Raw genomic sequence first — 124,853 nt, forward strand, 5'->3', positions numbered from 1 at the left:
ACAGACTGCTGGATGTTCCCCAGTGACTGGCCTCTGACCATCATGCTTCTCCTTAGCTCAAGTGGCCATGGACATTAGCCAGGTCGCGGCAGAGGAGAACATTGTGGCAAATATCAACACTCTGGCCTTGCAGCATTAGATTCCCAGGATCAGGTCTCAGCCAGGGCACTCTCTGCATGGAGGTTGTATGTTCTCCCTGTGTTTACATTGGGCTTACACTGGTACCCTGGACTCAAGCCCCCCAAAAATGACCTCTCAAAACACTGGCACCAGATTGTGGTAGGAGTATTAGATTGTGAGCCCCACTGAGGCAGAGTGATGTCACAGTGTTCAGGGCAGTATGTCCTGGGAAAATCATCTTCACTGTATAAATGCATAATACTGTAATGATCACAGTAGTGTGAGACTTGGCCAACCTGTTGTGTCTTACAGGGGCATTTATGAGAGAATGGAGGGAGGCAAAGGTGAACAGGGGAGCGGTGGGCATGAGGACTGCTGCCCATACATGCCTGCTCCTTCCGTTCGTGCAATGCAAATTGCTTCGAGTATCCATGAAAGTGTACCGGAGCTGAACCATTAAAAAGATTTTATACATAACTGGGGCTTCCTCCAGCCCCATCCACTCTGATCCCTTCCATGCTGCCATCTGGCGTCCCTACACTTCTGTCAGTCGGAGCCAATCTAACGTAAGAGAAGTGCGCTGTTTGCGTATCTCTCCAACAGCCGCTGGAGAGATATGTAGAGGGCGCACTTCTCCTGTGTAGACTGGCTCCAACTGACAGACGGGACCCAGTTCCTGAAGCTGCGGGCAGCGTACAGCGGCGTGGGAGCGATTGGAGCGGATGGGGCTGGAGGAAGCCCCAGGTATGTATAAAATCTTTTTAATGGTTCAGCTCTGAGTCCCTTTTATGACTGGGGTAGGGGCAGATATCACAGTACTGATACTTTTACACTGAGGTCCTCATAAGATGGGGAGGTAGAATAGTGATGACTGTTTTAGCATGACCTAACCTTTCTGTTTATTGCAGTGCTAAGGAGAATTGTCAGCTGAGGTTGCGGTCAAGGCTGTAGAGCAAAAATGTTGAACTCCAGTCCTTACGGGCACATTTTTGGCACATTTCTTTATTTCTCAGTCCATCCTAAACATTGGCATGGATATGGCCCTTGAGGACTGGTCAGTAGAAATTCAGATTTTTTACCTTCAAACAAAATCTATCTTAGGTCTCTTGCACACTACATCCGTTCACACTCATTCCGATTTGGACCCAATTTTACATGCGATTCCGATTTTTAATCAGTCCTGCATGCTGCGTTTTTTTTCTGCATTCTTCTTCTTGTGTTGATAGCATCCAGAAAAAATCGTAATTGTAAATCACAAATCGGAATTGCAAATCGGATTTGTGATTTTAAGTGTGCAAGACGCCTTAGGCTGGAAAACACACTGTAGAATGTTTTTCGAGTGGTGGCTATTTTGCCACAATTTTAATGCAAGTCAATGGAAGCAGTTTTTTTTTTTTAAATGACCCGAAAAACCCTCTCCAGTGTGTTCCCAGCCATATAGTGTGTGCAGTGGTTAAATTCATCAAGGGAGAAGTGACACAACCATTTGGGTCTGATAGCCAATGCTGTTAGGTGGAACTTGGAATTTTGATAAAGAGATGCCACTGTGGCTTCAGAAAAATGTGAAAAGCTGACATGGGATCCCCTTTTCCTGAATTCATGCAAAACTCAAGCATCGGAAGCCCTGATTATCTGTAGTAATGCTCATATTGGTTGTCCTTGAGTTCCAAGTAAATGGAAGAGGCTACTATGATCACATTGAGTTGATCATCAACTTGGGTGGGGTTGGCCTTTGGACTGGATTGAGACTAGTGATGTAATTGATTCTGAAACTGGTATAATATTGGACTGCACCGTCTCTGTCTGCAAATTAAACTGCATTTGTTGTGTCTGCTGTCCGGATTGCATCTGTTGAAGAGCTTTATCAGCTGGAAATGCCTGGAGTCCAGCTTGCTTCTTCTGAGGTTCTTTCTCCATTGCAAAAGTTTGTAGTCCAGATTGCATTTGTTGAAGTGCTTTCTCCATGGGAAACATTTGCAATCCGGACTGCATATGCTGAAGGCTCTTACCCATTGGAAACATCTGCAGTCCAGATTGACTTTGTTGAAGTGCTTTATCTACTGGCAATGTCTGTAGCCCAGATGGCATCAGAGGAAATGCCTTGTCCATAGGAACTGTCTGTGGACCAGACTGCATCTGGTGAACTACCGTCTCTGTTGAAATAGTTTGAGGCCCAAATTCCATCTGCTGACCTGTGTTCTCTACCGGAACTGCTGTGACCTTGTGCGTGCTCATGTGCTTCACTAGTGTTGACCGATGTGCAAACCTCTGGCCACAATCCATACAAGTGAAAGGTTTTTCCCCTGTGTGAACTTTCTGGTGCTCAACTAAGTTTGACTTTCGGGCAAAAAACCTGCCGCACAATACACACTCAAAGGGCTTTTCCCCCGTGTGGGTCTTTTGGTGCTCCAGGAGGTTGAACTTGTGACTGAAGCACTTGCCACAGTCAGAACATGTGTACGGCTTCTCTCCTGAATGAAGTTTTTGGTGTGCAATGACCTTTGTCTTGTGCGTAAAGCATTTGCCGCAGTCCGTGCAGGGGTAAAGCATTTCACCCGTGTGAATCCGCTGATGTTCAATGAGGTTGGATCTGTATGCAAAACATCGACCACACTCTGAACAAGCATATGGTTTCTCCCCAGTGTGAATGCGTTGATGGCGGGTCATCTTTGACTTTTGGATGAAGCTCTTCCCACAGTAAGAGCAACTAAAAGGCTTCTCCCCAGTGTGAATTTTTTGATGGTCCATGAGACTGGTCTTGTGCGCAAATCTCCTGCCACACTCCTCACATGAAAACGGCTTCTCATGGGTATGTGTGATCTGGTGTGAGAGGAGTTTAGCCCTGTAGTTGAAGGATTTGCCACAATCGGGACAAGGGAAGCGTCCTTCTGGTCGGTTGGTTTTGCTGCGACTGGGTAGGGAGGCAGTACGGCTGTTGGGTGTAGAATATGGAGATGGAGGGGAGGTGCTGTGAAGGGCAGGATGGAAGTCTGGGCTAACGGGATGTGTTTCTGGGGAGTCCACTGTGACTGGATCATCTTCTCTTTCAGCATCAGGTGAAGCCTCAGGACGGAACCATCCACCGCCTGTAAACAGAATAAATATGCATAAATGTGGAGACGATGCAGTGTAAGGTGTAAGGGCAGTTCGTAGTCTTGAAAAGTCTCAGGGCAAAACTTTAAAACATCACACACACCCCAAATCAGGCACACTTAGTATTAGGTAACCCCTGTACGTGTAGCCAGATGTATCCCTCAGTATAGGTAGCCAGAGATCCCCCCAGTATGGGTAGCCAGAGGGCACCCCCAGAATGTCTCCTGACTCCCCCACTGGGCACATACTGTCTCCCCATTACTTCTAATAGGGGCTGATGTCCCCTGACTCCCCCACCGGGCACATACTGTCTCCCCATTACTTCTAATAGGGGCTGATGTCTCCTGACTCCCTCACTGGCCACATACTGTCTCCCCATTACTTCTAATAGGGGCTGATGCCTCCTGACTCCCCACTGGGCACATACTGTCTCCCCATTACTACTAATAGGGGCTGATGTCTCCTGACTCCCCCAATGGACACATACTGTCTCCCCATTACTTCTAATAGGGGATGATGTCTCCTGACTCCCCCACTGGCCACATACTGTCCTCCCATTACTTCTAATAGGGGATGATGTATCCTGACTCCCCACTGGGCACATACTGTCTCCCCATTACTTCTAATAAGGGCTAATGTCTCCTGACTCCCCCACTGGCCACATACTGTCTCCCCGTTACTTCTAATAAGGGCTGATGTCTCCTGACTCCCCCACTGGACACATACTGTCTCCCCATTACTTCTAATAGGGGCTGATGTCTCCTGACTCCCCCACTGGTCACATACTGTCTCCCCATTACTTCTAATAGGGGCTGATGTCTCCTGACTCCCCCACTGGCCACATACTGTCTCCCCATTACTTCTAATAGGGGCTGATGTCTCCTGACTCCCCCACTGGCCACATACTGTCTCCCCATAACGTGTAATAGGGGCTGATGTCTCCTGACTCCCCCACTGGTCACATACTGTCTCCCCATTACTTCTAATAGGGGCTGATGTCTCCTGACTCCCCCACTGGCCACATACTGTCTCCCCATTACTTCTAATAGGGGCTGATGTCTCCTGACTCCCCCACTGGGCACATACTGTCTCCCCATTACTTCTAATAGGGGCTGATGTCTCCTGACTCCCCCACTGGCCACATACTGTCTCCCCATTACTTCTAATAGGGGCTGATGTCTCCTGACTCCCCCACTGGACACATACTGTCTCCCCATTACTTCTAATAGGGGCTGATGTCTCCTGACTCCCCCACTGGCCACATACTGTCTCCCCATTACTTCTAATAGTGGCTGATGTCTCCTGACTCCCCCACTGGGCACATACTGTCTCCCCATTGCTTCTAATAGGGGCTGATGTCTGCTGACTCCCCCACTGGCCACATACTGTCTCCCCATTACTTCTAATAGTGGCTGATGTCTGCTGACTCCCCCACTGGGCACATACTGTCTCCCCATTACTTCTAATAGGGGCTGATGTCTCCTGACTCCCCCACTGGGCACATACTGTCTCCCCATTGCTTCTAATAGGGGCTGATGTCTGCTGACTCCCCCACTGGCCACATACTGTCTCCCCATTACTTCTAATAGGGGCTGATGTCTCCTGACTCCCCCACTGGACACATACTGTCTCCCCATTACTTCTAATAGGGGCTGATGTCTCCTGACTCCCCCACTGGCCACATACTGTCTCCCCATTACTTCTAATAGTGGCTGATGTCTCCTGACTCCCCCACTGGGCACATACTGTCTCCCCATTGCTTCTAATAGGGGCTGATGTCTGCTGACTCCCCCACTGGCCACATACTGTCTCCCCATTACTTCTAATAGTGGCTGATGTCTGCTGACTCCCCCCACTGGGCACACACTCTCTGCTCACTACCTTCCTGTAGAAGAGTAAAGGAGAGGAACACAATGATGTTGTAGTGGCTGAACAAGTGAAATGAGTGACTCTTCTCTGTATTCACTGTAGTCCTTATTCCTCACCTGAGCCAATTTCTACCGGCTCTTCCTCCTCTTTTATTTTTACGTCTCCTTCATCTGTTACTTGATCAACTTCCAGAAAAACAATCTTCAGATCCTCCTCCTAAAAGTAAAAATATGCAATCAGTTCACTGTTTAACTGCTTTTTATTGACCTCTTATATATACGAATGCTGGACCCAAATGTGTTTGGGGTACCTGATGATATTCATTGGAGCTGTTGTGATCCTCAGGTGGAGACCCCTTGTGATCGTCCAGTGTGGAATAATCCTGGGAATAAAGGGGACCTCTACCTCTGTCTGGTGGATTTCTGCTACTGGATACATCTGCAGAGAAGATGCACACTCAGCAGTAGATAGAGGGTTGCGCAGGGTTATGATGCTCCCTGTCAATTTGTTAAACCTAGTTGTCCCTGGCACAAGTGATGTTACAGGTGATAGTAACTGGCAGGGGAGGCGACTTGTCAGGGACCAGTGCCAGCACAGGTAGCTATGTCTGCGTGGTGCTTGCTTGCTTCAATATGTCTATGTGGGGGAAAGGAGAGGAGGAAAGCCTCACCATCTGCACTGGGAAAATCAAAGGGAACCAAACACTTTTCCCCCCTGATTTCTAAAAGCTATAGAAGTTGCCATGTTCCGCCCTCCCCTCCTAGCTGCCCTTATTTATCCAGGGGAAGGTGTGAAAATAGCACCTGTGACTTGTGTAAACTTTTTAAAGCACAGTGTCCAATCTGACCCCCCCAAACCGCCCCCCCCCCTTCCAATGATGAAAGCTTGTTGTTTGCTTCCTGCTAATGTGTGAAATAAAATAATTACATCAGTTCTTATCTGCCTGAAACTTCTGCGGTTGTGCAGGCCTGGGAAGTAGGCTAATAAAACCCCCTGCTAAACTTTTACATGTAAAAAGAAGAGGTAAAATTTAACTTTTTTTTTTATTAATGGTCTAAATTGTTGGCATGCATATTACATGTGCTATTGAGATGCCCTGTGTGCGAAAAATGGCGTTTGGGTCACTTTAAAGGCTGTTCTGGGAGGGGAAGGAGGAGACATGATAGCTACACTTATCATCGGAGGCGGGGGAACATAATGGTCACACTGTTATGGGGTGAGGGGAGATAATGACAGCCTTGTGTAAGGGAAGATGGTTACACATATAATTGGGATATGGATGGAGATACAGCTGCACTTGTTATAGGAATAGAGATAGATTGTGACTGCAAAATGGGAAGATGATTGTGATCTTTGCCATGGTGGGGGGGAAGGGAGATAACGGTGGGAGAGTCAGAGCAGGTTTATCCACAAGACAACCTAGGCAGGTGCCTGGGACCTAATGGGTGTCAGGGGGCCTAACTGCCACTTTCTCTGAACCTTCTCGCATCTCAGGTTACCAACAGGATCTTACGGAGGAGCCAAAGCTACTTCCTTGCCTAGAGCCCCATTTAATGTTCATTCTTCTCTGGGGAAAGTTACGGAGTAGAGATCATGGTGGTACTTGTTAAGAGATAAAGCATGGTTGCATTTATCATTGGTAGACTTGAGGGCAGCTTAAAGGGACTCTGAACACAATGAAAAAATGCCATACTGAACTTACCTCAGGCTTCCTCCAGCCCCCTGCAGTCCACGAGGTCCCTCTGCATCTTCTGGGCTCCTTCCATTCTCCCGCTGGTGGCTCCGTTAGCTGCGTGACTTGGCTGGGAGTCATGCGTGCAACAGCACATGCGCGGCCCGTCGCTGTGAATGTTCTGCACACGTGCAGTTCTCAAAAAATGAACCGCACATTGCCAGAATGCTTACAGCCATGGGCATGCGAGACGGGCGCAGGGACGGACCACGCAGTTACACACGACTCCTGGCCAAGACCCGCAGCTAAAGGAGCCACCAGAGAAAGAACGAATGTAGCCCAAAGGATGCAGAGGGACCTCGTAGACTACGGGGGTCTGGAAGAAGCCCCAGATAAGTTCAGTATGGCATTTTTTCATTGTGTTCAGAGTCCCCATAAATACATAGCAAGGTATATGGGGGGAGCCATATCTGGAAATTTGTAAGGATGGAGGGAGGGATATGACATGACTACCCCAGGATATTACCGGAGAGAGGACAGTTCTGTACTAGAGATGACTGGTGGGCTCCTCTTACCTGGGGATGGGAGGGCTGGCTGGTTCTCCATCATGATGTCCTTACACAGATCATTGGGTTTTTCCTCCTCCATGTCCTGATCGGTGCGAGTCAGAACAGTGTTTATTTCCTCAGGCTAAGGGGATAAACATTATAATTTAAGTCCCTCTTTGTTTGTTTGTCTAAAGAAAGAATATGAACATTGCAGAGCACTGCAGCTTTAGTGAGTTAGGGCTACCTGATAATCATGAGGGATGGTATGTTTCAATGAAGAGTCTTGGGAATTAAGAGGACCTGTGTATCTCTCTGCTGGGATTCTGTTACTGGATGCATCTGTAAGAAACACACAAATTGGTTGAGTACATGTTTCTATGTCCTTCTATCGCATGATGGGTATCTAAGCTAGAGGGATGATCCATATCATGCTCTTCTTTACAAGAAAGAAGTAAGACACCTTAATTGGAGGCTGCCATATTTATTTCCTTTTTTTTATTTCCACTTCAGGATGAGAGCAATTTTCACATTTCAGCACTGCTCCCATTCAATCGCCAATAATTGTATTACTACTTATCACACCAAAGTGATCTACAATATATATTGTTTTTTACTTGACAAATTAGGCTTTTAGTGTGTGATAATTTTGTTTAGTAATTACCTTAATTTCTACGTATTTTAAATGGAAAAAATAGAAAAAACACAATATTTATCCATTTACCATTTACATCCATTATAGCTGTACAATAAACAGTGCTAACTATAAGTTAAACCCACAAATTTTATTTGCTGATCCAGGTTATTACAACATGTAGATTATGCTCCTAGTAATATGTATGGTAACAATATTGTATTTGGAAATAAAGGTGTCTTTTTTCTGTTTCGTGTTTTTGATTTCTCATTGTAGACTATCAATGTTTACAAGACCTTATTTGCAAAAATAATAGTAATATACCCTCATGGCATAGATATTTAAAAAGCCACATTCCTAAGGTAACAAATTATGTTTTTTTTCTTTTATATTTTGTCACTTAGTTTTCATTTTACAAGTCTTTTGTTTTGATACAGAATATATGAAAATATAATTGCTTTTGATTCAGTTTGTGACTAAAAAGTATACACAAGACATGGGCTCTAACCCTAAAACTCTCTAAATTTTGTTCTACTACTTATCAGGGTTAAAATGATACTACATTTGTCTCTTGTAGTTTTGCTAAAATTTTCCCAAGTTTGATCATAATTTTGAAAAGTACTTTTTTATGTTGGATTGAGTTTTTTACCTATTTTGTCGGTGACGTGTGTCAAAGCTTTAAAACACACCAATATGTATTCTACAACTCGTCAGTTAAAATGATACCACATATGCTTCACTTAGTAACCAACTGGTCACATTCTCCACAACTATATAGTATGTATGTGTGTATATATATATATATATAAGTTGGTTTTAAACATACCAGTTGCCTGGCAATCCTGCTGATCTCTTTGGCTGCAGTAGTATCTGGATCACACACCTGGACCAATCATGTAGCTAATCCAGTCAGACTTCAGTAAGAAGTAACACTTGATCTGCTTACTGGTTCAAGATATGTGGCTAAAAGTATTAGAGGCAGAGGATCAGCAGGACAGCCAGGCAATGTGCATAGTTTAGGGTTCCTTTAAAGTCTCCACTTAATCTACCCTGAGCAGCTTAGTTTTACCGACTTTATACTCCTGAAATGCTTACAGTCTCAGGAACGTTATACTGAGTGTTTGGGGACTCTCCAGCAGAGCCAGCACTTCAATAGGTGCATACTAGGCAACTGCCCTGGGTCCCAGAGCCAGCTGGCAGACTACAGTGCAGCATACTGATTGCAATGGAGTGAACACAACTGCCCATCCGGCGCACTCCCTACAGTCTGTGTTCTTAAAGGCCCATACACACGTCTGATTTTTGCAAACCGCCCGGCGGATCGCTCAAACTCAGTCTTATCACGCGAACGACAGTCTGTACACACGCCTGATTCCGCACGCGGACGACTGAACGACGGGACGTTCAAACGACCCGTCGTTTGCAAAAATCAGACGTGTGTATGGGCCTTCAGTCTTCATCCTCGAATGTACGTACATGCCGCAGGGTCACGGAGAATAGACACTTTCAGGGATGAGGCTGGACCTACACTGAAAGAGGGAACCATGCCAGCCGGACAGGCGAGTTTGCTCCACTGATGTCAGTACTCTGCAGGGGCCCCAAGCTACCGCTTTCCACTTTGGGGAGTCCTGGAAGGTTCTGTCAGCCAGTTCTGGGGCCATGGGGACAACCTTACAATATAATTGGGAGGAGGGTGGTCTTGAAGGAACAAAGGGGCCTCCTAATGATGGGGGTTAGGGCTTTGGCACAATGAAATAAATTTGGGGGGTGGGCGGAAGAGTGGGTTGGGGGCCCATGTAATTTTTGCCACGGCCCCATCTTGCCTAGAACTGGCCCTTCTCTCAAGGTTCATAATACTTAATTATTTGTCTGTTATAGAATATGTGTATCTAAATAAGCACTTCATATTATTTTCATATTTATAAAACATGAAAGTCTCATCTTACTCAGTGATGTAGGGGGTGGCTTATTCTCTGTCACAAGGTTCTTGTAGGCATTCTTGTTTCCTTCCATATACTCCCACTCTTCCATGGAGAAATGCACAGTGACATCCTGACACCGTACTGGAACCTGACACACACATTGATACAGTCACTTGCCAGATACATAATGGATGCTGTCCCATAATTCACAGCACTGCTCACCTCTCCTGACAGCAGCTCAATCATCTTACTGATCAACCTTAAAACCTTCTTCTCAAATGTTCTCTCTGGTGTTGGAGAGGGAGGTGGTGCATCACTGGACTCCTTCTTTATTGGGCCATAATCCTATAGAATAAAATATAATAAATGCCAAACTGAAATATGTCAAGCCATCCCAGAATCCTCCTCACCTCTCTCATGTCTGAATTTTAGTAATTGAGATGACTAATGACAGATTAGGAGTTAGTCATGCTTGGACACACTTGCATCACATCAGACAACAATTTCCATGCCAGGTAATGTCCTTTATTCATAACACCCTTTCTACTCACATCATGTAAATGACCCTGTGGTGAGAAGGATATTAAACTAGCCATTTTTCTTTTCTTTTAAACAATACTGATTGCCTGGCTGTCCTGCTGACCCAATGTCTCACATACATTAAACCACTGACCCAGAATAAGTATGCAGATCAAGTGCTCTGACTAAAGTTTGTCTGCACTATCTGCATGCTTGTTTTAGGTGTTTGATTCAGATGCTACTAAAACCAAAGGATCGCCAAGACTGCCAATAAAGTAGCATTGTTTAACCTCCTTAGCGGTAACCCCGAGCTGAGCTCGGGGTAAGCCGCCGCGGAGGATATCTCAGCCCTTGGTGGGGCGATTTCTGTTCTGTAAAGTGCTGTACGCGCAGCTAGCACTTTGCTAGCTGCGCGTCCAGCTCGATCGCCGCCGTTCTGCGGCGATCGTCCGCACGCAGCGGCGGAAGAGGGCCCCCCCGCCAGAGCCCTGCGCAGCCCGGACCAATCAGTCCCGAGCAGCGCAAAGGGCTGGATCAGATGGGTCTGACGTCAGGACGTCCATGACGTCATTCCGATCGTAGCCATGGCGACAGGAGAAGCCAAACAGGAGATCGCGTTCTATATGCAATCTCCTGTTTAATTTTGTTGCCGACGGCAATCGGACTAGAGGGACACATGCGCCCTCTAGTGGTGTTTTATGCAGCTACCACTCAGGTAGCTACATGAAACAAAAAAAAAATTCAAAAAAAGTGCAATGCAGCCTCCTTGGCGGAAAAATTGAACCGCCAAGGAGGTTAACAGAAAGTAAATATGGCATCCATATCCTTCTCTCTCAGAAGTTCTTTCTAGACTTGTGTCAGATCACAGTCTACCTGAGATGAAAATAAACTGATGAGATAAACAATTGTATTTATGCTCCTACTCCTAAAAATAACTTTTTAGATATCGCATGGTTTTATTTTATATTTAAACTACATTGATTTTTTTTTGCATCTGCTCAGTGGCAGCCTAATAAGTGTCCCAGAGTTACAAAAAGGTCAATAATTCATGTATTTTATCTCCCTCTGCTCTAAGATTGTTGTATTCTGCAAGGAAAATGTTATGGCTGTAATTAGTGTTTACTATATTCATGAGGGCCCAAGACAGAAGCTGTCACTTCAATGTAAAAAAATTAACTCTTTCTGGCATCAAAATAAAACAAGTAAAACAGCTTGGTTATTAATATTTTTTGCACTGTATTTTTTTTTTTATTATTATTTAGTATTTATATAGCACCGACATATTACGCAGCGCTGTACAGTGTATATATATATATATCTTGTCACTAACTGTCCCTCAAAGGAGCTCACAATCTAATCCCTACCATTGCCATATGTCTATATTATGTAGTGTAAGTACTGTAGTCTAGGGCCAATTTTAGAGGGAGCTAATTAACTTATCTGTATGTTTTTGGAATGTGGGAGGAAACCGGAGTGCCCGGAGGAAACCCGCACAGACACGGAGAGAACATACAAACTCTTTGCAGATAGTGCCTTGGCTGGGATTCGAACCAGAGACCCAGCGCTGCAAGGCGAGAGAGCTAACCACTGCGCCACCGTGCTGCCCTGTACATACAAGTTTATCTCATCATGTCACATGTAGCTTCAGGTACACTTTAATACATCATTATCGGGCCTTATACCTCCATTTAAAGTTAAACTTTGGAAACGTTACCCATTCTGTCTTCCTCTCATTCCCCCTTTCAAAACACTTTTCCAAACAGTGAGGTTATTATGTTACACTACCAGAATATTCCTTACCTCTCCAGTCGGGTGTGTGTTTTATTTACAAAGAGTGATGTCATGTGACACTCCCAGAATCCTCCTCACCTCTTCAGTCAGGTCTGTGTTTTATTAATAAAGATAAGAGTGATGTCATGTGACACTCCCAAAATCCTCCTCACCTCTCCAGTCAGTAGGTACAGAATCTTCAAGGAAATTTTTATTATCTGCTCCTTCATGTAAATGCTCTCCATCTCCATACTGAAGGATCGCGTCATGGGTTCCAGTCCTTATGATGGACTATAGAATAAAAAATATTGTAGCCTTGTTATTAACACTGGTGATATTAGGGTACTCAACACCAATCTTCCTTTCTTCTCAGTAGGCTTTGCCTTTCCTTGAGCAAACCTAGAAACTCTAATAATAGTATAGCGCCCCCTGCTGGCAAGGAAGATTATTACCAGAGCTCCTAACAGCAGCTGCACCCAGAGAATTCTCCCCTATCTTGCTGAAAAAGTAGGTCAATGTCATTGAAATGTCACATATATTATGAAAACTAGAATATTACCTCCTGGATCACTGCAATTTTTTAAAACTGAGTTCAGAGTGTATTCCTGGAACTGCTGTTTTTATGCAGGTCTGTTACCTCAAGTCTCAGACATGCTCCAGGGTTTAAAGCGAGAGTCTAGGAAAGTAATTGACAGTGTGTATGTATGTCCCGGATTTCTATCATCTGCTTTGCCACTCTATTCCACTCCAGGATTTTGTTTCCTGCTCAGACAACGGGTGTTCAGGTGAGCGAAGGGATTTACATGAGATTGTAGCTGTTTCCTCTGAGAGGACTTCTCAGCTGGGAAATAAAAGCCCAATCAGCCCAGCATGGTTTAAACTGATCTGGGAGCTGTACACACTGCAAGAGTTCAAAAGATATTGTTAATTTGTGCTGGAAAAAATATACAGTATTTGAGTTGTTTGTTTCAAGACAAGTATAAGGCTAGTCTTCTACAGAGAGAATGTGTTTAGTAGTGCATTCAACTGCAAGGTTTTGTTTATGTTTATTTTTATTGTAAATAGTTTGTACAGCACCAATTAAAGGATACCCGAACTGACATGTGACATGATGAGATAGACAGATGTATGTACAGTGCCTAGCACACAAATAACTATGCTGTGTTCCTTTTTTTCTTTCTCTGCCTGAATGAGTTAAATATCAGGTATGCAATTGGCTGACTCAGTCCTGACTCAGACAGGGAGTGACTACAGTGTGACCCTCACTGATAAGAAATTCCCCTTTTGTACCTCTTTCTTGCTCTCAGAAGCCATTTTCTGCTAGGAAAGTGTTTTATAGTTGTAATTTCTTATCAGTGAGGGTCACACTGTAGTCACTTCCTGTCTGAGTCAGGAATGAGTCATCCACTTACATACCTGATATTTAACTCTTTCAGGCAGAGAAAGAAAAAAAGGAACACAGCAAAGTAATTTGTGTGCTTGGCACTGTACATACCCATGTCTATCTCATCATGTCACATGTCACCTCGGGTATCCTTTAAGTCTAACAGGAGAAAAGCACTATACAATTGTTAGAATTATTATTATTAAATTGCGGAAACTTTTCCACTAGTCAGATTCTGTTTCCCCTCATTGTAAATGTCATTCCATCTGCATTATTGAGCATTTGTGTTTATGTAGAAAGTATAGGAGGGCAAGAAAATAAACCAGCCATTGAAAATGTTTTGCCGCACTCTCCCCTCAGTGGGAAATCGCAAACACAATTGCACCATAAAACCTATCTGAACACACAATAATCGCATCGCAACACGCACAGCAAGTGTAGATAAAATCATGATCACAGCGTGTTTGAGAGTTTTACTGGAAAACAAGCCTTTAAAGTTTATTTTATCACTTGAGGACTGCAATATGTATGTGCTTGACTCCCAGCTCTGCACTCTTAAAGGGAACTAAGCACCCTTTGGAATTTCTCCTCATTTCTAATAGCTATAGGCGCTGCCATGTTCCCCCCTCCCCATCTAGCTGCCCTTATTTATCCAGAGGGAAGGTGTGCGGTTAGCACTGTGACTTCTGTAAACTCTTTGAAGCAGTAGTCCTAATTACCCCCTCTGTTGATGAAAGGTATTGTTTACTCTGAGCTAATGTTTGCAATAAAACAATTACATTAGTCCTTAGCTGCCTGAAATGTATGCACTTGGGCAGGCTGCAGAAATAGGCTAATAAAACCTTATAAATGTAAAAAAAAAAAAAAAAAAAAAAGGTAAAATAGTTTTTTAGTTTTTTTTATAATGAAACACACTGTGTTGGCATGCATTTTTAATGTGCTATTGAGATGCTATGGGTGCTGAAAATGGTGCTTGGTTCACTTTAAAGGACAACTGAAGCGGGAATACTATGGAGGCTGCCATATTTATTTCCTTTTAAACAATACTAGTTCCCTGGCAGCCCTGCTGATCTATTTAACTGCAGTAGTATCTGAATAACACCAGAAACAAGCATGCAGCTAATCTTGTCCGATCTGACAATAATGTCAGAAACACCTGATCTGCTACATGCTTGTTCAGGGTCTATGGAGTATGAGAGGCAGAGGATCAGCAGGATAGCCAGCCAACTAGTGTTGTTTAAATAGAAATAAATATAGCAGCCTCCATATCCCTCTAATGTGGCATGGTGGTTAGCTCTCTTGCCTTGCAGCACTGGGTCCTGGTTTAAATTCCAGCAGGGACACTATCCGCACGGAGTATGTATGTTCTTCCCGTGTCTGTGTGGGTTTCCTCTGGGCACTCTGGTTTCCTCTCACATCCCAAAAACATACAGATATGTTAATTGGTGTCCCCCTAAATTGACCCTAGACTATGATACATACACTACATGGTATAGCCATATGACTATTGTAAGGATTCGATTGTGAGCTTCTCTGAGGGACAGTTAGTGACATGACAATATATACTCTGTACAGCACTGCGTAAGATGTTGGCGCTATATAAATACTAAATAATAATGAACTATGTCAGAGGTCTCATTACAAATACCTCTTTTTAAAAACATGTGATGCTTTGGGAGAAAAAAGAAGACAAAAAAGCAACTATATAACAGAACAGAGCTATTCAATGTCAGAATAAAAAGGTGTAAATAGCAGAATATCTAACTAAATAAATGTATATAAGAATAACATAATCAGGTAGCCCTGAGATTAGGTGTGTATATCTTATCAGGTATAGAATAATGCAGGGTGTCAGGGATGGCATGCTGGCACTTCCTGGGTGTAGCCCCACCCCACTTCTGCCCCCACTATTCTTTACAGACCCCCCACATCACCCACCTCCAGCTGTAGGCATTCAGCAGCAGGCTGGAGCCTGGTGATGTCACTGGCTGTGTGGACAGGAGGCAGCAGGGGATCATGGGTAATCTCTGCCCTCCTGTAGCAGGAAATATTCCCATGCTATTTACATTCAGAAGAGCGGTGCTCAGCACTGGGCTGGCGGCCATTATACTGGAGACCAGAACAGCTGGAACCATTACACATGCCTGTGCTCTGCTGCATACAGTATTGTCCTGTGTTTGAGCTCGTGTTGAAAGAGTGCATCACATGGGTAATCACAGGAGTCTTCAGCCACCATCTTGAGTGTGGGAAAATTGCTGGTTAGTAAAGAGAGAGATAAGGGAAGATGTCAAGTCTACTAGGGTAGTTTCCAGAGGAAAAGGTGCCATTTATGAAGGATAAGAGGCATTCTGAAATGAGAACATAATTTACTGGTAATGAGTTAGGGTGCATACACACATCCAATTTTGATTGGCCAGGTTTATCACCTCCAAGTAGTATGAGGACCAACAGATTTTGAATACTATGAGCATATTATGTAGGTAAGTTCTTATACTACATGGAGGTGGTAAAAATGTCCAGTCAAAGTTATATATATGTGTATGCACTCTAAAGCCTGGTACACACTTTCAATTATGATTGGCCAATCACTGACCAATGTTACCACCTCCATGTAGTGTGAGGGTTTACTTACACAATCTGCTCAGAGTATTAAATATCTGTTGATCCTCTTACTACTTGGAGGTGGTAAAATTGGTCAGTGATTGGCCTATCAAAATCGAAGGTGTATAGGCTGCATAAACACATGCAATTTTGACTGACCAATCACTGGCCAATTTTACCACCTCCAAGTAGTATGAGGGGCTACAGATTTTGAAAAGTATAAACATACTGTGTAGGTAAGCTGTCATACTACATAGGTAATGAAGTGGTAAAGCCAGTGATTTGCCATTGCCAATCAAAATTGTATGTGTATGCACACTTAAAGAGGAACGCCAGCCTAAACAAACATACTGTCATTAAGTTATATTAGTTATGTTAATTTAAATAGATAGGTAATATAATCTCTTACCCACACTGTTTTAAAAGAACAGACAAATGTTTGATTTCATGATGGAAGCCATCTTTTTGGTTGAAAGGAGGTGACGGAGCATGAGACACAGTTCCAACTTTCCTGTGTCCTGAGCACCTCTCCCAGTTGCTAGGCAACGTGAATAACAACATAGGAAATCCCATCATGCTCTGCACAGCATCAGGGGAAAAAAGCCCGGGCTTTTTTTTCTTTGATGGGTGGAGCTTAGATAAAAATGCAGCTAAAAATGATGCTTTGGTAAGAAAAACAAAGTTCTGATGCTGTTAAACTGTTAAAGAAACACCAAGCTTTTTCAGTTCTGCGGAGTAGATTTTTAGTCCGGAGGTTCACTTTAAGCCTGGTACACACTTTAAATTAAGATCGGCCTATTACTGAGCAATTTTACCACCTCCATGTCGTATGAAGGTCAACAGACATTGAATACTATGAACAGATTGTGTAGATAAACCCTCATACTATATGGAGATGGTAAAATTGGTCAGTGATTGGCCAATCCTAATTGAAAGTGTGTGCCAGGCTTAACCCCATCACACAGAGCTCTCCATAAGTGGCCACCTCCTCTTACTAGGGACGGTTAGTGAAATGCAAATAATTCTGAGTTGATGCAGGATTATATATATTTTTTAACCCAGTTTGAAAATGGAGCTGATAATCCAGAGGCTTCTACCCCCCCCCCCCCCCCCACACACACACACACACACACCTGTACTGGGACCCCTCAAACCTTCTTGACAATGTCTTGTGGACAGAGCGCGGACGCACCGCAAATGTGCAGAACGGCTCGGGCCTGTGCAGTATCGCTTGCATTTGCAGTCTTCTTTGTGGTTTAGAAGAGTAACTCACACTTAATAACCTTATTGGAAGGAGATAAATTACCTAAAATATAACTTTTATTGGAAACATTTAAAATTCTTTGGAGAACTGCTACTGATTGCTAGTGATACAATCACAGTGGATGGGAGACTTGTATATTATGTATGTATACCACTGTAATGCCTGGCAGATCTCCTGCTTTCTTTCAGCGACTATACCGCAATCTAGTGCCGTAGCTCTGAGCTCGGCCCACGTCTTTACCTATAGACAAGCCCCCACTTGAACAGGACATTGAATATGTCTCCTGACTTGGGTTACCCCCAGGTCTTAACTTGCAAGGTATAGCGGCTGAGGCCGAGAAAGCCAGAGTACCACCAGAGCAAACAAGACTATGCAGCTGGGTAATATTAGGTAGTAGAGCGGGATGCTCTTGTAGGAAGTACACAGATCATACCAGGAGCTATGAACAAGGAAGCAAGATTGCTCAAAGCGACCGCAGCTCTGAGCTTCCGATAACCCCCACAATAAACAAAACACAATGGTTGCTCAGTACGACCACAGCACTGAGCATCTGATGTCCACCACACTGAGTAACAAGAACAGACAACAGACAGACAGACAGAATCTTGTCAATCTAATCACTGTCCCAGCAATAGCAAACATCCACACTAATACGGACAACACAAAGAAGTAGGAGCGTAACTAATAGCAACCGCAGCTTATAGTTACATCCACAGGAACAGGACTAGCAGGAACAGACAGACAGAAGGAATGTTTGCCAATCTAATTGCTGCCCCTGCAATAGCAAACATCCACACTGGCACAGACAAGACAAACAAGTAGGAGCGTAACTAATAGCAACCGCTGCTACAGTCACTTCCATAGGAACAGAACTAGCAGGAATACTACCAGTCACCAACGTGGTGAAGGCAGTCTCCACACTATCAGGATAGGAAAGACTTCACTGTACCCCCGCGGGTGCAGTGAACGTCCAAATGAGCAAGACAAGGTAATGCAATAATATTCAATTCAAACTTCACACAAGGAACCCAGCAATCAACTTTGGCTGAGCTGAACGCTATGACGGGGTGTAAGAGGTGAAGCAGGCTTTTCTAGGGACATCAGCCAATGAGAGCAAACATGCAAATTCCCACACAGTGTTAGACTAATTGAAGGCTGCAAGCTGCCTGTGAATGGAAAGAACTCTCATTACAAATGCATGGCAGATTATGCAACCACATGCATGTAAGAAATACACAGCTGTCTGGCTGAAGTTCTACAGCAGCAAGCCATAGGTGGATTCATGACCACATCCTGAGCTACTCTGAGCTGCACAGTGACTGCAGATGGCAATGAGACTCATTGCGAATGCAATTAAAACTAAGCAACCAAATGCAGGCAGAGAAATCAAAACTGCTTGGTTGTAGCTCCACTGCAACCAACAGGAGGGATCCTTATAACCCTAGTAATAATGGGGTTAAGTCCTATCTAACCCTGTAGATGTGTGTATAAATACAATCACCCCACACAGACTCAACATGTTTCACCTACTCAAATAGGAGGCTTTGTCAGGGAAACAAAAGTGCCTAGTGCCAGTGCTGAAGTGCAGTATTGCAGAATACAGTATATACATTAATCACATCACATAATAACAGCCGTATGGCTAATACAGCAGCCATAAGGCTGTTATTGTGTGATGTGATTAGTGTATATATTATGTTCCCTTGACAAAGTTTTAGGGTTAGGCGTCAGGAAGGGAAGTTTTAGTGTTAGGAAGGAAGGGTTAGGGTTAGGCGCGAGGAAGGGAGGTTTTAGGGTTAGGGGCCAGGAAGGGGGGTTTTAGAGTTAGGTGTCAGGAAGGAGGGTTTTAGGGTTAGATGCCAGGAAGGTGGGTTTTAGGGTTAGGTGCCAGGAAGGGGGGGATTAGAGTTAAGAAGGGAGGTTTAGGGTTAGGTGTTAGGAAGGAGGGTTTTAGGGTTAGGCACCAGGAAGGGGACACTTAGGGTTAGGCATCAGGAGCAGGGTTTTAGGGTTGGTTGTCAAGAAGGGGGGTTTTAGGGTTAGGAAGGGAGGTTTAGGGTTAGGCGTCAGGAAGGGGGGTTTTAGGGATAGGAAGGGAGGTTTAAGGGTTAGGAACCAGGGAGGGGGTTTTATGGTTAGGAAGGGAGGTTTAGGGTTAGGCGTCAGGAAGGGGGGCTTTAGGGTTAGGCATCAGAAAGGGGGGTTTTAGGGTTAGGTGCCAGGAAGGGGGGGTTTAGGGTTAGGCAAACAGGAAGGGGGGTATTATGGATAGGAAGGGAGGTTTTAGGGTTTGGCACCAGGAAGGGGGTTTTAGGGTTAGGCGGCAGGAAGGAGGGTTTTAGGGTTAGGCATTGGAGGGGGAGGGTTCTGTGTGAGAGTAGGGTTAGGTTTAGCTGTAGTAAAATATCGGTAACATTCACCAATGTTTAACCATTGTCATTACCACTGTAAATATTTTTTCATTTACATTTGGTGCCCAATTCACCATGGTATTTATCGTTTAGTTATATCGGTTTCACCCTGCGCCCATTTTTCCTTGCGCCTTTATTTAATGCATTCCCTGCAAAATATTAGCGCAGCGAGCCAGGTCACACCCACCTCTCGCTCCTCTGTGCTGCTGTCATCTCCTTGTGTCTGTAGTGACCCAACGGATCATTTAATACGCACTCATATACACCACCGGGTCACAAGGTCACTATGGGCACCTGACAGCAGCACAAAGGGAAGAGTATGCTGGGCTGGAGAGGTGAGTGAGAGCCATTAGCAGGGGGGGGGGGGGGGGGGGGGGGGAAGCGTCACCGGCTCCAGGCCCACCCTGTATAGATACCACCACAACCCCACCCTTGATTGACCAACAAAAAAAATCCTGTCCAATTGGTAATGTTGGTTGATTTCTGCTCGAAATCAAACGAAATTCCAATCGGGCAATATGTAGGGGCAACAATCTTCATCGGATTGTATCACCATGATCGAATTTGCAAAGAAAGGTCTCATAGTGTATGGACAGCTTAAAGTGGACCTGAACTCTCGCACAGGACAGAAGGAAAACATATGCTGAGAGTACACCATGAGATATTTTGGCAGATAGATGGTTCGATAGATAATTTCTGACATGTCCGATCTTATTTTTTTATCGTTTTTCTGTTCGATTTGCCATATAAGTGAATAGAAATTGATAAGAAAAACAAGGTCTGTGTTTTATTAACAGGGAGAAGTGTGATATCATGTGACCCTTCTAGAATCTTCCCAATGGTTTCAGTCGGGATTGTGTTTTTTCAGTGGCGATAAGGGTGGTGTTACATGACCCTCCCAGAATGCTTCTAACCCCTCCAGTCAGGTCTGTGTTTTATTAATAAAGGTAATAAGTAATGTCAGTTTCTGCTCAATGACACCTTCATTGGAGTATGCCTTCGCTAAAATCTATGAACTATTGACTCTTTTTATCTCTTTCCTGCTCTCAGAAGCCATTTTTTTTGCTAGGAAAGTGTTTTATAGTTGGAATTTCTTATCAGTGAGGGTCACACTGTAGTCTGACCCAGTCCTGACTCAGACAGGAACTGCCACTTACATACCTGATGTTTAACTCTTTCAAGTAGAGAAAGAAAAAAAGGAATACAGCATAATTATTTGTGTGCTAGGCACTGTACATGCACATGTTTATCTCATCATGTCACCTTGGGTATCCTTTAAAGTGGACCCAAACTAAAAATACAAGATTTCAGAAATAAAATCTATTTTCTAAATTATAATAATAAAAAGCAGCCTTTTTTCATCTGCATAATGACAAATATAAAATATTTTACATTTATTGGAGAAACCTCTCCCTTCCTTTCATATTGCCGGCAAATAATCCGGCAAACTGGTGGAGTAGATGGTGTCCAGCAAAGGAGGAATTGCTAATGGCTGCCCCCAGTATAACCCTAGCTATGCAAAGAGGAAGGTGAAAAGCATGCACTGAAATGCTCATAGGCTTGAAGGAGTGTTTATTTATATTTGTATGTGTCAGAGTGCTGCAACTAAATAATTTGAAAGAAAAAAATTTTTGGTTTGGGTCCGCTTTAAGCAACAGAGGAGTTTTATTTTAATTTGGCTAATAACGCTATACACCAGTAATGAACATGTCAAGTGTTGTGTATAATTTGAAAGAAAGTCAGGAGAAACCGTTGTAATTACTTTATTAATAAAGTTCTTGTATATACAGTTATTTGTTTGGCAGATGAATGAATCATTTACACAGCGCACACTTATACAAAGGACCACACAGCAGAAATCTGAGCAAACAAATGGACTATGGGATATGTGACATATTTCACCTGTGGCCAGTGATTGAGCAAGCCAGAAATCCGAGAGATAATTACATATCTTGTCATGTTTCAACTAACAGATACAAAGGTAATAAGAGTCACTTTGAGGAACAACAGACTCTGCCTGGGAGAACGTTCTTACCTTGCTTATCTTTGTTAGCAAATTAATACGCTTAGAAACTCCTAGCTACCCATTTTAAAGGAGGACCCTTATTTGCTAATTTTTTACCATCTTCGTTTATAAATGCTATAGACAGCGTTTGCCCATTGTAAAATATCACCTCACCCTGATTTGTGCTTTGTCATCAGTGATGCTGGCATCTTTACTGTTGGAAAGATGAATCACTGTGGGGATGTTTTTTTCTTTTCCCTGTGTGTGCAGGAACGTCAGCTGATCTCCCAAAGTGCTCTGGCGCAGAAGACTGTGTGACATCATAGCCTAGGCCAGTGATGGCTAACCTCCAGCTGTGGTGGAACTACAAGTCCCATGAGGCATTGCAATACTCTGACAGCTCTAAGCATAACTCGGGGAGGCAGAGGCATGATGGGATTTGTAGTTTTGTCACAGCTGGAGTGCCAAGGTTAGCTATCACTGGTCTAGGCTAGACATCACAGGGATGGCGGGGCTACATATCAATATACAGAAATGTATAGATATAGGAATTGCTGCTGATGCCAAAACCAGGATGATTAGCATAACAATGGATATCCTGAATATAAATGATAATGTTTTGCTATAAGTGGATGGATAGTGTACTGCCTCTGCCTCTGGAGACCTGAGTTTGAATCTTGTCTCTTACTGTTCAGTAAGCCAGCACCTATTCAGAGTAGGAGACCTTGGGCAAGACTCCCTAACACTTCTACTGCCTATAGAGCACACCCTAGTGGCTGCAGCCCACCAGGAGAAAATGTCCTGTGTCTTGATTACTTGTCTGCTTTATGTCTAGGTCTAGGACAAACATATATTAGGTTCTTTGCCACTATCTAAGATCATTGTTCTATGTCTTCCTGGTAGCCAGATTGCCATTGTTTATTGATGAATCAGTGGCGCTATCATTCTTGAATGATTTATGTCAAACATCTAGGGTGATAGATGTAGGCTCAGTGGATGACATACTGGTCCCCGTGTAAACCATTCTGATGTTTGGAGAAGAAGCCAATGGCCTGAATTGGAGGGATTCTTTAACATACTGCACCAGGACCTCTTTGACCTGAAGCTCTGCATACCAGTCCAAATAGTCACTTGACTTGGATCCAAGATCAACATTTCTATGAATTGGAGGGATTCTTTAACATACTGCACCAGGACCTCTTTGACCTGAAGCTCTGCATACCTTTCCAAATAGTCACTTGACTTGGATCCAAGATCAACCTTTCAATGTGATCTGGATGACATGTCCTACTCCCAGGTTTTCAACCTTACCCATCTTCTAGCCAAATTAGGAAGGACAGTATATCTGCAAGTACCCAACTCACTGGCTGCATCAGACAGAAAAGCCATAGAGAATAGTGTGTTAAGAAACTGAAGAGGTGTCTTGAGGGGTACCCTCTCTAAGGTGAACTTTACAGCTCTATCGTCCACAGCTTTAAAGACCTGACCACAACCATGACAGCAAAAGTGGGATTTAAAGGCCAAAGGGCATAATCGTCTTTTACATCTCTTTATCAAAAGAAAATCTATGGGCACTTAGATTTTAAATTTGCCTTTCAGAAACATGGCAAAAATGTGGATCAATAGGGAAGAGATGCCAGAATTTTGGATCGTCTTGACTAAAAAGGATTCTCTAAGCCAAGGCTTTAGGCCCCAAATCTCTGTTTCCTAGTAATTTACATTCCTTGCCAATGATGACCTTAACATTATTGTGGATTGGAATAGAGGCATCTTTGTCTTTACTAAGACCCCGATACTTGTGGTCAAACATAAATAAATACTTATTTCTCCATAGTCATGTGCATGACCGATAATAGACACTATGGGCCAGATCTAATTCACTTTTTCTTGTAATTTTTCTCTTAGGTGAATGTTGCATCTTATCAATAAAATGCATTTGAAGCCACCAGCAAACACGAAAATACTCAGAATAATTTTGACACAGCTTTTTCACCTACTTTTTGGTACTTTTTTAGTTGCAGAGTGCTGTGATGTCTAAAGAAGAGACCTGCTTAGAAACCTTCACATCTTTTTTTCTCAGAATCTGGGGTCTCTCCTTCTGCTGAAGAGCCCTTAACATCCCCCAACATGGATTCCACCTCTGGGGAATCCACAACTTTCTTTTGTTAATGGAAAAAGGGGGAGAGGCTGATTACCTAAAGAAGAAGGAAAGAAAGGAGAATCTTAACCACTGAACCCGCGGTGTTAAAACCCCCCTAGTGACCAGGCCATTTTTATCAAAATTGGCCACTGCAGCTTTAATGCCTCTCTGCAGGGCCACACAACTCAGCACACAACTGATTCCCCCCCCCCCCTTTCTCCCCACCAACAGAGCTCTCTGTTGGTGGGGTCTGATCGCCCCCCAGTTGTTTGTTTTTATAAATATTTATTTGATTAATTTACAATACATTTAAGCATTTATTTATTTATTTTATATTACACCCTCCCTCCCGCTCCCCAATCAGCGTGATCGGCTGTCAGCCTATGACAGCCGATCACTTCCATGCCTACAGAGGGGACAGCCGTGTCACACGTCTGTCCCCAGTACAGCGCTGCCTTAGATCGCCGCTGGGAGACTTAAGGTGGAGCTGAGCCATCAGAGCGGAGATGCGTGCACGCTCTCCTGCAAGCCCCATGCACGCCAATCGCTGTGGAGTGGATGGCAAGAGGTTAAAAACTAAAAGGTAGAAGACCTTTCCACCTTCATCCAACCCATCAAGCCTTAAAATATTGCAGGAGGGTGTTCAAAGCAAGGCTAATAAGGTGGATTTGAGTAAAAACTGACAACAAATAATGCAGCATTTGGAAAGCACTTTCCTAGTAGGTGGTTGTTGAAGAGGAACTGTAGTGAAAATATCGTAATTATTAATATTGCTTTTTTTTTTACTATATTAATTTATAAATAATTGAATCAGTGTTTGCCCATTGTAAAATATTTCCTCACTCCCATTTACATTCTGAAATTTATATCAGGTTGGCAACATCTTTAGTATTGGCAGGTGATCTCTGTGCATAGAACTCTCAATAATCGAACATTCCGTAGAGGGAGATATGGCTTGCTTGGCAGTTGGAAACAGCCGTTATTTCCCACAATGCAACAAGGTTCACAGACAGGAAACTGTCAGGACCTTGGTCATGACATCACACTGTGGGAGGGGTTTCACCACAATATCAGCCATACAGATGTTCTATTTGAGAAAATGAAAAGATTTCTCGTGGGAAAGGGGGTATCAGCTACTGATTGGGAGGAAGTTCAATCCTGGGTTTAAGTTCCCCATTGAAGAGGGCAGTTTATCAACCTGAACACACACACACAAAAGGTTACCGTGGTAGTAGGAAGCTCTCAGTACACCAGGGTAACCCCCACCCATTTCCAGCAATGTAAAACACATGTGAAAAGCGAAGCTCAATCGACAGGGAAATGCTCCCTTTGCTTTATTAGCACGGCTGGAACAGACAGCACAGTCTGTCCGGTACAACGTTTCAGGTTGCCATACCCTTCCTCAGGTGACCTGCTTGTAAGTGGCTGCTGAAGATACCATTTTACCAACCTTATCATATTTATCCACTATAGTAGATTTTTCAGGGTGCAAATAATAGATAGAGTGGATAGAAATGTTATAATATGGCTTGCCATGAATGCATTACTTTTTAAAATGTTTAAAATGGTTCTAAAACATAAAGCAGCCAGTCAAGTCAAAAAGAAGAAAACGTGTTACACCAATGAGAGGGGCGGCATCGTCCAGCTTCTGAGATACCACCTGGCATGTGGTACCAGAGCCAACAGAAGCAAAGCTTCTGCACTGAATGCTGCGGAACTGGAGATTCAAACAGGAGGAGCATCCTTGGCAAGTGCCGGCAAATAAAATAATCAAGAAATATACAGCCCAAAACATACATCTCTGCACTGCTATCTAGCTATGAGGAGGGAGATTTGCAGCCTGTCCACTGCCATTACTGCCAACTATGGACAGATTTCATGCCTCTGCACACTTATGGTATCTGGAGGCCAAACACCCAGCTCCCCCAAGGTCTTCCAGGTGAATGGATGATGCAAAGATTATGGTCACAGGCAATAACCACTTCTCCCTTCCGCTGAGCCTTACAGAACAGCAGGTGATGGGCTGCTGTGATACGAGATACGAGACAGAGCAGCCTGGGGGACCCGCAGCGTGTCTGGCTTGCCAGGTCTTCCAGATTCCTTGTGGGGCCACTCCTTATAGAGCATTGCTTTTGACATGAGAGGTTCTCTATAAACATGGAAAGATTTACTGTAAGTTTGAAGAATTGGGCTCAAGCAGTATAACAGTTAGCCTCGTTGGGGTCCTTCTAGTGCAGTGATGGCTAACCTTGGCACTCCAGCTGTGACAAAACTACAAATCCCATCATGCCTCTGCCTCTCCGAGTTATGCTTAGAGCTGTCAGAGTATTGCAATGCCTCATGGGACTTGTAGTTCCACCACAGCTAGATTGCCAAGGTTAGCCATCACTGTTCTAGTCTAATGGGAGATGAACAATGGAAGAACAAAGCTATTAAGACAGGAAGCGGTTCAAGAGTGATAAACCTTCCCTTCCCTCTGATTAATGGTCACACTTAATAATATGAAATTCAGAGGCTTTACTGTGGCATGCATTACTGCATAGCCCTGGCAGAACACTGAATAGGCATTCACCCTCAAAAACATGGAATACTTCAATAGGAGAACAGCCTAAACCATCACTCACATTCTCATACATGGCACTATTGGAGAGGACATGACCTGGACTGCTAGACTTCTAGGATGTAAAAAGAGAAACCTACCAGTCCTATAAGAAAGTCGGCCCTCAAGTTGAACATTAGAATTATGGTGTGTAAATGGATTTTGTCTTTTTACATAATGGCAAAGACTGGTTAGGAATTTAGGGGTGGAAGGGATGGAGCCATTTTTGTTAAAGAACAGGTAGCACGAGGTTTCTGGAAGAACCACTGCTCCACCCAAACACCCTCCTGCACCTTCTTCCTTCTACTCCCAAGGCAATGAAAACATAACTAACGACTAATGTGGTGCTCCTGCTGACTGGCAAATGGCAGGAGTGGGAGGGACACGAATCAAAGCTAGAGAGCTCAATGCGATTGGTCAGTGAATACTTCATTATTTGAAGACAATCAGCATGTTTCATAAAGTATGTGAAGAATACATGGCGTTTTACCAAATCAGTCTTCTATTGGTCACTCCGATTTAAGGGTCAATTTGCCTTAGTTTTGGGTAAATAACTATATCATCCACCAACTTCTTCTATCTCATGAATTATCTGGCAAGGATTTTTTTTTTATATAAAATAAATGAAAAAAAATAAATAAATAAAGATGGATACCCCAAATGCAGTTCAGCACCTTGCAGTACTAGAGTCCATGTTTAATGCCCAGCCAATACACTATCTACATGGAGTTTGCATGTTTTAACAGGGTTCCTCGGGATGCCTTGATTCAATCCTACATCCCCAATGAATGCTGAAAGTTTACCTGCTTTATCTTAAAAAGGGACTATAACTATGGTAGAGACTTAAAGGGAACCTGAAACAAGAGGGATATGGAGGCTGCTGTATTTATTTCATTTGAGCAATACCAGTTGCCTGGCTATCCTGCTGATCCTCTGCCTCTAATACTTTTAGCCATAGACCCTGAACAAGTATGCAGCAGATCAGGTGCTTCTGCCACATACATCAGCAGGGCTGCCAGGTAACTGGTATTGTTTAAAAGGAAATAAATATGACAGCCTCCATATACCTCTCACTTCATGTTCCCTTTAAGACTCTAAGTTCCTTTGAGGAACAGTGACATGAATTATTTGGTGTAATTATAACGTTCTGTAGAAATTGTCAGTACTATTTAAATAAATAACCTATTTATTAAAAATTGCAGTTCTTGGGGCATTTTGTTGGGTAGTTTTCTTAAAGGGAACCTGAAGCAAGAGGTACATGGAGGCTGCCATGTTTATTTCTTTTTATGCAATACCAGTTGCCTGGCAGTCCTGTTGATCTGTTTGGCTGCACTAGTGTCTGTATTGCACACCTGAAACAAGCATGCAGCTAATCTTGTCAGATTTTTGTCAGAAACATCTCATCTGCATATGCTTGTTCAGGGTTTATGGCTAAAAGTATTTGAGGCAAAGGATCAGCAGGACTGCCAGGCAACTGGTATTGTTTAAAAGGGAAAAAATTTGGCAGCCTCCATATTGCTTTCACTTTAGGTTCCTTATGAGCCTCAGAGGCCAATAGGAAATATAGGTCAGTGTCTACCAGAAATTAGGTGGTTTGACCCTCTCCTGCATTCTTCTTAGCATGTTTCAGCTGGTGTGCAAGGAGGCGGGCCATCTGAATGAAGCCCCTCCCACAGTCAACACAAGAGTATGGCTTTTCACCAGTATGAGTCTTCCAGTGACCATTAAGTTCAGTCTTTGTGGTGAAGGTCTTCTGGCACTCTGAACACTGAAAAGGCTTCTCCCCTGTGTGAGCCCTCTGGTGCTTTACCAAATCAGTCTTCCAGGCAAAGCTCCGCCCACACTCCTCACAAGAAAATGGCTTCAGCCCTGTGTGAGACCTCTGGTGAATGGAGAGGTTTGAGCTGGTATAAAAGCTCTTGCCACACTCCAAACATGGATAGGGTTTTTCCCCAGTGTGTATTCTAAGGTGTTTAGTATAGTACGACTGGCTGGAGAAACTTTTCTCACACTCAGGGCAAGTATAGGGTCGCTCGCCAGTGTGAACACGCTCATGGTTGACCAGTTCCGACTTCCATGTGAAACTCTTGTCACACTCGGCACAGGTATAAAGCTTCTGGCCAGAATGGACTTTCCGATGCAACAAGACGTTGGACTGTGAGCCAAATGTCTTCCCGCACTCAGGGCAGGCATATGGGCGCTCACCAGAGTGGGTTCTTTGATGTCTCACCAGATACGATTTGACTGAAAACCCTTTACCACAGTCCGAACAGACATAGGGCTTCATTCCAGTATGGATACGCTCATGGACAACCAGGTCACCTTTCCAGGCAAAGCTTCTCCCACACTCGGAGCAAGAGAAAGGTTTTTGTCCTGTATGAATCTGACGATGTTTGAAAAGATGTGAATTCTTCTTAAAAGTCTTCCCACATTCACTGCAAGAAAAAGGCTTCTCTCCCGAATGGATGCGCTTATGAGAGATTAGGTTTTCCTTTCGGGTCAATGTCTTCCCACATTCTTCACAAGTGAAGACTTTCTTGCCAGGATGGGCTTTTTGTTTGGGAGGCACCCCAGAAAGCTGTGTTTTGGAGTTAGTAGCAACATGCTCATTTTTTTTGAAGAGACTGGGTGATCTAGATGATTCAGAACACTTTTTTTTAAAGCTTGGTGGGACGGTGCTCTCAGTTCTCCCAACTTCTCCAGTGTGAGATGTTCTGGAGTCAACTTTAACACATTTAAAATTATTTGAGAGACTGGATGGTCTTGATGAATTATGATGTTTGGGGTTTGAGCCTGAGAAAAGACCCACCTTTTTACGACCCTTGCTAGATTGACGCTTTTTGGAGTCAACTGTAAGATGTTCGTCTTCACTGGGCAGAGTGGACGGTGTAAGCAAATTGTGATGGCTCTTGCTACAGTTTGGATGGCTAATGTTCTCAGTTTGCAGGGTTGCACAGTCAGTGGTAAATTGTTCATTATCATTAGAGAGACTGTATCGTCTAGGGGAACTAAAATACTGAGGTTGAAAAGTTGAGGAGAGGATAGTACCAGCTTGGTCAGCTTCTTCACTTTGGTGCATTTCAGATTCAACGTTAAAATGCTCAACACTGTTGAAGACACTGGGTGGTCCAGATGTGCTGAAAAGCCATGGATTACAGCTTGAGGAGATGATGGCCCCAGTTTGACATCCATCTCCAGTTTGGTGGCTTTCTGGATCAAGAGTAAAATGTTCATCCTCACTGAAGAAACCGGATGAAGAACTGAGATACCAAGAATTATAATTTGGGGAGATGACTGTCTCATCTTGGGGATCTTCGGTAATACTCTTTTCAGTTGTTTCACAGCTTCCATAGAACAGAGGATACATTTCCGATTTAATACCAGAATATGAGCCGGCTGTGGAAAGAAAGGATTTCATCAGATCTTTTTTTTTTTTTACTTTCACAGTCTTTACCATATGTACACCCCCATTTTATTAAATCTCATAACCAGAATTTATGATATTAGCCATATAGGTTCACACTTACAAAGTCGTTGACTGTAAATTAAAGAAGTTGTAGGGTAAAATATGTAAAAGTTCCTTATACACGGTTCTGTATGCCAGCAGTTGTAGCAGTACTGTTAACAACCAACAACACCTACACAAAGTGGACTGCTCACATGACCAGTATTTGTGGGTAAAACACAGGGTTTTTCGGGATGTATTATACATGGTAAATATGCACCATATAGCTTGGGCATGGGGAACAGAGGCGCAGATATGGGAATAATCATGAAAAACCTCCTTAAACTTTCTATATTGATTCTATTCCTCACCTGTGCTGATCTCTGTGGGAATTTCCTCCTCCTTACACGGCTCATCACCCTTCACTAAGGTCTCTTCTTCCTCGTCCTTCACTTCCACTTTGATGGTAATGGCATTTTCACCCTAAAAGAGGATACCCAAGGCTGAGTAAAAGCTAACTACTGAATTACTGTCCGATATATGGAAATTAAAGTGAACCTGAGATGAACTTTGGGTCAAAGAAGAGGGAAGCCTCCTCTCCCCCGCCACCGGGACCCTCTGTAAGATCCGGGCCGCACTCCTCTTCATGCATGAGCGTGGCTGTGCTGCACTGCGCAGCAGCACAATAGTTGTAGTACTGCCGCCCTCATGCATGAAGGGGAGTGCGGCCCCAGCCGGGATCTGAAATCCTGCAAGCTCTTGTTGAATTTCTTTGTGGAGTCGGTAAGGGGCACCAGGGGTCTGGAGGACGGTGTGTGAATCCTGTACAGGATTCCTTCCTCGTAGGTAAGTATCTGCTTTTTGACCCGAGGTTCACTACAAGTACACGTTAAACATGTGGACAAAAGTTTACCAGATATCCATTCCACAATGTTCTAGTGACCAGCAAATGGCTTTTGGTACTTACTTGAATATTTTCTACTGTGGAATCCCAGGAATAAAGAGAACCTGAAGATCTCCCGTTACTGGATTCACCTATAGAAAACACATATACTGACTTCACACATTATTTCAATGTGTTTATAAGACAATGAGGGTTATAGGTGTGTCTTATCCTCTCTCTTTTAAAAAACTAAAAGTTTCCTCTCACCCGGTGAGGTGAATAGCAGTGGACTCTCCATTAAGGCCTCCTTGTAGAGAGCCTCGTGTTCTTCCATATACTGCCACTCCTCCATGGAGAAATAGACGGCGACATCCTGACTCCTCACAGGAACCTGACACACACAATGATACAGTCACCATCCAGACCCATGCCTTGTGTTACTGGATAATATCCCATAATTCCTAGCACTGCTCACCTCTCCTGTCAGCAGCTCAATCATCTTACTGATCAGTTGTAGAATCTTCTTGATGTCCGTCTCTAGAGTCAGAGAGGAAGATGGAGGTTCCATGATGGGACTCTGGCTTCTGCAAAGACCTTTAAAGAAATGATGATAACTGCTGCCGGGTGTTTCATCGGTGGACACCTTCTTTACAGGTCCATAATCCTATACAATGATAAACATTCAGATTAATAGAAACCAAACTAACCGGCCTCAAATTCTTCTAAGAATGCCCATGCTTTATTGGATATTGTGGGCCAATCAACCTTTCAATTTGATAATTTTATCGAATCAGAAGAAAATCTGTGCTGCAACATGACAGCCTGATCAATATTTAGATACTAAAAATAATAATAATAATAATAATCGAGCTATAGGATTGGTTGGTAATGTTGGAAAATCTCAGTCACAAGGGCATGCAGCAGAAATGGCATTTGATATCCTGGCCGGTGTATCCCCAAGTGTATATGTCGGCCCCCCGTGCCCAAGGATCTGGGGAGGCGGACAGTTGAACCTACAACACTGCATACTAAAACTAATATACCGTATATACTCGAATATAAGTCGACCCCGTATATAAGCCCCGTATGAAGTATATAAGCAGCGCTGACACTTCAGGGGGGGGGGGAGCAACAATTAAACGGGCTGGGCATGCGACAGTGATGCGGGGGGCGGAGCTTAAATCGCCGGTGTCCTGCTGAGAATGTTACCTAGGCTGCGGGGGTAGGAGCTGCTCACTGTGCCTCATCTAGTTGGCTAAGAGGACTAACGCAGCTCTCTCCCCGGCACTCGCTGTATAAACAGCGTTGACACTTCAGGGGGGAGTAGCAATTAGACAGGCCGGCTGGCATGGGAAAGTGAAGTGGCTGGGGGGGGGAGCTTAAATCGTCGGTGTCCTGTCAAGAAAAGCTGCTTGCCTCAGGGACTGGCAGGCGAGGACAGTGATCGGGGGATAAGAGGGATTTAGAGCAGCTCCTACCCCTGCAGCGGTTTTAGGAGCAGCTTTAAATCCCTTAGTTCCAGCCACCGATCACTGTCCTCGCCTGCCTGTTCCTGATGCAAGCAGCTTTTCTTGACAGGACACCGGCGATTTAAGCTCCGCCCCCCGCCAGCCACATCACTTTCCCATGCCCACCCTGTCTAATTGCTACTCCCCCCTGAAGTGTCAGCGCTAGAGATGGGAAGTTCGGATCTTTTCAATGATCCGGATGATTCGAATCGGATCATTGAAATCGTATCATTTTACTACTGAAGCATTCGGGGGTGAAATGACTAGCAGGACAGGAGAAGGGGAGGGGGTGGACATACAGAGAAGGGGAGAAGATGGACAGAGGGCAGGGAGTGGACAGAGAAGGGAGGAGGGACGAGCAGAGAGCAGAAATGTTTGTTTGCACACAATACCCACATGCTGCAATCATATGCTTTACATATATTTCACCTGTATGTTCATCTGTACACTTTGAATGCAAACGTCGCACAGTGAAAGAAAGCATTCCCAGAAGATAAGTGCAGCTGTTTAGTGCCGAGTGCAGGAGGATCATATTGCCCGGCAATCACAGTGCCTGCAAAGTTACTGAGCTGTGCTGAGCTGAGCCAAAAGCTTCCAATTTCTTCACTGCACAACTACGGAACAGACAGCCTGTAATGATCAGCACATTGCAGCCAGTATGTGTGCTCTACACATATCTGGCAGTGGCACCCATGTCCCCTCTCTCTCATCTACCTGTCCCTGGCTCCCCTCCAACAGAGCAATCCATCTCTGCTCTGCTTCCAGGACCCCGCTGCCCGCTGAGAGGGGGGGCGTGTCGCTCCTGGCCCCGCCCCTTTTGCAATCCGAATCACTCATTTTGATGATTCGGATGATTCGACTCACAAAAGAGATTCGGATCAAAGATCCGAATCGTTCATGATCCGGACAACACTAGTCAGCGCTGTTTATACAGCGAGTGCCGGGGAGAGAGCTGCGTTAGTCCTCTTAGCCAGCTAGATGAGGCACAGTGAGCAGCTCCTACCCCCGCAGCCTAGGTAACATTCTCAGCAGGACACCGGCGATTTAAGGTGATAACCTTTGCACTGCTGAGTTAGCACCGTTTTGTGCTCTTTATCGCGCGCAAAGTCCCGCGCGCATCGTTTTGCATGCGCAATCGCGCAACTCCGCGCGCAGCGCCCGTAGGGTTCAATGGGCGCATCGCGCGCACTGCACCGCGCGCCTCGCGATTGCGCGCGCAAAACTTTGCGCGCGGGAATTTCGCGCGACTTTCATTTTATCACGCCTAAACTGAGTTTAGGCGTGATAAAGGGCTTTTCACAGGCGTGCAAACACTTTGCACCGCTTTGTGAATCAGGCCCATGGAGTCGTTTATGGCCCCCTTAACCCCATCAGTCAGATGTCATGTTTCACTCCAAGAATCCTCCTCACCGCTCCAGTCAAGTCTGTGTTTTATTAACAGAGATGAGTGATGCCATGTGATACTCCCAGAATCCTCCTCACCTCTCCAGTTAGAAGATAGATAATCTCCAGGGCAATTTTCAGTATCTTCTGAGTCATGTGACTTTGATGAGCATCCATGGTCTTTGAGTCATGATATAAAGAAGGTTCAAGGTAATTGTCTGTACATAGGAAAAGAGAAAGTCACAGAATTGCATGTGATCAGTTTGGCCACGTGACAATTTTTTAAATTTCCAAAATGGTTGGCTGCAATTGCTTCCCGCTTTAACCTGTACCATGTGATCATGACCAGACATACAAAACAATCACATGACTGTCAAATTTGTCTTACTGGCAATCATCGCTCACAACAAGAAGTCAATCCCAACTTGCATCCAGCTTTAAATTACCACTATTGTGAGAAATTGTAAAATTTAAAATGCATACCTATAAAATGCACATTTTTCCAACAGTAAAATGCCCTATGAATTAATTGTTTACTATGCTGCTGTCACTTACAGTAGCTAGTAGAATGCTGACAGATCTGACAGGTTTTGGACTAGTCCATCTCCTCATGGGGGATTCAGTATTTTCTTTAGCCTTTGAATGAGCACTCCCAGGAAAGGATCTATATAAAGATGTTGGGCAACTTGCACACTATTGTGATTGAGCCACTGCAGACCAGTAAGTGCTTTTGTAAGGGCTCGTTTCCCCTAGGGGCGATTTGGAGCGATTCCCTGCATGTGAATTCGGACAGAGAATCACAGACCATTGAAATCAATAGGCTTCTTCCAAGTTCACATGTGGGGAAAAAAACAGCTGGCCGTATTTTTGGGGAATTACCCATGCAAATCCCTGTAGCCGTGCATGACACAGCTAGAGGGATTCAGATGCGTACTTGCATCAGAACAAGCACTGGCATGTGTCTCGGAAACACATTGGCGCAAGTGGAGATGGGTCCTTAATAGAGAAATTACTAAGAAATGGCCACTGACTAGACCAATTCAAATAAGCATACAGTTTGTATTTCTAGGGTCCCACGTTCTATCTCAACACAGGACGCTGCATAGAATTTGCAAATTTTTTCCCAGTTTTATTCCAATGTCCTAAAGTCATACTGATAGACAAACTAACTTCTCCCCACACTGGCCCGAGACTACAGTAGGGACATTGCACTGTAAGCTGAGATAAAGTGTAAAGGGATTTGTTTGGAACACCGCTATATAATATGCTGGTGAAATAGAAATGCAAAAAATAAATGTTTAGACTGGTTTCACCAAATTAGAGGTTATACCGTGTGTCCCCAAAAATAAGACATCCCCTGAAAATAAGACCTAGCTGAAATTTCAAGCATGCTCGAAATATAAGCCTTACCCTGAAAGTAGGCCCTACTCAGTGAGTGCAGTGACTAGTCCAATAACAGAACCGCCCACGATACCATCTGCTCCAATAGAAACACAGATTGCCCGAAACACAGATACTGGTAGAACTCGCAGCACATCCCTGCAGGTTCTGCTCTCCTTTTTTACGTTTTCAGATTTCTTTGTTTCCATTGTGGCTTGCGGGTGTCACGTGGGTGACGTACCGTAGCAGTACCGGCACAACAGGAAACACCTGTCAAGGATTAATGCAAGGAAAGCCTCAGGCCCAGATGGAGTGTCACCAGCCTGTCTGAAAACCTGCGCACAGCAGCTTGCTCCCATTCTCTCATCCATCTTCACCAAGTCCATCCAGGAAGGCAGGGTCCCTGCTTGCTTCAAGAGGTCCACAATCATCCCGGTCCCCAAAAAACAGGGCGTCTCAGACCTCAACAATTTCAGGCCGGTGGCTCTCACCTCGGTCATCATGAAGGCCTTTGAAAGCTTGGTTTTGCCTTTCCTCAAGCAATCGACCGAATCCCTGCTGGACCCGTTTCAATTTGCATATAGAGCAAACAGGTCTACTGACGACGCCATAAATATCTGCCTGGAGCTTGTAAATGAACACCTGGACAGACCTGACTCATACGCCAGGATCCTTCTATTCGACTTTAGCTCGGCGTTTAACACCATCAGCCCCCTAATACTTCAAGAAACTCTTGCTGCCCTCGGAGTCCACCCCACCCTCTGCCTCTGGATCACGGACTTCCTAAGTAATAGATCCCAAGCCGTCAAGCTGGACACTATCATCTCCCAATCAAGGACCACCAATACAGGGGCCCCCCAAGGTTGCGTGCTGTCGCCGTTCCTATTCTCCCTATACACTAACGATTGCAGGTCCACCGCAGACTCCGTCAAAGTCCTCAAGTTCGCTGACGACACCACCATCGTTGGCCTCATCTCTGGAAATGATGAGCAGGAGTATCGCCACCAGATTGACAGAATTTGCCATTGGTGTAGGGAGAACGGGCTGGTCCTGAACACTACAAAAACGGTTGAGATGATTGTCGATTTTAGGAAACGCGCCACCACCCCACCCCCGATCAGCATTGATAGCACGGCAGTTGAGAACGTCCCCTGTGCACGCCTCCTTGGCACGACAATCTCTAAGGACCTGACGTGGAAAACCAACACTACCTCAACCCAGAAAAAAGCCCAGCAGAGGCTATTTTTCCTACGCCAACTAAAGAAGTTCGGTGTGGCCCACGAGCTTCTGTCGAGCTTCTACACTGCCACAATTGAATCTGTCCTTTGCTCCTCCATCCTGGTCTGGTATGCTGGATCCTCCGCCAGCGCCAGACACAAACTGCAGAGGGTCATCAGATCAGCGGAGAGAATCATCGGGAAACCACTCCCCTCTCTCGCCCAGATCTTCAACTCTAGACTGCGCTCCAGAGCTCAAAAAATCGCTAATGACCCGTCCCACCCAGGTTTCCGCTTCTTTAGTAAGCTCCCCCTAGGCCGGAGATTCCGATCCATCTACACCAAGACCACAAGACACAGGAACAGTTTCTTCCCCTCAGCCGTGAACTATCTGAACTCTTAGATCCCTCCTCATCCTACCACGACAAGTGGTGTCTAGTAGCACCCAGCCTGACCGTATGGCTGCACACTTCATATATACGTGTTCAAATGTGTTCAAATGCTGTAACTGTACCCTTTATATTGTCTGTCTGCTTACATATATGTATCGTTATGTCCTGCTTGTTCTCACCTAGCCCTGTACTTGCCAAACCCAATTCCGGGCACGGCCCAGTCGTGCTTGGCGAAATAAAAGATTTTGATTCTGATTCTGACAACAGCAGAAAGAAACGGCCAGCAAGGGGACACATTGCGGTGCAGTGCCGATTGGCACCAGTTATGTCAAACCCTGGCACACAGCGGTGGTCGCAAAGCATAACAATTATTCTAATGTTCTCACTGGCGCAGAATGAAAATGAAATTGATCCAATAAAAGTTTCTGACCCCTGGTCAGCTGCTAACTAAAAGCACATGCTGACTTTGACTGGCTCCGTTTTTTTTTATCCTCCTGTGTCAATGGAAATTTGCATGTAAGAATATTTTTCTTGTCACCGTTCACTAGTCTGATCCCCACACAGCTGCTATAGCTTTGCTAGCTGAAACTATTATTTGGGATTGGTTGGCTGATGGTATGAGTTGGTAAACCATGCCTGTACTGTCTTATGGAGCAGAGAAGGGGAGGAAAATTGGGAACCACCCTTCAAGGACACCCGTGTTTTATTGGGCACAGAACAAATATACCATTGTCTGTAATCAGGTTCACTTCATTACCTGCATATCACCTACTGACAGGGTCGGATTCACCAATAGGCATTGTAGGCTAGTGCCTAAAGGCGTCCCATGTGTGAAATGCGTCTCACTGGCCTCCCCGAAGAGCTGCCCTTCTCTCCCTCCTTCTGCAAAGTGCGAGCGGAACCTATATGAAGAGACTCACCGGCTTACGACATTCCTGCAATGACAGCTCTCCTCCAGAGCGCCAGTTCCCCTGTGTAATCTCCATGGTTACAGCGGAGCCATGTGACGGCATGTGCAGGCGCGTCACATGACATGGTGCTGTAACCATGGAGAGGACGCAAGAGCACTGGCGCCCTGGAGGAGAGCTGTCTTCATATTAATGATGGAAGACAGTAAGTCTCTTCATATACATTCCGATAACACACTGGAGAGGGGAGGGAAGGCTAATTGTACCGGGCGTTACTTCAGGCTATCCATGAAGTGAGGGGGAAAGGGGGGCACATCTGGTTGGGGGGACTGCTTAATGGGGAATATCAGGCTAATTGTACTGGTTGGAAGGGGGGCAAATCTGGCTATCAATGTGGGGAGGAGGGGAGGGGGTGCTTACCTGGTTATCTATGGAGAAAGGATACACATCTGGTTGTAGGAGACTGCTTAATGGGTCACATCAGGCTAACTGTACTGGTTAGAAGGTTGGGGTACATCTAACTATCTATGTATTGTTATTTAGTATTTATATAGAGCTAAAATCTTCTGCAGCGCTGTACAGAGTATATTGTCTTGCCACTTAAAGGACACCTGAAGTGAGAGGGATAAGCAGGCTGCTATATTTATTTCCATTTAAACAGTAACAGTTGCCTGGCAGCCCTGCTAGTCTATTTGGCTGCTGCAGTAGTGTCTGAATAACACCAGAAACAAGAATGCAGCTAATCTTGTCAAATCTGATAATAATGTCAGAAACGCCTGATCTGCTGCATGCTTGTTCAGGGTCTATGGCTAAAGGTATTAAAGGCAAATGATCAGAAGGATAGTCAGGCAACTGGTATTGCTCAGGTATTGCTAAAGGAAATAAATATGGCAGCCTCCATATCCCTCTCGCTTCAGTTTATCCTTTAACTGTCCCTCAGAGGGTCTAACAATCTAATCCCTACCATCATCATAGGGAACATGGCTGTGTGGCGCGGGGGCTTTTTAACGCAGAGTGAACTGGAAGACGGTCCAACCTGCTGCTGCACCTTTTCGGGGGCGGGGGTCTTTGTGTTAAATACTATTCCCCCTCCGGGTTGACACAACTCGGATGGAGAAGTAATTTGGGGTCCAGCAACCCCCGGATCCCTGAATTGCCCGTGCACAGGGCATTACTGCTATAGCCGCGCCAAGCTTCGGCACTACGCTGTGCGAAGCATGGGCCAAAAAGCCATGATTTGATCATCATATGTCTGTATCATATAGTTATATCGTTTATGCATTAAAGTCTAAGGCCAAATTAGGGGGAAACAAATGAACGTATCTGTATGTTTTTTGGGATGTGGGAGGAAACCGGAGTGCCCGGAGGGAAACCCTCACAGACACGGGGAGAACATACAAACTCCATGCAGATAGTTCCCTGGCTGAGATTCAAACCATGGACCCAGCATTGCAAGGCGAGAGAGCTAACCACTATGCCAACGTGCTGCTTGGCTACCAGCTCTGCACTCGCAGACATTATGAGGGGCCCCTTCTCCTAGTTCTTTGGAATTTTTTATATTAACTGACTAGTAAAAAGGGCGCTAAGCCACGGTCGCTAGTGCCCCCACCACAATGCGTGCATGGACGTGTCCCAATTGCCCATGCCCCATCGCTGTCCAAAGTATATGCACACAGTGAGATGTTGCTTGCTTGGCAGTTGGAAAAGGCTGTTATTTTTTCCCACAATGAAAGGAGGTCACAGACAGCAAACTGTCAGGAGACACACACACACACACAGGGACAGGACGCAGAGACACACACACACACACGCACGCACGCACGCACGCAGAGACACTTAGGTATTATTATATAGGATATTTATATTCTGTACAATGCAACAAGGGGGATGGGAATGACCTGAGGTGGCTGGGAACAAAGCTATCAACCATGTCAGAGGTGTCATTACAGCTCAGACTCCACCTATACCTCAACTATCCCTTTTTTAAATGGAGTGATGCTTTAAGGAAAAAACCTATATAACAGAACAGAGCTATTCAATGTTAGAATAAAAAATGTGTAAATAGCAAAATATCTAATTAAATAAATGTATATACATTACAGAATCAGGTAGCCCTGAGATTAGGTGTGTATATCTTATCAGGTATAGAATAATGCAGGGTGTCAGGGTGGCATGCTGACACTTCCTGGGTGTAGCCCCACCCCACTTCTGCCCCCGCTATTCCTTACAGACCCCCCACATCACCCACCTCCAGCTGTAGGCATTCAGCAGCAGGCTGGAGCCTGATGTCACTGCCACTGGCTGTGTGGACAGGAGGCAGCAGGGGATCATGGGTAATCTCTGCCCTCCTGTAGCAGGAAATATTCCCATGCTATTTTCATTCAGAAGAGCGGTGCTCAGCACTGGGCTGGCGGCCATTATACTGGAGACCAGAACAGCTGGAACCATTACACATGCCTGTGCTCTGCTGCATACAGCAATGGTTCTGAACCATTGCTGTATGCAGCAGAGAACAGGAGTGTGTAATGGTTCCAGCTGTTCTGGTCTCCAGTATAATGGCCGCCAGCCCAGTGCTGAGCACCGCTCTTCTGAATGAAAATAGCATGGGAATATTTCCTGCTACAGGAGGGCAGAGATTACCCATGATCCCCTGCTGCCTCCTGTCCACAGCCAGTGACATCAGGCTCCAGCCTGCTGCTGAATGCCTACAGCTGGAGGTGGGTGATGTGGGGGGTCTGTAAGGAACAGTGGGGGCAGAAGTGGGGCGGGGCTACACCCAGGAAGTGCCAGCATGCCATCCCTGACACCCTGCATTATTCTATACCTGATAAGATATACACACCTAATCTCAGGGCTACCTGATTATGTTATCCTTATAAACATTTATATAGTTATTCTGCTATTTACACCTTTTTATTCTGACATTGAATAGCTCTGTTCTGTTATATACCTTTTTTTTTCTTTTGTTTTTTTTTTTACCCATAAAGCATCACTTCATTTAAAAGAAGGGATATTTGAGGTATAGGTTGTGTCTGGAGCTCTGAGCTGTAATGACACCTCTGGCATAGTTCATAGCTTTGTTCCCATCCACCTCAGGGCATTCCCATTCCCCTTGTTGCATTTTGCAGAATATAAAGATAAATTGATTAAAAAAAAACCAAATAACTAGAAGGGGCCCCTCATAATGGCTACATTAAGAGTGCAGAGGTGGGAGCCAAGTACATACATACATACTGCAGTCCTCAGGTGATAAAAGCGAGAACTTTTAAATCAGGATGATTTAAAGGACAACCGAAGTGAGAGGAATATGGAGGCAGCCATGTTTATTTCCTTTTAAGCTATACCAGTTGCCTGGCAGTCCTGCTGATCCTCTGCCTCTAATACTTTTAGTCATAGACCCTGAAAAGCATGCAGAAGATTAGTTGTTTCTGACGTTATTGTCAGATTTGACAGGATTAGCTGTATGCTTGTTTCTGGTGAGAGTCAGACACTACTCCAGCCAAATAGATCAGCAGGGCTGCCAGGCAACTGGTATTGTTTAAATGGAAATAAATATGGCAGCTTCCATATCTCTCTCACTTTAGTTGTCCTTTAAAACTTTTTGCTCTGACTGATGGCTAACACGGTACAACAGCACTCTACTGCTTCTACTTAAAGGACAACTGTAATGAGAGGGATATATAAGCTGCCTTATTTATTTTGTTTTAAACAATACCAGTTGCCTGGCTATCCTTCTGATTCTGATACTTTAAGCCATAGGCCCTGAACAAGCATGCAACATATCAGGTGTTTCTGACGTTATGGTCAGATGTGACAAGATCAGCTGTATTCTTGTTTCTGGTGTGATTCAGACACTTCTGCAGCCAAATAAACCAGCAGGGCTGCCAGGCAACTGGTATTGTTTAAAAGGTAATAAATATGGCAGCCTCCATATCCCTCTCATTACAGTTGTCCTTTAAGTGATAAAAAGAAACTTTAAGGGCTTGTTTTCCAGTAAAAATCTCAAACGTGTGGCAATTATGATTTTATCTACACTTGTTGTGCGTCTTGCTATGCAATTATTGTGTTTTCAGATTGGCTTACTTGCTGGTTTGCAATTTGAGGAATATTTTGAAGTAGCATGGCCACTGCAGCAGGTCGCCACTCACAGTGAATGATACGTCAAGGATGATGCACCTTTGAATAGGTTAATGATTCTTCTAGCTGGTCTACAGACTGAGATATCAATCTCCTAGATTCTCACGGGATTGTACGTACTCCCGGGTATCTCTTCCCTTATTAGCGATGACGCTCCTGGTAGCGTGTGGAGCACGGTACAGGCTACTTTCACTTGTAGTGTAGATAAGAGTGGGCCTACTCACTGCAAAACTAAGGAGAATGCAGAGGAGAGTGCTAAGTCCTGCCCGTTGAGGTGCATTACAGATGCGAGTGGATTATCATGATTGGCTGAATTTTGAGAATTCTGAGATAAACGTTTAGCAGGATTTGTTCTGCAAGTGCTGCCCACGGAGGTATTGAAGCCACTCACAGGTAGCAAGTGGCTGCTTCTATTCAGTGACGGCTGCAATTTTTAAGGAGTCCTGGATACTGTTCCAGCAATTTGTCCAGCCTGGCTATGCAGCCTTAAGGTATACTTAACCTTGTAGTCCACCAGGGGCTTGATTCACAAAAGAGTGCTAACTGTTAGCACGGCCGTTTTCGCGCAAATTTTCGCATTTGCGCACGATCGTGAATTTTCACACGCAATTAACCGTTTGAGTGCAAACGCGAATTTTCGTGCAAAATTGTTATCGTTTTTGCGTGGAAATTCGCGTTTGCGCGCGAAAACGATAACGATTTTGCACAAAAGTTTGCTTTTGCACGCGAAATCGGTTAATTGCGCTCAAAAATTTGCGATCGCGCAAAAGCGAAAATTTGCACGAAAACGGCCATGTTAACAGTTAGCACTCTTTTGTGAATCAAGCCCCAAATGTGCAAGTGCTTGTACAGTACCTACAATGGAAGGACAGAGTTGTGTCTTTGCAGCAGAGAATGTACCAGGGCATGCTGGGCAATTTTTAGGACAATTTCTTATATAGTAAAACTTCCTGTTCCTGTGGAGTTTACTATAATGAGATTATTGCTTTATACCCGAGTTCATTGTAACGAGATTATACTGAATTTGCCATTTATATAAAATGTGAAATTCTAGATATTGTTGCTTTATAAAGGTATTTTGTCCCCAGATACCATCATCCTGGCCCTTCCGCAAGGTCCATAGCTCGGTATGGACAAGAAAAGGCGTCATGTGAATAAGAGGATATTAAACCTCACGCTGGAGATCATCTACCTGCTGACTGGAGAGGTGAGGAGGATTCTGGGAGTGTCACATGACATCACTCTTGTCTCACCATAAAACACAGGCTTGTATGCAAGGATGAGGAGGATTCTGGGAGTGTCACATGACATCATTCTTATCTCTATTATAAAAGCACAGACCTGACTGGAGAGGTGAGGAGGATTCTGGGAGTGTCACATGACATCATTCTTATCTCTATTATAAAAGCACAGACCTGACTGGAGAGGTGAGGAGGATTCTGGGAGTGTCACATGACATCATTCTTATCTCTATTATAAAAGCACAGACCTGTCTGGAGAGGTGGGGAGGATTATCAGTGTTACTCTTATCATTATTATCAAAACATATACCTGACTGGACAGGTGAGAAGGATATTGGAAATGTCCCATTGTATCATGCCTATCTTGGTTATCAAAACACAGACCTGTCTATGGAGTTGAGGAGGATTCTTGGACTGTAATGCTGGGAATACACGGGTCGACCCGGCGGCTCGATTAGCCACCGGATCGACCCCCGCCGCCGTCCGGATCGATTCCCGCTCGTCCCCGCGGGCGCTTCTCTTCCGCTCGACTCCCCGCTATTGTCCGCCCGCGGGGATCGAGCGGGGAATCGATCCGGCGGGTCATCGGACCTGTCGGAAATGATCAGCTGGGCGCATCAGTGGCTCGATACACGGTTCAGAAACGTACCGTGTATCCCCAGCATTACACAACACCACTCATATCACTATTAACAGAACTTACTTAGGCTGACTGGAGAGACTAGGAGGATTCTGTGAATGCCCTCTGACCTAACTGTTAACAAAGTAAATCTGAAGCCTAAATAAAACAAAAAAAAAACAAATACCTAAGGAGAGTGAAGGCTCTGAGTCCTATAGAACCTTCCTGTTCCTCTCTTCAACCTCTTGTTCCCCCGCAGGCTCCTCCATTCAAATCTCCCGCCCGAGTGCTCCCAAAGACGGGCAACTCCATACTGTGCTCGCGCATGTGCAGTCCGGAGCAGCCCGTCTTCAGGAGCCCAAAGACTTCCGAAGCCCACCCGCAGCGGTAGATAGCACTCTCTGACCAATCGGTCGGAGACTGCTAATGGGGGAGCCAGCGCAGGAATAACGGGAGAAGGAGAGGAACGGGAAAGCACTATAGGACACAGAGCCTTCCCTCTCCTTAGGTGAGTATCTGTTGTTTTGTTTTCATTTAGGCTTCAGACTCCATTTAATATAAGGCCTTTTTTCCATGAGCAGCTGACAGGCAGTGAATTCAGAGTCCGGGCGCTTGGCACAGGCGGTGGACAGGTGGTTCCTCCCAAGGAGTTGCACCTGAGAATGGCAGTTGCCGTGCTCAGGCGCCATATGTAATTGCAGCCAAAGGGCGCTTGTGGCCGGCAGACGGGCGGCTGAACTGCTCAACAAACGAGCAGTTCAGTCGTCCGTGGAAAAGAGGCCTAACAGAACTCATTGATGACTACAAACTATCACATTAATACCATTCCTTGTGTGACAGGATTATGTTCCACGGAGGAAGTCCAGTGATCATGTGACAGCTGGCAGCCACCCCCATGAGTTTGGTGTACGGAGTCAGAGCCCCACCATGGAGTCTACACCTCTCTCCCTGACACCAGAGAGAAACTGCAAAAAGATTCTACAACTCACCAGCAAAATCATTGAACTCCTGACAGGAGAGGTGAGCAGTGATAGGAATCCTGGGAGATGTTCCAATAACAGCAAATGATGTATCTAGATCAGGCATGGGCAAACTTGGCCCTCCAGCTGTTGAGGAACTACAAGTCCCACAATGCATTGCAGGAGTCTGACAGCCACAGTCATGACTCATAAAGGCAAATGCATTGTGGGATTTGTAGTTCCTTAACAGCTGGAAGGCCAAGTTTGCCCATGCCTGATCTAGATAGTGACTGTATGATTGTGTGTGTCACTGTCTGCTTCTCCACACAGGATATAGATTATTTGGAAGAGGATAGAAATATCTATAAAGATGTGAAGATTGAGGAACATCAGGCACCAAAAGTATGTGGTAAGTCACCCTTATATGAACAGCATTAAAGTGGAGCTGAACTCTTGCCCAGGACAGAAGGAAAACAGAGAGACATGCACCCTGTATGTATTTAGAGAGTTCAGCATGTTTAATTCCCCCTCATCTGTGATTAATCACAACTGTAATTTAATCTCTCCTGTGACTGCCATGGCAGAGATGGCAGATAAGCTCATTTGAAAGCACAGGATGTTAACAATATGTCTACTTCCATGAATCAGGAAATATAAATAGTGCAGATTTATTTTAGGATTTGTATCAGCTGTAACAAAGCTATGTTTTTTTGTTTAAAGGGAACCCGAGATGAAACACCCTCATGTACTTTACCATATAGATCAGTGGGAACATTAGAGAAAACAGCTACCTTGCTTTCTGTTTCATTCTGTGCTGCACAGCTTGTTTCTAATAAACCCTGATAAAATCCCTGACTGAACTTTCAGTCTGGCTTTGCTCAGAAATAGCCCAGTCTGTGTTCTCTCGTGTCTTTTCAAGTCCAAGCCTGCCCCCTGCTGGCTCTGCTCAGGAATCATTATAGCTGAGTCATTATAGCAAAGCCAGACTGAATGCTTAGTTGGGGATTTTATCAGGGCTGATTAGAAACAAGCTGTGCAGTGCAGAATGAAACAGAAAGCATGGTAGGTGTTTTCTATAATGTTCCCACTGATCTACATGGTAAAATACATGAGGGTGCTTCCTCTCTGGTTCCCTTTAAAGGTTATTATGTTGTGTGTATCTTTTAGAGCAGAGAGGACGTTAAGGTTCAGGTCCGCTTTAAAATATATTCCACCATCTACGGGTAGCAGATCCTCTCAAGCTGTAGAGACTAATGGTGCGCAAATATAGCTGTCTAGATCAGGGTCACATGGGAAACAGTTCAGGACCGAGTGCTGTGCAGACGCGCTGTGAGGCTACAACCTGACACAATGGGCATAATTTACAAAGCTTTCCCACCTGTTTTCCTCTGATTCTCTGCAGAGATGACCCTGATTGGCTACCTTAGCCAAGAGCACTCTGGTGTGTGAACACTCTTGTGTGTGTGAACCAGGCTTTAGAAACAATGCATTCAGTCAGTGTGTGTTTCCTACAGATGGATCCAGTAACAGAAACCCACCGGAGAGAAGTACAGGTCCTCTTTACTTCCAGGATTCTGCACAGGAACATCAAAGCATCTCAAAAGAATGTACACAGACCCTTGAAGACACTTCTGAAAACGATGAGGTAAACTGAATTCATCTATTGTCGTGTAGACAATAAAGTTCCTGTCAAACTAAAAATCCAGATTTAGTTGTAAAATAAATGGCAAACACTAAGCGGACATGAACTGTCAGTGTTTGATTGTGAGCTTTCAGGATGCATTTGGAGGAGCAGATTTGTCATGTGGCGAGAGGGTGGCCATCTTGTGCCGGTTTCCGTGGCAGACTCTTACGCCAAGTTCATACTGAGGCTTTTCTGGCATTAAATGGCCCTTTTCGGCAAATTGCACACTTGGTGTGGTGCACATTGCACCATTGCATGCAGATTTTTCCCTTCGACAGATAGCGACAATAGGGAAATCTGCATGTCCCTGAATGTACACGCAAGTTGCGGGCAGACATCCTAAGTCGCGTGCATGCTTCTGGACGGGAAATTAGTCACATGACGTCGTTGGGATGCGCATGCACCGCTACTGCAACAATTTATAAATATTTTTGCGATGCCATTGACTCCAGTGCAATCGTGCGACAAGCGGTAATGCTGTAATCCTGTGTGATCTCCAGTGCTCAAGTAATTTTCTGGCGGTGTATGTTTCAGCATGAGATACATTAAAAATCAGCTGTATGATGGCCCCCCCAGGTGTCCCCAGGTAATGCTGCTCCCCCGGGGGCCCCATGCAGAGTATAAGCGAAAGCGCTGTTTAGTAAGCCAGCTACCTCATGAGTGAATTTTATGTACTTATTTTTGTATGAGCTCTAGTAATGATAATCCCTGCATTATGACAGGTGCTCTGTTGTCATATCAGTTTGTGGCTTGGCTGAACTAAGCAGCTTGCTGGTGTCTTAGTAAAAGTATTCTTATTTAGCTCACGGTACAGGAAGTTCTAGATGGTATTAAGCTAGCAATAAACGCACAGATTTCTACCCAGTGGTCCCAAACGATCAATCAGTCTTTTCCAGGGTTTTCAGAATAAGGCTAGGTGCACACTAGGCACGGTTGCAGGACGGACGCTGCAGTCCGGGATCAGGGGAAGTACCACCAGACCGCAAACCGATCCATTTTCATAAAAAGTGCATCAGTTTTGCATCAGTTTCTGTTCAGTTTTTTACCCCAAAAAACGGACAGAAAACGTCTCTATCATTAGGAAGGTAGTGGGAGTATATTTTTTGGCCAATAATAAAGTTCAGACTATCCGTTTTTCATCAGTTTTTGGTGCTATTTTGCCTGTGGAGATGGAGTTGCATTTTCCCATTGCTTTTCACTACCCATCCGTGTATCCGTGGTCCGTAAAAATGCAGCAATTCCGGACCTTCCGATCAGGTTTTGAAAACGGGTCCCTGCAAACGCAGACGGATCAGTTTTTTTATTGGGTGAGGACGGCTGCTATTTTTAGCATTAGTATCTGGGACTCGGTTTTTCATCAGGGCTGAAAAACGCAGCCACCAATACGTTTCCGGACCTAGTGTGGACTAGCCCTAAGGCAGTGAATCCATAAACATTGTACATGCTGCCCTTTACTCATTATTTATCACTGTAGACGCTCTAGGCCTCTCTGCCCCATATGAGAATAACCCGTAGATCATTTCCAGAATGGTAACACAATGGACTTGCATTCAGATGAATGAGGCAGTGATTGTAATGCGGTATTTGTGTTATGATTGCAGGCAGAGGATGTGCAGGAAGTGAAGGCTGTTATCGTGACACAGATGTACGATGAAGATGAGCCATGTAAGGAGGAGGAGATCCTGCCAGAGACCTGCACAGGTGAGGAATAAACACCAAATACTGACTCACATTCTTCTTATTCAATCACTACAACAACTTACTAGGTCAAGAATGAGACCAAAACAGAGAGAAGGACTGGTTAACTCTGAGGCCCCTTTTACAATTACCGGGCTACATTACTTCCACCTAACGCACCTCATTGCAATGACCATTAAAGTCAATGGGACATGTTACACTTCCGACGATGCGTTGAAAGTACTCTAGCTAACGCAGAAGCTGCCGTGCTTTATCACGCATTGTGTGTGGCACTGGAAGCAATCAAAGTCAATGGTAACTTGCTAATTTTTGAATTTGTGCAGTGCGCATGTGTGCAAACAGCTGCGGAGCAAATCAAGTTCACGATCATGCTTTAAAGTTTCATATTCATATTTGATACCTGTGGATTCGTAATGTTTTATCGAATATAAATATGCAATACATCTCTTAATATGACCTACGGTTACTGAGAGACCGGTACAGCAGGAATTCAGCAAAAATCTTTCTCCCTGGAGAGGGGGCTGCACCCCTGCTCCAATTTACGAGGCTGGACTTTTGCGTGTCTTAGCCACTCCCAGCTACAGAGTGGGTTAAAACACAGCGACCCACTCAGGTCCAGGGTCCTTAGTTCATCTGTTGTCAAATTCCATGCTGACCTGACGATTAAGATTGCGATTTGACCTACGGTAATTGCAATCGCTCCATTGGGTTGCTCTCCATTCGCTTTGATTGGCAAAGTGTTCTTGGAATTGAATAAGGAGCAGAGTAATTTCCTCAACTACCAAGTTAAGGTGGAAAAGCAAACAAAGGGGCTGATTCATGAAGCAGCAGCGCAAGCTCCATGACAGCACCGCGAGCTAAATCCAAGGCTGCACACTATGCGCGGCCTTGAAGCGTAGTGTGTCTTCCTTAGTTATGCGCATTTGCTTACATAGCAACGCACACTCCTTTAAATGCCGGCCACTTCTGTGAAGTATCACGTCCACGATACTTTACTTGCGTGGCCGCTAACTTGACATAGTTACTATGTTAATTACATAGTAATTAAAGGGCAACTGAGGTGACGTCACATGATAAGATGGACATGTGTATGTACAGTGCTAAGCACACAAATGGCTATGCTGTGCTCCTTTTTTTTTCTTCTTTGCCTGAAAAAGTTAAAAATCAGGTTTGCAAATAACAGTTTCTGTCTGGGTCGGACTATAGCGTAACCCTCGCTGGTAAGTAATTGCAGCCATAAAACACTTTCCTGTCAGTAAGTGGCTTCTGCAAGCGGGAAAAACATAAAAATAGTAAATAGTTCATAGATTTGAGCTCTGACATCAATGAAGGCGTTATTGAGCAGAGACAATGAAACAGTAAAAACTAGATTCAAATATAAAATAAAAATGTAGGATAGCTAAAAAATTATTTTTAGGAGGAGGATAGATACTATAATTTATCTCATCAGTTTATTTTAACCTCGGATGTCCTTGAAGGAAGGCATGCTAAGAGTGAGCATAGCTTGCATCCCTGGATCCCTGCTGTTATGGAGCTCGCGTTGCTACAGCAGTGCAGCTTCATGAATCGGCCCCAATGGATTGTAAGGCTTGACAGGTTATGTCCTCACTCAGTCTCTATGCCCCAATCTATTACCGTGGCTCTGAGCCCGGCCCACGTCTTCACCTATAGACAAGTCCCCGCGTGAACAGGACACGTTATTTGTCTCCTGATTACGGTTACCCCAGGTCTTAAAGTGAACCTCCGGACTAAAAATCTACTCAGCAGAACTGAAAAGGCTTGGTGTTTCTTTAACAGTTTCACAGCATCAGAACTTTGTTTTTCTTACCAAAGCATCATTTTTAGCTGCATTTTTAGCTCCACCCATCAAAGAAAACTGCCCGGGCTTTTTTCCCCTGAGTGCTGTGCAAAGCATGATGGGATTTCCTATGTTGTTATTCACGTTACCTAGCAACTGGGAGGGGTGATTAGCACACAGGAAGGTTGGAACTGTGTCTCATGCTCCCTGTCATCTCCTTTCAACTAAAAAGATGGCTGCCCTCATGAAATCAAACATTTGCCTGTTCTTTTAAAACAGGGTGGGTAAGAGGATTATATTACCTGTCTATTTTAATTAACATAACTAATGTAACTTAATGACAGTATGTTTGTTTAGGCTGAAGTTCCTCTTTAAGGTGCAAGGCATACAGACAGATGTAGAGAGGAATAACCTGCTAGAGCCCTGATGAGGCTTGTAACACAGTTTAACAGTTTAGCAGTATCACAAAGGGTTATTACCTTGGTTCAGAAGGGTGAGGCCATCAGGGTCGTTTGTCAGTAATGGCAGAGACAGCGAGTGCAGATTCTCCAGTATCAGTAGAGGAATCAAGTAATCCACAGGCAAGGTTCAGGGAATAGGTAAACCAGGTATGAGACAGTTCAGGCAAGTCTTCATGCAAAGTTATTCAACAGGTAATGGATGATCCAGGTTATGAGATAGTTCATGCAAGTCTACATGCAGTGTTATGCAACAGGTAATAGATGATGCAAGTTATGACACAGTTCCTATTAGTCTGCATGCAAAGTTATTCAAAACGTAACGGATGTGATATAGCTTATATGAGACTGCATGCAAGTTGTTCAACTGACTGACAGGGTTAGTAGGAGTATACTTATCGTCCAGTCCAAGTAGCATGCAAGAAGTATCCAGTAACTAGCATAAGTCGGTCCAGGCGGCAGACAAGAGTATCCAGTAACTAGCAGAGGTCGGTCCAAGCAGCAGACAAGAGTATCCAGTAACTAGCATAAGTCGGTCCAGGCGGCAGGCAAGGGTATCCAGTAACTAGCAGAGGTTGGTCCAGGCGGCAGGCAAGAGTGTCCAGTAACAGGCAAGGTCGGTCCAGGCAGCAGACAAGGATTTCCAGGAATCAAGCAGAGGTTAATCACAACAGACAAGAGATAGTCAAATACAAGCCAAGGTCAATATCCAGCAAATCTTTAAACAACTGAATGCGCACCCAGCAACTAGCCAAAGCTATGCTTATCACGGGCGATGACTGGGATCACTCTGCAGATTTGAATACAACTCCTCATCCAATCAGTGGCCTGCCACACTCCACACATCCAATCACACAGCAAGGCTCTGCCTAGGTGTCAGTTGTAAGGTCAGCTGATTATTGTTTACCTTTGCGGAGGACGTACTGGGAACGCGCCCTCCGCCTATCAGAATGTGCGGCCTGTGAGCCAGTAACTGCGTCATCAGCGGGGAAGAAGCGCCGAGACCCGGAAGCCGCGGAATCCACCCGGGTGTCGGCGGAATCTTCAGCAAAGGCAGATTCCTTATATGTATTAATCTGGCATTCGTCAATAGCTTGAATGTAAAAAGTATAAAAGCTTCTATATTGTTAATCTTCTCTGAATCATTACCAGCGTAAAGCGCAATACATGACTTGATGTATGGCCAGATCGTCCATTAGATAGATCCCTCTCTGACTGAAACTGATGAGAGTGGGATCCATTGCCTGGCCACACACTGCACTGCAATTTCCAATAGATTTCAGCATGAAATGGCAGTGTCCTTGCTCAGTGTCTCACCTCTCAGCTGGCACGACTCCTGGCCTCACCAGTATTCAGTATAACAGCAAGCACCTGTTTTAGGGCCGTCACAACATGCACCAGTGTCGTGTAAAGTAGTTGCTCACGGCAGACACCAGAGGAGGCCAGGAGTCACACTGGTGAAGAGGTGAGACTTTAACACTGAGCACAGGCATGGAGGGAACACGGTTTACAGTTGAAGGGACACCAGATGCAGGTTTGTCAGTTGTCGTGATATCAAACGCTTCTACTATTGCGCATCTGATCGAGCCCATGCAACCAAGATTTTTACTCCATTCCCACTCAACTGATTTTGCCCAAGGATTGATGCGGCAGCCATGTTGTGGCTCCGATTCTCTTTTAATTCCTTGAAATTATTGAATGGAAGGTCAGTCGGGCCGTAATATTGAGTAATGTACTTTCAACTGTAGTTATAAAATGTATTTTATGCCCACAGGGGTGTACAGGAATTCCTCGGAAGAACCCCCCACTTCACCTCCAAGTTTCGAGATGGATGAAAACGTTCAAGAAGAACATGCCACCCTTGGGAATAACCTCCACAGCTCAGACTTCTACTCCATCTCCAGGGACAGTGGGTGCTTCCCCAACGTTGCTGACGCCGTCACACCCACTATTGGTCGAGGTGGTGACCAAGTCTTCATCTGTTCAGACTGTGGAGAGTCCTTTCTGTGCAAGTCACACCTCGTGTCCCACCAGAAGTTTCACCTGGGGAAGAAACAGTATGTGTGCTCTACCTGCGGCAAATGCTTTGCGTACAACTCGCATCTCGTCCGGCATCAGATTACCCACACTGGGGAGAAACCATATTCCTGTGAGGACTGTGGGAAGTGCTTCACACAGAAGTCGTACCTCACCCTCCATGAGCGCTGCCACACGGGCGAGAAGCCCTTCTCCTGCTCTGAGTGTGGCAAGTGTTTTGCCCGAAACGCCAGCCTCTGCATGCACCAGCGCATTCATACGGGGGAAAAACCATTTTCCTGTTCAGACTGTGGCAAGACCTTTTCTCAGAAGTCTTATCTGATGCTACACCAGACCTGCCATCAGGGGAGCAAACCCTATTCCTGCCCTCAGTGTGGCAAATGTTTCACCACCAATTGTTACCTGGTCAAGCACCAGAGGACTCATGTGGGGGACAAGCCCCACAGCTAGCAACGGTTCAGCCCAATCAAAAACCATATTTCACCATTGAATGGACGTCAGTAGCTTTGATCACTAGCATTAGACTTTCCCAGACCTCTTTCTGTGTTATTTATGGGGTTGTGACCACATGATATGTGGTCACAACCCCCCCCCCCAATCCCAGAGGAACATACTCCTAAGCCTGCTTATCTATGTAGGCACCTTGATTTATGGTCATAGGCATGCATATTTATCCCATGAGGATATCAGCGTAATGTGAGGTGAGGAATGGCTACTGAATTCTGTAGGCATGCTTACTTTGGCCATTATGTTCCATAGTCATGATCCTCCTTATTAATCACTATGGCTAAAGTCCTAACATCAGAAGAACTTGGCACTAGGCTTTGACAATAACCAATGAAATTAGATTTGACTTGTGAGGTGCAGCATAGTATTCCTACCTCAAGCCCACCAGCAAAGTCTTGCAGATTCACCATAGACGTTATATAGAGCAAAGACCATGGTCCATGTCAATATTCTATAGTCCCTGCACAGATTGCAAAGTAATGCCCTTTCAGCGACTGATAAAGTTAATAAACGAGTGCATTAATTAGCAAATTCTTACCCGTTCCACGGTACTTAAAATATATTAACTACATTGGTCTCCAACCCCAAGAAGGTTAATATACCCAGCGTAGGAAATTCAGAAGCAAGATCTCCGCACCTACATTTCATTATGGACATGATAAAGAATCCCTGTGTGATCACTGTCCTCATTCTCCATTCCTTGTATTATGTAACTTCATTCATCACCAACCTCACGATATCTGTTGGAAAGTATTATTGATGAGAAGGCAGCAGGAGATGAATCTCCATGGAGGAAGCTTGATCTCCGTTAGAATATATCAGAATTGTCCAATATATTAAAACACCAGACTCCACAAGCAACTCAAATATCCATTTGTGTGGACTGATTTTTAATTGACACACCCTGAAATACCCTGACATGACACAGAAGTGTTCCTCTGTCCTAGATCTTTAGAGGATACCTGACCCGAGAAAAAGCTAAGCACAGAGGTACGGTCATGCTGGATCCACATACCTCTCCGCATTGTCTGCTCCTCTCCTTGTTCTTCCAGTCCCTGTAATCACTCCATGAAAAATTCAACTTTTGGCTAAAGTAACATTTTCAGATAGGAAGAGGCAGGCTTACTGCAATGTTCCTCTTATGGGGCGGGGAAGAGGTGGGAATGAGAGAGTGAAAAGGGGGACCATCGCAGCAAGTCTACCTCTTCCTGTCTGAACACTTGACTTTAGCCAAATTTCAAATTTTTCAAGGAGTGATTACAGGCATTCGGGAACAAATAGAGGAGCAGATGATATAGAGAGGTACAATAGTTTGTTTTAGGCAGTGTGAAAAAAAGCTGTTAACAAAGAAGGCTTTCAAAAATGGAAGTGTTAAAAATGTATTTTCATCAATATACAAAATGCAGCAAATGAACAAAAGAGAAATCTAAATCAAATCAATAATTGATGTGACCACCCTTTGCATTCAAAACGGCATCAGTTCTTCTACGTACACTTGCCCTCGGTTTTTGAAGGAACCCGGCTGGTAGGTTGTTCCAAACATCTTGGAGAATTAACCATAGATGTTCTGTGGATGTAGGCTTCCTCACATCCTTCTCTCTTCATGTAACCCCAGACACACTTGATGATGTTGAGATCAGCGCTCTGTTTGGGCCATACCATCACTTCCAGGACTTCTTCCTCTTCTTTGAAGATAGTTCTTAATGACTTTGGCTGTATGTTTGGGGGTCATTGTCCTGCTGCAGAATAAATTTGGGGCCAATCATATGCCTCCCTGACGGTATTGTATGATGGATAAGTATCTGCTTGTATTTCTCAGCATTGAGAACACCATTTAATCCTGACCAAATCACCAAGTCCATTTGAACAAATGCAGCCGCAAATGTTCAAGGAACCTCCACCATGCTTCACTGTTGCCTGCAGACACTCATTATTGTACCGCTCTCCAGCCCTTTGATGGACAAACTGCCTTCTGCTACAGCCAAATCAAATATTTCTAATTTTGATTCATCAATCCAAAGCACCTGCTGCCATTTTTCTGCACCCCAGTTCCTATGTTTTCATGCATGCTTGAGTCGCTTGGCTTTGTTTCCACTTTGGAGGTATGGCTTTTTGGCTGCAACTCTTCCATGAAGACCACTTCTGGCCAGTAGATGGGTGTTCCTGGTTCCCACTGGTTTCTGACATTTTGGAGCTGATGGCACTGCTGGACATCTTCCGATTTCAAGGGGTAATAAGCTTGATGTTGCCCGTTTCTTTGTGCTTCTTCGAAATAGCTAGAACAGCACACTTTGAAACCCCAGTCTGCTTTGTAATCTTTGTCTGGGAGAGACCTTGCTGATGCAGTATAACTACCTTGTGTCTTGTTGCTGTGCTCAATCTTGCCATGACATGAAACTATCTTCCACAACCTCACCTTGGTAGCAAAGTTTGTCTGTTCCTCTCCCAGTTTTAAGACTCCTACACAGCTGTTTCTGTTTCAGTTTATGACTGTGTTTCAACCTATGTGTAACCTTGATCATCATTAGCACCTGTTTGGTATAATTGGTTGTCTTACACCTGACTATAATCCTGTAAAATCCGACTGTTAGTGTACATATAGGAGTTGATGCTGATTTGAGGACAAAAGGTAGTAACACCAAATATTGATTTCATTTAGATTTTAATTTTGTTCACTCGCTTTGCATTTTGTAAATTGATAACAATAATCAATCATTATTTATATTTCTGAAAGCCTTCTTTGTTTACAGCATTTTTTTCACACCCACCTAAATCTTTTGCACTGTACTGTATGCGGTTCTAGCATGAGTGTCCCTTTGTGCTTACCTTAGGTCACTTCACCTCAGCTCAGGTATCCACAGGACTACATGCTGGTGAAACATTGCACTTACATACTATCATAATTACCATGGAGCTCAATGAGAAGCATTGCATCCAATGGTCGCACTTTGTTAGGTCAAGCAATAGAATATGCGGCGTGTGCATTATCATCAAAGGAACATATGTCTGTGATGGTTCTCACCTATCTGGATCATGGTATAGCCAAATAAAAATCAAGCTGTTTCAAATTAACATTTTTTTGCATTCCATCTGACCATTTTTTTTCTAGTAATTAACAAGCTGACACGTCGTTGCATTCCAGCGGTTCTAGAGGTGTGGCTAGTTTACAGGGACAACAAAGGATGATTTGCATATTCAGCAGTGATGCATCGTGGGAGACATCATATGCTCACTCCAAACTGAATAATTGCAAATACCTTCTGTTTTAAGAGGGCAAACTTTTGTCTTGTTGCTAGTAAAAGTCACTTAAGTCTAATAAAAAAAGAGTTTTACTCACCTGGGGCTTCTACCAGCCCCCTGCAGCTGTCCGGTGCCCTCGCAGTCTTGCTCGGATCCTCCTGTCCACTGCCGGCAGCTACCTTGTCTTTCGCCGACAGGCCTGGGAACGCGAATGATTGTTCGCGTTCTTGGCTGCAATAGCGTCCTCTATACTGCTATTGCGGCCAGGAACGTGAAGTATCACTCGCGTTGCCAGGCCTGACGCCGAAACCGGAAGGGACAGGAGGATCCAAGCAAGACTGCGTGGGCACGGGACAGCTGCAGGGGGCTGGTGGAAGCCCCAGGTGAGTAAAACTCATTTTTTTTTTAAGTCTTAAGTGTCCCTTTAGAGAAACCGTAACCAAGAATTGAACTTCATCCCAATCGGTAGCTGATATCCCCTTTCCCATGAGAAATCTTTTCCTTTTCACAAACAGATACTCGGGGGGCTCTGTATGGCTGATATTGTGGTGAAACCCCTCCCACAGTGTGATGTCAGGACCATGGTATTTACATCACACTGTGGTAGCTTTGTTGCATTGTGGAAAATAACAGCTGTTTACAACTACCCAAAAACAAGCAGCATCTCCTTCCACTGACATCACCTGCCAGCAGTAAAAATTTCACCATGTGATGAAAAAAGCTACGATTAAGGATCAGTAGGTCCGAAACATGTCAGCTGCAGATGCGTGAATTGGTGTTTCGATTTTGGATACGTCCACAATAAAGGATTCATTTTAGGACATGTGCGGACCCCTTTCCTTTTGCTACAGATTTTTGGATTTGGCCTTCCTGGTTCCAGCACTGTCCCAGTCTGAGTGAGCGGTGTTCTGGTGCTTCTCTTTACCATGTGATGAATGTCAGAATGTAAATAAGGGAGAGGAAAGATTTTACAATGGGCAAACACTGACCAAATCATTTATACATAAATATTGTAAAAATGAAGCACTTTTTTTATTACATTCTTTTCACTAGAATTCCCTTTTAAAGAGGAACTGTAGTGAAAATAATATAATGAATAAAATTGACTTTTGTTTACAATATTCATTTATAGATTATTTAGTTAGTGTAAACCCAGTGTAAAATCTTTCCTCTTCCCGGTTTACATTCTGAAATTTATCACTGGTGGTGACATCTTTAGTTCTGTCAGGTGATCTGTACAGAATGTTTATTACTGAGAATTCTATGCACAGAAGAAGAAATTGCTTGCTTAGCATTTGGAAAAAGCTGCTATTTCCAACAATGCATTGAGGTTCACAGACTGCAAACTGTCAGGACCTTGGTCATGACATCACACTGTGTGTGGAGGGGGGGAGAACCTCATTCTAATCAGCTACTGATTAGAATGAGGTTATATCCTTGGTTGAAGTTCCTCTTTAAGTTTAAAATGCACCACAGCTACATATAGTAGGTAATGCATTATTCAGGATACTTAATTTTACATTAACTATCCTGCATTCAGCATCAGAATCACTTCCTGTATATTTGTATGTAACCCCCCCCCCCCCCCCCCCCCCCCAGCGATTTTTAGCCTGAGGGCTATGATGTCACACAGCCTTTTGCCCCAGAGCACTGCTCACTTTGGAACACGCAATAAACCAACATTCCACAGTGATGCACCTACCAGCAGAAAATATTTCTCCATCTGTGATCAGTTGAAGACTATAAAGGAAAGATTTTATAATGGGCAAACATTGACTTAATAGTGTATAAATGAATATTGTAAAAAGTAAGCAATTTTAATCATTAAGATTCATGCAGTAAAGTTCCCCCGACATAATCCTTGCTTCTCTCCAGGTCCCGCTGGTGGCTCCATTACCGGTGACACTCCCGCTGAGTGTCGGCTCAACACTTCCTGAACCGAAACGCTCCGAGTCATTACAGCGGCCGGCGTGACAGTCCTTCGCATGTGCGGTTCAGAGTTAGAAAACTGCCCATGCGCAGGACTGTCACTGTAAAATACAAAAAATTAAAAATAAAATACAAGCAACCCCTTTTAATTTGATCATTCTACTTTAATTAAGGCAACATCGCCATCATGTGGCTGATTACCACACTGCGGGCACCAACACCACACTCAGTAACGGACAAATAGAATAAGCAACGTTCCTTCACAATATTAAAAATAAAATACATACAAAAAAATTATTACAAATTAACAAAAACATTGAAATTTCCCCACCAAAAACAGATGGAATACATAGTCCATTTGTGTCGTTTTGATCCTCTGTGTTCTGTCAGCAGCCCTGATGATACTGCAGATTCCCCTCCTTGCTTGGTCTCTTCCACGTGACAAGATTTCTAATTGCTATTGCACACAGCTGCTGGCCTGTCAGTTACTGGCTTGTGAGGAACAGACCAAGTGAAGAGGGGGTACCGTTTCATCCGTGCTTCTGACAGATATGAAGCTATCAATAAAACATTGAAGCTGTCAGTAAAGGAACATGGGAATTTTGAATTGTATACGTTTGTTTTAGCACTAAGGCTGGAGCAGTGCTGTAACATTCAAGGGGCCTAATTCACTCTAATTCACTAAGACAAATGGCGCAAGTAACCTGCTGTTACTCACACTATTTAACCCTGTGCACCTTAATGCACGCTATGCGCGCTGTTGGCAGCATAGCGTGCATTATTACCTGTTGTCAGAGGAGCACTCGTTATCCCCAGCATAGCGAGCGCTAGTAGCAGACGCTGGGTATTAGCCAGTGCTGGGATCACTTCCTTTGAAGTTACTGGACCCGAAGGTGTCCATGGCGGGATGATCAGAGCACCCATTACTGGCTAGTAGCCGGCATTAGCTACAAGCGCTCTTTGTCTTCATGAATCAGGCCCTAGGTTTGTTGCCACTCAGAAGGCAGAAGACTTCTGAAAAGCCACGCTGAATAGAAATTATGAAATGTTACAGATACCCAGCAAGCTCATGGTGACCCAGAACTCTGAGTTATGTGTAAGGGCTAAAAAGGACCAAAAAGCCCTCTTAAGTAAAAACGCCATGCAAACCAGAAATTTACCTTCTTAAAACAGAAGGCATTTCAGAGACAATGAAGAGGCGATTTGCACATTCAACAGTGATGCATTGTGGGAGACATCATATGCTCACTATAACCCGGATAATCACAAATACCATCTGTTTTAAAAAAAGGCGCATTTCTTTTTTTAATAAAATTATTAGGAAAGAATAAGGCACTAAAAGAGCTTTCAGCAGCATAAAAATATGTTTTGTATATTCCTGAGTGATGCATCATGGGAAACCAAAGTTCCTCACTTAAGGCTGAGTTATTGCAAATACAGTACCTTCTGTTTTAAGAGAGCAAAATTATATTCAAAGATTTGCTACAAACCTCACCCACTGTGGACAAGTACAAGGCTATCATGGTTTGTTGATTGTAATCTTCAGTGTAGCTACCACACATAACAAAAATGTAAATTTACAAATGTATATTCATTTACTGATCATAATTTACTGCGTAGGATCTACATTATGTACAATACATATATACATTTAAAGCATGACTCCCTCTCTTGGGCAGTCTTCCTCTACTTTGATTTGTATCCCCATATCAACATGTGTGCTTACCCCCTAGCATGGATACAATTATTTCTTCTGAGGTGCTTTAGCCTATGACACTTGTTTTGGAGGGAATAGTGTAGCCCTGAGGAAGCAGCTAATGCCCGCAAAATGCGTTGTCTGACCTCATTTCTGTGCAATAAAGTTTTTTGAATTTCTACTGTGAAACTGGCTGCTGTATTCTGCAGAAGAGGTAAGCCACTCTCCTTTTTAAACCGTTTTTAATTACCATATTTTATTATTTTTTTGGTGCCTACACCTTGCAGTTGATCAGATTATTTCTGCAATTCCCTGTACCCCTTCAAAAATAGTCATGTGTTGATGTTACACCTTACTTATAATCCTAATAGTCCCACATCGCTTTTTGATTAACTGAAATATTTATTTGATTTCTTTAGTATCAATGTATCTTCTTCTAAGATGAAAAAAAATGTTCTATGCTTTTATCAAGTCAAGTACCCATCTTTGAACCCTGCTGAAGCACCCCTGGGGTAAAAGTACGAGATCCTGGGCTTAAGGGTAACCTAGGACAATAAAAAATATAAAGTATGAGCAATCTTGGACCTATATGGCTGCAAAGGCATAATTACTGAAGGAGCAGCCCCTGCAGCTGCAGGCAGGAGGGGGCTTCTTACAACATCTTTCTTTGCCCTCCTCTGATGCAGGGCCCTTTTCAGAGCTACTAGAGTAGCATCCCATAATGGCTGTGCTGTGCAGTACAGTACAGGAAGCAGGTATTGTTGCAGCCGTCTTTACACACTCAGCAGTCTCCTGCTAGCCTGGCTGCCCCAGAGGCCAAACATAAACAGGCCCCTGGAAAGTTTTGCTAGAGGTTGGTTTGTAGTTAACCCCAGTATGGTTATGCATGCCTTTACAATGTATATCATACCCAATAACAGTAATATGATATGTAGCCTAGGGGGCAAGGAAATAGTCACACATAGAAGACTCCTAGAGGTATTACTTCTGCAGAGATGACAGGAATGTATGAGAGCTTGCTTATTTATAGCATTAGCTGCCTGTAAGTAATCTAATGAATACATAATATATTGGAAAAAACACCCAAGAGTTCGGACTTCAAATTTTTGCCAGAATGTTGATTCATTTTTACGCAAACATTGCAAAGAAAATTCAGGAAAACTATAAGAGTGTATGCAACTGACAAGGCAAAAATAACTCTATTTACCAAGTAAGCAATCTTATTAATACACCCAAGGTGAAAATAAACTAATGAAATAAAAAAAAAGTGAATCATCCTTTTCCTAAAAATGACTTTTTAAGATATTCCACAGTTTTTTTTATTTTTATTTAAATCTACTTTTTTACGTTTTAACTGTTTTATTGTTTTTGCTCAATGACACATTTATTGAAGTATGAAGTAGCTAAAATCTATGAACTGTTGAACCTTTTTATCACTTTCCTGCTCTCAGAAGCCATTTTCTGCTAGGAAAGTGTTTTATAGTTGTAATGTCTTATCAGTGAGGGTCACACTGTAGTCTGACCCAGTCCTGAATCAGACAGGAACTGCCACTGACATACCGGATGTTTAACTCTTTCAGGCAGAGAAAGAAAAAAAGGATTACAGCATAGTTATGCGTGTGCTAGGCACTGTACATATACATGACTATCTCATCATGTCACATGTCACCTCGGGTATCCTTTAAGTCATTTTTGGCCCATATTCGGTGGCAGCAATGCTGCTCCTTTATTGGCTTTTGCTCTTCCATGTAAGCATAGATGGAATATTGAATTCTGCCATTTCTCTGGCTATCTGTGGATGATCTCCAAGGAAAAGTGGACAGCTGAGCCTTTAGTAGCCATTGCCGCATAAGCTAAGACAACCGTGGATCATGGAATCTTCTATCCTAGCTATGCATTGATAAAACTGAATGAAAACCAAAGGTAATCCTCACACACCTGGACAAGGCAAGTCGCCGGGCAGGAATCATAACTCCCTCGGGCGACAATGCAGAGCCCACGCGGTACAGATGCATCACTGGCCTAGTATATTGCTTTGGAAGGTGTAGGAGGGTCAATGCATGATGGAGCAGCTAACAGTGGTAAGAACAACGCCTCTCAGGCATCACGTATAGCTAAACATTCAGCATAGCAGAACTGTAGCAGACATCGGGCAGCAGCAGTACACACTGGATCCACTCTCTTGGCCAAGGCGGTCCTTATCTCCTGCCACGGCCGAATTCAATCCAGCGTGTGTACACTTAGTAACGTAATTTCCAGTAATCTTCCAGGACATGTACTCTGAGACTGGCTCCTCCCCAAAAATGTGTAACATCAGCATACCATTAGTCCTACCTGCAGTACTACAGACTAGATGGCCTTAATCTACCACAACATTATTAACTCATGCTATATTGTAAAATCATTTGCATCAGATTAGAATTATACTAATAAATTCCTGGATAGGGACTCTTGTCCTGGAAGATTACTGGAAATAACATTACCAAATAAGGAACCCTTGGTTCACCGGTAATCTTCCAGGACACACAGGCCTATATTAAATTAAACTTTTTTTTCCCGAATTTTCTCCTAGTAGATACATTTTCATCTTGTATTTAAAATAACGTTTTAGCACTCTCTAAAAGAAAAAATACCAAAAAATTGTTGAAAAAAGCATAATCAAAATTATTTTTAGTTTTTTCTTGCTTACTGGTGGTTTCCACCTGAGATTAGCGGTGCAAGCACCACATTGCACCACAGAAGCCAGCCTTCATATAACCCCGTGCCACAGTGCAGTGACATGGTCTTATGCCTGCCCACCAGCTAGTGAGCAGGAAGTACATCACTGGGATTGCCATCAGTCTGCACATGCACACTGCACCACGCTCCCGTTGTTTAGAACAGTGGATATTTCAAATGAATTGAAATGTATTTTGGAAAGACCCTACTGAACTACAGAAGAGTCCCCTAAAGAACAGTAAACTCTGAAGGCGGGATCACTGAAATGTATAGCAACTCGAGCAACAGACTAAGGTATCCTCTAGAAAAACTGTAACATGAGTGTTTGCTTTAACAGAGTATTTTCCAGGAAAACTCCACACAAGCTAGCATGGATAGAATTTGTCACGCTGCTGCAGAAAAGCCTCATATACATGTATGAGGACTGCTGCCCAGCAGGGTTTGGATTTCGATCCCTTAGGCAGCAGTGTGGGGCCAAGGCTGTACACAACTGTCTCTAGCCTCAAGGGCGGCGACGCATACTGTTGCTCTGCAGGGGGGAGGAGCGGGCAGGGTGAGTGGGGAGAGCAATACCTTCAGCCAAGTTGATCCATCAGGCAAATTGCTTGCCAATGCACTAAAGGGGATCAGTGGCCACTGTACATACACTAGGTGCTCGCCAGAGGCGGTCATTATAGGCCACCTGGGCAAAGTTGAATCTGTATGAGTAGCTTTATAAATTTCCCCAATGCTTAATAAACACCATATAATCCAAGCCACGTAATAAAGCGTTGAGACACCCTATAATCCAATCCACATAATAAAGCTTTGAGACAACCTATAATCCAAGTCACATATCTGCAGCCCAGCGAGGTTGAAGCAGGAGGTTTGTGCACATAGCGCTCATCGCCGAAACTAGGAGCTGCTATAGCAGTAATGCTATAGTGCGCAGGGCTTGTATCGCCGGACTCTGAATTATAACTACCGAGTTGCTACAACTTGGAGGGTGAATAGTATTTAACGCCACTGAAAATTTGAATGGCAGCAGAGTGAACTGTCATTCGGCTTACCCTGCGCCCAACTCACCAGCGGCGTATTAAAACATACGCCAACGAGGTTACTTTTTCTAGCCAGCTTTGAAATGTAGAGTTCTCTACAAAGTTGATCTATTCAGAGGTCTGGGGATACTAGTCTAATGCCCAAATGAGACAGAAGAATGCTAGAAAATCACTAAAATACACTAACGACTGAAGTCGACGCAAACCGCAAAGTACTGCATGTTTGGCAAAAAGCAGACTGAGCTCCTACTGGAGACTGAAACCATTTAGATATAGTTTAGAGCGTTGCTATCCATTTCTCTGCGTTACTAAATCTGCCCCTTCCTGTAAAATCCATACATACCAGGAAGGGGGATTGAAAGACGTATTTGTAAATCAGGAATCCAAAACAAAGTCATCCTGTGCTGAACTGTCCTAGTGGTCTGAATATCACAAACAAACACACTCGCCAAGAAGGAATAATCCTTCACTAATAGAAGCCACTCCCTTTTTATTCCCATATAAAAGACTGAGTAGCGATACGTGGCTCAAATACGCTTGCTTTATTGGCAAGCCATGATTGAGATCTAATCAAAACACCAGAACATCCTGTTAAGAGTCTGGCAGTTTAAGAGTCAGGCAGGTTTGCCATAAAAGCTCCAAGAGCGAGACGTAGAATGCCGGGCCAAAGGCACACGGGGCGCCTGTTGAGTCGTGGCTACCCATAGAGTGCAATATGGCGTTTCAGCTATACGAAGCCAAAGACCTGAATTTTGCAGTGCTCAGCTATCATATAGTCGATCCTACATTTGGCACGCCATTCAGTATTGAGTTGGGCTATATTGTAGCTGGATCTCATATAGTGGCGAGGGGGGAAGGTTAGGAGTTAGAAGAGTGTTAGGAGTGGAGAGAGGAGAGATTAGTGTTAGGTAATGAGAGGGAAAGGCTAAAATCAGAATGGCAGATTAGTGTTAGGTGTTAAAAGGGGGAATGTTAGTGTTTGAATCGAATAGAGAAGAAATATGACTGCCGAAAAATGAACTTCGGCAATATTCTGCATCAAGAAAAAAACAAGTGACCATAACAAATGTAAAAGCCAGGCTGCCTTAGTCACACAGCCTCAGATTTTAACACTAAGACTTAGCTCAGGCGGGCGACTGCCGACGTTCAGGGGCATAATTCACTATTGGGTTCGACCGACGCCCGCATTAAGATAAATGGTAACGTCCATCTCAATGTGTTTACCGTAGTTCTCAATTGAGCGAACGTCATGGTCGATCAAAATTATTCGGACACCGCATGTAGACAGAACGATGGGAACCGATGCTAAGTACTTATCTGCTCAGTTGCAGAAGTATCGGCTAAACGAGATGCCCCCAGAAGCCGTGTGAACTGGCCCTAAAGGACATTCCTGAAACAGCAGCCAGGATCAGTCTTCTCAGGAAAGAGGCTGGATGCCGGAAGCATCAGCACTGAAGGTAGGACTAAGTTTGTTCATTTATAGGAGAGGTACTGATGTTTCCTGTGTGTTGGGAGAAGCCAGTCTCAGAGGTATGTCCTAGAAGATTACTGGGGAAATGGACTTTTACCATTATGGCTAAGTTATACCTTTCTCTGCTCCTCTATGACTGTATTTATAAAATGCAACACTAGAAAGGCACTTGGGTCTTGATTTTCTGATGTATCTCCAGAAATCTCCAAGCATCTGCAGTGGGGATCTCAGATGTGATCCATAAAACGTAGAGACTGGACTGATTAAATTTAAGATTGCAGGTGTTGCCTGAGTAGTATATAAAAATAGTGGGGGCTACTGAAGTTATAAGGTTTCTGTGATTGCAGTCACGATTAAATGTTGTTTTATCTCAATTCAAAAGTGCTTCGATATCTGAAAGTTAGACTCTGTAATATGCAGCCTTTCTACCTAAGCAGCACTGGATGCAGTCTATTAGGCCTCAGTGAGTTCCCACAGAACTCAAGAACTGACTTTCTTCTTCCCTCCTCATATGATTTTTGCCTCTAGCAGAGGTCGGCCGATGCCATTAGAGGCCAGAAGAAGAGGGCCCGGTCAGTGTGGGAGGAGTGTGGTAAGAGTAGGCAGGGGTGTGGCAAGGGCAGAAATGGGTGTGGCAAAGGGCTGGGGGAGGTGTGGCTGGTTCTTAAAATCCGGAAGGCCAGGTTACACTTAGACTTTGCAGAGCTTGTGCTGCTTTGGTGGCAAGGCTGTATAGTATACAGGCTTGCCACATTTGTCACAATGGAAATACCTACAGGTTTGCTTTAGTTAAGCTTGCTTTTAATCATTTGTAAAATTTCCTCAATACGCTGTACAACGCCCTGGAAAATGATAGCGCTACATTCATTAAAAAAATAATAAAATTAAAGCTTTAGTTTATCTTATGTAAAAGGCCATAAGGTTGTTAGGAAGAGGATATTTGATATACAATACTGATCCTGAGAGGAAAGTATTTTCTGTACACAGCCACTTCCTGTCTAACAGGTCAGTGAAGTCAGCAGCCATGACCTAGACCAGGGATGTTGAATTCCAGGCCTCGAGGGCCGAGATCCTCACACATTTTTGGCACAGCTCAAATGAATTAATGGGACTGAATCAGGAAAGGAGTGGCTCATCAAGTAGAGCTCACTTCTCCATTTCTCAGTCCATCCTAAACACTGGCTTGGACATGGCCCTCAAGGAATGGAGTTCAACACCTGTGAGGTCTTAGACTGAAAGTCTAAGCCATAAGCAATAATCAGCATAAAAGTTTGAAAGATCTCAGTTTGTGCAAAGATAAAACTTATAAATACATTCACAAAAGTTTGTAATTTTAGTTACCTTAAAAATCTTTCAAAGTAGTGTAAGTAAAAATGTCCAGCATAAAAAAAATGAATTAAATACTGTTTGCTCCAGTGGAGAGAACACTAGGGGCTGGAAAAGTTGAATTCAGCTGAGCAAAACGTAGACAATTTTGAGTCTGGAAAGCAGATTGAGTCAAAAGTTTAAAGGGGGACATTTGAGGTTACTAGGACAGATTCCAGCAGCGATGGACAACTTTTAACAGCTGAGGCATCCTAGGACATGTCAGAAGAAATGCATCAGCCAACTGACATATGAACGTCTTGAAGATCTCCAGGAAGGATTTACATCTTTGGCCTACAAACATTTTAGAAATCTTCATTTTCTGGTTTTATCATATTTCAAACCGCGGGGGCATCATGAAGACAGAATAATGGATGGCGGATCAAGAATGGTCATACGTACTTAGAGAATGACTTCAAGGGCTACACCTCTACCTTTCCTGAAGATTTACTTTTCTATTTTTAACTCCACCTCAGATTTTTATTTTCTTTTGTTGTGCGTTTTTCCGTGTTTCCTTAAAGCCCAGTTATTCTTAAAATTCTTTCCGCACTGACCACACTCAAATTTTTGCCGCGGTGCATGGGTCCTGGAGTGAATTAACAGCTGTGTGGGGCTGCCGAAACGCTTTCCACACTCCGTGCAATGGAACTTTTTTGGTTTTATCTTGTGGATCTTCTTGTGCTTGTAATATTCTTTCTTGTCTTGGAATGTTTTCTCACACTGAGGACACGGATACTCTCTTACCGCAAAATGAACTTTTTGGTGTTTTCTAAAGTAAGTTACAGTAACAAAACTTTTACCACATTGCGGACAGATGAAAGGGCGCTCTCCTTTGTGGAGCAATTTGTGTCGGACCATATTGGACTTCGCAGTAAACGCCCTACCACACTCATCGCACGTGTACGGCCTCTCACCTGTATGAATTCTACAATGCTGGTCATACGTCAGCCTCTTGTTGTATCCTCGCCCACAGTCTACACATGTATATCGCTTTTCACCGTCGTGGCATTGCCGGTGCTCGGTTAGAAGTTTCTGGTTAGCAAATCGCCTCCCACAATCTGTACATAAAAATGGCTTCTCTTCGGGGTGACTTTTTTCATGATTTGCAAGCTCAGATTTGGACTTAAAGTTTTCATTACACTTCCAACACGGAAATCGCTTTTCTCTGGCGTGTCGTTTCTGATGGGCAGCCATGAGTGCTTCACTAGGAAAACATTTTTCACATCGAGGACATGAAAATGGTTTCTCTGCAGGGTGACTTTTTTCATGCCGTTTGAGCATGTATTCCGATTTGAAATTGGCAGAACACTTGGAGCAGGAGTATTGCTTGAAGAGAATTGGCCGCTGAATGTCAATTTTTTCATTATTAGAGTTTTCACCATTTTTGAATAACATGAATGATTTGGAGAGTGTTTTTTTCAGGTGCCGTAAACGATGCCTTTCGCAAGCACCCTTATCATTGAATTTTCGTCCACAAATTGGGCATTCATATGGTTTCTCACCTGTGTGAATCCGTATGTGTTTTGCAAGATAAGTTTTATTGACAAAACATTTTCCACATTCAGGACAGGACAACAATTTATGGCCTGTGTGCATACGCATGTGTCTTTCAAAACTGACGGCGTTAATCAAATGTTTGTCGCATTCGGTACAGGAAAAAACTTTAATTTTGTGGGTTTTATGGTGAACAATTAAAGCTGCTGCAGTTGGGAATTCTTTTTTGCACTTTGAACATTTATATTGTTTTTCTCCTGTGTGCCGCTTTTGGTGATGGGTTAGTTGACTTTTTTGTCGAAAAGCTTTTCCACAGTAAGAGCACAAAAAACGGTACAACCCCAAATGGATCTCTTGATGCCTTTCTAAGTATGAGTGATGGCTAAATGTTTTTCCGCACTCTGTACACGAGTAAGGGCGGTCCTTCAGGTGGGTTCGTCCATGGATTTGAAGATGGGTACTATTATAAAAACATTTCCCACATTCAGTACAAGGATACTGCCTTTCGCCAGTGTGATAAACCTGATGGGCTGAAAGGCGGGACTTGCTGATGAAGGACTTTCCACATTCAGAACATGAAAATGGTTTTTCTCCCGTATGTATTCGATAGTGGACCACAAGGTGGGCTTTGTGATAAAAGAGTTTACCACACTCTGGACATGTTTTTGTTCTCAATTTTTTTTGCGTACTCTTCCCGTTCGTTTCATTGGAGATACTACTTGTTTTTCCTTGTGTAGTGGTAATGTTTTGGTGGGTGTCACCGGCAGGATTCATAATTTTAGCTGATTTAATATTTTTTGTGCTTTCCAAAGCAGAAGAAGGTCCATTGCCAGCTGGCTGATCCTTGCCAGAGTCGACTTCTCTATGGTGTGAGGCTACACTACCGTCATTCACTAGTGTTGCTAAATTTTCACTGCCTTTTATGTCTTGTGGTGATACAGTAGGTCCATCTTCTCCACCAATGTTTGTTGTTTCATTCGAAGCAGAACAGGCTTCTATTTGGGAAGAGGAATTAGCGTGACTTGTTTCATCTACAGAATTTTCATTATTTTTAGTAATAAAGTTGGATTTGGAAATATTTTCAGTGGCATCTGAAGGGACTAATGGTACTTCATCTTCAGAAATACTAGTTGGCCAATCCACAGGCGTTAAATTCAGGATCCAAAATTCAGGTTCGGGGTCCTGTGAAATAACTGTGCTTGGATTTACTTCAGTTTCAGCATTTTGCCTTTCAGAAACTTGAGCTGCATGAGGACTGGAATTATTGTTTGTACCTTCAAAAGCTGCAGAAGGTTCATCATCTCTACAAACTTTAGTTGGGTTCTTCAAACCAAAGTCAGCCTCACTTTGCTGTACAGTGATTTCTCCATTATTATCGTCATTGTTTGAATTTTCCATATTTTTCACCTCTGTTGCATCGCCCAAACCAGTGTCAACCTCTCTTTCCTGTGAACTGATGTTTCTGTGAATATTTTTGTCTTTTGATTTCTCCATTTTGTTCTTTTCTGTTATCTTCTCCAAACTGGAGTCAACCTCGATCTTCTGCTTATTCTCTTCAGCTATCTTTTTCTGTCCTTTTCCCTTGAAATGAACAATAGTTTTGAGGACTTTTAAAAGAGCATGATATGTTTCATCACCACACGTCCTTGTTGGATTTACCAAACCAGGGTTGGCTTCAGTTTGCTTGGAAGTGTTAGCACCATGATTTATTTTGGATTGGTTCCCCCTTTTCACCTGATTTGCTTTGAATGGATCAGGAGATGCCTTGTTACTGGAAAGTCTAGTTGGGTGTTCTAAACCAGAGGCGATTTCAGTTGGGTGTGCCAAATTAGGGTTCTCTTGATTGTTGTGCGAAGTGAAGTCACAATGATCCACTGGTGCTCTGGAATTTTTCCTTTTTCTCCCAGTAGTCATATAATGGTTGGAATCATTTTTTTGACTTTGCAGAGACAATAACACATGATCTCTGCCAACTGTCATTGGGAAATCCAAAGCAGAGCCAACATTATCTTGCTGTGAAGTGATGGCATCCTTATTAACTGGAGCTTTAGCATTTTGGCTTCTTTTCTCTTTAGTGGTTTGGAAATGGACTATGTTTTCGGTTTCTTTTAAAGAAGCAAGAGGTGCATCATCTGGAGAACTTTGTGTTTGATTGCACAACTCCAACTCTGTTTCAGGTTGATGTAATACAAGGTCTTCAAGTTTCTCTTGAGCTTTGGAATTTTTAATTGAATCAGATGTGTGCCCTGTGTCTTGTAAAGGAACAGGAGGTGACTCAACTTCACCAACTCTTATGGAGTTATCCAAACTAGATTCAGCTTCACTTTGCTGTGAGGTCTTGTTATGCCTGGCTCTTGTTCCGGAATTTTTCACGTTACTCAAGGGATTTGTTTTGGACTTGACTATATTATCTTGGTCTTGTAAAGGTGCAGGAGGTCCACCTTTTCCATAAAGTCTTGTTGGGTAATCTAATGCAGAGTCAGCTTTTTCTCTTTCATGCGAAGAAGTGTTTGGGGCCTGATCCTCTCTTGCTTTTGATTTTTTCCTTATTTTTGCTTTATTTGTTTTAGTATGGGGAATATCATTTGTGTCCTTTAAAAGAAGAGAAGAATCCCCATCACGGCCAAGTTTTGATGTGTTATGCAAATCAGCATCCGGTTCAGTTTGGTGTGATGGGGTCATGCCACAATTTATTTCTACTTTAGCCTTTCTTCTTTTTTCCACTCTAGATGGTTGAAGCTTGAGCACGTCTGCTGTACCTCGTAAAACAAGAGGTGCATCATCACCATCTCTGAAAGCTCTTGTTGGGTTATCCAAATTAGTGTCCGCTTCACTCATACTTGGAAGTAACCCATGACTGGTTTTGGGTCTCAAATTTTTTGTTTTTCTTATGGCACCTACCTCAAGCTTTGTAGTTTGCAGAGGAGCAAAAGGAGCATCATTTCCATAAGGTGTTGTTGGGTAATCCAACGCAGAGTCAACTTCCGTCTGCTTTGCAGTGATCGCGCCATAATCCTTTGCAGATTTTGAGTTTCTCCTTGATTTTGATGTAGTTGTCTTGGAATCAGGAATGACGCTTGTGTGTTTTAAAGGGGAGGAAGGTTCTTTGTTTATGCTAATTTTTAATTGTGTATCCAAATCTTTGTGTGCTTCCATTCGGAGTGAAACAATGCTACTATAATTGAATGTAGCAGCTCTGACATAGTTCTTCCCCTCTATGTTAAAGGGTTTGAGTGTCAAGATGCCATTTGTTTCTCGTAATGGAACAGGTGATACTTCATCTCTAGAAATCTTTGCTGCAATTTGTGACTCAGAGTCAGCTTTGACATTTTTATTTTTCTTACTCATATCTGATGTGAAAATAACTGTCGTCTCTTGTGAAGGAATATCAGGTGCATCATCTGCACCAAATGTTAGGGTGTGTTCCACATTAGAAGTGGCGTCTGCTTGCTGTAAAATAATATCATGATTGTCTTTGTTTATGGAATTTTTCATCTTTTCACAGTTACCACTGTTGGACGTGCGCACATTATCATTCACTTCAGCTTTGACAAATTCCTTTTTCTTACTTAAATCTGGTTTGAAAATACCGGTTGTTTCTTGTAAAGGAACATCAGGTGCATCATCTGTGCCAAGTTTTAAGTTTTTTTCCAAATTAGAAGCGGCGTCTCCTTGCTGAGAAATAACACCGTGATTGTCTTTGTTTCTGGAATTTTTAATTTTTTCACAATTCTCTATGTTGGATGTGTAAATATTATCATCGTCTTGTAAAGGTGCAGGAGGTGCGATATTATCACAATATCTCATGGAGTAGTCCAATGCAGAGTCAGCATCCCTTCGCAGTGAGATGATCGTCTCATGATCTTCTTCAGTTCTTAAAAAGGCAATATCGTTTGTGTCTTTTGAAGGAACAAGCCGTGTATCATTTCCAGGAGGCACTGAGGTTGGACTTAGGCACGCTACTTTTGTCACTTTTTGACAGTGCTCCTTTCCTTCTGTTTCTGCTGTATCATTTCTATAACATTTTTTAGGGTTGTATACAATAACGCCATGATTCACTTCAGCTCTGCCATTGTCCATTCTTATTTCTTTAGATGGGCTGAGTTTACAAATATCTGCTGTTTCTTTTAAAGGAAGAGTAGCTTCGTCATCCTGGCCAGCTCTTACTGGATGATCCACATTAAAGTCTGTCTGGTAAAAATCTCTAGACTCTTTCACATTTTTCACATCAGTTGTGTAGGAATGAGAAGTATCTTCTGAGTCTTTTGAAGGAGGGGGAGGTAAATCAATTTCACCAACTCGTATTTGATTCTCTAGAACAGAGTCAGATTCCATTTTGTCTGTAGTGAAGTCTGCATGAGCTATTACTCCAGAATTGTTCCACGTTTCCACGTTTAGGTTATCAGACCCGGAAATATTTTGTCTCTCTTCTCGAGAACCAAAAGTATTATAATCGCTACAAACTCTACTTGGATTATCCAAAGCACAGCCAGCCTCTGTTTGATGAGAACAAGTGCCGTGATGGGCTCCAGAATTTGTATCCCTCTTCTCGTTAGTTGCTTCAGAGTCAGAGATATAATTTATGTCAGGTACAGGTGTACCGTTTTGGTAATTTCTTACTGAGTAATCTAAAACATATTCATCTTCAGTAGGCTGTGAAGTGATAGAAATATGGTTGACTTCAGCTTCAGAGCTTTCCATTTCCAAGTTAGTTTGCTCACAATTGGAAATACTTTCATCTGGTGTTGGTGGTAAAGATGTAAAATCACTGTCGTTTCTTACTGAGTAGTCCAAAGGTGATATATCTACAGCATTGGAATAACTGGTTTCCATGTCAGGAACATCAGAACTAGAAATAGTCTCTGTGTCTTGCAAGGGGCTGAAGGATCTATTCATCTCATAATCTATTTTTGAGTAATCCAAAGGCGAGTTGGCTTCACTTTGGTGTGAAATGACATTGACATGGTTTGGCTGAGTGGTGCAACATATTTTTGTTTCCAGGTTCTCTATATCAGAAATGGAAATGTCATCTGAGTCTTGGGAAGGTGCATAAGATTCGTAATTTGTGTAATCCCTTATTGAATAAACCAAAGAAGATTCGGGTTCAGCTTGATGTGAAGTGTTGTTAACAGGATGCACTTCACCTTTGGAACATTCCATTTTTTCTACATTAGTTGCATCAGGACTGGAAATATTTTCTGCATCTTTTGAAGGAGCTGAAGGCTTCTCATCATTATAACCTTCTGTTGGGTGATTTAAAATAGGAGGAACTTCAGTAGAAAATGGCATGAGGTTTTTGTGATTTGCTTCATCTCTGGGGGGTGTCATTTTAATTACTTGAGTTTCATTGCAACTGGAAATGTCATTTGTGTCCTGCAAAGGATCGGAAAATGTATTGTCTCCACCAACTGTTGTTGACTGGTGCAAACTATGATCAACAAGAGAGTCCTTACTTCCACCAAATCTGGCAGAGTGACTCAAAGTTGAGTCTACTAGAGCTGGGAGATTCAAAGCACAGTCAACTTTAGTCTGGTGGCATTGCTCTACTACACTGGTACTGTTATCTAAAGCCTGTAAATGGGCATGAGCTTCATCATCACCACAAATTCTTTGGGAATTATCCATATGTGGATCCATTTCAGTATGGTGTGAAGTGATGTTTCCAAGAAACTCTTCAGCTCTGCTATCTTCTGTTGTACTGGGACTATTATGTGAGTTTTCTAAAAGTGCAGAATCACCACAAATCCTCGTCGGCTTGTCCACAACATGGTCAGCCTCAGTCTGGAGCACATTGATGTCCTCACAACTTTCTTCAGTTGCAAATGTTTCAGTTCTATCAGAACTTGAAACATTTTTGGATCCACTCAAGGGAAAAGAAGGATCACTGTCCCTATGAAGTCTTGTTGGGTCATCCACGAGATGATCAACGTTGTGCACTGTGGCAGGATTGGGATTTACTGCAACTTCTGAATCTTCTGCTTCAGCAATGCTTATGTCTGAAATATTATCAGAGTCATGCAAAGCAGGAGGAGTCTCATCCCTGAGGTCGTTTTCTAGATTCTCACAAACAGGATCTACTTCATTTTGGTGTGAACAGATGTCTCCAAAAATCCCTTCAGACTCAGGACTTTTCATTTCTAAAATTTCTGAGAATAAGGGGAAAAAAAGAAAATGTTAAAACTATCAAAGCAAATAATGTTGAAACATCACATGCAAAAGATCAAACAAGCAAAACACAAGCCACAGGTTCCTATAGAGCACAGTTCAAAACAGCGCACTTGGGGCAGAGCAGAGAACTTTATGTACTTTGTTTGCACAGCAATTAGTTAATTACAAGTCAATCTGATTATTTGTCCTGCAAAACAGCAATGCTATCAATCACCTTAAAGTGGACCTGTCCTCAGAACTTACTCTCTGCTCTAAAAGATAAGCAACAGCATAATAACATTTAAAGAAAAACATTTCTTTGTTACAGCTGATAGAAATCCTGCAATAAATCTGCAGTCTGACTGCTTCCTGCTTTCATAGAAGCAGACATAGAGTTAATATCTTGGGGCTTGAGTCACTAAAGTGTGCTAACACAGTTAGCATGCCTAAAAGCTTTGCACGTGCAAACTAGGGTGCTAAGTAGTTTGCACGGCAAAGCTGTTACTGATCGCGCTATTTGGTGCACGCGAACCATCGCACCGTCTGCGCGCAAAGTAAGCTTATTAGGCTATTTTGCACGCGGATGGTGTGACGTTTTGCGCGCATATTAGCGTGTGCTAAGGGGTTTTTCACTGGCGTGCTAACACTTGCCACGCTTTAGTGAGTCAAGCCCCTTGTGTTTACTAATTAGCTGCTCTGCGCAGCTGACACAGCTGAGAGATCAAATTACACTTGTGATTAGTCACATATGAGGGGCCATTAGACAGGCGGATTTCACTCTGTTTTCATCCTGTCTTGTGCAAGAGTTCAGGTCCACTTTAGACTTTTTAAAAGGCTTTTCTGCGTCCATTTAGATGTGAATATCTGTATGCTCTTATATAGAAGAGCTCCCCCTGGTGGCTGCAGCACATCTAAAGGGAAGCTGGGGATGCACTGGACAGAAAACCTGACTCATGCACACAGACTCACAGCTTCCTGTTTGACCAGGTGGTGAGACTTACCAAGCAGGGCTTAGTGAACTGAAGCATGTTTGTCCACTAAATTACCAAACTTCTACCGCATGAGGGAAATCTTAGTGAACACAGGGAAAAAAAAAGTATAAAATACCGAATGCTGCATTTTACCGACCTAAATTATGTTACAGAACTGTCCGTAGTAGATTGAGGCCATGGAATTTTTACCAAACAGGTTTTAGTAAGTTAAGATGTTATTCTAGCGGAGCTGTGCAGCAATGCCCACACCTCAGTCTGAGCTCCTCCCTCTGTATTACTATTGGGTTCTCTGCAGCAGACAGAAATCCAAAGGAGCCAATAGAAATACAGAGCCAGGAGACTCAGGATGCTGGCAAATGAGTGAGCAGTAAATTTCCAGAATGTTGTCACTACAGGTTAGACTGGTTCGGACTCGAAGATGCAAACTGCATGGCTGTTCAGGGATGGTCATATGCTTGAACAGCCATGCAGTTTGGCTGCACCAAGTGGGGTGGCAGGCGAAGTATGGCCTGCAGCACTAGTTTATAAGGCTGCACAACAACATAATATAAAAGAGACAGGAGCAATCTAAAAAGAAAACAGAGTGCTCTGTGGTGCATTACCAGACAAAAGTTTGACTTGGTGGTCTGACGAAGGCAGTGATTGCCGAAACGCGTCATCACGCTAGAGGCATGTCGTTCCCCAGGACACACCCCCCTCCGGAGAGTGGGCCTTCCTTACCACCGGCCACAGCCTGGCGTTTTCACAGGAACGGAGAGAAGGGAGACGCATCCTGGCTTTGAGATATGCGAATATTTCTTTTTAATCTTGTAAGTAGAAGCTTACTTTGCGTGAATTAAACTTTTGTCTGGTAACGCACCGTAGAGCGCTCTGTTTTCTTTTTAGATTGCTCCTGTTTCTTTCACCCTATTGGAGAGCGGCTCAGGGAGCCAGACTTTTACTCAGAATGGATTAGTATTGTTTGCATTGGAGCGCTGGACATTTTTGTTTTTCTATGATATAAAAGAGTCCTGTTGGCTGCTTTTGTTCTTTACATGCAGCACTAACACAGGACTGAGTTACAGAAGAACAATGCCATTAGGTAAAATCAGTTTCACCATTTGCAGTGAACCCCATAAGTCTCTACAACACAGCTTATACAGAGTCTCACCATTGGCGTCCCCAGTTGGCACCTCCAGATTCTTCTCCATAAAGGCATCACCTGCTGCCTCTGGGGTAACTTCTGCAGTTTGCTGTTCTTTGATCTAAAATGAAGAGAGCAGATGATTGGTGACTGAACTGCTAGTCAAGGACTTACTAAAGACTTCTTCCATGTAAGGAACAGTGGGGAAGTATTATAGCATACATATTTTGATGAACTATCAACCTGGTCACATGATCACAGTTCACCTGCTTTTCATTCCAATTATGTTATTTAGGAGGAGGTACTGTGTATGTGTATGCAGCTAACAAGCAGCCCCTGCATCTTCTATAGGATGGGAATGGGGTGGGATTTAAATGCTGCTGCAAACCATCAGCCACAACACTGGCCTCTGGGTGGAGCTGCTGAACTCTGCCTCATAAGGAACACTTAACAGCTCTCTAGATATGTAGCGCCTTCTCCCATCATACTTTGTGAAGTACCAGCTGCACACCCTGCATATCCAGCAAGTATTAATAACTAGTGTCAAAAGTCCAGAGGTGCAGACCAGGTTACAGTTAAAGCAAAAGAAAAACATTAATGGAATTATAATTTAGAACTTTATAAGCCACTAAAAGAAATGTATAGTGCAGACCGTATTTATATACTTAATGTAAATCATACATATGCTGAACTTGGAAATCTAGCAACAAAAGAGTTAAAGTCACCTCAACCCCTTGAGTGTAAAGTTTGTGACTGGAGGCTGTCAGTTAGCATAACTGAGTCTTCTGGTTACTGATCATACTGAGGAAGGGGAGGTGGTGCACAAATGCAAATGAAGGAGGAGTGAAGCCTCTCCTTTTACTGTCTCTCTGGTAATGAAAGCAATTTATGCACAAACACTGCCTCCGAAGGGCACAGATTTTTCTTTATATGTGGTCTAATAGTTAGTTATGTAGGTTATTGAGATGTAATGCAAAAACCTTGATGTGTGTGTGAGTGAAGAACAATCTTCTCCTTGACTCATAATGCTGCCAAAAATGTCAGCCAAGGCAAAATAACAGGATGCAAGTGACAACTCTCCCATTGCTGCAGAGAAGAAAAAGAGAACACTGTTCCTGGCATTTCCATTTTTGCTGTCTCTGACTGCAGCCAATACCTGTCATTTACTTACTTATTCTTTTTTCCCCCTAGAAGCTGCACTGTCATATCTAGCTTGCTTTGTAAACATGTGAGCACAGCATAGATCATATTTCAGCAGCTCCTCCTTCTCAACCTAGTGTCACACTGAACTGCCCTCAGCCAATCAGTGAGGAGCAGGGATGTGGGAGGATAGATGACAAGCTTCCTTCTTGTCGGCAATGTACCAAATAGAGCCAGGCTGACTGAGATAAGATTAATTAGAGCAGAAGCATTTATGATTAGATTGGAGTGCGTACAATGCAGGGTTGGGTTGCAGGCTGCATAATAAACATAGAGCAGTGGGTAAAGGAATATGATTTTATGGCTGACAATCCCACTTTAAACAATACCAGTTGCCTGGCAGTCCTGCTGATCTTTCTGGCTTCAGTAGTTTCTGAATCACCAAACTGAAACAAGCATGCAGCAAATCTAGCCGGACTTCAGTCAGAGCACCTGATCTGCATGCTTGTCCAGGGTCTATGGCTAAATGTATTAGAGGCAGAGGATCAGCAGGACTGCCAGGCAATCTGTATTGTTTAAAAGCCAATAAAGCCTCCCTCTCACTCTCAGTCCAGGTGTGCTTTCATATCCATCACAGGTTCACCCTGGACAATACAAAGCAGTTATTAACTAGAGATTAGATCTTCGGATGACTCATCAAGTATTTATGACTGGACTTTGTACCTGAGATCTCTGCTGTGGATTGTGAACTTCCTGTGTAGAATCCTGGGAAAAAAGAAGACGTGAGCATGTTTGTGGCGGTGTTCTTGCACTGGGGTCACCTATAGCAAAAAAAGAAAGGAAAACAAAGACTTTCACTGTTCTGTAGTGGAGGGCTGTGAATGCTGATAGTATTGACTTCCTGCTTGACCTTGCTTTGCCCCAGTAGAGTGAACAATCTCGTCTCAGTGGAAGTTAGAGGCAGAGATAACATCTAGAGCTTGGTACATACATCCAATCTTGATTGGTCAATCTTACCACTTCCATGTAATATGAGGGCCAAATATTTTCAAATATTATGAACGGATTGTGTAGGTAAGCTCTCATACTACATGGAAGTGGTACAATTGGCCAATCATGATTGGATGTGTGTACACAACTTTAGTTTCTGAAAGTGGCCACACACGTTACACAATTACACAATTTTTCTGTTCAATTTGAACCCAATTCAATTAAAATGATTGGTTTTACTGAAAAATCAAAAGTCTTGGGGTTTTTTCGTATGTTTTTTGATCGAGAAATCTGATTGAATTTGCTGTCTTTCTTAACTTTTCAAGATTGAACGCATTGGAAAATTCAGACCAACTTTACCAAGAATATGGTGTGTAATGGGCTGTCAAACTGCATTCAACCAGAATAAATTGTATGTAACTATTCAGTACACACCAAACTTTGTTGTATGTATAAACAACAAAATGGATGGAGAGAGAGAGAGAGAGAGAGATTCTTCTATGTTGCTGTCACTTACAGTAGGTAGCAGAAATCTGACAGAAGTGACAGGTTTTGGACTAGTCCATCTCTTCATGGGGGGATTCTCAGGAATTTATTTATTTTCAAAAGAGATTACAAATGTTACAAATTTTACTCACATTATTATAGCTTATCAAATTCCACTTCTTGGGGTTCTTCTCCTAACATAGTTGAATGAGGTGTGGACCACAGATAAGTGGGAGGGGCAGGGGAGGGAATGCAGACAGTCTGAGGGCTGGTGCACACCACAAGAGCTTTTTAAACGCTAGAGATTTCAAAAGCTCTTGCTAATGCAATGCTATGGGGGATTTTTACAAAAAAGTGAGAACACACACATAGGATAACAATAGCAGGAGCTTTTAAAATCCCAAAGCGCTCAGAAAAGCTCTTCTGGTGTGCACCAGCCCTGACTGAGATTAAAAAGGAAGTACCAAATAAAAGTAATAGGAAAGGCGGGTCATTCGGCTGAGAATCTAGTGTGTGTACAGCACCTTCAATTCTGATTGGCCAATCACTGACCAATATTACCACCTCTGTGTATTATGAGGGTTCATCTACACAATATGTTTATACCTTTAAACATTTTTGACCCTCATCCTATATGGAGGTGCTAAAACGGGTCAATCATTGGCCAGTTGAAGGTGTGTAACAGGCATAACAGTATAGACAAAGAGGGTCAGCAGGACAGCTGTACTAAATATGTCAGCCTCCATATCCCTCGCAGGTCAGGTATATTGTAACTTACTAAACTCTCTAAACAACGTTGATTGCCTTTAGAAGTGAACTTAATATGTTAAAAAAAAAAAATCCAATGTGTAGCTGTGCTTGCCTGCAGCTTTGCACCTACAGTATACACACACACTAAAGCCTGGTACACACTTTTAATTATGATTGGCCAGTCACTGACCAATTTTACCATTTCCATATAGTATTAGGGACAACAGATACTGAATACTATAAGCAGATTGTGTAGGTAATATTTGGTCAGTAATTGTCCAATCATAACTGAAATTGTGCACCAGGATTAACCACTTGAGGACCACAGTGGTACACCCCCCTAAAGACCAGGCTATTTTTTATCAAAATTGGCCACTGCAGCTTTAAGGCCAAGCTGCAGGGCCGCACAACACAGCACACAAGTGATCCCCCCCCCCCCCCTGCCCTTTTCTCCCCACCAATAGAGCTCTCTGTGGGTCTGATTCAAGCTCTACCCCCCCTAACCCCCCCTCCCCTTTTTTTAATAAATATTTATGTTGTGTTTTGTTTTGTTTAGAATTTTTACGATTTCTTTGTTTATATCTTTTTTTACAATCCCGCCCTCCCCCCAGCCGGCCAATCCTGGCGATCGGCTGTCATAGGCTTCTGCCTATGAGAGCCGATTGCTCTGTTCTGCCCCAGGGGGACAGCCGTGTCACACGGCTGTCCCCAGTACAGTGCTGCTGCTAATTGCAGCGCTGTACTGTGTGTAAAGACGGCAGTTTCGCCAAGGCGGGGCGGAGCTCCACCTCCCGAGCAGGAGATGTGCGCGCACCCTGCGCGCAATCTCCTGCAAACTGCAGCCCCAGCCCGAACTTGACGCCAATTAGGCGGTCCTGGGGCTGCCGCCGCGGTCACCCGGTCGTTATGTAGTTAAAGGACACCCAAAGCAAAAAAAAACTAATGAAATAAACGATTGTATCTATCTTCCTTCTCCTAAAAAATGACTTTTTAAGATATTCCACAGTTTTATTTTATGTTTAAATCTACTTTTTATGTTTTAACTGTTTTGTTGTTTTTGCTCAATGACACATTCATTGAAGTATGCCGGAGCTAAAATCTATGAACTATTCACCCTTTTTATCTCTTTCCTGCTCTCAGAAGCCATTTTCTGCTAGGAAAGTGTTTTATAGTTGGAATTTCTTATCAGTGAGGGTCACGCTGTAGTCACTTCCTGCCTGAGTCAGGACTGAGTCAGCCACTTACATACCTGATATTTAACTCTTTCAGGTAGAGAAAGAAAAAAGGAACACAGCATAGTTATTAGTGTGCTTGGCACTGTACATACCTATGTCTATCTCATCATGTCACAAGTCACTTTGGGTAACCTTTAAGTGATCTGCGAGCAGATCCTGGTCTAGACTACCCGTACTGCTCTCTTCTTGACTAAAAATGTCAGTGTCCTCTTACCATGTGATGTGAGTGGCTGATTCTCCTTCATGACTTCCCCATAGCGGTCCTTGTGTTCATCTAAATACTCCCACTCCTCCATGGACAGGTAGATGGAGACATCCTGGCATCTTATGGGAACCTGACACAAGGATACAGGGAGTGCAGAATTATTAGGCAAATGAGTATTTTGACCACATCATCCTCTTTATGCATGTTGTCTTACTCCAAGCTGTATAGGCTCGAAAGCCTACTACCAATTAAGCATATTAGGTGATGTGCATCTCTGTAATGAGAAGGGGTGTGGTCTAATGACATCAACACCCTATATCAGGTGTGCATAATTATTAGGCAACTTCCTTTTCTTTGGCAAAATGGGTCAAAAGAAGGACTTGACAGGCTCAGAAAAGTCAAAAATAGTGAGATATCTTGCAGAGGGATGCAGCACTCTTAAAATTGCAAAGCTTCATCATCGAACAATCAAGCGTTTCATTCAAAATAGTCAACAGGGTTGCAAGAAGCGTGTGGAAAAACCAAGGGGCAAAATAACTGCCCATGAACTGAGAAAAGTCAAGCGTGCAGCTGCAAGATGCCACTTGCCACCAGTTTGCCCATATTTCAGAGCTGCAACATCACTGAGTGCCCAAAAGCACCAGGTGTGCAATACTCAGAGACATGGCCAAGGTAAGAAAGGCTGAAAGACGACCACCACTGAACAAGACACACAAGCTGAAATGTCAAGACTGGGCCAAGAAATATTTCAAGATTGATTTTTCTAAGGTTTTATGACCTGATGAAATGAGAGTGAGTCTTGATGGGCCAGATGGATGGGCCCGTGGCTGGATTGGTAAAGGGCAGATAGCTCCAGTCCGACTCAGACGCCAGCAAGGTGGAGGTGGAGTACTGGTTTGGGCTGGTATCATCAAAGATGAGCTTGTGGGGCCTTTTCGGGTTGAGGATGGAGTCAAGCTCAACTTCTAGTCCTACTGCCAGTTTCTGGAAGACACCTTCTTCAAGCAGAGGTACAGGAAGAAGTCTGCATCCTTCAAGAAAAACATGATTTTCATGTAGGACAATGCTCCATCACACGCGTCCAAGTACTCCACAGCGTGGCTGGCAAGAAAGGGTATAAAAGAAGAAAAAATAAATGGCCTCCTTGTTCACCTGATCTGAACCCCATTGAGAACCTGTGGTCCATCATAAAATGTGAGATTTACAAGGAGGGAAAACAGTACACCTCTGAACAGTGTCTGGGAGGCTGTGGTTGCTGCTGCACACAATGTTGATGGTGAACAGATCAAAACACTGACAGAATCCATGGATGGCAGGCTTTTGAGTGTCCTTGCAAAGAAAGGTGGCTATATTGGCCACTGATTTGTTTTTGTTTTGTTTTTGAATGTCAGAAATATATATTTGTGAATGTTGAGATGTTATATTGGTTTCACTGGTAAAAATAAATAATTGAAATGGGTATATATTTGTTTTTTTATGCACAGTAATAGTCACCTGCACACACAGATATCCCCCTAAAATAGCTAAAACTAAAAACAAACTAAAAACTACTTTCAAAAATATTCAGCTTTGATATTAATGAGTTTTTTGGGTTCATTGAGAACATGGTTGTTGTTCAATAATAAAATTATTCCTCAAAAATACAACTTGCCTAATAATTTTGCACTCCCTGTACAGTCACCACCCAGACAAATGTATTGCTGTTACTGAATAATGTCCCATAATTCCCTGCACCGCTCACCTCTCCCATCATCACGTCGATCATCATTTTGATGAGATGTAGTATCTTCTTGTCATTATTGTCATTATTCCTCTCGAAAGTCAGGAAGAGAGGTGAAGCCTCGACTTTCTTCCCAGATGCCGTCTCTACTAATGTGTAATCCTGAATGTAGAGAATCAACATCAATACGACTTATAGGAACAGCTCATTACAACACTCCCAGAATCCTCCTCACTCCTCCAACTCATCCATTATTTTATTTTCAGAAATTAATGTAATGTAATGTGACACTCCCAGAATCCTCCCCATCTCTCCAGTCAACTGTGTGTTTTATTTATAAACTTAATGGAAATCTGAAGTGAGAGCTATATGGAGGCTGCCATATTTATATCCAGTTGCCTGACAGTCCTGCTGATCTATTTGGCTTCAGTAGTGTATGTATCACAAACCTGAAACAAGCATGCAGATAATCTTGTCAGATTTTTGTCAGAAACATCTAAACTGCATGCTTGTTCAGAATCTATGGCTAAAAGTATTAGAGGCAGATGATCAGCAGGACAGGCAGGCAATCTGCTTTGTTAGAAAGGAAGTTAACATGGCAGCCTCCATATCCCTTTCACTTCAGGTTACCTTTAAAGGGTATGTTAACCTCCTGCCGACCGCGTGGCTGCGGCGGCAGCCCCAGGACCGACTAACGCCGATCGGCGCAAAGTCCTGGGGCCAGCTAATGCAGGAGATCGCGCACAGGCTGCACGCGCATCTCCTGCTTGGGGGGCGGAGCTCCACCCCACCTTCAGTCTTTGAGCGGGGAGGCTGTTAGACGGCGTGATCACCGTCTATTTACATGTACAGCGCTGCGATAGGCAGCAGCGCTGTACTGGGGACAGCCGCGTGACACGGCTGTCCCCCTGGGACACTGGAGAGCGATCTAGGTCCCCCACAGCCGATCTCCATGATTGGCCAGCTGTGGGAAGGGAGGGAAGATATTTAAAGAAACACACTTTTTTTTAATTAAAAAACACTGATAATATTTGTACAAAAAATAAATAAACATGGGGGGAGCGATCAGACCCCACCAACAGAGAGCTCTGTTGGTGGGGAGAAATGGAGGGGGGGGAGGAAATCACTTGTGTGCTGTGTTGTGCAGCCCTACAGCTTGGCCTTAAAGCTGCAGTGGCCTATTTTACTAGAAATGGCCTGGTCACTAGGGGGGTTTAGCTCTGCGGTCCTCAAGAGGTTAAGTAAAAACATTTCCCCATTTTAACCTACCTAGGGCTTCTTCTAGCCCCCTGTAGTCTTCCTGGTCCCTTGCCGTCATTCTGTGCTGCTCCCTTCAGCCGCTGTACTCCTTGTAAAACTGTCCGACTCAGCCAGTTGCATTGCCGGCCCCTGCACATGTGCAGCAAGGGCTTTGCACCTCCACGATTGCTCTTCTGTCGCTGGGATGGACAGAGGACCACGGAGGCTCTATGCTATCCAGAGCCTTTCCTTTACATAGGTATGTATCTAACCTTTTTTTCTTTTGTCCCACTATAGGTTCTATTTAAGGCGGACCTAAACCCAGGACTTCCTCTCTGCTCTAAAAGATAAGCAACAGCATAATAACCTTTACAGGAAAACATTTCCTTGTTACAGCTTATAGAGCTCCTCAGAGATGCTGCAGTGTAGTTACGATCTGGTTTGCTGGGAGCACTTTAAGGGTTAAACTCCTGTGTTTACATGTAGCCTTTCTGAACGACACACCAGGGCACGGTTCAGACAGAGATGACAGCTCAAATTACAGTGGCTCATTAATAGCAGATAAGGGAGAATTAGAGCTTGTACACATTGACAACGGATGTCGCCCATCAGGGATCAGCACCTGAACCCCTTGGGCGACATTGCTGAGCCCTGCTGTGCACACGTTAGCTGTGTAGCTGACAACGCGCTGTGTTGCTATGCAGGGGGGCCAGGGGACAACAGAGGGAGGATGGGCGGCGCATGTGTGATGTCACGTGACAGGCAGGGAGAGCGGTGCAAACAATGGGATCGTTGGGGGATCAGCGTCGTTGGGGTTGAGTAGATCCATCTGGCGCATCAATCGCGGGTTGGGGTCATCGGGTGCCATACACACGCCTGACTGTCATCAACTTAGAGAACACCTGTATTAAAATAATCTCCCTCTAGGGGATACTTACCTCGGGAGGGGGAAACCTCTGGGTCCCAATGAGGCTTCCCCGACCTCTGTAGCTTGTGGAAATCCAGCGCTGGCTCCCACAAAACTTCCTTGACAAAGCCTGACAATGAATGCACAGGCGCGGCAATATTTACCTACCATGAACCTGCGCAGGCGCAGTAGTGGCTCTTCATTCGGGCTAAGGCAGAAATAGCCGAGCCCAATCAATCCGCTCTACTGTGCAGGTGCAAAAAACTTGCACCTGCGCAAGTAGAGCAGATACAATCGGGCTCTGCGATTTCAGCCTTAGCCCGAACGAAGAGGACAGGGGAAGCCTCATTAGGATCCAGAGGCTTCCGGCTCCCAAGGTAAGTACCACCCAGAGGGTTTTTTTTTGTTACAGGTTTTCTTTAAGTCAGGCGTGTGTAGGATGTTATCTCTAAATACACCCAAGGTGGGTTTCTCTGTGTTTTCCTTCTCTCCTGTGGAAGAGTTCAAGTCCTCTTTAAGAATGTTGTCATGTTTCATCCCAGGAATCCTCCTCACCTCCTGATCTGGTCTCTATTATTTCTTAATAGACAGAAGAGTGATATCATGTAACGCTTCCCAAATCCCCCTCACCTTCCCGGTCAGCAGGTAGATGATCTCCAAGGTGAGCTGTAATATCCTCTCAGTCATGCGACCGCGGTCATTCTCCATTCTGAAGTGCGCAGGAAGTTATGGACCTTGGCACACAGCTCCGCGCTGGGTCCTATACGACCAGAAATACAGGTTATACATCAGTATACTGTTGCACCACAGCAACAACAAGACTCTTGCGGAAATCTTATCAGCAGTTGCAGGTCACTAGGCGAGAGTCTCTAAAGCCAATAAAGTGTTGAGAGCAACAGGAAGAGATAGCATTTCCCACAAAGCTCAGAAGATCCCTCACTCTCTGGTCTAATCCCAGTCCTCAGTATAAGAGCAGATCTATGAGGAGGAATGCCACATACAATAAACAAGGAAGTACCAGTCCTCAGTGTAAGAGCAGATCTATGAGGAGGAATGCCACATACCATAAACAAGGAAGTAGGACGCAAGGGCAGGCTTTAAATCTCTATTGACTAGCTGAGAGACTATTCCCTGTAACATATAGAGGAATGACCGCACCCTATAGCAAAGATCTCAGTCACACCTTTCTATAGAATTTAACCAGTTCATCACTAGTGCAGCCTGAGGAAGGTTTACTGCTTCTGTCTGTGTCAGTTTAAAGCCCAGGTTCTCTTTTATGAATAGATGCATTTAATAGAACATTGTTTTATATGAGTGTAGCCAATCCTGCCAGCCTGGCTATTCAGTGCCTGTGCAAAGTGTATTTTCTATGTAATAATATTGCTGGGATATGTAGTTCTATGAAATTCAGCTGTGAAATAGTTGATAGTTTGCACTGTTTGCAGATTTCCCTCCTACATCTAGGTGGTGAATTCCTCTGACCAATAGAAGAGCAGCTTTTATACTGTGGAGATTTTATAGCCAATAATAGAAAGTCATGGCTCAGAGAACAGAGAATTTGCTAGAAACCGGGAGAGTTTCACACATAGAACTGAACTGTCTGGGGAGAGAAAGAGAAAAAAAAATCCTGATGGAGATCTGCAGAGCTAAGAGGTCTGTGAGGTGTAAATCCTTTCTCCACAGTGTCCTGTGACTACATCCTTTCTAAAGGAGTGTGACAGACTAGTTCACATGGCTGCTTCATTCTGCTTCATCTGAAGAAACTGTAAGCAAGCTACTTTATTACTACAGTGAATCCCATTTATTGGTATGTTTATCTACCAGCATAGCAACTTCCAACAAATTCATAGAGCCAGCTTTGAGTGAGTGACTCCTGTTGGATTGTGGCTTTCACATGGTGAGGCCTACCAGAAGAGGATCATTCATATATACCTAATAATCCAGCTTGTCATCTTCCTGCTGCTGCACTCCTGAGTGAAGCTCCTTGTGGATTACAAATATGACCTCTAACTGCTGGCCAACTACTTAGATTAAAGGGGTTCTTTCGCGAAAAAAGTAGGCAGTTAAAAAATGTGACAGATGACAGGTTTTGGGCCAGTCTATCTTTTTAAGGGGGATTCTCAAGGCTTTCTTTGTTTTCAACAGCATTTCCTGAACAGCAGTTTAACTGCCAAAATAGCAAGATACCAGCCGACCTCCCTAATCACTTGCACACTATTATGTCAGTTAGATTTTGCAACTGTTGTTCAGGAAATGCTTTTGAAAACAAAGAAAGCCCTGAGAATCCCCCTTAAAAAGATGGACTGGCCCAAAACCTGTCATCTGTCACATTTTTTAACTGCCTACTTTTTTCGCGAAAGAACCCCTTTAACATTGGCCAGTGTTAGGGGAAATTAGCTTAAAGAGGAACTCCAGTGAAAATAATGTATTAAAAAAAGTGCTTCATTTTTACAATAATTATGTATAAATGATTAAGTCAGTGTTTGCCCATTGTAAAATCTTTTAAATCCCTGATTTACATTCTGACATTTATTACATGGTGACATTTTTACTGTTGGCAGGTGATGTAGCTGCTGCATGGTTTTTTGGCAGTTGGAAACAGCTGTAAACAGCTATTTCTCACAATGCAGCAAGGTTCACAGACAGGAAACTGCCAAGAGTATGTACTTTTCTTGTGGGAGGGGTTTCACCACAATATCAGCCATACAGCGCCCCCTGATGGTCTGTTTGTGAAAAGAAATAGATTTCTCATGTAAAAGGTGGTATCAGCTACTGATTGGGATAAAGTTCAATTCTTGGTCGGAGTTTCTCTTTAAAGGGGTTCTGTGGGCAATTTTAAAAACAAAAACTGACACTTACCTGGGGCTTCTACCGGCTGTCCCGTGCCTATACGATCCTCCGTTCCCTGCCACCGGTCACCATCCAATTATTTGTCTAACTAGACAAATGCAACTGCGTCTGCACGGCCGCAAGTTCTCGCTCCCGCTCGTGTCTCCGGGAGCTTCCTGCGCAGGTGCAGTATGAAGTTTTGTCACATATGCACATCTAAAGGGATACTGAAAAGCTTTTTTAAATGTCTAATTTCCCTGCTCTGTTGTTCTGAAGTCCTGCCCGCCAGTGCATCGGATCAAATGGGATGAGGAGCAGGGCTTTGTGAATTGCAATTTCTTGACATTTCTTAAGGTATTTACCACACAAGTCAGTAATTTACCTCACGGTAATTTATCTTTTCAGTGCAGTTATAGGTAATAAGCTGCTTTCTACATAACCAAATGCGGTAATGCTTAGTGAATTGGGCCTTTGGACCCAATTCAATTTTGGTAATTATTTAAAAGATTTCTCCTAGGTGATATCTTTATACCTTATCAATAAAAAAGATAAGTTGTGGCTAGGAGTACGCTCTTTTTTACACCATATCTCACTGTAATATATGATAGAGCCTCTGTGACTGGTTCAGTCAGAGTTGTAAAAAAAAAACTTATCTGTTCACAATATGTTAGCGCTCAACAGTCAATCAATAGTACCCAATGATGCATCGAAAACAGTGCGTTGCCAGCCGGAATCTATATCATAGCACTGTAATAATCAATATATTCATAAATCCTGAGTCCTCTTGGCTCCCAGGTAACTTCTTCATATATCCCACATAAAAAGGAAACAAAGAACAAACAGGTATGCACTAGTGCATTATCCCTCTTACTTCAGTACCACCACCACACCTCCAGTGCTTATTACTTTTCCCAGCAATGTGCTGGGGTAATGTGTTTTGTACACACAGTTACAAAGTGGGGCTCAGGAAGGGTTAATGACTGCACTGTATACAGTATTGCAGCCAATTAACCCCTCCTGTCACTTAAAGGATACATCCAGGCTAAACAACAAAACAAAATCCACTTACCTGGGGCTTCCTCCAGCTCCTGGCAGCCCTCCTGTGCCCTCGCCGCAGCTCCAATGGCTCCCGGTGTCCTGCACTGCAGAAGCCGACCTCGACAGGTCGGCTTCTTGTGCGTTCCACCGCGTGGGTCAAGTGGTCTGGCTGACGTCATCAGGAAGTTCTGAGCCTGCACAGTACAATTCTGATGATGCCGGCCGGACCACGTGATTCGAGTGGTGGAGCGCAGAAGAAGCCGACCAGGAAACCGCAGGAGACTTTGAGCCATCGGAGCTGCGGCGAGGGCACAGGATGGCTGCCAGGGGCTAGAGGAAGCCCCAGGTAAGTGGATTTTTTTTTTGAGTCTGGACCTTCCCTTTAAAGGGGAACTTCAGCCTAATCAAACATACTGTCATGAAGTTACATTAGTTATGTTAATCAGAATAGATAGGTAATATAATCTCTTACCCACCCTGTTTTAAAAGAACAGGCAAATGTTTGTGATTCATGGGGGCTGCTATCTTTATCATGGGAGCAGCCATCTTTTTGGTTGAAAGGAGGTGACAAGGAGCAGGAGACACAGTTCCAACTGTCCTGTGTCCTGATTACCCCTCCCAGCTACATACGCTAGGCTTCAAATGTCAAATTCAAAATGTAAAAAAAAACAAAAATTGCACCAAAACAGCAGAACGAGAACAACAACATCAGAAATCCCATCATGCTTTGCACAGCATCAGGGGGAAAAAGCCCGGGCAGTTTTCTTCTGCGCAGCTAAAAATGAGGCTTGTATAAGAGAAACAAAGTTCTGATGCTGTGAAACTGTTAAAGAAACACCAAGCCTTTTCAGTGCTGCTTAGTCGACTTTTAGTCCGGAGGTTCACTTTAAGTGCAGCCAATACCTCCTCCAGGACCCCAAGTGCTGCAATTATTCACTCCCTTTTATGCAGCCCAGTATTTCCCCCCTACCCCTTTCCTTGTTAATTGTTGTGGCCAGGACTTTCAGACCTGTGTTTTCTTGACATTTCCTTTCCTCAAAGTATCACTTACCACTGGGTGAATCCTGCAAATGGGAATGTCACTATTAGTACACACAAGACTCAGTGTGATCAGTGTTGCCTGTGACTTGTGTATAAGACGACCCCTATACTTTTATGAAGTGAATCAGACCTAATTGTCTAGACTTATACTCGAGTATATACAGTAAATGATTCTGATTCTGACCCAGTCATGCTTGGCAAATAAATTTGATTCTGAAACACAAGGGACTGGACATACATTTCCCACAGTAAAAAAGCGCTTTGTGTGAAATCCTGAGACAGTCACAGTCTGAGCTTCCGGTATGTCTCCAGGCCTGGGTGGAGCTTGAAAAGCGGTGGAGTGGACACATACTGGATGCTCGGATGCTATGATATAGATTCCGGCTGGCAGCGGACTGTTTTCTGTGCATCAATGGGATAAAGAACTGGTATTATTAATTCTTCGGCAGGGTCCTCCTCCTTGTGTCTCCTACCTGTTCACGCACTTCCATTACCGTACACCCATCCTATGGATCCGAGTGAACTGAACTTGCCTAATCTCCATGCTCCCATCCAGTGACTGACTAAGCATTACCTTGTACTCATACTGTGCTGCGTGATCTGGTTTGCATGTATTCCTGTATTGTCTTATTGCTGTATGTCACCCCTAAATATTGTCTGTAACCTTAACTAATGTCCAGCACTGCGTAATATATTGGCACTTTATAAATACAATAAATGCTCACAGTCTAATCCCTACCATTGTCCCATGTCTATGTATGTATCGTGTAGTGTATGTCTAGGGCCAATTCAGGGGAAAGCCAATTAACTTCTCTGTATGTTTTTGGGATGTGGGAGGAAACCAGAGTGCCTGGACATGCAGACATAGTGAGAACATAGGAACTCCATGCAGATGGTGCCCTGGCTGGCATACGAAGCGGGAACCCAGCAATGCGAGGCGAAAGCGCTAACCACTACACCACCATGCTGTCAGTTTATATAAAACTGACATCTTCCTTAGCACTTTACAGAGTGTATATTCTTGTCACTAAGGGGCACACAATCTAATCCCTGCAATAGTCATATGTCCATTGTAGTCTATGGTCAATACTTTCTATCAGTTTTACCAGGAAATGGAACTGTACACCTTTTATATGTGAACCCAGCCATACAAACCTATACAAAACAGATGCAAATTGATGAAAACTGAGAGGACAGATTTATGTGTGAACCCAGCCTTAATCCTGTCATGTACATCTCTGCAGAATGATTGCTTAGTGAGAGTTCCAAAGTCAGTACAAAATATACTTGTTCCTCCAGAATGCTCTGGGGGAGAATTCCACATAGCTAATCAGCCTAGGCTAAACATAACTGGGAGGATGGAACTACAATCAATATTCAGTAATATATAAATATAGCAAGTGATTTTGATGCTGAAACTAGGAAAATTACTGAAAAAGTGGGTAACCTAAATAATTGACTGCATTCTACTATATACTTCACTAGTTCAGGGCCTCACACCTCTAATAACTAACAGCTAAGGATGAACATTCATCTCACTTCCATAGTCTTGTATGATCTGCAGCATAGGTTGAGGAGGGGAAGGGTGAAGAATCCAGTTTGCTCATCTCATGAAACACCCTTTCCCTGTAATGGGACTCGGGAAAGTAAATAAAACCTCCCCAAACCTCCTCATTTACAAGTTAAAAGTTACACTGACCTCTTCAGTAACTTCTAACTTTTCATAGGGAGCTTTAAAACCACTTCCGGGTCATGTGCATAACTTAGAGTGCGTTCCAGCTGTTATCCGCGATTGCGTTCCAAGAACGACTTCCGGGCATTGGGGGCGCTACAGGCGGCGAAGCGGGGACCGAAATCTCGCGAGAAAATCAGTTTATTTTTTAATAGGAAACATCCCATATTCCCCGGTCTTCTCCGCCTCGCTACAAGGCTGGTTTATCGTTTATAGCAAATACTATAGTCTGGTTTTCATCACAGTTTAATCCTTGAGTTTCACTCCAGCTTCCATGTGATCTATGCCAGGGAAGTGCTCCCGTGATCTGGATGAGCTGGGCGCTGAGGAGGAGTTCCTGTTGGCAGTTCCTGTGGATGGGCTGCATCTGGAGGTGAGTAAGGGGGGGTTACTTACAATATGGAGAGAGCACCTGTCAGTCAAATGCCCATCAGTGTCAGAATTAGAAATGGAGCCCTGTGTGACAGTCTGTGCCAGAGCACTACAAGTTCCAGCATGCCTAGTGTAGATGGTGGCCCTAGTCTAATTGAGGGGAAACACAGGCACTTCCTGCTTGCTGCAATTTAGTAAGCTCTCACTAGTCTGTACAAAATAGGAGACCTAGCAAAAAACCTTATCCAGGCCACCAACCGAATAGGTTTAGTAAAGTTGCACAAGCAGAGGCGGTGGTCAAAGAGCACTGTGTTCGAATCTTAGCTGCTGGTGTGCAATTCCAGTGTTCCTGTTTACCGCTGGATTGTCTATCTCACATTGGATGCAAACAAAGTGCTGCAAGCAGGAAGTGCCCACTGGTATATGAGGTTTCCTGCAAGGTCCCCTCAACTAGACTTGCGCCACCATCTCTAGTGCCTAGTACCCTGGAGGCTTAGGCTGGAATTTGTGGGAAGGCGTCAAGATGCCCATTAATGATATTTCCTCAAACTTCTTTGAAATAAATTGGAAACGATTGTTCAGGCTCATCAACAGAGGGGAAAGTTATAGCTATCAGATTAGACTAAGAGTATCATTCCAAAATTTGGAACAATTGATAGAACGATGGGCACCCTTAAAGTGACTCTAAAGCGTAAAAACAAAAAAAAACAGATACTTACCTAAGGAGAGGGAAGGCTCTGGGTCCTAATGAGCCTTCCTGGTCTCCTGCAGGCTCCTCCATTTGTATCTCCCACCGGGGGAGACTTCGGCAATCTTTGAAAGCACTAAGCTTCCGAAGACCGGCAGCTCTGTCCTGTGCATGCGCGAGAGATGATGCCCAAGTGCTTCCGAAGGCTGCCGAAGTCTCCCCAATCAGGAAGAGAACAGCCAAGGACCCTTCTGGTCATGGACTGCTAATGGAGATTCCTGTGGAGAGCAAGGACACCGGGAGAAGAACGGGAAGGCTCTATAGGACCCAGAGCCTTCCCTCTCGTTAGGTAGAGATACTCCCCTAAAGAAAGAGAAGGCTCTGGGTACTATAGAGCCTTCTCGGTCTCCCCGCGTTAGCAGTTTACACCCCATGGGTCTTAGACTGCTGTCTTCTACATTGGGTGGGCTTTGGGAGTGCTTCCGAAAATGGGCAGCGCAGTACAGAGCCGCCCATCTTTTGGAGCCTGACTGCTCCCGAAGTCTCCCGTGGCGGGAGATTTGAACAGTGAAGCCTGGGTAGGACCGAGGGGACCGTAAGAAGAACAGGATGGCTCTATAGGACCCAGAGCCTTCCCTCTCCTTAGATGAGTATCTGGTTGTGTTTTTTTTTTTTAATTTATTTCCCTTCAGGCTTGCTTTAATGCACCCAATCCGATTGATCATATGGTCGATTGTTCAGGAGATTGTGCGGTTGATGGGCCCCTTTAGCCTGTGACACCTTTCTTAGTGTATGCGGTGTCAGAGCTGGAGATGTACCATTATGTGACTTAAGGTGTGTACACACGCACTACGGCCGCCAACGTCGGGTCCGTCAGAACCTCCCGCTGGGCGGACTTTCAGCCGACAGTAGCACGTGTGTACGCGTTGTCGGCAGACTGATAAGGCTGTTTCTGAACGATCCGCTGAGCTGATTGATTGCTATTTTTGAATTGAGCATGTATTTAAAAAAAAATGCATGGTGTGTGGCCACCTTTAGTCAACGACAGAGACAAAACACTCTCACCGCAGCGCCTCTTCAAGCATGCCGCCGCAGGGAGATTGATGTGGGTGGCAACATAGTTTAACTGATAACCAGCATGAGTATAACTATTGTGTGTACCTGCTTAAAAGCGGATCTGAGATGAAAAACTAACTATAACAAGTAACTTGTCTTTGCTTGAGAAATGTCCTATAAACTATATGAAAGGAACACAATTATGCAATGAATAACGGGATCCACTTTAAGCTTTGTCATAGATAGGAATCTTAAAAACAGGAAAAACTTACTCTCAACAAGAAGTATGGAAAACGCAGTACAAATATAACTGCTGCAATCTAGTGACAGAACCTCCTGCTGTTATATGGCACAGTGTGGCTGCACATCCCACACATTTTTGTCAATTCAATCTATTTTTAAGAATTATATTTCTCTAAAACATGGGGAGACTTCCATAGGACACTGATGGGGTTTGATCATCATAATACCTATTGCACGTTCCATCTCATTCTCTCATGTCTGTTTGTTCCTCTATGCAGCCTTTAATGACCTCAGAAGTCCAGTGCAGCTGCAGGTTGATCCGGAGTTCCCTCCTGTCACTTATCTTTGCCTCAAGTTAGAAGAGGAAGTCAGAGCTGAAGAGCAGCACTTTTGCAGTGTGCCCACAGCAAGGAAGAGAAAGGTACATTTTTGTAGTCCTAATAATTAATTTGGTAATACTGTGGAGTAAAGCAGAAATTGTGATCTTAGACAGGTTTGCTTAAATGTGTACCTGCAGGGAAAGAGGTGCTCCATTGAGACGCTTACCTCAGTAGAGCGTGGCCACTCTGCCCAGGGGCACGACACCGGCACAGTAGCACAGAGCCACGCGAGCTCACCAGAAAAAGCCACGCCCAAGAAGTTCTGTGCTACAGCACAGGTGTGAGGCGTCCTGTGCAGTGCGACGTCTCTTGTTCACGGAGAGGAGCACGGAGGCAAAAACTTAGAGCGTCCCAGCATCCTGTGGTGATCTCAAGGAGGAAACGGGGAAACCTCTGGAGGATCCTGAGACTTCCCTCTACCAAGGTAAGTATCTGACTATGGTGTTTGACAGGTTTTGCTTTAACACCCCATTTCAGACTTTTTTATTTTATTTATTTATTTATTTATTATTATGCATTTAATTTAACATTATTTTAAATCAGTTATGCTTTAAAATAGAAGTTGTTGCCGTTTTTGTAAACTAATAAAGGAAAATACCTAATTCCTAGATCCTCCTCTCTTCCTCAGCAACTCCGGCCTCCTGCTCAACTTTCTCTCCTAACCATCTTGAAGTCCCGCCTCCCACTAGAGCCTGACAAGGTAGGTGTGGCTTCAACTGACAGCTAATGCAATCATTTTCCACCCCGCCTGCCTATGTGACTAAAGGTAATGTTTCAGACTGACTGGATGTGAGCAGGCACTAGTCAGTTGCTGAGGCTCTATCCACTAGTGGAGCAAGTAGCTTTGTAGCTTTCTCTTTAGTCTTATGGAATTCAAACACATTGAAAAGTTTTAAAAAAACATTGTCATACCTTTCTATTAAATGCACATACAAATCTGGGTTTGACCTGGGGCTTAAATATTACCGCACTGTAACCCAACCCGACCAAGCTGTCTGATTGCCCTGCACCCGCCTGACACTGCCCCACTCATGCCCAGATGGCAGAACCCACAGCCTGGCAGCCTTGGAGCATGTAGTCCAATATGATGTCTTCATGTAAGCATGTAAGTACACATAGGGAGAAGAGGGGACCATGAGCATGCCTGAAGGAATGTCAGCGGGGAGTAGCAGCACTATGCACCCTTTACTGTTCACGTGGGGGGATCTCTTTAAAGGACCACTATTGCAAAAAAATAAGTAGGCAGTTAAAATCTGACAGAACTGACTGGTTTTGGGCCACTCCATCTCCTCATGGGGGATTCTCAGGGTTTTCTTTGTTTTCAACAGCACTTCCTGAATAGCAGTTGCAAAGTCTGACAAAATAATGTGCAAGTGAGTAAGGAGGCTGGCTGGTATCTTACTATTTTGGCAGTTAAACTGCTGTTCAGGAAAACAAAGAAAACCCTTAGAATCCCCCATGAGGAGATGGGCTGGCCCAAAATCTGTCAGTTCTGTCAGATTTTAACTGCCTACTTTTTTCGCGATAGTGGTCCTTTATCACCTTTGGATCCAAGGAAGTTACAGTTCCGTCCTGTTTGTGGCTGTTTGCTGTTGATTAGAAGTGTAACTGACCTTAGTCCTGTCAAATTGCGCATACCCTAAGGGGGAGATCCAGCTGACATCTCTCACTGGTAAGGAGCCATGCTGATTGGCTCCTTATCGTGTGAGCACTACGATCGCGCTGATCATAGTGATCACTAAAGGTGCCCATACACTCGTCAGATTGGCAGCAGATAGATAAGAAATGCATCTGATGATCTATCTGATGCGTTTTTAGAACATTTTTTACCAGGATAGAATTCCAAAAGATTTCAGTTTGAAATCTATTGAAATTCGATCTGATGGCATTTTTTTGCCATCAGATTTCCATAAAGGCCAATGCAAACTGATAAGCAATCTCATCAGATCGACCTAAATTTTCCACCCTGCAAGTTCGATGGAAATCCATTGAAATCGGCCGTCCGGTCGATTGGCCAACCAATTTGCAATCGATTGCTCGATCGATCGATCGGGATCGATCGGTCGGCCAGAAAATCGTCTGAGTGTATGGGCTGCTTAAGGCAGCTGTGGGAGAACAGCTCTCGCCTCTCCTGGTTCCCCCAGTGATCGTCGCTCTCCCTCAGCTTTGCACGGCATAAACTATGCAGTTTGCGTGCTGTTTACAAACCTCCAAGCTCCTCTCCCTCAAAAGGGCAATAAAAAAAAAGCAAACTAGCCCTTTGCACACTCGGGTGGACCACCCGGCTAAAAGAGCCTGGGGAGAATACTGCTGTCAGACCATAATCTGATCAGAGAAGGATCTATCTGATCAAACCCCTCCACCCACACTACACACAGATTTTGCATAGAATCTGTGCGCACTGCCAGCCCAGTGTATGGCCACCTAGTTTAACCACTTCACCACTGAGGGGTTTTACCCCTTGAGCACCAGAGTAATTTTCACCTTTCAGCGCTCCTTCCATTAATTCGTCTATAACTTTATCATTACTTATCACAATTAAATGAACTATATCTTGTTTTTTCCGCCACCAATTAGGCTTTCTTTAGGTGGGACATTATGCCAAGAATTATTTTATTCTAAATATGTTTTAATGGGAAAATAGGAAAAATGTGGGAAAAAATTCATTATTTTTCAGTTTTCGGCCATTATGTTTTTAAATAATGCATGCTACTGTAATTAAAACCCATGAAATGTATTTGCCCATTTGTCCCGGTTATAAAATCGTTTAAATTATGTCCCTATCACAATGTTTGGCGCCAATATTTTATTTGGAAATAAAGGTGCATTTTTTTCAGTTTTGCGTCCATCCCTAATTACAAGCCCATAGTTTATAAAGTAACAGTGTTGTACCCTCCAGACACAAATATTTATAAAGTTCAGTCCCTAAGGTAACTATTTATGTATTTTTTTTTTAATTGTAAATTATTTAATTTTTTTTAATTACAAAAAAAAATAAATGGGAAGTGTGGGAGGTAATGAGTTAATTTTTTTGTGTATAAGTAATGAATTTGTATGTGAAAAATGCTTTAGGGTGTAGTTTTACTATTTGGCCACAAGATGGTAACAGTAACTTTTTGTTTAATGCGACCTCCAAGCGTCCTTCCGGACGCTTGGAGGAAGTACTAGGAGACTGGGATTTTTTTTTTCTTCACAATGATCGCGCTGCTTATCGGAGACGCAGCGGATCATTGCGGGGCTTAGATCAACGAACGTGAATGGATTTTCCCGTTCATTGATCCCTGGGCGAGCGGCCAGCGGCGTGTTTACGAGCGGGAGTGCGCGCTAGAGCGAGCGCGGGCAGCGGCGGGAGCGCGGGAAGTACGGATTTCTCCGTCCCTGGGGGTGAAAGGATGGAAAAAGGGACGGAGAAATTCGTACGGGCGGGGGTAAAGTGGTTAAGAGACTAATGTGGTATTCTAAATGGACTGGAGTTTTGCAGCTGCTGTGCATCGAGTCTCTGTATGCCTGAGGGCTAGTGTTTTGATCGCCAGCGTTTTGAAAAGCGTTCAGCTGCTGAATCACTATGAGGGGGGTCCCACGGCAGCATTATTTTTCTAAAATCGGAAACTGTATGCATGCAGCTTTTTTTGGAGCGAATCAGCTTGAATGAATGTGCAAAAACTGTCATTTATTCAAAGATTTCTCTGAAAATAGCTTCAAAAATACTCTATTTCTAAGCGCTAGTGATATTGCAATCGCGATTTTGGTGTGCACTAGCCCTGAGTTTGCATGGGATGAGGGTTTTCAGGGCATTAGAAGGAGCTGAAGGGGATGTGTCCGAGGCTGATCTCCTGCAACTGCGTGCTTATATTATATTGTATTATAAAGCAGCGATAGATCACTGTGGTGTTATACCTTGCTCTGGCCCCCCAATTGGTAGGGTCTGGTCACATGTTAGAAACATCATGTGACCTGACACACCATGGAGCATTTTTAGCAGTGCTGTGGAGTCGGTACAAAAATCTTCCGACTTCTCAGTTTATGAAACCACGACTCCGGGTACCCAAAATGACCTAGACTCCGACTCCTTAGTCTAATACTTCACAGGGCTGTGGATTTTGTACAAAAATCATCTGACTCCGACTCCTCAGTTTATGAAACCACGACTCCGGGTACCCAAAATGACCTAGACTCTGACTCCTTAGTCTAATACTTCACAGGGCTGTGGATTTTGTACAAAAATCATCTGACTCCGACTCCTCAGTTTATGAAATCAACAACTTCAACTCCAGGTGCCCAAAATTGCTCCGACTCCACAGCCCTGATTTTTAGTGCTAGTTTATAAATACGCCTCACTTTTCCAATTGCTTTTATGGGCTGCTCTGTAGACCCGGTCAGATCGCTGTTTAATGACAATTATCATACAAGACGTTGGCAGAAATCACTTTTATTACTCTTTTTTTATATGTGGTAGCAATGGAATTTTATGGTCTTTTTTTAAGTAATGGTTTTCTGTTTATATTAACAAGTTTACATTTTGTTTAAATCGACAAGCTAAGGTTTTCGTTGTCGTTTCAGATATGCCAAGGTGCGTGGCGAAGTTCTGTCGGCATGCCACTGGGCGGAAATCCGAATTTCCCAACATTACCCTCCACAGTTTTCCCCGCAGCGTGGAGGGGGTCCAAACATGGCTGCGTCTCGCTGGGATGGACGGGAAGATACTCGAAGAACATACCAGGATGATCGTGGAAGACCATCACAGGGACAAGTTCCGGATGTGCTCCGCCCATTTCACGGAGGACTGTTTTCTCATGAAGGGTGTGCACAGAGGCCTCAAAGAAGGCGCACTGCCTACTTTATTCCACAATTTCGGCCCGGTTTTTGATCCATCACTAGATCCATGGGTGAAGAGGACAAAAAGGATGCAAAGGCTGAAGGAGCCCAAGTTAGATTTTTCAGTAGACCCACCGGTATGGGTGACAAGTACCGGTAGGTGTTGCTGCAGATGTCATCGTCTGCCAGCTCATCCTCGGGGGAACCTGGTGGACGCTTCTACTCAGACAGATGGATCCTGCATTGTGTTCACGTTGACGGGGATACCATCCACCAAGCCAGCCAGCCAGCAGACTATTGGCATGGACCATGATTATGGCAAGAGTGAGGAATCTGAGTCCTCACAAGATCTAAAGCCAGTGGTAGATACAGCAATGCCAGTAAGGACATGTGTTCTGGACATCAAAACGCCACCAAGCAAAGACAGCCAACAAGAGGAGAGGTTGGTACACGGAGCTGTCCAGAGCCATCTCTGGGAATTGCATGTTACTTTGGGACAACGTACCTTATTTTCTGTCTCCTAGACCACCCTAGAACTTTATGGCTTTAATGTGAACCCTGGTGGTTCCTGGGACAGAAAATTAGGACAGCAGTAAAAACTAAGAGTTCTAACTCTTTCCTCATAACTAAACGAGGTTTCTGCTGCCTCTGTTCCTGTAACATTTCGGGTCTGATTAATTATATTTTTTTAATGTGATAATTTCACTTTATCCTTTAAACATAAATGGGAAATAAAACATACATTTAATCTCACTAATATTATAAATGTGAAAGTTTAGATGTTTGTTACTCAACCGTGCAACAATGGCTGAACAGATTTGATTGAATTTGGCACACACATAGTACATTACCTGGAATAACATATACCGTATTTTTCAGACTATAAGACGCTCTGGACTATAAGACGCACCCAGGTTTAGGGGGTAAAAACCAGGGAAAAAATATATATACTAAACCTGGGTGCATCCATGGTCCAGGAGTGTCTTATGGACCTTGTTACACTAACCCCTGCTGCCCCCACAAACTATACTAAACTACACTTCACTAACTCCTGCTCTACACCCCCCCCCCCCTCCTCCATTCTTTCCCCAGCTACACTAACTAAACAGTAAATTTACGGTACATAAAGGAAATCTTACCAGCCTGGGTGGCGGTAGCTGGGTCCAGTGTGGGTGTCCATGCCATGTAAATGATGGCAGCAGCAGCACCAGTGTGATCCACAGTACTTCTAAAGGTCATAGCAGCAGCCACTGTAACTATGCACACTACTTGTCCTTTGATCTTAATCCCCCCAGTGTACCCCGCAGCAGCATGATCCACAATGTTTGCATGTGGCATAGGAGAAGCCACCGTTATAAGCATAGCTGGTCCTTTGATCTCGCTCAGAAGCCGTCACCCGCCATTATCTCTAATGCTGATCCTTTAAACTTGCCCAGAATACGCCACCCGCCGTGATCTCCAATGTTTGTCCTTTGATCTTGCCCAGCGTCAGACCCCATTAGCGCGATCCCAGCTGACAGGCAATTCAGCCGCTATAGCAGCAGAGTCCTCAGGCTTCCGTACTACCTTGTTTACTGGCGACCTCTAATGACCTGCGTCGCACGTGCGCCAGGTCATGGGGTGACGTACATAAACCAGGTAGTACGGAAGCCTGAGGACTCTGCCGCTATATCGGCTGACTTGCCTGTCAGCCGGGATCGCGCTAATGGGGTCTGACGCTGGGCAAGATCAAAGGACAAACTGTGGGCGGCGTATTCTGGGCACGTTTAAAGGACCAGCATTAGAGGTGACGGCTTCTGGGTGAGATCAAAGGACTAGCTATGCTGATAACGGCGGCTTCTATGCCACATGCAAACGTGGATCGTGCTGCTGCGGGGCACACTGGGGGGGGGGGGGGGGGGATTAAGATCAAAGGAAAAGCAGTGTGCATAATTACAGTGGCTGCTGCTATGCCACTCTAGACTGCTGCCGCTCGCTTAGGACCATTTATTTACTATACAGGGAAACAAGCACCAGGGTAGGTTACATTCGGACTATAAGACACAGGTACTTTTTCTCCCCACTTTTGGGGAGAAGAAGTGTGTCTTATAGTCCGAAAAATACGGTAAGATACTTTTTATCCCCATAACCAAAAAGTGGGCGGAGACATACAATTTTCACTTGGAAGTGTAAACTGCAGCCATTCTTACACTGTTTATGGTAGGGTTCGCAAACTCTGCACAGTTGGTCACTGGGTGACTGGGATTGATATTCAGAGAAGTGGGTGGAGCCTACAAAAGCCAATCACAATTCACCTATTGATTTTTAAGAGGAATATTTAATTGCTGCCATTTTTGCACTGGTAATGGCACAAGCCTCAAACCTGGTACAGTTGGTCATTGGGTGCCTGGGGTTTTAAATTCAGAAAAGGGGGTGGGGCCACAGCCAATCAGATTTGTTTCATTTCAATGCAAATTGTTGATGCCATTGAGTAATTGTTTGTTAGGGTTAGAAAAAGAGGGTGGAGCCAACACCAGCCAAATACATACCCGAGCAACGCCGAGCCATCAGCTAGTTGCTAAATCATCTGCATCTTTAAAGGACAACTGAAGTGAGAGGGATAGGGAGGCTGCCATATTTATTTCCTTTTAAGCAATACCAGTTGCCTGGCAGTCCTGCTGATCCTTTGTCCCTAATACTTCTAGCCACAGACCCTGAACAGGCATATGCAGATCAGGCGTTTCTGACATTATTGTCAGATCTGACAAGATCAGTTGCATGCTTGTTTCTGGTGTGATTCAGACCCTTCTGCTGTCAAATATGCTGCCACAGTGTGTTCCACTGGTTCCCCTTTGTGTGAGCTGCCATCTTGCTGGTGATGTCAGTACTATGCACAAATAGGGAGAAATCCCGAGAAGGGTTTAGTCTACTGCATGCAGAAAGAGTTAACACACAATGGGCCTTATGCACAAAGCAGCAGTAAATTCCCCATGCACAGAAATGTTACCAGTACTAATGCCAGGGGGCAGCAGCACATTACCCTATTAGTGCATAGCAGCGTGTGCATTACCCTGGTAATGCTGGTAATGCACATTGTGCTAATAGGGTAACTCACTGCACCATGGCCTTAATACTCGTAAAATTGCTGTGCGCTACCTGTGCATGGCGAATTTACTGCTGCTTTGTGCATCAAGCCCAAAGTGCTTATCTCTTCACGTGTATAGAGGAGCAGGGCTGTGGAGTCGGTACAAAAATACTCAGACTCCTCAGTTTAGGATTCCACCGACTCCTCTGTTTAGGATTCCACCGACTCCTCTAATTTGCATATTACAATCTTGCTGATTGAAAGTATGTAACATGAAATTCGTCGCTTAACTGCCAACGCTTAGGAATTTTAAAAGACAACTGACGTGAGAAGGATATGGAGACTGCCATATTTATTCCCTTTAGTCATAGGCCTCAATTCACTAAGCTTATCTCCTGTCTTTAATAACTCTTCTAGAGTTGTTACCATGGTGATAAGGCATGTAGTATTCAGGAAACATTTTACCTCAGACAAACCTAAAGTTAACTCTTCTGTCTTTAAGTTAACTCTTTAATCCTTAAAATAACTCCAGCGTTAAAGACAGGCTGTTCATTAACTGCGTGTGAAAATAACTACAGAGAGGTAAATTAACTACAGAAGAGGTAACGTAAGGAATGAAGAGATAAGATAACTCTCTTAGGCCCAGTGCACACCAAAACCGCTAGCAGATGCACAATACGCTAGCGGTTTTGGGAGCTGATTTCAGAGCGATTCTAGGTATGTTTAGAGAGGTTTTCTAAACATACCTAGCGGTTTTGTGTGCGTTTTTGTGTAGCAGATTACACATATTGTTACAGTAAAAGCTGTTACTGAACAGCTACTGTAACAAAAATGCCTGGCAAACCGCTCTGAACTTGCATTTTTCAGAGCGGTTTGCGTTTTTCCTATACTTTACATTGAGGACGAAACGCTTCCGAAAACCGCAAACGCGCAGCAAGAGGCGCGTTTGCGGCTTGGCAAAAACCGCAAACCGCCGGTGTGCACCATCCCATTGCAATACATTAGACAAGCGTTTTTAGAGGCGGATGCGGCCGGCGGATCGCTCCAAAAACCGCTCGGTGTGCACTGGGCATATCTGTGTGGAGGTAAGTTTTCTCTTGCCTTATTATCTCCAGCATGATCTTAGTGAATTGAGGCCATAGACTACAACTAGTCCTTGGTAAGAGTACTTGTAAAAGGTACAGACCGGAACAAAGAACATCTATCAGGCCCTAGGCAATGTGACTGTGGGTACACGTAAGAGTTATGTGCAGGTACTCTGCATGGGAATAAGGAGATTCTTCCTCTATTACACATTCTTCATGCACAATCTGAACAAGGTTTATGGGTGATAGACAACACCTCTGTGTTCAATGTGCACAACATTCTCAGTGGATTCCCTGCAGCTCTGTGGGGAGTGCATATGTAGAGTATAGTACTACTGTGTAACAAAGTAAACCTGAGGCTCAACACACACCATACAATCTTGGTTGTACAGATTTACCAAATCTATGTAGTATAAGGGAAAACAGATTGAAAATACCTTGAATGATTCATTGTATAAGCTCTTATACTACATGAAAGTGGTAAGATTGAACAACCAAGATTGTATGGTGTGTGTTGAGCCTGAGACAGATGAAATTAAAGTTTTATACATACCTGTTGCTTCCTCCAGCCCCCTTCAGGCTAATCAGTCCCTTGCTGTCCTACTCCGCCACCTGGATCTTCTGCTAGGAGTCCAGGTACTTGAGCCAGTCTGGCGTAGTGCGCATGCACACACTCCGCCGCTGGGAGCGTACTACACCTGCGCAGCACTATTGTGCAGGTGCAGAACGCTCCTGGCTGTGAAAGCGGCATGCGTCTGGACTGTGCTGACTGGCTGAATTACCAGGACTCATAGCAGAAGATCCAGGTGGTTGAGGAGGCCAGTGAGGGACTGATTAGCCTGAAGGAGGCTGGAAGAAGCCCCAGGTATGTATAAAACCTTTTCTTTTCATCCTTCTCAGGTACCCTTTAATTCGTAGTCGCCAAACCAAATTTTAACATATCAAATTATTTGATTTCATGAGCAAAGAGTGCGTACATTTGCATAAATCAGAATCCACGCAGAATTATTTCCATCTCATTGACCATCTCTATTAGTGACACGGCTACACATCAGGCTTTATACTTACAGCATAGACGTTATTTAGTATATATAAGAGATTCCTGTGTACACATCATATATACTGTACAGTCACAATCAGATGTGTATATCTGACTTGAATTTTGTGGACTAAGCACAGCTATTACTGTATGTATAAATTATTTATGATGACTATTATCTGAGAAATAGAACATTTTATCATATTTTCTATTTTAATTACAGTTTAAATTCATTAGGAGTCGGTGCATTTTTTCTCGACTCCGACTCCAGGCACCCAAAATTTCCACGACTCATTCGTTTTTCTCTTTGAGCTAGAACCAAGTTCACGTCTCCTTCAAGCTGCTATTCAGCATTTGTGGTGGGCGTGGCTACAAATAGAAGAATGGAATGGGCAGGATAAGGGCTTGCTATGTGGAGATCAGCTTGCTCTGAGTTTTGGGTGATGCCCAGAGCACTGTACCATTATTTCCCACAATGCATTATGCTAGTTTCTAGGCATGGTGGGGTTGGGTCTGGTTGAAGGAATGTAAGGCTTGGTGGTGTATTCTCCACAGTCAGCATGCAACGCATGAGCTGGCGTGGAGGAGGTACACACACTAGCACCAGGAAACAGGCTATCCCTAGTATAGTGGAGGGGAGGACTGACTCCAATAGGAGATTGTGGCGCACAGAGCCGGTGCAGATCTGACAGCCACAAACAATGCTTTCGATATAACGTCTCAGCGCAAAGTAGCGCTGAGCGCACAAATCAGAACTGAGGAGATCAGGACAGGTAGACAGAATGAACGCTTGCTAGCTAGCGGCTACTTAGCGACAGCAAGCGTCCAAAACCAGACAGACTGGAATGAGGCAGCCAATGCGTTGCGGCGATGGCGTGCCTCACAAAGACAGGACAGGATAGTCAGAAAATAGCAGGATCGAGATAGATGAACGTAACACAGATAAATATACAATAAGTATGTTTTCCTAGCGTATTACAATTACAGCTATCAATGAAACTATTTGTAACGTCTGACTAACATATGTATATATCGGCAATGAACCGATATATGACATAAGCAGGAACGCTGACTAGGAATGGAGTAACACAGGGAACAGGACTCAGAAGGATTCGCTATCTCTTCGCAGAGATGAACGCAATCCACAAACGGTAACAGAACAGGATTCAGAAGGATTCGTTATCTCTTCGCAGAGATGAACGCAATCCACAAACAGTAACAGAACAGGATTCAGAAGGATTCGTTATCTCTTCGCAGAGATGAACGCAATCCACAAACGGTAACAGAACAGGATTCAGAAGGATTCGTTATCTCTTCGCAGAGATGAACGCAATCCACAAACAGAACCAGGAGCAGGGTAACTACCTCAGCACGGGTGGTCACGGTACGCGCAACCTACCAAAACGTGCTGGAAAGCTGACTAACTGCACACAGGATATAAACAGTTTGTGTACGTATACATCAGCGACACTGATGTATTAACGTAACACAAATACAAGGAAAATAATAAACGTGCTGGTATGCATATATATTGGCAATGAACCAATATATGATGCAAAGACCAGCAAAGTATCTTTATAACAAGAAACACGATCGGGGGCTAAAGCGACAGCAAGACAGGCTTAGGCTGAAGCTATGAAAACCCAAGGAAACCCTGCAGGAAGCAGATCTTTATACTGAGGTCATCCAATGGGAGCAGACATGCAGATTCCCACACAGGTGAATGATAATCAGTCACAAGCTGACAGCAGGGAAAAACAGACAAAGCTATACAGCTTGCATGGAAATAGATCAGAACTGCCTGAGCTGCAGCACTACTTCCAGCAATAGCTGCTGCAGCAGCGATCATTACAAGGAAGCTAGAATTCAAGTTCAACTGTTGCTGAGGGCAAAGCTGCTGTTTCAGCTCCTGTACGGTGACAGAACATATTGATTTCCTGGTGAAAGCCACCGTTTCCTAATATGTGACTTTTCCTTGTGTTAAATTAATGTATTACATTTTTTGTTTGTACAACCAACCACTTGCACTTCATTTATAAACACCAATGTATACAGTATGTCTCAAATGTATACTCTTTATTGAAATATCCATTATTAAAATAGCTATTTTCCTTTTTTCATAGATCCAGGCAAGCCGGGAAATTTTGCCCCAGTGTCCCTGGGAGTGTAGGCATCAAGGAGGAAGAAGATTTCCTCATGGTTCACGTTAAAGAGGAGCCTCTCTCTGATGAAGAATATTTACCTTATCAGGATATTTGTGCACCTGGATATTCTAACCAATCTCCTACTACACATACAGTGGAGCAACCCATATTGTTTGAAGAAGAACCCATCCCATATGAGATGGACTACACAACTGTTGTGGAAGATGATCTTGCAGGTCCTCCACACTCTAGCCTCTCCATGCCCATACATCGTACCCAGTGTCCATCTACTCATGTTAAAGAGGAACCTTCAGATCCTGAACCTCTTCAACCTGATCTCACTGCACCTACACATGGCACACAGAGGACATCTGTACATATTAAGGAGGAGGCCCTTTCAGAACATCATCCATATAGTACACAACTCCCATCTGTTCACATTAAGGAAGAGCCAATCTCAGAAGAGGAACATCTCCCAGAACCTGAACTTTCCACACAAGTCCACTGTACCCAGTCTAAATCTCTCTTACATGAAAAACATCTTGAAGAACCAAAATATTCAAGTAGCCCACAATGTGCATTGAAGAAACGTGCACCGAAGAGGCATGCGTCAAACAAACATGCTTTGTTCAGTAACAAAAAGCCCCCCAAAATCTTGGGACATGAAGGCCTTCTGTCTGCATCATCCAGCTCTATGAGTCATCCATCTACTGAAACCACCAATACAGTCAACAACTGCTCCAAGTGTAAGGAAAGCTTCAGTAGTCTCCAAGAACTTTCACAACACTACAAGATCCATCATGCCAAACTTTCTGGCAACAGTGACCATTCTGATCTTTCTTGCTTCCAATGTGATATTAAATTCCAGAGTATGGAGGAGATGATGGCACACAGGAAAAGACATCCACTGACATGTCAATACTGTGGAAAGTTATACAAGTCTGTATATCAGCTTAGTAAGCATGAGCTGTTGCATAAAGTCATTTCCCGCTCCTCCCAAAAACGTGAGCGATGTTTAGCCAGTGTTCCCTTCCTTCAGGAAGCCCATGAGGCTGAGAAGCTTTCTGATAAACCGGAAAGTGATCAAAACTTCATGAGCATTACTGATTCAGGTCCGCACCAGCAGGTCCACTGGGCTCCTAGACTGATCACTGTTGAAAAGCAAGATCCAGAGACCCTTCCTGAAGACCCAGAAGGTGGCCAGAATGTCCCAAAAGAACCCAAGATGGCTCTGCTGCAAGATGTCCACACAGCCTCAATGATGACAATTTGCTTTAAGTGTGGCAGGTGTTTCAATGATGAGAGCCTCCCAAAACACAGTTTACAGAAGGATTGGAAGATCCACCCTTGTCCTCAATGTGCCTAGCAATTTTCTCACCATGGTTCCATATCTCGGTGTAAAAGGATTCCTCAAGAAAGGAAACCCATAACTTGTCAGGAGTGCAGAAGAAATTTTGTCACAAGGCGACAGATGTTGATCTACAGAGCCAGCATTCACTAGAGACCTCTGAGTTCTTACGCCAAGTGTGGGAAACACTTTAGTAATAAGCTTGGACTTATGGCCCCAAACAAATTAGGCAGAGTTGTTGCAAACATGACACTTATTTGGCAAGGCGCAGCAGGACTTAAAGGGAACCTCCTATTAAAGCGAAAGTTTTTCCAAGTAGAACTGTTGGACAATCCTGTAAAATGTGTCTGCAGCCTCCTTCATCGTTCCTCATATGGTGGCTTCATGCCTGCTTCATTTATTTTTCTTGGTGCCACTGACCTGCCTCCTGTCAGATACTTGACGTGTGCTGCCTTAAAACCAAACCAGTGTCCAAACCATAAGACCCTCAGAGCTGCTGTTGTTGAGATGTTTATTTTGGCTAAGGCTGGCTTTGGACCTCTGATTATTAAGCCTGCTGTATAGCGCTTAGGTTATGGGACTGCAATGACACGATATTGACCAGAATGTCCCAAGAGACTCCAAGTTGGCTCTGGCGCAGGACGTCCACCCAGCCTCAAGGATGACAATTTGCTTTGTGTGGCAGGTGTTTCAATGATGGAGAGAGCCTCCCAAAACACAGTTTTTCAGATGGACTGGAAGATCCACCCTTGTCCTCAATGTGCCTAGCAATTTTCTCACCATGGTTCCATATCTCGGTGTAAAAGGATTCCTCAAGACAGGAAACCCATAACTTGTCGGGAGTGCAGAAGAAATTTTGTCACAAAGCGACAGATGTTGATCCACAGAGCCAGCATTCACCAGAGACCTCTGAGTTCTTACGCCAAGCGTGGGAAACATTTTAGGAATAAGCTTGGCCTTATGCTTCTATTACAGTAGAATGGAAGGTATTGTCCTGGCTAAGGTTGCAACAGTATGAAATTCCACGGTATGATAACCATCTAAAAAAAAATACCACGGTATACGTATTATACAATTATTTGGACCTGCCCCACCCCAGTGTGGGTTGCCCCACTCCCTCGGCATACATATGTTTAATCCCCTGGGAGATTTGTGGCGCCGGGAAAAATTAAAAAGGCTCACTCTGCTCCTGCAAAAGTCCTGGTGGCATTAGAGATAGGTGTAGCCAGCATAGGTAGCCAGAGATGGGTGTGGCCGCAGCATAGGTATCCAGGGATAGATATAGCCAGTAGTAGGTGGTCGAAGCATAGGTAGCCAGAGATAGGTGTGGCCGCAGCATAGATAGCCAGGGATAGGTATAGTCAGTAGTAGGTGGCTGCAGCATAGGTAGCTAGGGATAGGTGTAGCCAGCAGTAGGTGGCCGCAGCATAGGTAGCCTGAGATAGGTGTAGCCAGTAGTAGGAGGCCGAGCATAGATAGCCAGGTATAGGTGTAGCCAGTAGTAGGTGGTCGCAGCATAGGTAGCCAGAGATAGGTGTGGCCGCAGCATAGATAGCCAGGTATAGGTGTAGACAGTAGTAGGTGGCCGCAGCAAAGGTAGCCAGAGATAGGTGTGGCCGCAGCATAGGTAGTCAGGGATAGGTGTAGCCAGTAGTAGGTGGTAACAGCATAGGTAGCTAGAGATAGGTGTGGCCGCAGCATAGGTAGTCAGGGATAGGTGTAGCCAGTAGTAGGTGGTAACAGCATAGGTAGCTAGAGATAGGTGTGGCCGCAGCATAGGTAGTCAGGGATAGGTGTAGCCAGTAGTAGGTGGTAACAGCATAGGTAGCTAGAGATAGGTGTGGCCGCAGCATAGGTAGTCAGGGATAGGTGTAGCCAGTAGTAGGTGGTAACAGCATAGGTAGCTAGAGATAGGTGTGGCCGCAGCAGAGGTAGCCAGGGATAGGTGTAGCCAGTAGTAGGTGGCTGCAGCATAGGTAGCTAGGGATAGATGTAGCCAGCAGTAGGTGGCCGCAGCATATGTAGCCTGAGATAGGTGTAGCCAGTAGTAGGAGGCCGAGCATAGATAGCCAGGTATAGGTGTAGCCAGTAGTAGGTGGCTGCGGCATAGGTAGCCAGGTATAGGTGTAGCCAGTAGTAGGTGGCTGCGGCATAGGTAGCCAGGGATAGGTGTAGCCAGTAGTAGGTGGCTTCGGCATAGGTAGCCAGGGATAGGTGTAGCCAGTAGTAGGTGGCCGCAGCATAGGTAGCCAGGGATAGGTGTAGGCAGGATAGGTGCTTGCAGTATAGACAGCCAGGAGGGATGCAGCAGCAGAGGGTACAAATACTCACTTGCCGGCAGCAAGGTCTTGCATGCTGTACTGGCTTCATTCTACTTCCTGTTCTTACATCATCTCCTTGTAATAGCTCCTAGGGGGCGCTCTTTCAGGGGAATGGGAAGCAAGAACAGGAAGAAGAATGAAGCCAGTACAGAGTACAGGACCTTGCTGCCGGCAGGTGAGTAATTATCCCCGCCGTTACGTCGCATCCCTGCCCGTGGTATACCGCAGCAACCCTAGTCCTGGTTAAGGTCACGGGAGGACTTGATTGTTAAAGCAGACAAAGGCGGAAATATTGTAATTATGAGTGTTGAGTATTCTAAAAAAAAGAAGAAGCCTATAGTTAAAATCAAGTCTGACTCTGGCCTACCAGAGATAGTTGAGATCTTTGTTGAGAACAGGGGTAGAGAAAGGTGTGATTTCTAAACAATTTGGTGGAGGTCTCTGGTGGAGCCACCGGGGAGCCTTCTAGCTGTCAGGTGGGGGGGGGGCCCTTCCCATCAGGGGGGCCTCCGCTGGTTATATGATCTGCTGCCAATAAAGGCTTTTTATGGTGAAGATACCTGTGCCCGTCCTGTGTTTCTTTTTTGAATCTAGATTGGATGTATTGGCATGATGTTTGAGGTACCCATACCATGTATTATGGTCTGATACCGAAGGTGCTGTGTGCTGGTCTTTTCTATATAAACCATAAAGCTATGGCTCAACTGTTTCTCAAAAAATAAGCCATAAAACAGACTCTCTGTTCAAAGTTTAGTTTGTGAGTAGATTATTAGGAAAAATGCTCTGGGTTGTTGAAGTATGTGTGAATTTAAGTTACCATGGGTGCCTGTTGTGCACTTAAAGTATTGGCATAATGGATTTCAGCCAGCACCTGTTTATTCCTTAACCCTCCTGGCGGTATGAAAAATTCCGCCAGGAGGCAGCGCGGCAGTTTTTTTTTTTTTTCTTTTTTTAATCATGTAGCGAGCCCAGGGCTCGCTACATGATAGCCGCTGCTCAGCGGCACCCCCCCCCCACCGCCCGCTTCGATCAGGAAATCCCGTTCAAAGAACGGGATTTCCTGGAGGGCTTCCCCCGTCGCCATGGCGACGGGGCGGGATGACGTCAGCGACGTTGTGAAGGCCTTGGGAGTCCCGATCCACCCCTCGGCGCTGCCTGGCACTGATTGGCCAGGCAGCGCACGGGGTCTGGGGGGGGCGCGCAACGTATAGCGGCAATCGGGCGCGGGGTGGCAGCGATCAGTGTGCTGGCGCAGCTAGCAAAGTGCTAGCTGCGTCCGCCAGGGAGGTTAAATAAATTAATTTTTTAAAAATTACTTACCTGAAGCTTCCTGCAGCCCCTGGAAGCCTATGTGTCCCTCACTGCAGCTCCGCTCTCAGGCAGTCTCCCGGGGTTCCCTCCGTGCCAGGTCGGCGGCCTCTGCACAAGCTATGGAAGCGCTGGCTATGGGGAGTGTGAGCAGCAGAGCCAGAGCAGGTAGGCAGCTGCTATAGAGAAGAACTTTGGGAGTCTGCCTGAGAGCGGAACTGCGACAAGGGACACACACTTTCCATGGGCTGGAGGAAGCCCTAGGTAAGTACTGTATTTTCTGGACTATAAGACTCACTTTTTCTCTCCCAACGTGGGGATAAAAAGTCACTGCATCTTATAGTCCAAATGCAGGGAGTTCCTGACTTGTGAACGCCTGCCAATATGAACCTCCAACCCGCCACAATGTCGGAGACTACCTGTACTGTCCCCATACAGAGGAGGACACAGGGACACAAAGGGGTGTATAGGAGGACACAAAGGGGCATATAGGAGGACACAAGTACAGAGGCGGACACGTGGGGGACAGAGGAGGAAACGGGGAAACACAAGAGGTACAAAGGGGCATAATCCACAAGATTTCCCTTCACCAGGGGTGCACCAGGTTTAGTATAGATTTTTTTTTTTTTACCCTGGTTTTTGTCCTCTAAACCTAGGTGGGTCTTATGGTCAGGAGCGTCTTGTAGTCCAAAAAATACGGTAAATCTGTGTTTTTGTTTTTTATTGCCTAATGTATCCTTTAAGGATCTATCTGAACAAATCCCTCCACACACTTTACACTGACTGTCAATAGAGTTTAGCTTGAAATTGGCTGAATATCTGTGCACTGCTGCTGGTTCTCCTCATCCTCCTGCCTAGAGGCAGTGAATATTCTCACCTGTCCACCAGCCCTTCCTCCTACGTCTTCTCTCCACTCCTAGAGAGCTGTGTGTCACATGACTAGTACTAGGAAGGCGTGGTGCATGCCTTACGTGATCATTAGGGACTTCTAGTGTTTGCCACGTGACACAGCGCTCCCCGGGAGGGAAGAGACAGGGAGAAGCCCCGACTGTGGAGAGGAGACATGGAAAGAAGCGATGGCAGACAGCTGAGAGTACCTCCGCTGCTGCTTTGGTTAGCCCAAAATCAAAAGCCGCTAGCGGAAGTGCTCCCGACCCGCAACTGATCTAATTAAATCTTCCATCCTGCATGATTGACCAAATTTTGGCAAAAATCGATCACTTGGTAATCATTTGCGGTATTGGTTTGTAGCAGATTAGATCAAATGATTGAATCGGCCGGATAGCAATGGTAAAAAATCGAGTTGTGTATGGCCACCATAACACTAAAGCTACGGACTCGGCAAATGAGACAGGAAGATGGATTCAGCGACAGTCCCACGATAAGCCATCCTTGATCCATCTTCCTGCCGGCACGTATACGCAACGTTACACAAAGGGCTTGAACGAGAGTTCAAGCGATCGCTGTATTTTGCGTGGGAGTCGGGGGGGGGGGATCTACCTGATCTGGCATATCTGTCGCTTAACAATGCTATCTCTGCGGGGCGACATCATTTAACAAGCGTCTGTGAAATGATGTTGCCCAACCCCGGGTAACATTGCCACAAATATTGCCTGGTGGGTACACAGCAAGACTTTCACCTTTAAACTAACCCTAATCATAGCCTTTTAAAGAGACCCTGAACAGGCAATAACAATGGAATATGAACTGAGGTTCCTCTGTATCCTCTGGGCCCCCTTTGTTCTCCCGCAGGCAGCTCCGGTAGTGCGCAGTTTCGCTGGGAGTCCTGCACGCTTGCGCAGAACGCTCATGGTGACGGGTGCGTGATCAAGCCGGACATGCGGCAAAGTCACGAGCTAACAAGTATAGAACGGAGGGGACCCAGAGGGACATTGCTGGCTACAGGGGGCTGGAGGAAGCCCCAGGTAAGTTCAGATTCTATTTTTGTCTATTAAGGATCCCTTTAGCAGTCAATGTATTTAGAGGTTTGCAAGTGCTCCAGGCCAGTTTATTTTAGCACATTTTTTTTATTACTTATTTGTTACATTTGCTTGCTACTAAATAGTACTGCTGTAATGTGTATTTATCGCCACTTGTCACTAGGGGGCAATGTGAGACAATAAAAACTGCTTTCAGTTTCTGCATTTTATGTTAGCAGGGAGAGATCAAAGCATTCCATAGAATTTACAGCACAAGGAGTTCTGCCAAATGGGTGCAAATGCAGTGCACTTATCTAAAACAAGATAACTATTGAAACTGCTATTGAGTTAAAAAGGAATTGTACTCCCAAAATTAAAAATTCAGTTTAGGTACATAAAAGAATATTTGAAAGCATTCCCAAGTGTTTCCTGGGTGTTAAAATGTTTACTTTCACTTCAGAGAACAGCAGAAGATAGCTTATCTCTGACTCAGTGGCAAATGTAATCATTGCCTGCAAGAAGACTCTCTCTCTCTCTCTCTCTCTCTCTCTCTCTCTCTGCCTGTGTCATCATTCTGCTCCTTCCTCTGATGAATAGACACATCGCCCTGGCAACCGCTGAGGCACCTCAGCAGAAAAGGTGGGCAAAGTAAAGACACAGGAAGAGCGATTACATTTGCCAATAAGTCAAAGATGAGCTATTTTGTGCTGTCCTCTGCAGTGAAAGTAAATGTTTGTTTTTATGCACAGGTAATGCTTTCAAATGTTTTTTTATGTACCCTTAGAGTAGTTACTGAAATGTTAGTTTTGGGAGTATAATCCCACTTTTAAATGATGCCGAACACTGAGCCAACTCCTGATTCAACCATTTCCCCTATTCATAGTAACAGAACGCATCACAAGCTGGCAGGCTAGCAACACTTCTATTCAGTACTTGACCTACAACTATAGCCTGAAGGATTGAGTTCTGATCCTTTGGGCAACAGTCCTCATACATATGTACAAGGCTTAAAGGGACTCTGTAACAAAAATGCCATTGTGTTTTCTACCTACAAGTTCCTAAACCTATTATAATGTGCTCTGGCTTACTGCAGCACTTTATACTATCACCATCTCTGTAATAAATCAGCTTAGCTTTCCCCTGTCAGACTTGTCATCCTGTGTCTGGAAGGCTGCCAACTCTTCAGTGTGATCTGCTATGCATGCCCCCTCTATGCATACTCCCCTGTGTGTGTTATTTACATTAGCCAGCTTTTCTCTGCTCTCTTATGTTTTACAAGCTGGATAAATCCTCTGTTCACATACTGATGAGTCACAAACTGCAGAATTACAGACAACTGATTGTTTGTTTACTCTTGCAGAGCTGTCTGCAAGAAGAAACAAACAGCTTGTAACTCTTCAGTGAGCTGCACAGGGAAAGAAACACACAAATGATCTCTTGAGATTCAAAAGGAAGGCTGTATACAGCCTGCTTGTGTATGGATGTATTTTCTATGTGTGGACATACTGTACATCAACCTACTTCCTGTTTTGGTGGCCATTTTGTTTGTTTACAAACAAACTTTTTAAAACAGTTTTTGACTACTTTTAATGCGGCGGGGAGTGGCGAAATTGTGACAGAGGGTAATAGGAGATGTCCCCTAACACACTGGTATGTTTACTTTTGTGTGATTTTAACAATACAGATCCTCTTTAAATTTATCCTAATCCCTCTAACCCTAAAAAAACTTACTAAAAGCATTTGACACAACTCACCAGGGATCCTAATCCCAAATGCTGAAAACAGCTACCTTGTTTTCACTAAGCGGTTTCTTCAGTTAATTGTTTTTTTTTTGTTTGTTTGGTTTGGTTTTTTTCAGCCATTTGTATTGATTTATTCTTGGTGTTCAATAAACATTTTGCAACTGTAATATGTGAATGCTGCTCCAATTTATTTTCGAAGACTGACTCCACTGTGTAATCCCGGCCACAGAAATTAGAGTATTGCTCTCTCCATGGTCAGGCTAAAATTCAGTTGCCTATTGTAATTATGGTAGACATTTACTGTGTCCTGACTTTTTGCTCCTACAATTCATGTCAGTGTCTTCTCTCTTTCTGTCTGTACCAGTTTCTGCCTATGCTCCTTCCAAAAATATCAGATCAGAGGATGCACTGACAGTTTCACCTCTGTAACTGGCACTTTATAAAAGAAGTAAGAAGATGGTAACCTCCCCTTTATTACAGAATTACTATGAACATGAATGCTTTGCCTTGTAATGTACAAATCCCAATATTTCTGCAGCATTGTCAATGGTGGCAATGCAGCCTCCTGTCCCCTGCACTGTATAACTGACTTATTGCTGTTATCATTCCTGCCTATAAAAATATGGGCTACCCAGTTAATGCCCAAAGTTACGTACACACTTTGGGATAAACGTCAACCAAAGACCAAAATTACTTACGGTAATGTCTTTTCCAGAAGTCGGAAGGACAGCAACCCTGAGACTTGTCTCCATCCAAACTACACTGGACGGAAACTAGATGAAAAGATTTGCATAATTGGTTAAGTAGGGAGAACACATATAAACCACCTCATGCTCTTACCCCCTCAGTTAGTAAAAAAGACTCCACACATAATGATGCTTCAAAATAAATTTTAATAGGAAACAGCGGTGGGTAGTAAGGGTGCTGTCCTTCCGACTTCTGGAAAAGACATTACCATAAGTAATTTTGGTCTTTTCCAGAACGTCTCAGGACAGCAACCCTGAGATGATATACAAGATAATTATTAGGGAGGGACTACAGCCTGTAACACCTTTCTGCTGAAAATTAAATCGGCACTAGATAAAACATCAAGTCTATAGTGTTTTACAAATGTATTGTGACTTGACCAGGTGGCTGCCTTGCAGATTTGCTCAACCGATGCTCCTGCCCTCTCTGCCCAAGAAGTTGACACTGCTCTGGTTGAAAGAGCTTTCACCTTAGCTGAAAGTTGTTTTCCTTGTTGAGCATAAGCCAAATACCTAGCCTGTTTTATCCATCTGGCTATAGTTGCTTTAGAAGCCTGTTTACCTCGAAACTTCCCTCCAAATAGTACTAACATGACATTTGAATGTCTCCAAGAACTAGTACGTTGCATGTACTCCATAACACATCTTCTGGCATCCAGATGATGCAATCTTTCTTCTTTTTGATTTGCTGGAGTACTGCAAAAGGAAGGAAGGAATATCTCCTGCGACCTGTGAAACTTTGACACAACTTTGGGTAAAAAAGCTGGATCCAATCTCAGTGTAATTCTGTCATCTGATACAACACAGTAAGGCTCTAAGATAATGCCTGTAATTCCCCCACTCTCCTGGCTGATGTTATAGCTAAGAGAAACGCCGTTTTGAGTGACAAATGTTTATCTGAACTTTCTTCCAGAGGTTCAAAGGGAGGATCACAAAGACTCTGCAGCACTGTGTTTAGATCCCAAGGAGGTACTCTATTCTGAACAGAAGGACCAAGTCTTTTCAGAGCTTTAAAAAATCTTATGACCTATTCTTCTTCAGCCAATTTCCTGTCGAGGAAAACACTCAAGGCTGACACCTGTACTTTTAGGGTACTGATGCTTAAATCTTTCTGAAATCCACTTTGAAGAAATTCTAAGACTGAAATGGATTGTGACAAATTTCTGGTGTTGGTCTCACACCAAGTACTATAAACTCTCCATGCTTTGTAGTAGATCTGACATGTAACCTTCTTTCTGCTTTGTATAAGTGTCTCCGAAAGTTTGTTAGAGAAACCTTTATTCTTCAGTAATCGCCATTCAGGCTCCAAGCAGAAAGATGAAGAAGGTTGGGGTGAACTGCTGGTCCCTGAAGTAAGTCCGAGTGGTCCGGAAGAATTAGATGATCTGTAGCCTACTTCTGTAGCAGCGCAAACCACGGTCTCTTGGGCCAATATGGGACCACTAGAATTGCCTGAGCTCTGTCTCGATAAATCTTGTTGACCACCTTCGATATCAAATGAAGAGGGGGAAAGATGTACATCATTTGGTGACTCCAACTGATTGAAAATGCATCCAGAGCCCAAGGCTTGTCTTCGGGACACAGGGAGCAGAACAGATGGCACTTCGCATTGATTCTTCTGGCGAACAGATCTACCTGAGGTACATTCCACCGATGTGTGAGCTGTTGAAACACTCAGTCGTTGAGACTCCACTCGTCCCGTGAAAGCTTTCGTCTGCTTAGATAATCCGCTAGGCAATTTAAGGTCCCCTTTAGGTGAACCGCTTTCAATGACTACACATTCTGTTCTGCCCAGTGCAGCATCCTTAAGGATTGATGTTGTAGCGATCTGCTCCTCGTACCCCCCTGATGATTTATGCAAGCCACTACAGTACTGTTGTCTGTGCGGATCGTGACTTGTGCTTGTAGAATCCGAGCACTAAAAGCTTGTAGAGCCTCCCAGACTGCCTGCAACTCTCTGCTGTTTGAAGATTGATGACGAGATTTGTCCGACCACTGTCCCTGGGCTGTGTGAGAGTCCAGATGAGCTCCCCATCCCCAAGAGCTCGCATCTGTTATGATACATTGCGTTGGAAACTCCCACAGCTTTCCCTCCAGGCGATTCTGAGGCTCGATCCACCAGAGTAAAGATTGTTTGACGCTCCATGGAACTAAGTCTCTTGTCCAGAGAGGAGAGGTGCTTGTCCGATTTGGACAGAATCCAGAACAGTAGAACTCTGGAGTGAAGATGACCCCACTGCACTGCTGGGAATGAAGATGTCATTGTTCCCAATAACGCCATAGCCTTCCTCAGAGATATTGACTTCAGGTTCTGAAAAGAGAGAACAGACTTTAACAACAGTGTCGCTTTTCTATTAGGCAGAGACAGTCTTTTACTGGCTGTACAGATCTCAAACCCCAAAAATTCCATCTTTTGGCGGGGAGTCAAGGATGAATTTTCCCAGTTAATTAACCACCCCAGGGTCTGAAGGAAGTCTATAGTGATATTCATCTGGTAATTCACAATATCCACTGAAGGGCCCCAAATAAGCAGGTCATCCAAATATGACATAATTTGGATAGATTGAAGCCTAAGGCCAGCTAACACTTCCGCCATAAATTTAGTAAAAAGCCACGGAGCAGATGATAAACCAAAGGGTAGAGCAACAAACTGAAAGTGCCTTTACCTCTCCTTGTAACACCACTACGAACCTCAGGAACTGTTGAAATTCTAGATGAATAGGTAAGTGAAGATAGGCATCTTTGAGATCCAATGATGTCAAGTAACATTCTTCCTGTAGGAGGTTCACCACTGAACGGATGTTGTCCATCCGGAACTACTTTGTTTAGCTTTTTTAGGTTTAGGATGAATCTGTAGTTTCCCTGAGGTTTCTTTATGAGGAACACAGGAGAGTAGAACCCCAGTCTTTCCTGACACTTTGGCACTCTTCGGATGACCCTTTTTTCTAACAAGGAAGTCACTTCGTGTTGGAGAGCTATGGCCTAAGCTGGCACTCTTGGGGAGGGAGTGATAAAGAATTGGGAGGGTGTTGTGGCTACAAATTCTATCTTGTATCCCTGTAAGACAATGTCCAATAGCCACTTGTTTCTGAAAATTGTCTGCCATCATTCGTAGTAGTGAGCTAGCCTGCCCCCCACTGGAATCCTGGCGTCATTGCTTCGGCTGTTGTCCGGAGAAGGCATAAGGGGGGTTATTTCTTGATCGCTGAGTTTTATTAGGGATCCACTTTCTTCTTTGGGATCCTTTATTCCCCTGTTCCGTCTTTTCTGAAGCACGAAACGAACGATTAGGGCGGAAAGTTTTCCTTTTATACGGAAAATTCCTTTTCTTATCCGCTGATCTTTCTAGTGTCTCTTCCAATTTAGACCCGAACGGGAAGCCCCCTTCACAAGGATTACTACATGATTTAGATGAGGTGTCTCCTTGCCAGGTCTTCACCCAGATCCCCCTTCTGGCCGAGTTAACCAGGGCGGTGGTCCTTGCTGTCAGTCTTACAGAGTCATCTGCTGCATCAGACAAATAATTAGTTGCATGCAAAATCTTTGGAAAAAAACATTTAAAATTTCTTCTCTAGAAATTCCAGAGGCAATCTGGGATTGTACCTCTATTAACCATAGCTTTAATGACCTTTCTACTGCTGTAGATGCAATAGAAGGCTTGAAGTTCAAGGATGCTGCTTCCCAAGCGCTTCTCAAGATATTATCCATTTTTTTTATCAATCGGGTCCTTTAGACTCCCAAAATCTTCAAATTGAATATCTGATCTTCTGGATACTTTAGATAGGGATGGATCTAACTTAGGAGCTGTACCCCAAAACTTCTGGTCTTCCGGGCTATAAGGATATCTCTTATTTAACGCTTTTGGCCAAAATGCTCTACCATCAGGATTATCCCATTCTTTCTTGATGAGCCCTATAAGACTACTATGTACTGGTATAAAAGCGATCTGAGGGTCAGAAAGGGTTTCATACATTTGATCGAGGGGAGACAAAGTTTTTTGTTCAATGGTAATACCCATAGCCTGGTGCTACAAATAAAACACCAGCCATTAGCCTTCAGAAAAGCCTAACAAACCTCTCTAACAGATATGTAGCAAATGACACAGTGCACATACCAGAGAGGGAACGGAGCTTGACTCCACAGAGCCCTGGGAGGAAGATCCAGCGGCAGCCTCCATAGTCACCAACAGCCCAATGGTGACTACAACCAAGCTTAAATAGCTTTCAAAATTTGCCCGCCCCCCCCCCCCCCCCCCTACGCCTACAGGAAATGTGCATACCTTGGCGAACTACTGCTCCCAGAAGCGCTCTCCAATGCTGTGGTCTGTGTAGTCAGCTGCCTGCTGACACAATGCAGCCTCGTTTCTGTGGAGCGCATGCCGGGCCAGGAACTTCCTGCTTCCGGCGTCGGGTCACGCGCGGTGCCGGTCACGTGACTTGAGGGCGGGACTTCCTGAGCGTTCGATTCCTTTCCGCTTTCGCTCAAACTATCCAGGGAAGGCTAGGCGTGCAGCATGATCCCACGCACCCAACTAGCGTGCACAGCCCAGGGGATCATCCAAGCCGCGGCTCCTGCAAACTAGCATGGGTGGCCAGCCATCCCCCACATCTAGCATCCTGCTGGACAGGAAGACAACTGAGGGGGTAAGAGCATGAGGTGGTTTATATGTGTTCTCCCTACTTAACCAATTATGCAAATCTTTTCATCTAGTTCCTGTGCAGTGTAGTTTGGATGGAGACAAGTCTCAGGGTTGCTGTCCTGAGACGTTCTGGGAAAACAATGTTTCTTGATCACTTAAGGTCACTACCCCAGATCAGCCCTTTCTGGTCTATGGATGTGGCAGAACAAGTGCCCTGGATGTTCATTACATGCTATAAAAACTAGTGTGTGTTAACTATATACAAAAACATCATGGTCGCCCATATAGACTAGTACCTTATTTCATTTCATCAATAATACAGGAATGCTTAAAGACAATCTGTAATTAACCACTTCGCATCTAGACCTTGTTTCCCACTCATGGACCAGAGCAGTTTTGACAGTTTAGCTATGTCCTTATTTAATCAGAAATAACTTGGTCCCTACATATGACACAGAAATAAAATATATATTTTTTTTTTCTAGACAAACTAGGCTTTCATTATTTCCTTCGAACAATTTTGTTTTCTATGAATTTTAATGGGAAAACAAGGAAAAAAAATAGAAAAATCACATTATTATTATTTAACCAATTCCAGTTTAAAAATTAAAAGTGCTACTGTAGATAAACACATTTTGTTTGGCTATTCTTACCTCTTATTACAAAACTTAGATTATGTTCCTGTCACAATTTATGGGGAAGATATTTGATTCTCTATGAACTGAGAAAATAAACGTATTTTAATGGTAAAAATCAATCTCATTAGCTCAGGAAACATATATTCCCATTCACCAATTAGTGGGGCATCAGATCGTGCCGGAAATGTGCACAGGAGCAAGCTCAATCCTGCACAGCACTGCTTCTGCTACAAGACTTATATCTACTGACTCGTGGCTTAGATGAAGTCACAGAGGACATAGATATACCGTAGTGGTAGATAAAGTGGTTTACAAAAAAAAAACAAACTCTGGGGGATACTTACCTCGGAAGGGGGAAGGGAAGCCTCTGGAACGTAACAAGGCTTCTTCCGTTTGAGTCGGGATCCCCCAAACTGCCACAAGGTAAATATTTACCTACCGCGATCCTGTGCAGGCACACTAGCAGCTCCTTGTTTGGGGCAAGACGAAAATAGCATAGCCCAATCGATCCGGTCAACTGCGCAGGCACAAGTCCTTTGCACCTGCACAGTAGAGCGGATACAATTGGGTTCGGCTATTTCCGCCTTACCCGAACGAAGCGCCCCGCTAGTACGCCTATGCAGGATTGTGGAGAGGTAAATAGATCACCACTGTTCGGGGGAGCCAGCCCTGGATTCCTCCAAGCTTCAGAGGTCGGGGAAGCCTCATTAGGACCCTGAGGCTTCTCCCTCTGAGGTAAGAATCCCCCAGAGGGTTTTCTTCTTTTTTTTTTTTTTTTTAAACCTCCCTGGCGGTACACAGTTTCGGTGGTTGCGTCCGCAGGAGTCATTTTTTTTTTTTACTAAAACTTGTTAACCTTGTAGCTAGCTACCTGTGTCCCCTAAGTCCCCCCCCCCCCCCCCCCCCCCCCCGCACCTCTCTGATTCCCCTGATCGCCAGTGCTTATATTTACCCAGCCGTGATCCTGTGAGAGCCGCAGCCTCCCCAATCAGCTTCAGTCGTCGCTATGGTGTCTATTGGACATGTCATTCCCAGGCCCGATCCTCCCTATAGCGAAGCTTGGAGGTGATATAGAAGCTGCGGGATATGGGGGGTGGTACGTATCACGGCGGCGATCGGAACAGAGCGGAGGGACTTGAGGGATACAGGTAGCTAGCCTAGTGCTAGCTACAAGGTTTACAACAAGTTTTATTTAAAAAAATTCCTCCTGGGGCGATGTAATCCTCTGCGGCAGTTATCCCGAGTGTAGGTCGGGGTTACCGCCAGGGAGGTTAATTACAGAGTCTCTTTAAAGTGAATGTTTACCGGTAAAAAAAAGAAAAAGTCAGATACTCACCTAAGGAGAGGGAAGGCTCGGTCCTAATGAGACTTCCCTCTCCTCTCCCGGTGCCCGGTCCCGCGCAGGATCCCCCGTGGCAGTATTCGACCAGTTCGGTCAAATACTGCCACTTCCGCATGCCGAAGGGAGCTTTCGGGAGCACTCGTACTCACGATGACGCGGCCGCTCCATACTACGCATGCGCGAGCGCCCTCTATGACGCGCTCGCGCGTACGTAGTATGGAGCGGCCCGTCTTCAGAAGCCCGAGTGCTCCCGAAGACCTCCGAAGTCCCTGCGGCGGCGGACGCGAACGGGGGAGCCAGCGCAGCACCGAGGGCACCGGGAGAGGAGAGGGAAGGCTCATTAGGACCCGAGGCCTTCCCTCTCCTTAGGTGAATATCTGACTTTTTCTTTTTTTTAAACGGTACCCATTGGCTTTAATCATTTCAGCCTGCGGGTTGTTTTCACCTCATGGACGAGAGGAATTTTCACATTTCAGCGATTCTCCAAATTCATTCACCAATAACTTTATCGCTACTTACCACAACGAAATGATGTATACCTTGTTTTTTTCACCACCAATTAGGCTTTCTTTGTGTGGTACTTTATGCTAAGAATTATTTTAAAGAGGATCTGTAGTGAAAATAATGAAATAAATAAAATTGTTTTTTTATTTATGTTTTACAATATTAATTTGAAAATTATTTAGTCATGTTTGTTAATTGTAAAATCCTCCTCACCGATATACATTCTGACATTTATCACAGGTGGTGACCTCTTTTTGGTTATATCAGGTGCAGCTCTGCGGAATGTTTGTTTACTGAGAGTTCCAAAGCCAGTGAAAATAATGCCTGGTCTCTCAGAATGCAGAGAGAATAAATAGATTAACTATCCAGCTTAACTATACCACACAGCTAAACGGCAGCACCTGAACCGCCTAACGCTGACTGGCATCAAGTCCTGGGGCTGCAGTGTGCAGGAGATCGCGCGCATCTCGTGCTTGGGGGATGGAGCTCCGCCCCACCCTGCCTTCAGTCTCCTGGTCTTTAGGGGGGTTTAGCACTGTGGTCCTGAAGTGGTCAGGGACGGAGCAAGACCAAGTTGCGCCTGGGGCAAGGTCAGGTTTTGGCACCTAAAGGTCAGGTTTTGGCGCCTAAACTGCCATTCATTTTGCCGCCTTTTTAAGAATTCAACAAACTGCGCCTGGGGCAAGATACCCGCTCGCCCCCCCCCCCCCCCCCCTTAGATCCGTCCCTGGAAGTGGTTAAATGAAACCCAAAGTGACATGATGAGATAGACATGTGTATGTACAGTGCCTAGCACACAAATAACTATGCTCTGTTCCTTTTTTTTCTTCCTCTACCTGAACAAGTTAAATATCCGGTATGTAAGTGGCTGACTCAGTCCTGACTCAGACAGGAAGTGACATTCCAACTGTAAAACACTTTCCTAGCAGAAAATGCCTTCTGAGAGCAGGAAAGCGATAAAAAGAATTGTTTTATCAGTGAGGGTCACACTGAAGTCACTTTTTGTCTGAGTCAGCCACTTACATACCTGATATTTAACTCTTTCAGGCTGAGAAAGGAAAAAAAAAAAACAGCATAGCTATTTGTGTGCTAGGCACTGTACATACCCATGTCTATCTCATCATGGGCCATATGCAATTCACTTTTTCTCCTAAGTTTTCTCCTAGGTGATATTTTTAAACTTGTCAATAAAATGCATTTTAAGCCACCAGAAAACAAGAAAATGCTCAAAATAATTTTGATAGTACCTTTTCACCTACTTTTTGGTACTTTTTTAGTTGAAAAGTACTGAAAAGTCATTATACCCGAAGATGAAAAATTATCTCCTGGGAGAAAAGTCAGGTGAAAAAGTGAATTGCATATGGCCCCATGTCACTTCAGGTATCCTTTAACCTGCTGAGCGGTCTGGACGAGCTCAGCTCGTCCAATACCGCCGGAGCCTGCCGCTCAGGCCCTGCTGGGCCGATTTGGCTCAAATAAAAAGCAGCACACGCAGCCGGCACTTTGCCAGCCGCGTGTGCTACCTGATCGCCGCTGCAGTGCGGCGATCCGCCGCATGCAGCGGCGAAAGAGGGTCCCCCCAGCCGCCTGAGCCCAGCGTAGCTGGAACAAAAAGTTCCGGCCAGCGCTAAGGGCTGGATCGGAGGCGGCTGACGTCAGGACGTCGGATGACGTCACTCCGCTCGTCGCCATGGCGACGAGGTAAGCGAAACACAGAAGGCCGCTCATTGCGGCCTTCCGTTGTTACTTCTGGCCGCCGGAGGCGATCAGAAGAACGCCTCCGGAGCGCCCTCTAGTGGGCTTTCATGCAGCCAACTTTCAGTTGGCTGCATGAAATAGTTTTTTTTTAATTAAAAAAAAACCCGCCTGCAGCCTCCCTGGCGATCTTAATAGAACGCCAGGCAGGTTAAGCTAATCATCACTGAGAGTGTGAGGCTACATACACATTCAACAATATATAGATACATGGCCGAAATTGTTGGCACACCAGAAATGTTTTCAGACAATCAAGTATTTCTCACAGAAAAGTATTGCAATAACATGTTATTCCCTTTGTGTGTATTGAAGCAAATTGGACATAATGTCACACAAAACTCCAAAAATGGGCTGGACAAAATGATTGGCACACTTTCAA

The 124,853-nt window shown here is 44.1% G+C and overlaps 5 protein-coding genes across 9 annotated transcripts; 2 read left to right on the forward strand and 3 right to left on the reverse strand.

Annotated features, from left to right (window-relative positions):
• Window positions 1-652: 652 nt before the first annotated feature.
• On the reverse strand, window positions 653-15,631 carry LOC137534544 (oocyte zinc finger protein XlCOF8.4-like). Of its 3 annotated transcripts, XM_068256085.1 has the most exons (9): window positions 15,467-15,631; window positions 12,318-12,435; window positions 10,078-10,200; window positions 9,880-10,003; window positions 7,547-7,641; window positions 7,330-7,444; window positions 5,393-5,520; window positions 5,199-5,298; window positions 653-3,206 (listed from the first exon to the last, which is right to left on the reverse strand). In XM_068256085.1, exons 2-9 carry the CDS (start codon window positions 12,411-12,413, stop codon window positions 1,831-1,833), a joined length of 2,157 nt encoding a protein of 718 aa, XP_068112186.1. In that variant the 5' UTR covers window positions 12,414-12,435; window positions 15,467-15,631; the 3' UTR covers window positions 653-1,830. The 3 variants fall into 3 exon arrangements, with proteins under 3 accessions (XP_068112186.1, XP_068112187.1, XP_068112188.1); XM_068256086.1 differs by lacking the exon at window positions 12,318-12,435; XM_068256087.1 differs by lacking the exons at window positions 12,318-12,435; window positions 15,467-15,631 and adding an exon at window positions 12,175-12,285.
• Window positions 15,632-24,311: 8,680 nt separating this feature from the next.
• Window positions 24,312-40,066, reverse strand: LOC137534543 (zinc finger protein 551-like). Its single transcript, XM_068256084.1, has 7 exons — window positions 39,913-40,066; window positions 33,867-33,985; window positions 31,352-31,540; window positions 31,144-31,267; window positions 30,961-31,028; window positions 30,365-30,476; window positions 24,312-29,944 (listed from the first exon to the last, which is right to left on the reverse strand). Exons 1-7 carry the CDS (start codon window positions 39,926-39,928, stop codon window positions 28,134-28,136), a joined length of 2,439 nt encoding a protein of 812 aa, XP_068112185.1. The 5' UTR covers window positions 39,929-40,066; the 3' UTR covers window positions 24,312-28,133.
• A 159-nt stretch (window positions 40,067-40,225) lies between these two features.
• LOC137534549 (oocyte zinc finger protein XlCOF8.4-like) lies at window positions 40,226-55,874 on the forward strand. Its single transcript, XM_068256091.1, has 7 exons — window positions 40,226-40,381; window positions 42,890-43,008; window positions 44,502-44,681; window positions 44,951-45,029; window positions 46,135-46,265; window positions 47,906-48,005; window positions 52,033-55,874. Exons 2-7 carry the CDS (start codon window positions 42,931-42,933, stop codon window positions 52,743-52,745), a joined length of 1,281 nt encoding a protein of 426 aa, XP_068112192.1. The 5' UTR covers window positions 40,226-40,381; window positions 42,890-42,930; the 3' UTR covers window positions 52,746-55,874.
• A 10,404-nt stretch (window positions 55,875-66,278) lies between these two features.
• LOC137534551 (uncharacterized) lies at window positions 66,279-91,349 on the reverse strand. 2 transcript variants are annotated; one of them, XM_068256094.1, is made up of 7 exons: window positions 91,294-91,349; window positions 85,317-85,446; window positions 82,562-82,702; window positions 80,830-80,950; window positions 77,878-77,975; window positions 76,042-76,135; window positions 66,279-73,898 (listed from the first exon to the last, which is right to left on the reverse strand). In XM_068256094.1, exons 2-7 carry the CDS (start codon window positions 85,392-85,394, stop codon window positions 66,739-66,741), a joined length of 7,692 nt encoding a protein of 2,563 aa, XP_068112195.1. In that variant the 5' UTR covers window positions 85,395-85,446; window positions 91,294-91,349; the 3' UTR covers window positions 66,279-66,738. The 2 variants fall into 2 exon arrangements, with proteins under 2 accessions (XP_068112195.1, XP_068112196.1); XM_068256095.1 differs by lacking the exon at window positions 91,294-91,349 and adding an exon at window positions 87,546-87,580.
• Window positions 91,350-91,429: 80 nt separating this feature from the next.
• LOC137534552 (zinc finger protein 624-like) lies at window positions 91,430-110,440 on the forward strand. 2 transcript variants are annotated; one of them, XM_068256096.1, is made up of 6 exons: window positions 91,430-91,699; window positions 93,964-94,106; window positions 94,203-94,489; window positions 94,694-94,765; window positions 98,626-99,322; window positions 106,192-110,440. In XM_068256096.1, the coding sequence occupies exons 5-6, from the start codon at window positions 98,628-98,630 to the stop codon at window positions 107,576-107,578; spliced, it is 2,082 nt and encodes a 693-aa protein (XP_068112197.1). In that variant the 5' UTR covers window positions 91,430-91,699; window positions 93,964-94,106; window positions 94,203-94,489; window positions 94,694-94,765; window positions 98,626-98,627; the 3' UTR covers window positions 107,579-110,440. The 2 variants fall into 2 exon arrangements, with proteins under 2 accessions (XP_068112197.1, XP_068112198.1); XM_068256097.1 differs by lacking the exon at window positions 94,203-94,489.
• The last annotated feature ends 14,413 nt before the right edge of the window (window positions 110,441-124,853 follow it).

Source organism: Hyperolius riggenbachi, chromosome 10 (assembly GCF_040937935.1).
Source record: "Hyperolius riggenbachi isolate aHypRig1 chromosome 10, aHypRig1.pri, whole genome shotgun sequence".
In the NCBI taxonomy this organism is placed as follows: domain Eukaryota; kingdom Metazoa; phylum Chordata; class Amphibia; order Anura; family Hyperoliidae; genus Hyperolius; species Hyperolius riggenbachi.

Excerpts from the sequence above, each read along its gene's own strand:
- LOC137534543 (XM_068256084.1), bottom strand. Across the intron at positions 31,268-31,351 it reads TTGAGCTGCTGACAGGAGAG|GTTCCTGTGAGGAGTCAGGA; the intron begins GTGAGCAGTGCT and ends TGTGTGTGTCAG. Across the intron at positions 29,945-30,364 it reads TCCCACAGAGATCAGCACAG|CCGGCTCATATTCTGGTATT; the intron begins GTGAGGAATAGA and ends TTCTTTCCACAG.
- LOC137534544 (XM_068256085.1), bottom strand. The coding sequence starts at position 12,413 with ATGACGCGATCCTTCAGTATGGAGATGGAGAGCATTTACATGAAGGAG. Across the intron at positions 5,299-5,392 it reads GCTCCAATGAATATCATCAG|GAGGAGGATCTGAAGATTGT; the intron begins GTACCCCAAACA and ends TTTTACTTTTAG. Across the intron at positions 3,207-5,198 it reads GCCGGTAGAAATTGGCTCAG|GCGGTGGATGGTTCCGTCCT; the intron begins GTGAGGAATAAG and ends TTCTGTTTACAG.
- LOC137534549 (XM_068256091.1), top strand. The coding sequence starts at position 42,931 with ATGGACAAGAAAAGGCGTCATGTGAATAAGAGGATATTAAACCTCACG. Across the intron at positions 44,682-44,950 it reads TTGAACTCCTGACAGGAGAG|GATATAGATTATTTGGAAGA; the intron begins GTGAGCAGTGAT and ends TTCTCCACACAG. Across the intron at positions 45,030-46,134 it reads TCAGGCACCAAAAGTATGTG|ATGGATCCAGTAACAGAAAC; the intron begins GTAAGTCACCCT and ends TGTTTCCTACAG.
- LOC137534552 (XM_068256096.1), top strand. The coding sequence starts at position 98,628 with ATGCCAAGGTGCGTGGCGAAGTTCTGTCGGCATGCCACTGGGCGGAAA. Across the intron at positions 99,323-106,191 it reads GACAGCCAACAAGAGGAGAG|ATCCAGGCAAGCCGGGAAAT; the intron begins GTTGGTACACGG and ends CTTTTTTCATAG.
- LOC137534551 (XM_068256094.1), bottom strand. The coding sequence starts at position 85,394 with ATGGAGAATGACCGCGGTCGCATGACTGAGAGGATATTACAGCTCACC. Across the intron at positions 80,951-82,561 it reads TCGACGTGATGATGGGAGAG|GTTCCCATAAGATGCCAGGA; the intron begins GTGAGCGGTGCA and ends TCCTTGTGTCAG. Across the intron at positions 77,976-80,829 it reads TCAGCCACTCACATCACATG|GTGACCCCAGTGCAAGAACA; the intron begins GTAAGAGGACAC and ends TTTTTGCTATAG.